Source organism: Rhipicephalus sanguineus, chromosome 5 (genome assembly GCF_013339695.2).
Source record: "Rhipicephalus sanguineus isolate Rsan-2018 chromosome 5, BIME_Rsan_1.4, whole genome shotgun sequence".
Lineage (NCBI taxonomy): Eukaryota > Metazoa > Arthropoda > Arachnida > Ixodida > Ixodidae > Rhipicephalus > Rhipicephalus sanguineus.
In genome coordinates, this window is record NC_051180.1 from 88,238,349 (window position 1) to 88,382,527 (window position 144,179).

At 47.2% G+C, this 144,179-nt stretch overlaps 2 protein-coding genes, 1 long non-coding RNA gene and 1 pseudogene across 3 annotated transcripts; all 4 read right to left on the reverse strand.

Annotated features, from left to right (window-relative positions):
- Window positions 1-16,060: 16,060 nt before the first annotated feature.
- LOC125758622 (uncharacterized) lies at window positions 16,061-17,233 on the reverse strand (annotated as a pseudogene).
- An 8,674-nt stretch (window positions 17,234-25,907) lies between these two features.
- LOC119392904 (uncharacterized) lies at window positions 25,908-31,241 on the reverse strand. Its single transcript, XR_005183751.2, has 3 exons — window positions 31,107-31,241; window positions 26,449-26,574; window positions 25,908-26,353 (listed from the first exon to the last, which is right to left on the reverse strand). It is a non-coding gene; the product is annotated as an uncharacterized LOC119392904 (long non-coding RNA).
- Window positions 31,242-33,504: 2,263 nt separating this feature from the next.
- On the reverse strand, window positions 33,505-84,552 carry LOC119394808 (metalloproteinase-like). The gene is made up of 11 exons (XM_037662112.2): window positions 84,466-84,552; window positions 83,114-83,286; window positions 82,231-82,320; window positions 79,636-79,777; window positions 74,891-74,980; window positions 53,610-53,722; window positions 49,216-49,293; window positions 46,785-46,921; window positions 43,642-43,697; window positions 34,489-34,597; window positions 33,505-33,667 (listed from the first exon to the last, which is right to left on the reverse strand). Exons 1-11 carry the CDS (start codon window positions 84,542-84,544, stop codon window positions 33,505-33,507), a joined length of 1,230 nt encoding a protein of 409 aa, XP_037518040.1. The 5' UTR covers window positions 84,545-84,552.
- A 17,495-nt stretch (window positions 84,553-102,047) lies between these two features.
- Window positions 102,048-110,021, reverse strand: LOC119393960 (uncharacterized). The gene is made up of 2 exons (XM_037661166.2): window positions 109,887-110,021; window positions 102,048-103,179 (listed from the first exon to the last, which is right to left on the reverse strand). Exons 1-2 carry the CDS (start codon window positions 109,953-109,955, stop codon window positions 102,718-102,720), a joined length of 531 nt encoding a protein of 176 aa, XP_037517094.1. The 5' UTR covers window positions 109,956-110,021; the 3' UTR covers window positions 102,048-102,717.
- Between the last annotated feature and the right edge of the window lie 34,158 nt (window positions 110,022-144,179).

A 144,179-nucleotide genomic window follows, 5' to 3' on the forward strand; every position in this document is an offset into this window, starting at 1 on the left:
CCTCAATCATCATTCACTTCGTGGATATGGCGTGATTTTTTTAATATTTCCCGCTGTGCACTTCATCATAAAGCAGCAACTATACCGGTCCCACATACAGCCTTCAATAAGGGTCTCTGATTATCCAATTTTAATGCGGTTTGCGGCAAAAGACTCAGGAAAGATGGAAATTTAGTGGCCTATCCCCGTTTTTTGATGTGCAACGTAGAAAAAGAGAATAAGAAGAAATACCGGAAACCGCGCCATTCCACGAAACTACGTATACATGAGGGACGCCGGGCGCGCGCAAATGCGCATGCGTCAAGGCGACGCTTTGGTGCGCGCGTGGAAGTATAGAGTACTCAGTCTTCGCGCCAACGTAACGCGACGAACCAGGCATCACTAACTTCTATGCTGCTGGTTGACATGAAAGCTGAGGGGTATTGCATATACCGTCCCTACATCACAACGGCAATACGGTTTTACATGCTGTATGTCACGAGCGGCCCTATTCCTTCGCACCGAAACACGAGCGCATAGCCGGTTCTTTAACGTGCACCTAAATCGAAGTACACGGGCCTCTATATCACTTCGTCTCCATCATAATACGGCCGCCGCGGCCTGGATTCGATCCCGCGACCTTCGGGTCAGTCATGCAGCACCATAACCACTAGACCACCGTGGCAGGTATGCCTGCTGCGAAATGTGCTGATCTAGTAAAATGATGCTGTCTATAATTAGTAATTCGCGATTAGTATTTTGTCGTTGAGTACAATCTTCTTCATCGATTGGCAATGCCACAGGTCGTGCCCGTCGTTATGAAAGGTGTAATTGCTTCGCGCAACAAATTAAGTGCACGATGTTGTTCTTATATCATTTTAGCAGAGCCCATTCGGTGCCTCGTCTGCGCAAGCACTTGTATAAGTTCGTAGATTTCGTGTTACCACTTTTTTTTTCTGACTTGGCAAGCCTCATTGCTCACGGCAAAGCATGAGACAGGCAAGAAGATGCCTTACTGTAGTTTTCGATAATACGACCGCTTTCAATATCTCAGCTCACGTCCGCCAAGAAAAAAAATACTGAGACCAACTACTGACAAACTCAAAAAGTGAACTGCAAACTCGTATGCGTTATGTAAAAAGCAGACGAAGAGAGTGAGGCAGGCTACTTACTTCCATACGCTCCAGTTTCTCTGCGCTGTCAACATATTGTGTATCAGTGCAGGAAGCCTTTGTTTCGTTGTCTTGTCCAGCAAATTCTAAAACATTTTTCAAGTGCACCTGTACAACCCGGTGAATAAAGCGTTGCAAAAGCCTATCGAGAAAAAAAGTGCTAAGCCAGGAGGCGGAAACTCCCTATACCTCCCATGGGACGCGCTATCCCATGCTGATACGCTGCAGCAGCGCCGCTCCCACCACTGGCGGCTGCCGGGTATCTACTAGAAATAGTTCACAGTCAAAACATTTCTTTCATGACGTCACTGGTGAGGTCAGCAAATAGAGAGAAAGGGCGCGAAACCGAGAGGAGGAAGGTGGCTGCGGAAGCCCTCCTTTCCCATTTAGCATGCAAGCGGAATGTGTTCGTGCCATCTATCAGGTCCGCTGGTCGCTCGGGCGACCCGGCCATTCGTTAAATTTAGTTTAACATTTTAGATGCGAAGCATCTCTTGCTCGGGGGTATGTCCCACGGCCAGGTAGTCCGCATTCACACTACGCATGCGCAACTCCCCTCCTTCCCTCTCTCCAACAGCTGCGCGTTACTATCTCCACTTTTCTACCAGCACCTGCTTGCGCTTCTCCTGCGTTCTCGCTTCTGCTCTCACGGCGCATGCGCTACTCTCCTCCTCTAGTCTCCTCTCCTTCAAGTGGTAGAGCGCTGCGCTCGTTCAGTCCAGCGCTTGCTTCAGTTGACTCCTCTGAAATGCGGGCTCGACATGCCGAAATTCTCTCCTGCGCAGCACCGCGATGAGCGCCAGCGCATGCGCGTCCCCTCCCCCTCTCTCTTCTCTCCAACGCTGCCTCCCTCTCGCGCGCCTGTCAACCGCGTTCCCCGCTCAACCTGTGAGAATTAACGGCCAGGCTAGAGGGAAGACATGACGCGCGTAGTGTTCCTCTTCGCGTTCCACGACGCGAGGTTGGTAGCATGCCCGAGGTCGGTAGCATGCCCAACGAACGCCAACGGAAGGCGATCGTGCAAGTGCCCCGGCTTCTCATCGCCTCATGGTCCCTTTTATCGGGAGATGGTGTATTTTTTTTTAATTTTGTTCGTGTGTCTTTAAGTGCACAAACCAAATCTGACCGATTTCTCAATGAGACAAAACTCAATCAACGATAGTAAAACAAATCTTTTTTTTAATCACATGTTTCGTACTGAAAAACGGAGACACACGCGCAGTGTGAAAGTGTCAATCTGTAGAAACAGCTTTAATTCAAAACTGAAATATGCACATATTGAGCAAACATTGAATCCAGAATATCCGAACCAATGCGAAAATTATTGTCACGAGCAGGCCACGTCGTACTTGACTCAACCACGTCTTACGACGGTGAACATGTGTTTCTTACAGAAGTTGAGTACCAAAGAAGACATAAGTTCACGGGAAGATAGAGGCTGGAAGCGATGAGAAATCGTTGGAAAAGGAATGCCACTGAAGACAATGTTTCGACATGTTGACTTGTCTGCGCCAGGCCAGCAGCATTGCCTTGACGAAGAAAATACCGCTTGTCGAAACGTTGGCTCAAGCGATATTCCCTGTTAAACGATTTCTCAAAGCATCAGTGAGTGCATTACATGTATTTAAGTGACAGTATTAGAAGTAAAAGACCACAACGTTTCAAACTGGCTACATGCATTTCCATGAACAGGAAGGAGATTACAATTGCTTCACATCATTTGAACTACATGGCAAAAGTAAACGATGAACAAGCTGTGTCGCCGAACCAACACGCATTCAAGCCTTCCATCAAACGCATTTTGCCGGCAACAGGTAGTCTGTCGTTAAGACGAGTTAAGCGACACTGCGCTTATGTCCGACCAGTCAGGCTTGCAGAGAAGTGGATTTACTCATGTACTCATGCAAAATGAATACCTGCTCAAACAATGGACCGAAATACTTGTACTCACCCGTTGTCACTAGAAAACCTGAAAAACCTTCGCGGAACTGGAAATCCATGGGTTAACACACCACAGAACCGCGCAAAACAAGTGATGCCCCAATTTAGCCATCATCTAATATTCAGATGGCCTTCTCGACGTGTCTCCCTGCGGCTTCCGTTCGCTGCACGCCTACTCAAACGTCTTATCTTTGCAGTATTCATACTTGCAACCGAGCGAGATAACCGAGTGCGATCCAACTCGTGATATCGCTGAGCGAATGGCAAGGGTGAGCGGAGGCAAGCGCTGCGTTCCCGCGCTTCGCCCGATTTAAAATTCAGAAAATAAGAAATAAAAGAGACAAAAGAACAAAAAAGAGTTCTTTGCACTCCAGTCCAAATTCTTTATTTGTAAAAACTCGTGAAAGACAATAAATGCGAATATCCACAGAAACCGCACTTCGTTCAACCAGAACTTAGGATGCCCGGCAACCGTTACGAGCGAGCATGTTCTTTGAAACCGAAACTGGCTGTCAGTTTCCGGGGCCTGGCTAAGCAATGAACATGCCGTCTCGCAAAAGCCTTTGAAAGTCCGTTTTTCTCTGATGGTACGTTCTTCCGTGCACGTTGTCTCACATTCCAATCACGTCACTAAAGATAGTTCTCACGTGGCATCGATTAAATGCAGGCAAGCAGCAGCAATCCGCATTGACAGAATCGAAACAGATGCAGGCGATGTCTCATGTGCGACCACCGACAAAGCTGCACCGTTCGATATAGCTTCAGCAACACAAAGAGTGACGTTAGGCAAAAACGTAATTTTCAGGAGGCCAAGCTGCAAGTTCGCGTGACTTTACTGTTAAGTTCAGGTATGTACAGCCGCCCATTTTTTAAACCCGAACGCGCGAGCGTCGACCGCCGTGTAGATAAGCGCCGTACAACGGAGTGTGGCTTCGAAATGAACGAAAATACGCGCATGCGCGCTATGACCAGTTCTGGGCAGCTGTCGTCTGCGAAGCTTTTCCGGCAACCGGACACCACCACCGCTTCTTTTGAACACCGCTATCGTCATCCTTCCTTTCTTGCCTGGACCCTGCCATCTACTTAAAAAGAAAAGGTTAAAATGGTCGCGTTTGAGATGGATGGGATGTGAGTACATACGCTGATTGTACTACGTGCGTGGGAGCATTTTTACAGAGGACCTGTTAAGCTATTGTAATGCCTTCCGGAGTCGACAAGAAACTCTCATCATCATCGGCAGGCCCACGTTCTGCTTCGCTTCGTCCTCTTCTTCATGGTCATAGTCAGTCTTCACGCTTAGTCAAGCCAATAAATTCAAGCTATGCTTAGACCCACTGCAGCGAAGATGTAAACAGTAAAAAATTCGGCAGTTCCCACGTACCGTGGTAATCGATGTTATGAGAAGCATGCGCACGAAGGTGGCTGTGTCGCAATTTTTCAAATTGAGCGACACGTTGCAGAATGACGCTCGAGAAATGTGCAAATGGTATACGCAAACACATATTTTGAAGAGTCTAACATGTGTTATACACCAGTTCTTTACAGCTGCTTAACGATGCCAACAGCAACATAGATATTACCAACACCTGACGCAGTAAGCTGATATGTAGTGCTTGTATTCTTCAATACTCGATAGCGCAAATTCGAATAGGACAATGAAGGAACACAGATGCGCAGGAAGGCGCTACTCACAGCTAAGCTTTATTCAGAAAGGTTTCCCTAGATATATAAACGGGCGAGTGGCACGAGCAGGCACACTGCACGTACGTTACAGTCACAGTTGCAGTTGTTACAGTTGCGTAACAGTTGTTGTATGCTTATACTTATCCGTTATGACGGAGAACGCACGCACGTTTCACTAACTTGTATGCATGTGTGGAAGGGGTACTTGGCAGTTCTTGAATAAGACCATCGTCACCGTGGTCAAGGAGCACCAGCAGCTGGACAGGACTTGTTATCGGATCCGTTCGTGATGGCGGCTGCGAATGGTCTAAGTGTTGTGAAATGCGAGGTATAGTAGAGCTGGTTGAAACCGCAGATGGCTCTTGCGAAGAAATGATCTGCGATGCCTCCTGTCCTGGACGTGGCATCGAGGTCATGTGATGCCCTGTGCACATGCAAGCCGTCTTTTATGCCGTCTAAGAACCAGGTGTTGTTGGGCTTCATAAATCCGGTGACTTCATAAATGAAGTCACCGATAATATAGAGGGACATGGTCCACTCGGCAGGGTTATTGTGGGAAGCATTGACCCCGGTTTTTGCGTAATCCACGTGGTCGACGTTGCGGACCACGTGGAGGAGTGGATGGTAGCCCAGCGTCTTCCAGGGGTGCTCTGTCTACAGTTCTTTTCTTGCGTCCACCGCTGTGGTCTTTCCTGATTACCGTGACGCATTTATAATTGGCACCCTCTTTCGCGATAACGCTTTGCTTGCACCCTTTCTAAATGTGCAAGACCGACATTGTTATATCTGCGGATTTTTCTAAAGCATGGTCAGTATTGCGTCATCTTTCACAAAGCTTAGAAGCAATCATGAATTCAGTAGACACTGTTCATTTCGACGCAGCTGCTTCAACACTTGTTTGGTTGAAGACTCGTACATTTACCGACATTCTACAAGACTCCTTTTCAAAGAGCAGACCTTGCGTGTGTCAATGGCTTGCTCCTGGGGGATGTCTGTAGTATCGATGAGCTTTTCAATGGCCACTGTAATCACACTGTCGTGGGGCACGCATTGACTCGAAACTACCGCTGCACAGATAGCCTTCGTATAGGAAGAACACGAAGACTTTGAGCAGTGACTCACTTGACGTCATCAGCGTTATAAGGCCTGCGAGGAGGTGAAAATCTCGCATCCCCCTCGAGCTGCATCCACTGCATTTGCGCGGGCTCTATAGGAACCGAGACGACGTGCTTCAGAAACTTACGCCAGCTTCTACTACAGGAAAGTCGGCAAACCATGAGTGACGGGAACAGTATTCAGAAGGGACAAACACCCAAGTTCTCGCGTATTAAAACTTGGAGGACGCCTAAGCTTCGCCGTCAAGAGTGGAACGCGATAGCGTTATCGGGCCCTGTTCGCATCGCTTTCTCATGTTTCGCTTCTTGGTAGACACCTTAACCGTGCCTTGAGAGAAGGAACGCCCGTGTGCGCGACATTTGAAGAAATGGTTCAACTGTGGCGTTTAGAGGTCCAGTACTGCACAGTTGGCTATACATATATGAATTCAAGGGGCTCTGGTTCTAGATCAGACCGTGGTGCACTAAACAATTAGAAGGCATAAATAAAGCAAGTAAAAGAATTTCTGTTTTCTGTGATGGTTTGGCGAGAACTTAAACGCACTTTTCCAATAAATGCATTCATTCATTTATTCATTCATTCAATGCCGGAGTGATTGATCGATTCCAGTGAATGAAGGAAAGACGATGACTTTTAAGGGCTCGTTTCATAGTTAGACGCAATATTATTGAGAGCTAACAGACAATAATGCCAATAAGTCAAATTTCTTCGGCTTTATTGTCTATTAGCTCTCAATGATAGATTCCAGTGGCATTGGAAACATTGGTTATCTTTGCGTGAGCCTTTACAAAACGATATCCTTGTGACACAGCATAATGAAGCATGTTCGTTCAAATCAAATACGACCTCCCGTACAGCGTTGACACATTGACAAATGTTAATAAAATTTTAAAATGCGTTACTGGACACCTTTGTACTGGCTTTTCCAGAACGCTTTATCGCGTATGTTTCAATAGAACGTTGGCACTAGTAGAAAGTTCCTTACATTTGCCAGGCCACTCGTAAACATACGCAGTTCAATGACAGCCGGCTTTTTTTTATTGCACCGCTGCTGTTGAAGTGAACAAAAGGCCCTTGAGCGTGTCCGCCATCAATAAAATCCACTATTTTTAAGGAGCAATTATGAGACAACTTTCCTGCGATGGTGACACTTCAGAATACAGACTCGGTACTAACATTTTGCTGTTTCTTTTTGTGAGCCCATTCAATACGCCCCGTCTGTGGCTCAAACTAAGTGAAGAACTCGCCACTAGTTGTTCCTATAGCTTCATTTGTTTGTGTGTTGGTTCCTGGGAACCAAAAGATGCCTGACTATGCGGAATCTTGGGGTACGCTGATTAGCGGAGTAAGAGATTAATTTGAAAGTAACGTCATTTTAACGTGTAGTCTCTCCAACGGGAAAAATCTGAAAGCAAGGCAGAATATTCCTAGATGAAGTGAAGAAAAAAAATGCGTTACTTTTTGTCGTTCCCTCACCGAAGATAATATTCACGAGGAGGCACGCATCCTCAACAACACCACTGGGAAACTCTTGTTCAATAACCTTTCTTATATATGTCGAAGCCAACGACACTCAGACGTCCGAGAAAGCTGTCTTGCACTTAAAAAGTGAGGGCGATCTGGTGCATAAGAAAACATAGTGCAGTGATAGCAGAGCGTTGACATCTATGAGCCCGAAATAATTTGCTTTCATTTTTATTTTCGTTTTTGCACTCACCCAGATGTTCATCGCCAACAGAAGAAACCAGGTATATTTGCTTTCGTACGCAGGCACGTCGCGATTTCATTTTAAGCGGGTAGCTTAAACAGTCATTTTAATCCTTTTCTTTGATCCCAAAGAACTTCTAATACAGGGCAAACAGTTGTTCCGCACTTCAGGGCATTCCCACACATTGTAGGAATCGATTGCAGGCAAAGCAGTCAGCAAGTAGCTTGCGCCACATTCTCTTCCTTTAAGGTTGCGTAACGAGGTGGATAGACGTCTCTGTGTATTTTGAGTAGTTGTGCCCATATTGTGGGCTTAGTAGACAAGTACATAAACTTGCACCTAAAGGGTGCTACGATGGGCATATCATGCACTGACGTAACGTCCACACTCCCATTGGACCACAAACGTCACTTTTATTGAAACGAAATGCACCCTACACAGTGCGATGATGGGCACATCATAAGTAGCAGCCATTGGCGTATTTCCCCAGAGCAACGCCTGACTATAGACTGTTGAGTCAGATGAGTACATGTGTAATGTATATTACATTGTTATAGAGGCGTATGGCCAACATGGCAACGACAATTTACGTTGCACGGTGCGACACCTGTATAAGCTTTTTTCTTCTTTTTTTTCAAGGTAGTTTCAATAACTGGCGTGGCTCTGCTGTACAATGCTTCACTCACACGCAGATTGTCTGGGTTTGATTAATGCTGAAACCGTGATTTTCACCCTCTGTGTCCGTCGGGATTTTTCACTCACTGAGAACGCCGTCGTCGCCGGCACTAGATTTTCTTCGACACTAGTTCCTTAACACTATCGCGTTAGAATTGCCAAAGCCTAGACTCGCTGGCCCTAGGTTGACATAGACTGTGAACCACATGTGGTGCATACCCGCATTCCTTGGGCGTTGGTGTTCGAGTATGCGCCATATGTGACTGAGGGAAAGAGCTTTAGGACCTACGCGACGGACACATCGTGTTATTAATGCCATAAGCCGTTAATAGTGTCTTGAAATACGAAGCATTTCTTAGCGAACCTCAGGCACTTTGGCTGTTTCTATCTATCTATCTATCTATCTATCTATCTATCTATCTATCTATCTATCTATCTATCTATCTATCTATCTATCTATCTATCTATCTATCTATCTATCTATCCATCTATCTATCTATCTATCTATCTATCTTTTTGCTTGCCTCAAGCTTAAAGGGGCCCTGACACGGTCCCCAACGATTTGCAGTTTGCACCACCAAATAGAAGTAGAGGGTTCATTGTGCCTATACATATCTGAAAAATGAACTGTACAAAATTATTAGATGCGAAGTATCTTATGGCGGAGTTCAATCCGGTGGTGGTGGTGGTGGTGGTGGTGTGCGGCGTGACCACCCTTACTGCTCATGGGCATACCCTCTCCATTCACCCTCTCCACATCCCCTCGCCCCCCCCCCCTCTCCACTTTCCTTTTCCACTCTTGCTCTGAAAAGCGGGCTAGACATGCCGAAATTCTCTCCTGCGCAACGCCGCGATGAGCACCAGCGCAAGCGCGTCCCCTCCCCCTCTCTCTCCTCTCGCACGCCTGCCGACCGCGATCCCCGCTCACCCTGTGAGAATTAACGGCCAGGCTAGAGGGAAGACAAGAGGCGCGTAGCGTTCCTCTTCGCGTTCCACGACGCGAGGTCGGTAGCATGCCCAAAGAACGCCAACGGAACGCGATCGTCCAAGTGCGCCGGCTTCGCATCGCCTCATGTTCCCTTTAGCGGGAAGTGGTGTAATTTTTTTCCATTTCTTCAGTGCAAAATAAGCCCCTGAAATCGCCGGCTATGAACCCCGCCCACCGCCGGTGACGGCCATTTTGCCTTGGCGTATGTGACGTCATGGGCTGCATGGAGCGGGGCCGTCGTCTTCTACCAATATCGTTCAATTTCAATGCCAAGCTGCAAAAAAAGCTGAAATAGCTCGATTTCACGCGCAGCTGACCACGGAACAAAATCGTTCGTCGGAATGCGGACGCTCGTACAGCAACCAGCTTGTAACGTCACGACTCGCGAGTGCGACTGTGTTGCCCAACTCTCAGGCCGCTTGCGTGTTTATAAAATATTCTATTATAATTTAAGCGCTCGACCAAATGCGCTAAAATTTCTTCAGCTTGTTTGCGAACGTGCAAGCATTAACACACATAACACAGATTATGTTCGAAAATTGGGTGTCATGGCCCATTTAATATAAATCACGAAAACGGCAGCGATAATGTTCCTGGTAAAACAGTGAGAAACTATACATTTTTATCTGCACAATCGCCAACGGTACCCTCACCCTGTTGTGAACACTTTCAAGTGGGTGATCAGGTCTGTTGTCGTGTCGCGCTGCTAACCCTAAGCATGGGCTCGACTCCCAGCCACGACAGCCGTATTCAGACGGAGGCGAAAAGAAAGAACATGCATACGCTTAGATACAAGAGCACGTTAAAGAATCCCAGGCGGTAAATATTATTCTACAGCATGCCTCATAGCATGTCGTGGCTTTGACACGTAACACACCATATTTGCATTATTAGGATACGTTTGCATTATTAGGATGCGCTCGCCCGAGCCCGACAATGGCTGTTGTATAAGCTTTTCTTTGCTCACTCATCATGTTGTTTAGTTTTAAGTTTTTCTCTCAATAGTTTCGGCGCTCAATTCAACTACGAAACAAGCTGATGTGAATTGCGAAACTCTTATTGCTGTCAGATTGTGTCTTCACGCAGTATCGTAGCAACGGTTCTGGCCCGCTCGGAAGTGTAGTTTAAATAGCCCACTCATAAATTAATTTTCTTCGCAGTTGATTACGCCTTAGCAGCATCAACACGTATGTGGACCTGACGTACGACACAAATCGTTGCCTCATTGAGGCAAAGGACGTTTCATTATAACGTGGGCCACGTCGCTGAGTGCGCCATCGATACAGTTTATTTCCAATTTCTGGCATTTGTTTTGCGAACTATCACAGCAGCAGAGCTCCCACGTGAAGCGAACATTATTGTTTGTGACGCGGCGGTAGATCGGACCAGTAGTTCGCGTAAATCAAGGTATAATTATAATTGCCGGTGTTTGCATCCCAAAACCACGATATAAAATCAGGGACGCCGTAGTGGAGGGCTTCGGAAATTTTGACCATGTCGTCTTCTTTAACGTGCACTGACATAGCACAGGACACGGGGCTCCACCATTTCGTCTCCATCGAAATGCGACCGCCATGGTCGGGATCGAACTCGCGACCTTCGGGTCAGCAACCGAGCACCGTAACCGCTACACCACCGCGGCGGACCAAATCAGGGTATGCGACTACATAATCCCTTGCGACTGTACATATGCACATATAGACATATGTGCAAATCTATTTGCACATATCATCCGAGTATACCGACACCTCGGCATTTCCGAAACCGCTGTGTGTGGCAGTATTATTTTGTTTAGTTTTCCGAATATGATAAGTGATTATGTATGACAGCCAGATGCACCTAAAGTCTCCTGTAGCAGAAAGCGGATTTCTGTCAAACCAGCTATATTATTTGCAGAGGCAGACATAACTTGCACGGTAAACCGCAACGTTGTTGATAAACTGAAAACGTCCTAATTTCATTTAAAATACTTCGGCACACATGTTTTAACCGCGCAGTCTATGCCTAAGTTATAACGAAGCTTAGCATAAGTATTTTCTTAGCACCGATTTTTTGGAGTACGCGGTGATAACAGCGAACGCTTTGCTTTCCTGTATCACCATTTTCACAGTGGGTCTTCTGTTCGGACGGAAGTTTGCCCATCCTAAGCTATAATATCCAAACTTTCTACAGCTTAGTTAACTTTCGTTAGTAATAAATACTTCCACACTCGTCTGGTTCCCAGCTCACATGGGAAAGATCGAGGGAGCCCCGCCCAATCTCAACGAGTCGGCCCACATAGCGGTGCGAGGACTAGTAGACCGCGTAGGTACCGGAGGGCGCGGCGCTGAGGTTTTGGAGAATCGGGACCCTCCCACCTCGTGTAACGAAATCACCAAGCATTTTTACCTGAGGCGGAGACAGTACCCTCCAAAACACAGAATATTAAGCAGACCACACGCTCTGGACACTCAGGCTACGTCAGGTCGGGGCGTACCCTAACCCCGTGTTATTGCACAAAATTTAACCTGAAATACAGCCAACTAATGCATGTTCATTATGCGCAGATATCGCGAATCTCGAACATATGCTCTCGCGGTGCCCCGCGTTAAACGGCGGCGAAGTCATCACGCCGTCAAAATGGGAAGATGCTATTATCAGCTCCGGACTCGAAGAACAACTGTGGGCAGTCCGACGGGCCGGCGGTGCAGCAGAGAGACTTGGTCTTTCTGTTCCGACGTGGGAGTGTCCCGCAACGTGCTAGGGCGCGTTCCGAGGGACCCAAATAAAGTTTATTCATCCATCCATCCATCCACCTTGTACCTTGCGAGATCTGCGCCGTGAAACTGAGGAGTAATCGCTACCGTATCGCGACAGAGCGGGTACACCAACGTTACTACATTAGTTGTTGGTGGTACGCGGCGTTTGGCTACACGGCGGGCGCAGAAAGAAGCGACTGTCGGGGGCGGAGCAGGCGAGTCCTTGCCGTGACGTCACTTCACCGCGACTGCAGCAACGCCAGTGTTCGTTCTCGGGGCTACATTAGCCTAATAGCCGGGGCTTTGCCAATACCTGCCACTGAGCAAGAAGAGCAATAAAAAAGCGGAAGGCCAAATGTTCAAAAGAAGCATTTATTGGTGATTGCTGTCATATAAAGATTTCTATCTGCGCGCGGGGGCGCGTGTGTGAGTACGTGTACGTGTAGTTAGGATTCTCGCCTACGTTCTCCACATGCGATCACTGAGCTTGCTTGTGGCGCGACTGTATCGTGAGAACAGCTGCGGCATTTGTCAGCCTTTATTGTTATTTTTGATAGTTTCTAACTTAGTGAATACGAATGTGCTGCTTCGACATTGTGATGTGACTATGATGCCCATGTCCTTACGTGCCTTAAAGGAGCCCTGCCATACTTTTTCAGCATGGTCAGTAAACACTGCTGATCGGTAGTCGTGGCTCCTGAGAAGATGCGAGCCAAACATTATAGCGCAGCACGCGGCCTGGAATGACCTCCAAGGTGGTGCCGGTGGGAGATTTTTCCTGTGCGTTGTTGAACAATAAAAAATTCGCAGCGTGCGCGTTAACTAAAAGCCGAATTCTTCTGTCTCTCATTCCCCATTACCAGCCATTGGCATGTTCCAGTAGGAAACGTTAGAAGTAGAAGTGTAAGTGTTAGCTAAAAGCCGACTTCTTCTGTCTCTCATTCCCATTAGCAGCCATTGTTTACCTCCAAGGTAGTGCCTGGTGAGATTTCTCCTGTGCGTGATTAAACAATAAAAATTTTGTTCAAAACGCCGTTGATTGATGAAATAAACCAACGAAAGACGCCAGATGTTTCTAAAGCAAAACGAAAAGACGCCAGCTGCTTAACGAAAGACGCCAGATGTTTTCTAAAGCAATGGTTTTCTAAACAATGAAAATTCACAGCGTACATGTAAAATTAAAGTGCGCTGCAAGTCGTCATAACTCATCGAACCTTTAGTATAAACGCGCCCGATCTCACGTCGGTGATGATGTACTGGGCAGAATTCACGGAAGATTCACGGTTTACCGATGAACCTCCGCAGCTTCGCCCACTCATCATCATTCACTCCGTGGATATGCTGTGATTTTTTTGCAGGTTACCCTGCTTGGCTGTTCTGACCTTCAGGTCCTATGGGCGCACTGCGCTTGCCTAGGTGGCTCCACCAGCGCCAATGCGGTCGTTTCCGCGTCCCTGGTGTGATAGCGTTCCCTCTCAGACCACACGCGCGGCTGCTTATGCAAGCACGGTGTCGTCTGCGTGCGTTCCTCTGCAACTGCTGGATGGTTTTCAGACCGTCGAATGTTCGGATATATTTTCTGGGGAGTAATCATTGATAAAGGCAAGCTTTGTAGGATGGCATGTCATGTACATAATGTTAAAGGGACCGACAACTGTCCAGCATATGAAATGGGTTGACTCCACTGATGTAAAGGTTGTCCGTTGCACTGACTCAAACCAACCCTGTTTTTTTCGTGAGAGATGGATTTATATTTTTATTTCTCAATTGAAAGTCGCGAAAAATGACCTGTGGCGCCTCTGGCGGCAAGAACATGAATGATCCGATGAAGACGGCCACGTGACCGGTGATTGCTGTACGCGGTCGACGATTTTTTTGTTAGTATTGAAATATTGTTCGTTTCTTTATATTAGAAGGTATTACTCCATAATAATGTACATCTAGGTCTGCGTTAGTACTATGCATTAAAGTGGCGCTGCCATCGCGTGACGTAATGATCCCATGCTCATCAGCGCGTCTTGAGCAACATTTCAGCGTGCTCATGCAACCGTGCACGCAGTTTCCAGGTCGCTAAGATTTTGGAGCGACATAGTTTTGCTACCTACACTTCGTCTCAGAAATACGTTTTCGATTACTTGGCTTGGCTCGTGTATCGAGAGAGTAACGACGCCGGGACAAGCCATCCATGACACAGGCGCAGGCAACCTTGGGCGCAGGCGCACACAACGCTGTACAAATACCGGGAAGGTATATAAAGCCACACATCTCATTGTAACAGCTTGCTATTTTCAAAATGGTTGGAAAGTTCAAAATAAAGGTAGTAGAGCATAGTTACAGTAACTCCTGCGAAAGGAGAACAACGACAGCTTTCACAAGCGCAAGCGGCATCGCTATCAATTCTCAGCGTTGCTGGAGCAAGCCTCCATGCGTGTTTGGAGCCTTTCAGATCGAAAAATACTGCTTATAAAATGACTACGTGCTTTTCGGATAAACCACTGCAGCTACAAACACTACGAAGGGTGAGCTTCCTGTCGCGCCGTAAAAAACTGGGTCGAGAAAAATCAGTTGTCGGTCCCTTTAAAGAACTTATCGCTTCGGACGGAAGCGTGGTGACATGTCAGTGTGTGTCCCGACCGCCCATCAACGCTCCCTCGCAGACCATGAAGTTGACAGTAAATAAGCATTTTTAGATGTGAAGCATCTTATAGCCGAGTGCAATCCGGTGGTGGTGGTGGTGGTGGTGGTGTGCGGCGTGACCACCCTTACTGCGCATGCGCTAGCCCTCTCCACACACCTCCTCTCCCACTTCACTTCCCTCCCCTCTCCACTTCCCATTTCCCTCCCCTTTTCCCTCTCTCCCCTCCCCCTCTCCACATCCCCTCTACCCTTTACTCTCTCCCCTCCCATTCTCCACTTCCCCTCTCCCCTTTGCCTCTCTCCCCTCCCCTCTCCACTCCCCCTCCGAAACGCGGGCTCTACATGCCCAAACGCTGCTTCGCATCTCCTCATGATCCCCTTTAGCGGGAGATGGTGTGATTTTATTGAATAGTCTCGTTTTATTTGATTCTGTTTTATTGTCTTGAAGTTCTCTCGAAACAGATGCGTCATTGACGCGGCCTGCGACTGCACAGAAGGCACAGCCGGCTAGTGGAAGCACGCTGCGGCAGTGGCCGTGTACCTGCAGAGATATGGAAAACTGATTTTACCACGAATATTTTGTTATTTAATGCTGACCAAAATATCATACGAGCATGACAAGCGCTAAAAAGATACACCAGCCCTAAAGATATAAACTGTGCAGCGAGTAAGAATAGAACGAATGGAATACTCGTCGCTGTCAAGCCTACACAACATGCAAAACACGCATAAATGTTAACCAGCCTTTTGTAACGCTCCCATGAGCGAGCTGTTCCAGCGTTCTTGTAAGGGGCTGGAAAAATCGTTGGTAGGCTGGCTGGGTGCTCTTGTTCACTGGCCTTAGCATTTCCCACGAAATCCCTACTGCAAATTTTGCTATTTTGTGTGGGCTCCCAGTCTGTTCCGTCAACGCTGCGCATGCAATAAAAACTAGAATTAAACAATGTCTTCGCCATACCCGATTCAGCGGGAACAAAAATACATCGCCATTTGGAGACCATGATTAATGGGTGTATCACAATTAAGGCAGGTCTGAAACAATGTTTCATTCCAAGGGCGCTTCTCCCATGGAATAAACGTAACACCCTACACCGAATAAAATAACAAAAAGTCTTACTTGACACAACGAACAAGTTCTATCCAACGTTGGCGTCTCACCTTCCAGTGAGCCTTCGGGAAGCAGTAAAACTTTGCTCCAGGTGAATTGCTGTAGGTATTGCGGCAGCCCATAACACAAGAAACCTTGTCTAGATCTTGTTCTATGACCAGGCGATACAGTTGCTTTTGTCGCCGTTTGGCAGAAAGACCACGTACATTAAGCGTCGCAAATCGAAAAGTCGCCATCTTGATTAGAGAAAGTTGAGCGAACGGCGCTTACCTTAACAAGTTTCATTATGTCCAACACATTACTATCAGTCGACGCTCAAGGCGTCGACCCATCGTCACGGCGAGAAAGCGACGACGAACGCAAGCGGCCGGCTCCGCGGGGCTTTTTGGCTCCAGCCACCCGCCACTGCCCTTCGATTTCCTGGGACGGACGCTGCTGCGACGCCGCGTCCCCCTCGTGCAGCCGTCGCTTTGCTGGCGTAGTCTCCGTTGTCTCCATGTCCACAATGGCGTCGGTGATCATCTCTTTTGCTTGCAACCTTTCTGGGGTCTCCGCTTGAGTAGGAAACTGTTGCGCCGGAATGCCCGTCACAGCAGTTTCCTCAGCAGCTTCCTTAGTCTTTTCCTCCTTGCTTTCGCTGTCCACCGCTGCATCAGACGCTTACGCAGATACCTCAGACGCCGCTGCCCTCTCTGCCTCCTCTTCATCCCTGAGCATTTCGCTTTGGTCGGCAGTTGTTCCTCGGCCCGCTGCACTGGCGTACGAACGAGCACAATCCGTCTGCTCATGTCTAAATGCACGGCATCCCGCGCACCTGGGCACCCTGCAGTCTCGACGAATGTGGCCGGTGTTCCGGCAACGCAGGTACAACGGCGGTCGTCCCGGCACGACCACCAACGCCGTGCCGCTACCGAGCCGCATCTGGTGTGGTATACGGTCAGTGGTAACACCTTCCCTCAGTAACAGCAGGACGAATCGGGTGGTAGACTCGACCCCTTCGAAATCCTGATCCCTCCACTTGTCGCTGATGACTTCTCTAACTTCACCGTTTTCCCGGAGGGCGCGCCGTATGGTCTCTGCGTTGACGTCAAAGGCTAGCCAGTGTAGCTTGAGGCGAACCTCTTGCCTCACTGGATCCACGACGAGGCAAGGCCGGTATATCACAGAGAGTAGGCCAGCGTCCAGAAGCGTCTTCTTGGTCTCATCTGTCTTCATATTGAGAGGCCAGACATGCGACATCTGGTACGCTCATATACCGCTCACCTGTTGAATGATGCCGAGGTCCTTGAGCGGCTTTCGGAAGTCATTAATTCCGTACGGACGCCCTGCAATGTCGCAGTGCAGGACTAGTGTGCGTCTGAGTCCTTCACCTGACGGCAACGGTGGCAGAATTAAACGGTAGTCCTTGGGCAGCGATGTGCACGAGAAACCGCAGCCAGCGTCGGCCGCTTTCGCAGCTCTCGACGAGCCAGCCATCCTGCGTCCGCACGCGTCCGTGTCCAGCTGCAGAACCAGAATGAGCTATCGCCAAACACACAACGGAGGTTACATGAACGCGTCTTTTATCTTTCACACTTTCCTCTCACTGTGGGGGAGGGCGCTACGAGCGTCGTGGATATCAGTCACGGCTGCATCAGCTCCCACAAAAACGCCGGATTGCCCCGGAACTTCTCTTTCTGCCTCCAAGATTCCTGCGCACAAGGTCAGTAAACCTGCTAGGACTCTTTTGAGACCAAAATCTCTGGGACTTAAAGCACAGAAGCGCCGAAATCCCCACAGCGAGGACGCGCCTGGTGTACGTTCAAGGCTACGCCTAACAAAGCACCCGCGCCGGCCCAACACTGGCGCGCGCGCGACGCCGGCTACTGGTGACCCCAATGCCCCAGTGCCCATGATGCCGACCGCGTTCGACATGGACACCGCACCACCCTTGTGTGTAACGGACGCAATCCAGCCGCTGTCGTCGCAGATACCAGTGCTATCACAAACGCCCGCCGCTACGCCCTTCGAGTCTGAAGCACAGACAAGCACTCAACAGGTCAGCCAGCGTTCCAGTCTGCCGAAGTGCGGGAACGCTCGCCCGCCACCACAACGACTAGCAAAGTGCACCACAATTGTCGTAAAGTTTCAAGGCTACGTCGACATAACTCGCCTTAATTTCAGTGCGGTTTGCCAAGGCATACTTTATGCGGTACAAGCAACTGCAACTGAAAAAGAAGACACCTATATAAAACGACGGGATGTGCAAAACCTAATTGTTGTCCAGACCTTCCGTGCAACCATCGCTCACAGATTTCTGCAATGTACCAACATCATTGTCAGTGGCACCACGTATCCGATACGGTGCTACAATGCATTTGACAACACATACTCAAGAGGAGTCATTCATGGCATATACCCGGACATCACGGAAGACGCTCTCAGAAGTGAGCTCACAATACAAGGCAGAACCATCGCCAATGTCCGCAGGCTGGGCACCACAAACACGGTACTGGTAATAGTTGAAGGTGAGGAACTCCCCAGACACGCCCGGCTCTTCTCCGGCGTATACAACATATATCCTGAGAGGCGAAAAGCCGCTCAATGCTCCAGCTGCCAAGAACTCGGACACCGGGCCGACGTCTGCCGCAACCGCAGAACTTTCGTTCGCTGTCCTCACTGCAGCAAGACACTCCCACCTGAACAAGAGGCATCCGAGCAATCTCACGAATGCGAACAATATTGTTTCTTGTGTGACCAGCACGATCACTCTCCGACCTCCCCAAACTGTTCGACGAAAGCTGTTAACATGCCACGCCGCAACCCAGCTGCCGAAGATTCAGCCAATACACCGCAATACTCTCAGCCCAGCGCAGCCGCAGAAGCCTGGCCGTCGCTACCAAGCCCAGCTCTGCACACGTCGAATCGTTTCGCGCCACTGCAGGACACTAGTCCGCCCCGCTCCCTCAACGGTGACCACAGCAATAGTCGCAGCAGAAGTCCCAGCACAAGCCGAAGCAGAAGTAGGAATCGAGGACCACCACGACAGAAGAAGCCAAGCTCCCACCAGCCGAAGACTCCTACTACCACCAGCATGTAGCCTAAAGCTTCTTCAGGCCACCACGGAAAACCACAGCATGCCACAGGCACAGCGTGGGGACCCTCAGGAGGACATCAAGGATCCACGCAACCGTCTCCGGGGGCAGGCTCCTCACCACCACATAATGTCCTCCGGTGGGACGAACACAACAGCGAATCTTCAACTCACCAGGTGAGCGGCCCAGGCCTCCATACAACACGCCATCCACACACAGCAAATACAAATTCACACACAGACATCCGACAGCTAGTACACGAAATACTTCTGCAAATTCTTCCTTCTATTATACAACAAGCCGTACAGCAGGTACTGCAGCAAGCATCGGCACCCCTTAATGCACGTTTCACGCAATTAGAAAACGCAATCGCCTCCACCCAAACGCCCCCCCCACAACGGCTAACAACAGCGCCCCAAATGTAATACATGGTTCGCCTTTGGCCATAAACCACCCCGCAGTGCCTGGTGGTAGCACTCAGAACATGATAGCAGTCGGGCATTGGAACTGTCGCGGGCTGCGTAGGAAGAAGACTGCTTTTAATAATTACGTGGCCGAGCATTCTCCTGCAATTATTGCGCTGCAGGAGACCAACGGTGAGCACAAACTAACCGGATATAATTATTTTACACAGCTTAGTATTGTTGGAAAACGACGCGGCCACCTGTCACCGCATCCCCCATGTACGCAAGTCATAATTTATGTACGCCGTGATCTCGCAGCTACCCAAATAGATGCTGCCTCAATTAACGATGCGCGGAAAGAACACGTATGCGTTCGAATACGACTGCAAAACACCACTCTTCTTTTACTGGCAGCCTACTGGTTACCTAAACAAGATGCAGAACCCTTGCCGGATTATGCCACTTTTCTACGCGCGAATACAGGCGACCCCAATATTCTTATCGTGGGGGACTTTAACGCACCCCATTATCAATGGGGCTATGATCGACACACTTCCATAGGTCGCATGTTATGCAGCTTTATGCAAGGGCACTGTTTCTCATTGCTCAACAACACGCTAGAATACACAAGGAGGGGAAACCGCACAGAACAAGACACTAATCCAGACCTCGCATGGTATAAGGGGCACATTTCCGCAGAATGGCATAACACAGGCCAGGATGGAGGAAGTGACCACTACATCTGCTTTGTCACTTTCGCGGCACGCGCTGGTGCTCGAAGGCAATCGGGACGTCGCACAGCGATTGTAGACTGGGACAAAGTTCGAAATAAACTCGATGCCCAACCCTCTCCTCTAACTATACAAGAATGGGCAGAGAACCTCCGCTCTACCACGCACGAATTCAGAAAGGAAGTCACCTGCACTGAAAAGTATCCTTTTATAGACAGGCATCTGCTAAATTTGTGGGATAGCCGCAGAAAGATTGTTCGGAGGCTTCGAAAAAATAAGGCCAACGTACACATACAGGATGAATTGGCAAGGTGCAACGAAAACATAGAGGCATACGCTGATGATCTGGCTAGGCGGAATTGGCAGGAGACGTGCGAAAGCATCAACGGACATCTACACCTCTCGAGAGTTTGGCAGATCCTCAAAAACTTGCTTGGTCGCTCGACGGAGCGCCATGCTTTAGCCAATATTCAGCTCACTTTACAAATTGGCGACGATGAACTTCACAAAGCAACACTTGACACTTTCTATCCGCCAACGCAACCAGAGGAGCTCCCCAGTTACACAGGGCTTAGCAGTTCGGGAATGGACTCAGACTTCACTGCGGCAGAGCTATCCACCGCACTGGCATCCATGTCCAGGAACACAGCACCTGGCGCTGACCAAATCACATATGCCATGTTACGCAACATCTCAAATGACCAACAATCCATTCTTTTGAGGTTTTTCAACGACATCTGGCGCAGCGGTGTTTTACCTATTGAATGGAAAATTGCCACCATATGCGTCATTCCCAAGCCGGGCAAAAGGCCGGATTCCCTTACTAATCTGAGGCCTATATCACTGACCTCGTGCGTTGGCAAGGTCATGAAAAAAATGATTCTTACCAGGTATGAGTGGCACCTTGACAACCACAAGCTACTCCCAGCAACACTTATTGGATTTCGCCGCCATGTTTCAGCTCAGGACGCGGCGCTGTTTATAAAACAGGATGTTTACTCCCAGAGTAGCAGAGTTCAAACACGTACCCTTGTTGGCCTTGATATACATAAAGCATTTGACAACATCAAACACGCTGCTCTGTTGGAGAAAGTGTATGACACTCAACCAGGCCGGTGCTTCGCAGACTACATCCGCAGCTTTCTCAGCGACTGAAAAGTTCAAATAGCTATGACTAATTCCACTACAACGAATCATGCGCTAAGACGAGGAACGCCCCAAGGAGCAATACTTTCTCCAACACTCTTTAATGTTGCTCTAAAAGATCTTCCAACCGAACTAAATTCAATTCCAGGGCTTAGGCATATCATCTATGCGGATGATATCACGCTTTGGTGCACGACTGGTAACGCTGGCGAGCAGGAAAACACACTACAGCAAGGAATAAACACCGTTGCGCAGTACCTCGCTAGTCTTGGACTTCAGTGCTTCCCTGGAAAATGTGAATACATAGTCGTCCTGAATGACCATACCAAAGCAGCACAAGAAAGACGACACCTCATCGAGCTTAACGTGCATGGACAACCGATACCAAGAAAACAACATATACGTATGTTGGGATTTTATTGGCAGCAGGATGGCAGATCAGATATATGGATGCAGCGCACTCAACAACAGATCAGTCAGATAACGCATATGCTCAAACAAATAGCTAACAAGAATAATGGTGTCAGAGAAGCTGAGCTCCGGCGCATCACAGAAGCCTTAGTACATACCAGGATTATGTACGGCTTTCCATACATGTATCTCACCGTGACCCAACTCCGCAAACTCAACAACCTCCTTCGAGGCATCACGCGCATAACCCTTGGGGTACCAAGCTATGCACCAAGTGCCTTCGTGGATGCGACAGCAATCTGCAACAACTTGAGTGAAAGACTAATTATGCATGAAGAAGGTCAAACGCACCGCCTAACAACTTCCAACCAGGGCCGTCGCCTACTAGAACTTGTGGGACACAATACCACCAATCTGCCCCCTATACCACCGCCAGCTCCTCCATGGGACGCACTTCCTTATATTGACGTTCGACCAATCCCAAAACACATGCACACTGAAAGAGATGTTGAAGACGCCAATCACGCTGCCGCCGACAGCTTCAAAGTGATCCGACCTCATACCACGCCGATGCCAGCTTTAGAGCCGGCAAAGCAGTCACAGCAACAATGAACCCACGTGGTCAAACAATCGTAAAACACCATCACGACGTTCCTTCTGCGGCAATAGCAGAAATAACGCAAGCCATCACACAGCATGAGCACGCCTCTCAAGAAATTACGGTCAGGACAGACTCACAGGCAGCCCTACGGGCCTTCCTCGAGAACGAACTCCCTCCAAACGTACTGGCTGAGCTCACTACTTATGGACATCATAATCCCGGTATGTTAGTCCACCTGGAATGGACGCCAGGTCACTCTTCTTCCTTGGGCAACTCCCGGACCCACGCTGAGGCCTCAACACCCTGGTGTTCCCATACCTCCCAGGGTTGGCCTGACATCTATCTGCCGACAGTGGACCGCGCAGAACGCCATAAGGAACGAAGGGCCCGCCTGAAATCCCTCCGAATAGCCCGAAGAGAGCTCCCTAGACCGCCCGAGGCTTTTTCGAGAAAAGAAACCGCGCTCTTTAGGCAAGCACAAACATACTCTCTACCGAATGACTTCACCCTGCATAAAATACAAAAAGCCCCGAATACACCTCATTGCCAAGTGTGCGGTTCCATACCGACTCTACCCCACACATACTGGCACTGCCCCAGAGCCAGTACGCCACAACGCCATTCACCCTGCTCTAACATACTCACATGGGAGGCCTGGGTTGCAAATCTGGGCGAAAGCACCTCCTCATGGGCAACTCTCCTTAACCACATAATAACCATCTTAGGGGAGGTCAGTACAGCCTCACCCTAGAGCTCAGACCCGGACTTTGGTTTCGAAAATAAAAGTTTTTTCTCTCTCTCTCTCTCTCTCTCTCTGTCTCTCTCTCTCTCAGTGCTCTTGCATGGATGGATGGATGAATGGATGCTATTAGCGTCCCCTATATAACGGGGAGGGGACATGTGTGCCACTAGGTTCGAAAAACAAAACAAAAAAACATGGCTGATCCCTCCGTCATAGGAATCGGTATAACACGAAAGTGAAACGTGTCTTCACTGAACTAGTGCTTATTGTGTAGTGATATATGAGAGCTTGTACAATGTCTATTCGTGTTTGGCAGCTATAGCACCGTTTGAAGTGGATGCACCCATGTTGACAGCATGTCTCTATCGCGATGACTAACGCCCATGATTATGATTAAACCGTTGTGGTAGCTGACGGTGTGAACATATATTTGGACACAGCGAATCGTGAATCCCGCGTAAGGATGATATCAACAAGCTCATAATCAACACTGGTACCCGGTATGCACTTCTTCAAAGCGTCGTCAATTAAGGAGAGAAACTGCACGGTGTGCGCTTTCTAGTAATGGGTAGCCGACGCCTGTGCTCATGCATACATAACACACACTGCGCTTCGGCAACACGGGAGGCAGAGGTTCGTAGCCTGAGCCGCAAACGCGTGCGTCCCGCTGGCCTCTGTCTCGCAGGCGGTGCTCTCGCTCCACCGAGGCACAACATTTGCCGTCGAAATCGCGTCCTTTCTGCAACGCATATTGCAGCAGTTTTGTTAGTCGGTGCTATCGCAATTGAAGCAGTCGGCCGCGCAGAAATCCCGTTGGTGCACGTGGAAGCTGCACTACTCAGATGAGCCGGCGCACGCTAACACGAAGCCAAAGGCAAAGAACGTAACTGCGTCAAGGGTGCCTCGGCGACGCCAGCGCGGCCAGTCTGCCTCTCTGGTATCGCGACGCTTTAACCATGACCTCCGATATCGCGTGCAATCACGGAGTAAGCGCTAGTAAGTGCCGATCGTGAAGCATTACTTCTTTTCACATCTCACAGACGGCGGCACCGCCCCGCTCCGCCTAAAGTCCCTGACTTTAGCTCCGCCCGCCGCGAAAGAGAATGTGTGAGAGATACAAGGTGCGTTCGCGCCGAGTCTAGCATCTCCCGAGTTAGCTTAGTCGGTAGGGCGTCGGGCGCTTGCCGTCACGACCGCAACGTCGTGGGTTCGAGTCCCAGCGGGGTATCATTTTCTTGGTTTTTTTCATGGTGTAAGAAAAATAATTTAGGTGTGGACACTCTCCGCCCGCCGCGAAGGAGAGCGCGTCCAGATAATGTTCGCCTTTAATACATGCGCCGGCCGCAGTTTCGTGGGGGGCGCTGCGACATGGGGGCTTAAGAAACCTATTGCGACGAGGCGAACGCGCGTTTTTCTTCATTTTTTTTTCACCTCATTGCATTTTTTTAACCGTGCACGGCTAGCAACTAGAGCAACGAACGCATACCGCGTTTCTCGCGACCGTGCTCGCGACCGAAAAATGCGACGTGCGGCGGACGCCGTTACGGCGCGTGAGCAGTCTTTCTGCTCGCTGTTCTCACGTGCGCAACGCCGTTACGGACGCTACGCACGCAGCTCGTCTTCTATAGTACATGCGCCGGCCGCGGTTGCGTGGGAGGCGCTGCGACATGGGGGCCGAGAGGAGGAAAGAGGCGAACATTATGTGGACGCGCCGTCGGGCGGAGTGTCCACACCTAAATTATTAAATGCGAAGTATCTTAAGGCGGAGCTCAATCCGGTGGTGGTGGTGGTGGTGTGCGGCGTGACCACCCTTACTGCGCATGCGCATACCCTCTCCACTCCCCTCTCCACTTTCATTCACCAGTTTCCCTCTCCTCTTCCCCTCTCCACTCTCCCTCACCACTTTCCCTCTCCCCCACCCCCTCTCAACTTTCCCTCTCCCCTCCCCCTCTCCCTCCCCCTTTCCACTCTTCCTCTGAAACGCGGGCTAGACATGCCGAAATTCTTTCCTGCGCAACGCCGCGATGAGCTTGAGCGCATGCGCATCCCCTCCGCCTCTCTCTCCTCTCCCACGCTGCCCCCCTCTCGCCCGCCTGTCGACCGCGTTCCCCGCTCGCCCTGTGAGAATTAACGGCCAGGCTAGATGGAAGATACGACGCGCGTAGCGTCCCTCTTCGCGTTCCACGACGCGAGGTCGGTAGCATGCCCGACGAACGCCAACGGAACGCGATCGTGCAAGTGCTCCGGCTTCGCATCGCCTCATGGTCCCCTTTAGCGGGAGATGGTGTAATTTTTTTCTTACACCGTGGTTTTTTTTTTCTTTCTCACCCGTTGGCGTCCATTTTATCAACGTCATATCCGTGACGGATGTACTTGGTGGGCCCCGGCATAAAACACTGTCGTGTTAAAAAAAACACGCCGTTGCTGCGACCGTCCCATTCGGCGCGTTTCCAATAGAAGTGTATAATTCCGTTTAACACACCGCGAGGTGGTGGCTTTCGCACAAGCCCCGTTCATAGCATCCATCCATATCGAAAAATAGCTCTCCGACGCTCGCCTGGCTGTCGCACCGCGTTCACCGTCCGCCCTGTGAGAATTACCTGCCAGGCTAAAGGGAAGACACAACGCGCATAGCGTTTCTCTTCGCGTTTCACGACGCTTTGGAGGCGTGCATATCAAGTATCAGTGTTTAATATGTGCTTGTTGATGCCATATTTGCGCGGGATTCACCATATGCGGTGTCCACGTATGTGTTAAGAACTTCAGCTACCGCAAGGGTTAAATCATGATCACGGGCGTTAGTCGTCGGTACGGAGATGTGCCACTAGGCGTCAACGTGAGTGCGTCCACATCAGGCGGTGCTACATCTTCCAAACAAGAGCAGACATTATACAAGCTCTGTCATACCAATGCACTAAAGCAATCAGCTACTTCTGTGACGACACGTTTCACTTTCGTGTTATACCGATTTCTGAGACAGAGGTATCAACCATCTTTTTTAAATAAACGCTCAAAGCAAGCTGTACAAGACCAACATTTATTGGTGACGCTGTCATATGCAGTTTATACGGTTATGGTTACTGCCCACATTCCATACATAAGTTTACAATACTTGCTTGAAGTGTGTCGACAGGATGGCTTTGCTCCAACATCTGTCAAATATTCTTGTTTTTGATGTCATCTTTTTCGATGTGCCATTTTTACTTCTTCATTAACGCTGAAGTGCTGCCACTACAATTTCTTATCGAAATATGACTTGATTCGCCTCAGTACTGACAAGTGGGTGAGTTGGTACTAATTCATGACTGGCTGCGCAGCACACACATATGGACAAAGAGAGAAATGTACTCCATGGGCATGTTCTTGACTGACATGTTCTTACGTTTCACAGGACAGCAAGTTAGGGTCCTTGACATCATTCTTCTGCAACTTCAATATCACCTTTGAGTGTCTGGACATGATTATATTTAACACGTGTGCATTTATTATTAATGCAGATCTGCAAACGCAAAATGAGAGAAATTCAATGGCAGAAAGCTTGTGTCTTAGACTGCCACAACAAGACTTTAATTAGGGCTACGCTGGCATACTTACCGCGCGTGGTTTGGTTTCATTGCAGCTCGTGCCGTCAGGCGCATCGTTGATAATTACAGAGCCTGGTCTTGCAGGCTGTATGCATGTAATCAAGCAATTCTCGAGGCTTAGTTTGGGGCTATGATGCTGGAATTGTCAGAAAGAGAAATGTTAGCGCAATTAAGCCGTATCATATCAACACATATTTGCATCGGTGATAACGGCGCAATAAAGCTTCACTGTTACGAGTGACAACGAAACTGTTAAGTATCCATCATGCATCAATTCTGAATAACAACAACACTCTACTTTCCCAAACTGTTAAGACGCTTAGGATTTCCTTTTACTCATATATGGCATGGAATTGTCACACCGAAAACATGAAATACACTTTGTACAGCGTTTGGCATACGACGGTGTACGAAAAGTAACCGTAACAGCACTGCGCTGAGCGTAGCTGCCGTTGTACGATTTTCTCCTACTAGGTGAGCGTCGTGCAACTTCTATCGAGTTCATTGCACCTGGTGGCTCCTCCCATGAAGCTTCTCTGGTTACAGTGCCATTACGTGAAATCAGTTTCGCACGCTCCTCGCTTTTCGTGATGACGGATTTAGTGAACAGAGTGTGGCTGAGAAAGTTCGTCTCGGTGTCGTAAGAATAGCACTATATCTCCTAACGAGTAGCAACTCTGGAAAGAAAGTCTGGGTCTCGTTGTAACTGTTATTTCAAATCACGGCATGCTTCCACTTGACGATCTTTTAACACGAAAGTACGAAAGTAGGAGAATTCCCCGAGGGGGTCATTTCTTCTGCATTATACACAAATAATGAATTAAGCCAAAGAAAGCATAGGCGACATTATTTCCGGTTTGTTAACTGCCACATAATGCTTCTCTCTTAAATTGAAAGGAATCAATGTGGACGAAAAATTACCCTTTCCGTCGGTGGGATGCGAACCCACAACCTTCGAATTCGTACGTCAATCTACACCTGTATAGTAAATTTATTCCTGTGCTTACTAAACTTTTCTATCGAATTTTGATAGGAGGACATATTTGTACAGCGCTACGAGAACGAGGACATATGAAAAGGACACAACGCAGGAGCTGCGTTGTGTCCTTTCATATGTCCTCGTTCTCGTAGCGCTGTGCAAATATGTCGATTACAAATCACCAACTAGCCCATGCTGCCGTTCTGATAGGAGGCCCTCCCACAGTTCTTCTTTTTGGGCCTCCTACTGAAACTGTTGCACTTTAATATGCATTGTATTTTCCAATTCTTTAAATAAACTGGAAACTTGAAACGCGTCCGATGCTCTACGATTTGAGCTACAACGGAGGGTGCTCCCTCGTCCACTTTTTGTTGTAGGGTATTTATGTGCGCCTATTACATGGGAGTGTTATCCAGCGCCACTCGAAGCCCGGGCGGCGGGCGTGTAACACTCTATTTTGCCAGAGGGTGTCGCGGGGCACGTGATCTTCGTACGAGGTGGCGGCTGACCAATACGAAAGCGTTGTGATAACAGAGAGCTGAGCTAGTTAGTAAGTATTCATTCTAAAAAGACGGCGTGCAAACACGGACACAAGGAGGAAGTCAGGACACCACAAATGCCGACTAACAACCGAAGAGGCGCACAACGGCGGAAAAGAAAGAAGGCACGAAAACTTATGTGCGCATGCCCATGCTTTTAGTATGGATATCAAAGCTTTTAGTGAGGATATTGAAGAGCTGTATTACTCTTTGCCGCATGAGGACTTGTTAAAATGTGTTGATGAATGTATTAACGAACAAGGGCACGAGACGGTTTTCACCGATAAATGTGGTGTTTCTACCGTGGCATTTCTAGAAATTCTTTTCATGTATTTAAAGTCGACGCTGGTAGGTTGGAAGGAAGGCGTTTATGTGCAGAAATTAGGGATATGTATTGGTTCTAAGGTTGCTCCGGTTCTTAGTGATTTATACATTATCAAGATTGACAGACTTTTGGAAGGAGCCTTAGGGAATTCGGTTATTAAGGTTTTTCCCTATGTGCACGATTACTTAATTTTTTGGAGTGGTGAGGACTTTGAAACAGTGGTAACTTCAGTTAGCGAAAAATTTGAATTAAATGGAGGAGGGCTGAGCTTTACTAAAGAGGTGCCTCAAAATAATGGAATACAATTTCTAGACATTTCCTTGACGTTCCAGAAGAACCACGTGTGCTGGCAGTATTCTCCTAGATCATCGAAACTGCTGTCAAATTTTTCGTCGAAGCACTCGAAGGTTGTAAAAAACGGCATCGCCATGTCTTGCCTTAGTCAGCCCTCGCCAAGTCGTGTGAGCACAAAATGAGCGATAGCTTTAACGCACAGGTTACGCGTCTTTTAGATCTGGGTATCCTCGTGATGCAGTGGCCTCTGTCGCTGAACGTTTAAAGAAGTCTATTGTGTTAAGTCCGAGCATGGTTGCAGAAAGCGATAGGAAGAAACCTGTCGTAGGTATACCGTACATTCATTGCGTATCTCACAGGCTAAGCAAAGTAGGGAGTAGATACGGCGTTAATGTTGTTTTCACGGCTTCCATTAAGCTAGGTAAGATTCGTGCCGCTGTGCAGAGGAAGAATGAGCGAGTAAAAGACAAGAAGCGGACCGGTATTTGTTTCGTAAAACACACCAACAAATTCACTGATTGCTGTACGAGTGCGGTGTATAAGGTCCCTTTCAGCTGCGGCCGCTTCTACGTAGGACAGACGGGCCGATGCATTAACCAGAGATTGTTGGAACATAAGAGATCGCTAACAGGAGGCTCACCTTCTAATCTATCTTTACATTGTCAAGATTGTAAGTGCACGCCAAAATTCGATGAATGCCCAGTGTTGTACCGGCATATAAATGAAGAAACGCGCCTGATGATTGAAGCATGGCATATCGAGAATAGTGGTAGCGCATGCGTGAGCCAACCGTCGATTAACTTGCGTAAAGATGAAATCAAATCTTCCACGTAGACCACCACGCGTGCCGGATTGATGGGTTCGCCTGTAGCATGGGCATGCGCAGATAAGTTTTCGTGCCTTCTTTCTTTTCCGCCGTTGTGCGTCTCTTCAATTGTTAGTCGGCGTTTGTGATGTCCTCGCTTCTTTCTTGTGTCCGTGTTTGCACGCCCTGTCTTTTTAGAACGAAAGCGTTGTATGCCGAGGCGCACCAAGGCTTCACTGAGATCATTTCCGTCAAGGATGTGACGTCGGTAAGGTGTACACGAACAGCTGACACAGAAAAACAAGCTCACAGGGTCCCTTATGCATTCACCCAAGAAGACTCGAAGGCGAAAGCCATCTTCTTCTTTTTCTTCTCCGCGGCAGCTGCATTTTCGATGGAGGCGAAAATTTTTGAGGCCCGTGTACTTAGATTTAGGTGCACGTTAAAGAAACCCAGGTGGTCGAAATTTCCGGAGCCCTCCACTACAGCGTCTCTCATAATCATATCGTGGTTTTGGGACGTTAAACCTCATATATTATTATTAACGTTCAAAAGTCTGTGGGTTGAAGCGAATGTTGTTGAATTTGTAGAGCGGACTCTGGAGAAGAACGCCTATTAAATTTAGAATCTGCACCCCTGAAACGGTTGATAGCACTTGGTCGTGAAGTGATTTTGCGTGTGTGCATTTTGTGTGAGCGTGCTCATTGGTGTATTTGCTTCCCATTGCGAGTTATTTTTGGGAGCAAACAAATTTTGGACGGACGGAAATGACTTCATTGAAAGGGCCTGCAGGTTAGATGTATAATTGCACATACACCTATTTTTGTAGTTTTATATATTAGCAAATATGCTTACATACAATGCACTCAAATATGCGCACATGTACTGTGCTTCCCATTGTGTAATCTCTGCTGATTCTATGCACATTTGTGCATGTGAGCTTGCGTCCGTACGAACAGGTTTGTAGTTGGGCGTTCATAAGGTCATTGTGCGTGTGTGCGTGCGTGTGTTTGTGGTGGGCGGGATGGAAGGGGGGGGGGTGCGCGCGATTGCGAGTGCGGGCGTGTGCGTCTGCGAGTGTGTGCGTCTGCGAGTGCGTATGCGAGTGTGTGCGGGAAATTTTGAACATTGCTCCTTCAGCAAAATGGCGTACGTTGCGCCAGTACACCGGGAAATGCTGAAGGGGCAATGTCCAAAATTTTCGCGTATGTGCAAACTTCCAACACGTGCACTTGTCGAAAATTCGACTTGTCGTCTGCTCAAACTCTTTGTATTGTCATCTTCATTGAAAGTGTTCTCATTTTACATTTGTTTGTACCGCCGGCGTATCGCATTCATACGGTTCTGATAGATTAATTCTGCAGCATGGCTGCAGCATGGTTGCGATCTGGGGCGCCACGCTCAGACACTCTCTGAGCCTGGCGCCCTAGATCGAAACCTAGCACCACCAGAAACAAAAAATCATGTTTGATACATTTAGTCCTTACAGCGATTCGTCTTACGTGACAAGCGGATGGGACACGAATTTCTCGTTCAGTCGGCATAGAAATGCTTACGCATTTAAAAGCAAAAACAAGTCTGCGTGTCAAAGCAGAAATTTAGCACCAAAGACAGAGCTATGTACTCATACCACTTTCCATCTTCCTTGGCAAAAAGGTTAATAACTTTTCTTTCCTTCAGATTTAACCTCGTATAGTAAAGCGCACAGACATGCCAACAAACTTACCTTTTTGTAACCTGTGCCCTGGTATTCTGTGTAGTGGCGTCTACAAAAGTCGTCCAAGGAAGGCCTGGTCTTGTTAACATCAGGAAAAGTTAACTTTGTAGTCGTCATTGAAGTAATGTTAGTTTTCAAGCAGCTTCCTCTATCGCTCCTAATAAAAAAAACAGTACTATTTAAAAGAGCTCCGTAAATTGGGGCGAGAGATATGTATCAATTTCATACGGTGCTGTTAGCGGTTCACGGCATATTGAATGCTTCAATAAGAGGCAAAGAAAGCACAAAGTATTGACAAGAACCAACATGTAAGGGCGCCTTCGTGATAATTACAAAATTTGATTTTACTGCCCTTGAAGGTTAGGAGGTCTTCAGAAGCTACAAAAGATATTCAGAATTCTGTGTGAAGCAACGGACCTTTTTCCAAACGCACATAACCCCGTAGCGACGGCCGGCCGAAGAGCCTGGATTAAAGCGGGCCGGCTTTGCCGTCGTCTGCTACCGCCGTGTACTTGAATGGCTGTGTCAACAACGGATTCCAACATCATGAAACGTTTTCTTGCTGTTTTAGGTCGCCAATTAGTGCGCCAGATTTCCGATTCCTTCTGATGCGTGTGAACGTTCACTCTCCGTGTTTAGATGCTCGAATCACCAAGTAAGTCAGCAATTTGTTACTGAAAGCACATCGCATAGGACGGGCATTTTTCTGCTCGATATTGATTTTGCACTTACGGCTGCTCCTTTCGCGCTGAAGTATTGCAGAAAGCTCCCATATTATAGTAATTACATAATAACCGTAAAATGCTTCAAGGACAGTGACACGGGAAGAACACAACACCAGCGCTATCTGCGCTCTTCTTGTGTTCTTGCTGTGTCCCCGTCCTTCAAGCGCTTTACTGTTATTATATCACAGCAACCAGGCTGAACATCAGCATTGGTACAGTCATGACCTTTTAATGTGGCACTTGGCATAGTTACTTGGTGGTTCCTCTATAAAAAACAGGATTGTTCTTCGATGGTACCTCGCAAACACCTCCAACCGGTTTCTGCATGGCAATCTTGAACGCGATACTTTGGCTCAACGCAAGTGCACAGACGTCCAAAAAAATTACAGTATTCGCATTAAATGTCCACCTAATGGCTCTAATCGTTCAATATAACACCTAATATAGTTATCTGTTTCATTTGTAAAGAAAAACGCCAGCTCAATTACCTCTGTGTGCCATCGTCGCGCACAATATGCATGACAGTTTGCATGGCAGTAATGCATAGCCTTCGAGATACAGCAGATTCGCCGGCCACCCTTTTTTTTCGGCTTCTGCCACCTACTGAATGCTGCGAGTTTCTCACGAAATCCTTGCCGAAGGTCGAATATTATACGCACTAGCGTCTCCCAATCTATCACCACAGAAATAGGCAGAATGCTGGGCAAAAAAGACGCACAATCCCTTAAGATTGCTCGTGACGTTTGCTGGTCGGCGTGCCCTCTCGTTAAACTTCGCCGCCAGGTGAAGGCGTGGCGCTGCATGTTTGCAAAATGATCCATTTAATTTCAAGTCTATTACCCTGTATCCCCTTTGAATAAATGGGAATAACATATCTCTCCCGCAACTGTATGTGTAGTTCCTTGTTGCTACAGAAACCTTTCTGTGTTCAGGTTTTGAAATGTTTCATGCTCTTTACTTTGCTTGTTCAGTATTCATTTCACGATTACTGGTTCCTGATAGTATTTTATTTTCAAGTCATGCTTCAGTTAGTTTAAGCGTTAATGGTGCAGGCACATTTTTGCACAACTACAGTGCATTTTTAACAATTTCTTAGGTGCTTTTACATGTACCTTCGATTCTTTAACCATGTGTCAAACTTTTTCAGCCTAGTTCTGCGCTCTGTCATCTCCATCGCCCCCCTTTTATGCTAGTTTTATACATTACTGATAGGTTGCACAATGCAAGCGTTATTTTCGAGGTTTGCTGCCTTTGACAACTACAGTTTGTCACAAACGTCATGTCTAACTTCCGATAAGATGCGCTAACTTAAATTTTGCCATTTTGAAACCCTGCTTAAGATATAGCGATTGTCAACTGCACTTTGTTCTCGCTCTCATAATTCGCAACACAAGAATCCATGCCGTAATTGCGACGTCATCTTTAGCCGTACTTCCCAATTTGTTTCTAAATAAACATAAGCGCTACACGTCTTGAATTGTCGCAGTATTCTTCTCAGCCATTTAGAGTACGTCAGGATATATTTTACCAATCCGCCAAGCTAGGCAATCGCTTAATAAGTTTTTTTTAAATAGTAACTGGCGAAAAATCTTGGTTCTATATGTTGCTTCGTACCATGGTTCTGGAGCTCCTCTACAGTTCCTTTTTTAATTGTCATTAGCATTCGCTTGCCTAAGCAATACTTACATGATGAACTCTGCTACTTGGTATGTGCTGCAGTAGGAGAACGCCTGCACCGAGTACGTGCCCGATACCGGCGTCATGATTTTTTTCTCGCTCGCCGGACAACCCGTCCCGTCATACCTAAGCTTATCATTCGTGGAGCCATCGTGTGCTGAACCTACCCTGGAAAGGACAAGGAATGAACGAGTAATCAGCTATTTTAGGATGACATTATAGAAGATAGAAGACTGCATCCGGATATGACAACTTCAAGAGAAAATTAAAAATATGAATAGATGCGTTTGTAAGTACTGTATTCTAATGGGTGGCAGCTTTCGGTGACGTTCGGCCATATTGAAAAGCCACATTTACGAACTGTCTTATGAGAGTGTAGATTATTTCCTTGCACGGAGGTTGAATGGAAATCCTGTAGAATCACTTTTGCTCAAGCCCAAACGCTGGCCGGAGGAAACGACACGTGCGATTCGAGAGCACCGGCATTCGCCCTGATTAACTTAACACGAAGCCGCCCAGCAAAATCTTTGTACGACTTCAAGCCAATCACGTCGTGAACAGCGGGTATCCCACAACATTCTTGAAATACAATCGAAAAATGCATAAGAGCGCTTGCCGAATAAACTGCAACGCATATGCATTACGTATTAACGAAATTGCCTCGAAGATTGGTAGTATCCCTGTTGGAGCTTCATAGAGCGGAAGCTACTTGTAGAGTGTTACTGCAAGTAATCCATAGGATGGCGAGAATCCCCATGCCACCTATAATTGTCAGTCGAGCGACTGCGTAGCTATGTGAATAAATATACATGTTATTTTTATACAATGCAGATTCTTATATAAAAATGCGATGCCAGTCAGGTACCTCCCGTATTTACAGACGAACTCTACGTCGATATGGAAATACTTTGCCGCGGCTTAACTTACACTGTAGCAACTAGTTTTCAAAAGCCAAAGCAATGGCGAACACTTAGCTGAATTCAACTCACAGATGTCCAATCTCGTGGGCCATAGTGGGAGCGCTGCTGAACGTCCGCGGCATGTCCTCCACAATCGCAGCCTTTCCTTCACCGCAAGCAGCTGCGAGTCTCGCTAGCCCTGTTAAATGTGAAATACCGAAACTGTTCACGTATCGGGGTACATGACCAACTAATAACCTGTTTTCGTAAAGCCTAATGGGACAGGAAGCTAAAAAGCATGTGGAATGTAATGTCCATCCGTCGCTAATCTTTTCATACAAGAAATAGAAGTGTCTGTCAATACAAGCAAATGGAAGTGTCGAGTAGGAACATGTTTCTATTTACACAAGTAAATAGAAACGTCCGCCGGAAAGAACGGGCAAAAAAGAGCAGAATAAGGACTAGGCATTCTCTCTATCACTCGAAGCCGCTGCCATGTCAGCAGGAGCCAGCCACTACGTGTTTCCGTAAACTGATCAGTCGCTTAAGGTCAGGGGAGACCATAGGTCGCCAAACTCACTCATGAGTCGACTCACTCAGACTACCTCAGACTCAGATCAAGCCGTGAGTCTGAGTCTGAGTGAGTCCGGGTGGTTAATATTTTGGTGAGTTTGAGTCCGAGTGAGTTCGGTTGAGACAAACTTTTGTGAGCCTGAGTCCGAGTGAGTCCGGCTGAGAAAAATATCGGTGGGTCCTAGTCCGAGTGAGCCCCGAGCACAAAATGTATTTCTTTGGTGAGTCTGAGTGAACTCCAAATTTTTTTGCCGAGCTATGGTGGTAACTATTCAACTTCAGTATTACTATGGTTTGCTGGAATGGGGTAGTGTGCCGTCTGGCGCCTGAAACGTGGCTCTTTTTGCGATGACAGCTGCGGTGCCAGAGCACACCGTACTACTGTGTCGCCACCTGACGCCGCTCCCCGAAGTAATTTATGGTAAGCTAAGATACAAAGCCTCCGAGATCAGTAGTTACAGTTGCCGCACTGGTCCTGCGTTCACGTGGGAAACTTTATTGTTCCCTTCTCTTTCTCATGACGCGTTAGCGAATTTTTTCATGTGCACGGCAGACTCAGTGTTTGAGGAAGCCTGATGCATTCAAGTTTTTGCAGACCGATTGGAATTACGGACTTATTCACATAGGATAAATCCAACATCCCGGTTGCATCGCGGTGCATTTAGCTGCATTCCTGCGCTTTGGCGCCCCTTTGAGGAGTAAAATCTCTAAAGAAATCAAGCAGCATTCGTCATTAAGCATTGTATTTTTTCTGTGCAAAACCTTCCGACTGCTCTTCTGGCTGGTGCAGGTGACGGGTGGTCGTGCAACTCGCCTGATGCTGTTAATGTTGGCCTTCCGGACCTCCTCGTGTGTTTCGACGCAAAACTTCAAATTACTCTGATAGCTAGACAGGCGTACATATGCATGGAATGAACAGCGATGTGCTTTTTATGCCATTTACAATCAAAACAGTAAGCATGCAGACGATCCGGGACGCTGCTCTGCTATAGGAATTGTGCAAGCTCAGACGACGCAGAAGCATCTTTAGTTATTGCAATAATGCAACCAAATCTGTTTAAGTGTTTAAATCTTGCAAAAATTTGAAGTTTCAATCGTGTTACGTGACCATTTGACTCAAGAACGGCAGAAATTTTCGCAATTCTGATTGAAATTTCGCGCGCCGGGCATGCCGTTCGATCGTGGCGCCCCACTGGTGGCGTCATCGCAAAAGCGACCACCGTTCTCCCTTTGGTTTGCTGCGAAGACGGCACACTACCCCATTCTATTACACCATAGTATTACTATCAGCCTTATGAAGGCTCACATTGATGCTCACTTCTACTCACAGATACTTCAACGCACTAACCTTCATACCCCAGCTCATATTTAATGATCAAAGGGGTGTCTTGACCTCTCCCCCCCTCGCAAAACTTTTCAAGGAAATTTCTTGATAAAATTATGTCGTGTGAGTCATATCTTTAAATAACAATGTCCTTACTGTATTGTAATCACTGATAACTCGTATATTGAGGTAGCAGATCAAAATGCGTATCGTAGAGCACCGATTATGCGAGATATTAGCGCTTACTTGCACTGGCATCCTCGTCGAGAAAGCTAATTATCCGTCAATGGACTCATGAGTCAACTCACTCAGACTCATTCGAACTCAGATCTTGCTGTGAGTCGGTGTCTTAGTGAGTCAGAGTGGGTAATATTTTGGTGTTTTAGTTGGAGCGAGTCTGGTTGAGAAAAAGTTTAGCGAGTCTGAGTCCGAGTGAGTCCGGTTGAGGAAAATTGTGGTGAGTCTGAGTCCGAGTGAGCCCTAAGGGCAAAATATATTCCATGAGTGAGGCTGAGTGAGCTCCACATTTTTGCCGACCTGTGGGGGAGACTGAATTGTTTATGACAGCCATTGAGCAGTAGGAATGGTAAAAAAATTGCCGCAGCTTGCACTACATCGCAAGGCTGGGTCACAGCACAGCTGGTGGGCAAGCTGGTCCTGATCCAGCCACACTAAGAATTCAACTAGGCTTAATTCGGGCTAATGAAGCTTTCACTTAATTATCTTAATTAAACTTAGCTAGTTAGATGATGCTCAACTAGGCTTATTTAGGCAAGGCTATAATTACCTTGGCTTAACTAGAATCATCTAAGCTATGGCTTGAAGTGGCAAAGGCAAGCTAGGAATGATGATGACCGTTTCTTTCTGACTGTTGCGGGATGCGTTATCAGGTAACGTACTTCTATCGAGAGGTTCTGCCTGGCACATTCTACCACTTTGTTGATTTACTTCATGGGAACACATGCGTCCGCTAATGGAAAACTACAAGAAAGACGACCTGCAGACGACAGCTGCCGAAGCAATGCAACAGCGCACCCGAATCAAGAGAACTCCTAAGTATTACGAGTTGTCGTGGTATATTTACGTTTCACTTTTAGATGAAGCAGCGATTGACACAGGCACGTAACTAAGATAGGCGCCAAAGGGTCCGGCCGCAGTTTCGCCCGAAATTCAGTTTTAAAGACGATAGCCTTTCTTGGGATACTTAAACGGAGAAATTTTGGTCTGTCTGTCTTTCTGTTTGTCGGCACGTCAATCGATTCAGCGACTCGGCCAAAGTTGAACCACTTGCCCAAGGGCCAGCCATCTTGAACGGCTGACTACGTTCATACTTGTGTACATTGTCGATCAAAAAGCAAACATTACGCATATCTGAGGCGCAACATCACTAGGTAAGTATTAGGTGGTGTGTTCCTTTAATAGAAAATGCATACATACATAATTCTAAAGACCCTCGTTTCTTAAGCTGCGCTTGGAAATCCGACTGCGCTGAAACTTGCTTTCCTCCGTGCCCTCTGCACGAGCTCATTGTTGTGTTTCGGTTTCGGTTCTGTATTGCACTGTACGAATGCCATGGGGCGCCGCTCTGGCATTCCTGTTTTACCCAGGCGACATGTAAATAAAAGAGTGTGTGGAGAGTACTCGTTGAGTGCGGACGTTTCTTCTGCTTCAGCGCTTCGCGCCAGACCAAGCGCTCGGGCTGGCTGGCGTCCCGCCGGTCGCGTTGGTCACCGCCGGTCTTCGCCTGCTGCTGCGCCGGGACTACCAGCCCGCAACAGAGCACTCATGTTTCCCGACGTATTACCAGATGGCGCCCATATCACACGCAGCGCCTCTTCTATCGTCTTTAGACGACATTGCAGCGAAGCACGCAGATACGCGGCCAATTTTTCCTCTCCATCCGCCTGCCGGTGTTCCTGATAAGCATGTTTCTCCCAACAGCTCCCCTCGCCCCCGCGCTTAGCATGAAAAATCCCCTTGCGACTTACCCCCCACCCCCTCTTCCCCTCCCCACAGAAAAACCCCTGACTACACGCCGGGATGTACCTTCTTAAGTCATTAATTGGAAACAAATTGTCAATATACGTGAGGTTGTTCAAGCTTTGCAAGTGCAAATGCAGGCAATAAATGTGTGAAATGATTCGACCAGTAGTTTGTTACATTTATCGCAATTTCATTAAAAAGAAGGAAGGGTTTATTTATAAACGCAGAAACTTCCTTGAGAGAGGTTTACGCGACAACCTACCTACCAGAGACCTACTCCCACTTGCTAACTTGTGATATTTCACAAGTCGCGTATTTTCTGGTGTTTGAGTCACAGAGCGACACACAACAGTTTCTCTGCATCGGACCGTAAGAAATACTGGCTGTCACACAGGCGCCCACTAAAGAACGCTAGACATTTGGAGAAACATCAAGAAAACTCACTCACACATGATCACACGAAACAGCACACGAAAACGCATACGAACCATCATAGATCCTGAGGCAACCACATTATGGCACGAACCGGCGTTCGCCTTGTGTCCCCGAACGGTGGCGTCCTCACCAGAAACAGCGGCGTTATCTATCAACTCCGCCAAACACGCTCGCCTATTGACGGCGACGCGACGCAGCAGGCCTCACCCTTTTTTTTTATGTAGTGGCCATGCCATTGCCCATTGCGTCTGCACATGTTCACATATCATCTGCTGCTCTTGCGTGAACATGAATATCTGCAGATGCCATGGATGTCCATCCCCGAACGTTACTACACACGCGGAGGTACCCACCTAATGGGCTAACCAGAAGGCTAGCGGATCGCAGAGGAGAGCGAATTCATCGACAACACACAGAAATCGCGCAAATCTTTACAGCAAATCAGTTCTGCAGAAACCCGCAAGGTAGAGGAAGGTTCGTGTAGGCCGAAGAAATTAAGCTGCTCGATAACAATTTTACCTTTTATGAAGTTTCCTTCACTTGCGAGCTCCCGCAGACTGATGGGTCGTATTTTGTGGCCTTACGTGCATAGTCAGCCCAATGCAACAGAAACAGCAGATACACAGAGCCAAAACAATCGAGAGAGCGCAAAAGGAAGCTAGTGCAGTGGGTAATATTAACAGTGAAGCTATTTAAGCTGTCGGTAACTTGTGATCCGTCGTAAAAAAGTTATTACCATCATGAACGGGCACACGATCGCTTCAGGAACCAGCACGCGCTCGCTTCATTTCTTTAAAGTGTAGCTGTTTGAGCTATCGGTAACTTGTGCTCCGTCGTGCAAAACTCCTCAAGTGGGTATGCGCCACAGCAATTGGACAAGCCCCACTACTGTGTACAGAAGGTGCGAGTGTCAAACCAAAACAAGCACGTGAAAATGAAAGAGACAAAGAAAGAGATAGAAAATAGAGCGAAAGAAGGATAAAAAGATAGAAAGAAGCGATAGAAAGAAACAGGAAGAGAAAAAGAGAGCGGAATAGAGGGAATAAATACATAAAAATATAAAAAGACAGGAAACATACACAGAGAGAGAAACAGAGAGAAACAATGAGAGAGGAAGAAACAGAGATAGAGAAAGATATAGAAAGAAAGAGGAAGCGATAAATAGAGAGCGAGAGAGAGAGAAGAGAAAGAGCGACAAAAAGAAATAATTAAATTGAGTGATAAAAAATAAGAAGAAAGAGACAGATACAAAAAAGAGACACAATGAACAGAGAGAAAGAAAAAAAAACGAAGAAGAAATAAAACTAAAGAGAAACAAGGAAGGCCGCCCTGCTCCGCTCTTCCTTCAGGCGTGGCACCACTAGTGCGAAGCTGCCATAATCTTCCTTAATCTTCAAGACTTCCTGTGAGAATAAACGTTCTGTCTTAGATAATATGCGTTAATGGAGGAAATACGCTACAGGCATGAGCTAAAGAGCTCTGTGTTAAGATTAGAACATTTGCTAAAATATATTTTCTTTGCTAGGAAACCACAAAGCCAAACCTTCACAGGGGACCGACTATTCATATGTGTGCGCCGTATGAGTGACTGGATGGGATACCCCTGATGCGTCAATCCTCCTTGGCAAGATAACCAGAAGTTTCCGTTGAATTTAGACAGTCCGCACGTCTAAGCGCAAAGCCCGCAACGACAGTGATCAATAGCTCAGACGAGAAGCCAGGGAACGATTAATCGTTAATCTATTACAAAATGTAATTGAGTCCCTGGGAAGCTCCAGGGAGGCTTTCCACACAATGGTATCTGCGGTACGTCATGCTGCCTCCTACGATGTCATATGCACGCTGTGACACGGGAACGCTTAGTGACCCTCGCTGCAAAGCGCACTTGCCGGCGAGTGCGCTCACCAAACTCGCTTCACTACGTCGGAGTGTGTAGCATTGGCGATAGTGGCTCGTAAATAAATACGCTAATGCACAAAGTGACGTTCGTAGTATTTTTAACAACCGTTTTCGTTATTAGGAATATTGCCATGTAATAAAACATGCTATACGACGAAAAACTACTTTGCTATTCTCGCTCTTTGGCAGTTTACAGCCACGGCCGTCGGGGGCATGCCGAGCACAGGCAATGCACTCTAAGAAAAAAGAGAGTCAAAGAGGGTCATGGAACCGTGACTCTCTTCGGGTGTCCATCTGACCCCTTTTGGAAGGTACACGCAGAGAAAAAGAGTTCGCATTTGGGAAGGAGTCACTGGACCCTCCTGAAGCGCGTTTCGATTGGCTTCGGTATACGGAAGAGCCGCCGTATACGCCATACATATCGCACGCTTGCCCTTTGGCGCCGTTGTGGCGCCTTGCTCGGTGACGCAGACGGGGTTGGCACCGGGGTGGCGCGCCGCTCTCCTCTCTCAGTCGTCTCAGTGTCTCAGTCGTCTCAGTCTCCTGGTCTATTGGAATGCGTTGCGTGGTTGCGTTGGTTGCGCGTCTTCGGTGGTGTTGACGCCGGCTCCGTGCACAAAGTGACGCTTGGAGGGCGGAATATTCATGGAGCTGCGGACACCGACAATGGGCGCCAGTTAACGGTGAGTGTACTGCTTTCGTAGGTACTAATTATACAGCTTTAGCTGGGCGTCTGCAGCAGCTCTGCGGAATCTGCCAGCCATTTTCCAACAGTAGCCTGTATCCGCGGGCTGTTGCTGATGCCCAACTAAAGCTGTCAGTTAACGAGTTGCCACCGTTATGCGCGTTGCTGTACAAGCTCCCATAAAGTGAGTGATGCAAACAATAATCGAGGGTCATTTCTTGCTGATCGCACGGCGTGTCTGCACTACTGAAGGTGCAAGATGTCGTTTTGAGATGCACTTTAGTCTACCTCATAATAACATTTCCATCGACCTTGAGTGTGCAGCGTGCTTCCACGCGTGGGAACGTGAAAAAAAAAAAAGCCTGTGTACAGAACGCTCAGACGCACTATATGTATGGTTTTTGTTGGCTTTAAGACGGTAGTTTGAGGTGCAGATATAGTACGGTGGCTTCCAGAATGTACGCGGTAGTCACTCAAGTTGGACACGCCTCGCCGGTAAAGTGAAAAAGCTCTAGACTTTCGACGGCGCGCGTTGTTGCGGCCGCCGGCGTGCACTTTTTTCCCTCGTTTCTGTTTGCTGTTTTCGTGGTTTGCATACACTGCAATGACGTTGGGCGCTATAACAGAATAGAGTGAGTGTACGTGATTGTGGGAGTTATGTGCGCTAATTCTAGCATATGACATGTCTGATCTCGACGTAGACGGCGTACGCACGCGCTGGGTGTTGTTCGGGCCCTAGTACTCGCATCTGTTTATCTGAGTATTTCAGGATGGGTTACGTTTGTAAAACATGCGGTCAATAACCGCTCACGGCATGCCCCTGGCTACTGGAGGATGTGCTTTGTTGTTTTGTTGTTAGCCTTTATTATGTCTGTGTGAACCACTTATTGTGTAGGGTTTGCAAACCTTTACTACAATTTCATTTTCTCATCATAATATCACGTTCTGCTTTTCAGATACCGTTTTTCATGGTGCTCACGCTGGACAGGAGCGACAACCTAGCAAGCCACAAGTCTGATGCCTCAAGCCGTCACCACTTTTATTTATTCTTAATCACAAGGAATAAATATGGAAACATGATGGCGATTTCTGCTGTTCATTTAGCACCATATGACACTGTGCACATCACAGTCACACATTTTAGTTGGCTATACTCATAGAAGCATGTAAATGAGGAATACCCAAACTTCTTAATTGGAAATCACAGACCATCTTTTCGCGCTTTATATTAACTTTGCTGGAAAATATGTGTTGTTTTGACGAGTTTTATTAAAATAATGCTAAAACTGAACTATTCCTTTTTTACAGTCGCTGGGCAGAACGGCAAGCATTATTGGACTCGCTTAAAATGAATACTCCACTATTTTCAACAGTAGTCGCGCAAAAGTAGAGCAAGGATCAAATGAGTAGCTTAAAATACTTGTGGAGTCGCTTGATGCTTCGGTGTGGGTCCCTTGACCCTCCTAGGAGCGTTACCGGCAAGAGTCGTCTGACTCCCTATAAGTGGTAACGTGATCCTCCCGAGGAGGGTCTTTGCACTCTTCCTAGAGGGTCAGGGGACTCTCCTGGAGCGAGCCGACCCTAACCCACCAAGAGAGTCACCGTGACTATTTAAAGAGAGTCCTATACGTGGCAAGTCAGAACTCTCCGAAAAGAGTCACGCATACTCTTTTTTTTTCTTAGAGTGTGGCCGCATCCACCACGTTTGTGCCTAAAGGCTGTATTAAGGGCTGATATAGCTATAACACATTGTTACTTAAGGAAAATTGCCTGAAATAACAAATATCTGTTGCGCTACTTAACTACCCATCAACATTACTATCATTTCTGAAGTACACTTCCCTTACTCGTGTAGCAGCGCACCGCCAAAGTGACATTCTGGGGGCGTAAGTGCACTCGCTCAAAATGACACTAAGTCTGCCAGTGTGACCGGCGTACTAGATGTGTGCCGTATGTTGTGTATGAAGCGAAGAAGTGCCTTGTGGAATCTGCAACCATGTATCTAGTGGCCATAGCTGGCCGTGTCATTGTAGCAAAGGCCTGCTTGGTATGCATCTGCTTGCAATAAGATGGTATGCATACACTTGTTGAGTGGCTGAGTGCAAAGTGCAAGAATGGAAAGCCTATATAATCGCGTTTTCAAGCTCTGCATAGACGTGTTTTTGAACGTTCTTCATGTAAAGATGCGTTCCATTGAGAAAACACACACACTAAAGCTCTCTATTGTGGCGACCCCAGATATATTGACCTTCCACCATGTGCTTCTACATCAAGTCAGCACACTCCTGGTATATTTGATAAACATGGAGGCGTGATATTTGTGCCAAGATTTCGGTCAACTCACCTACTATACTTCGGCGGGGAGCAACTCCAGCGCCGTAATTCGTGGCCAAGTCAAGCCTGAAGGAATAATTCAAAATATGCTCTACAGGTACGCAGCGACTGACTGCTGAATTCATGATTTCCATCACTTTAACTGTAGATGTGGTTAAGCTCATAACGACGGGTTTTTTTCGCGGTCACACCATCAGAAATATGTGCACGGGCTCTAATTCTGGCAACGTTGTCTAGTGACTCTCGTAGTTATAGCGTGAGGGACCTTGAAAATAGCTGTTAACCCAGCTAAATCCATTGAACATCGCACACACAATGCTCAAGACATTGGTTCAGCATCCCCTGGTACCAAGTTGTATTTTCAGTCAAATGAAAATCTTTCCGTCCGAATTTCTCTTTACACTTATATGTGTCCCTTTGCCTTGACTAGTATATTTCATCTACACTCTTAATCATGCCCTGGTTAAGTGCTGGCTATATCCAGAAAACCAGATGAAAAATGTCTGGCTTCCTGGGTATATCTAGCACTTTAAGCGGGACCTCATTAAGATTGTAGATTCACATATATTTTCCTTATGACGCACTACTTCCCAGCCTGTAGGTGCGACGTGGTTATATTTCTATTCGTGGTGCAGTCATTGGTGTTTTTAACAGCGAAGTTGTTTAGAAAATCGTTCGTTTTTAGTCGATCGCAGAAAACTATCATCACCTTAAAGGGGCCCTGCAACACTTTTTGAGCAGGGTCAAAAAGCGCTGCCAATCGGTAGTCGAGGCTCCCGCGAACACGTGAGCCAAATATTATAGTGAAGCGAGCGCCCTGGAATTTACAATAAATTTTCAAAGTCAGCTGAAAATCGCTCCCTCTTCTCTCGACAAATGATGTATTAGTCCGCAATATATGACGCGATTGTCGGCAGTTCCACCATTGGCTAATGTTATAATCACGACAACACCCTCATTATTACCTTCATTGTTAATTTTGAGTTCAATAAGTAGATAATATGTATGTTTATATTGTGTTATGCCGTTAAAACACCGAACAAGCATTAATATTAGCACTTCCGGTCTCACCGACAGCTCGTCTGCTCGTAGTTGCGTGGTTGCGTTTTCTTCACCATGTGCAGTGCCGAAATCGTGAATATTTCTGTGCTTTTGACCATCGCCGGTTGCCGTTGAGAGTGGCAGCCGTTCGAGTGTTGCCTCGTCAGCTGGAAACTGCATCGTCGGCACGTTCTCACGACCGACCGAGGCAGCGGTGCAGCATTTCTCCGATAACAATGCTGGCGCCAGCTAGCTTAGGATACCTGTGTTCGCTGTATGGCGAGAGTCCCGTTCGCTGTCTGTTCAGTATGTCATCGAGCCGTACCTCGGCGTATCCTCCCCGTAGTCTCAGGTTCCCGAGAAACCGCGACACAGCAACCAAGCAGACTCGCATTTTCATGGTAGCTGCAGACAGCCGGGGGATGGGTCCGCGCCGGCCCGATGCCCCACGATCCTTTCTTCTAGTCTTTAGTTCTTTGTTGTCAGCCCGCACTCGCTGTGCGCCCGCATTCGAAGAGCAAACAGCATCGAAGTACTGCCACTGGGAGAAGGGTGCACGCAGCTTTGCCGTGTTGAATACGATTCAAGCGCGAGCAGTGCGACGAGGCGGTGTATCGGAGTGTGGGTCGAAACCCATCTCAGCTGTCATTCGTTCCAAACGCGCACGCAAGTTTGCGTCCATGGTTCGCAGAGCAATGAAAACACTACGGCAGTTCGAGGTGCACACCTAACATTACCAAACCGACTCGCTGTTTTCAAGCACGCGCGATACACGGTGCGATGGGCTCCGCTCGACGACGACGACCGCGCAAGCCGACCGGAAGTGGCGCCACAGACCACGTGGTTGCGCCGAGACGCCAGAGAGAAAAAAATGAAGAAAAAAAAATGCCGCCGGCGCTGACGTAACCCTTCGGCGCCTCCTCGCACCTCCGCCCTCCCTCCCTTCACGCCCCGCGCAGCTTTCCGCGCGCTCGCGGCGTTGAGTTGAGGGAGAAAGCTGCGGAACGTGATCTCTATAATTTGGTAACACCACTTAGACTTGACGGATTCGAAAACTTTTTGCGGCATATGACTCGTGAAGAGTCATACGTCAATAATGAGACTATTCCAATATAACTAAGAAAGGTGTTGCAGGGCGCCTTTAATGGGCATGTGCCACTGTGCAGCTACCTGAGAACGAGTACAAAAAGAGAAAGAAAAAAAGAAAGGAAGAAAGAGAGAAACAAATAGAGAGACGGAAACAAAGAGAAAGGAAAAAATTATTGCCGAAAAAAAATTCTTCACGAAGCGGGATTCGAACACACGTACCCTCGATCCGAAGGCCAGCGTCCTAACCACTCGGCTATCCAGGCACGCTAGCCTTGTACAGTATAGTGTATCAAGGGGGAGAAGGGAAGTGAGCGTGAGGAGGAGCGATGTGATGCTCAGGAGAAGGGAAAGGAGGAGGGGAGAGAGAGTAAAGCGTAGCACTGAAAGAGTGAGAAAGAGAGAAATAGAGAGAAAGAAATGCAGAAAGGCAGATCAATGAAAGAGAGAGAAATAGAGAGAGAGAAAATAAGATTGAAAGAAAGAGGAAGCAAGCATCGTGTCGTCTAGCGACCAGATACCGCTTCCACTTGGCCAAGCCGCGCATGCGCAGTAACTAAGCCACGCCCACCGACAGCGACATCACGCGCAACCTCCACTCTATAGTGCATAGCCTGGCTACGTACTCGCGAGGAGGAAGCCGCGCATCTCGAAGCTAGACGTGTCGGTCGACGGGGAGTACGAGCGACGACGACTCCATGCTTCGCTGTGCCAAGCTTTGCGCGACTTAGTGCAAACTGCCCGCAATTCTTGCTTTCAATACAATATAACTGGTCGTTGCTTAGCTATCTTTCGAAGTATCGCTGACAACACCCCACAACTTCGCCAACTTGATTATCGGCAAACCGGAACGCCGGCTGTCGCTTGAACTTCGTGTATAATCGCGAAATTGTTTCCACAGAATTTCCTTTCTTATCGAGACGTATGAATCACGCCCCCCCCCCCCCCCGCCCCAACCTGGTAGTCTTCTTACGAATTATAAGTAATCCCAGTAATAATTATTGAAACAAGTTGTCAATCTCTTACCCTGTGAGAAGAATGACGGCGTCGTCGTTACGAAAGATTTGGTCTTTTTCTACGTATGTATTCAGATCTGCCAGCGTGTTGCTAAGCATGACCGACTGATCACCATTAGCTTTCTTTATGAATGGCTCTTTCTTTGACTGCAATGAAGATTATCGAAACGTCTTTTTTTACTTGTCATTAATGTAGTTCGTTAAAAATGCCTACGAAAACATAAATTGTGTAATATACATAAAATGGTGACGGCTGCTACACTAGCTATAGTGCCAACTTTTGAGAAATTTTATCTCGAAGGGCGCCAATTTCAGCAGACTACCACACATTATATTAACGCAACAGGCAATGCACGTTCACAAAGAATAACCAAGAACGCAGTTAAATACAGGGTTTAATGGATGGGTTTTCATGCTTGTCAGCTCAGGGAGATTCTTGCGCGGCATGTTGCAATGACGCAATTATGTCACCAATATTTTACCAAGATTTTCTTCGCTGTCAACCTATGTCGCCTCTTCGCTCATGTGTAGCAAATTTTTACTTGGTAGCGACCAATCGTAGTGAAATTATGGCAGAGCTCGAACAAGTCTGCAACTTTCCTTCTTGTCATTGAGTGTTTTGCACAGCACTTTTCCTAAGTGTTGTTTATATGTCACAACGAAGTTACACAGCGGCACGATGAGACTAATTGTGCATGAATGTTTTCACTATTTTAGTAATTCAATATGCCGCGTGTCACGCGTGGGAAAAAGTAAAAATTCGGCGCCAGAAAGGAAGCAAGAAATGAAATTTTTGTGTAAATTAAATTTATTAGAGTGAGAAGACAACTGATTATTCTTTCGTGCACGACATTCATCGTTGTGTGGCTTCCACAGCCTTACCATTCAGCAGTCCTAATTTAGCGCAAGCTTGACAAAGGCCGCCGGACCGAGACTTCGGTTTTCGTCTTTGTCCCTTCAGGAGCCAATCGGCAGCAGCGCAACTTGTGCTCCCCTCGTCTTTGGAATGGCCTCAAAAGGAATGAGTAACCATTCTGGCAACTCACTGGGATGACACGATGATGGTATCGTTGAAGGAATTGAGTCGGCTGACATGCATGTTCTCGTAACTGCGACGCCGCACATTGTCAGGTGGCGTCAGTGTCTCAACCACGTAGTTTGCGAGAGTACAGTCAACAGTGTGGTAGGGTCCACGGAATTGAGCCACAAGCTTAGTTGAGAGACCGGGCACATGTGGTGGAATAAAAAATCGAGCAAGGGTCCTCTCATTTGCTCTCTTCGTCATTACAATATAATCAAATTCAGATAATCACTACACAATCTTCTTCGTTGCCTTTTCGGCGACCTCCAATGCCCTCTTTGTCTATACAACGCATACTAGTACACTGTTTGGTTAATCATGCAATGAAAAAATCGAAGATGTGCAGTTTTATGGTGTGTAGGCGAAGTTCTAAATAATGCGGACAAGTCTGGGGACCGATCTTCGTTTAGGTCATCTCTTGCCGTCCTACTGTATGTTTCAAACATCATTAGTGTGTAAAATTCTAAAATTTACAACGAAGCCACGACGAAGCCAGTCATGCCAAGTGGGACTAACAAGATAATTGGGCCCTCTGGAGTGCTTTAGCGTACACCTAACTCAAAGAAATAACACAAAATCACACTCCCTTATGCGTTCGCCTAATACGGCTCGAAGGCGAAAGACTGCTCCTGCTTCTCGCTTGATTGTATTGATCCCTCCCCCGCCTCCGCGAAAGCTTCCTGCACCTAGCTTTGAACTGCTACCGGGAACGGAGGCATTCAAAGCTTTCTACACCCCACATAGCATTGAACTGCCTCCGGGATCCGCCGACCTTTGACCGACCAACGATGTCGTGTGATGATGTCATCATGTGACGCCATGCCACCGTGACTTCAGGATGACGTCAAAAATTGCTGGGATCTGTGACGTCATGACGGACGCCAAGTAATGACGTCATGATGTGGCGTCGTCGCTCGAAAACGGTCACGTGGGTTTTGGGACGGAGCCTTGAAAGACCTTGCGGGACCGTCGCGAAGCATTGTGGCCTCGTAAAGTCTCGCGCAAGTCTCGCGGACGAGAGCGCAAACATGGCCCCTTAAGGCTTTCGCCTTAATATATGGATGTTCTCGCTTCTCAAACACATAAAAATTTGGCCGTTCTGACCAGGAATCAGCACACACCGCGGGGCTTAGTGACACAACATCGCACTATAGGAGGTCCTATAGTGCTGGATCTGCAGTAACCAGTTATAGAAAATTTAAATTCCTTGACATAAATGCATCCTGACACTTCGGTAATATTTTTTTTATAAATACATGTAACGAGACCAAGATTTCCTTGTAGCTGCATATGCATTGCAAAAAGGCGTTGTGAAAGTTCTTTTTCTATAGAGCCTAGCATATTCTACCGTTTCACTTACCGTAAAAATCACAATTCCCGTTATAAGAAGCTGGAATTGTAATATATAGTCGTGAAATGTGCGGAACTTCAAATTCGTCTGAAAATAAACGAACAAAGAAACAATTTTTTAGAACGACGCGTACTTTCGCTCTAAATGCTCGAACCGTGGCCATAGCGCCCTCGAGGATGGTGAAATCGCGTTAACGTGTGATGTTATCAAAATAAAAAGAAGGGAGGAAAACCCGATAGCGCGCAAAAGATCATGTTCACTCAACCGTGTACGCCCACGGATTAAATGCGCCAATGCCTTTCCGAATTGCATATTCTGGACGTCCCCAGTAGCTCTGCGGAGTCCGGATGCAGGCTTCTAGCCATTTCCCAGGCAAGATGCGTCCCCAGTGCGACTGCGGACGTCCTTTTAAAACACTCCATAGTGTCCCCATCGAAACTACCTCTACATATCCAGTAGTTACTTGCACAAGCAGTTCTCTGCCCAAACACCCAGTAAAACCAACCACAATACCTGATTACCCAAGTGAAAGAAATGCAGCTCGCATCCCCCAGACTCCGTTCATCAAAAGCACGATTCATTCAGTAAGGAAATCCTCGCTATGGTTATTACAGCAGAGCTGTAATGGTCGAGGTTTGCCGTGTGTCATAGATAGAAAATTGTCATTATCATGAACCGGTACGTGCTCAATCGCGTCCCCACGTTCCGAAGGCGAGCGTCGTAACCACTAGGCTATCCAGGCATGCTAGCAGAGCATAGCATAGCATAGCATATCAAGGGGGCGGGAAAGGCATGTGAGAGTGAGGAGAACAGATAGGAAGGTGAGGAGGAGGGGAGAACGAGTACATAGAGAGAAAGAGATAGAAAGAGAGGAAAAGATAGAAAGAGAAGGAAATAGAGAGAATAGGAGACAGAAAGAAACAGACATACGAAAAAAAGACAGAAATAAAAGACAGCAAGCATAGCCATGTATAGCATAGAATAGCAAGGGGTGGGGAAAAGAGAGATGTGAAAGGGCAAAAAGCCAACCAAGCCAGGACCAGCTAGGTGCCCAGCAGCTCTGCTGTGACCCAGCCTTGCGCGACTTAATGCAAGCTGTGCAAATTCTTTTTCGGGATTTCTGCTCTGGAGCCCATGCGTGCTATCTCGCCAGTAAAGTGCAATTCACTATTGCACTATTCTAAGGATGAGCCCATTGTTGCCGGCGCGTCGATTCTGCAGGCAGTGTCCCAGCAAAAGAAACCAATCCTGGAGAGAGTATCATATATTTTACATAACATGCTGTTACATGACATGGACAGCCATAAGAGATTGGTTCTGACTAAATGTTTCAATTTATTTCCTATAGCAAGTATTTTGCACATTATTGTCATCGTCCGCTTTACTAGTGCATCTGTTTTGTCGCCTGCTCCTCCTTTCTTCATGTGGCAATCACAATCATTTTCTTGGCATTAGGCAAAAACCTTCTTTCAAACTTAAATCAAGCTATGCCCACCGCAAATGTCATGGGTAAGTATGAGAAAGATATCTATCTGTTCTCTATCTAGCGGAAACGACGCCACAAAGGAAGCTATCTTAATTTTAATTCTTATCGTCGTGTCTCCCAAAAGTCTTCCGTCGTCGTGTACTTAGGGTCTCCTTAAACAACAGATCAAGAAAAATTGCTTCCGCTAGAAAAAGGGGGAAGAATATTTCCACGACAAGATAGCGCAGCTTTCCACGAAACGCAATGCTTCTCAAAAACTATGATATATATAGCCCGTAGACATACTGGTATGTTATGAAACACTTAATACACACTAATGGTGAGGTATCTTTAACAACGTTAGAGTGTCCATTTTAATGCCATCCTTAAATAATTGTTTTTCGCCATGAATTTTTATTACATCGTGCACATAAGTGTCCAATATTTGTAGAAACATTCTGGAAAGCTTTACTTTCATTAAACAATATGCATTGCTTTCACTTTCAACACAGACAGAAGCAGGTGCTATTAAATGTGTTTATGAAATTTAAGTTGAACATAAGAAATAGACGTAGAAAATTTCACTAAGATGGCGGTGCAGCAGATGGTGGCGGATCCCTTCATCACATTAATCCGTATAACGTGAAAGTGAAACGTCTGTTCACAGAAGTAGTTTATTGTGCATTGATATATGAGAGCTTGTACAGTGTCTGTGGGTGTTTGGCAGCTACATCACCATTTGACGTGGATGCACCCACGTGTACGCTTAGGGACACATCTCCATGCCAACGACTAGAGCCTATGATCATGATTTAACCCTTGTGGTAGCTGAAGTTGTTAAAATATACCAGGACACAGAATATGGTGAATCCCGCGTATAAATGGCATCAAGCACATAATAAACACAGGCACTCGATATGCACTCCTTCAAAGAGTCGCCGATTAAGGAGAGAAACGGAAACGTGTGCGTTCCCCAGTAATAAGGGGACCTACGCATGTGCTCATGCATACGCTTTCACACTGCGCTTCAGGAACGCGGGAGGTAGAGGGTCGTAGCTTGAGCCGCGAACGCGCGAAGGCGTTTCGCTTCCCGCTGGCGTGTGTCTCGCTCTACCGAGGTGCAACATTCAGCTGTCGAAGCCGTTGGCTTTCTGCGGTGCTTATTGCGGCAGTTTTATTAGTTGGTGCCATCGCACTCGAAGCAGTAGGCGGTGGAGAGCACCGTTGGCGCATGTAGGAGCTGCACTACTCTGGCGATGAGCCGTCACACGCTCACACGACGCGAAAGGCAAAGCACCCAACTGCGTCTAGGGCGCCTCCTCGATGCCAGCGCGGCCAACGTTCCTTCGCTGGCATCAAGGCGCCCTATAACTGCGTCGTCCCCGAACCGCTCCCCATCGGCGCTCGTTAGTGTCATCACGCAGTACTTCACTCCACCGCTCCCAGAGGGCGACACCGCCCCGCCAACCAAGAGCACTGTGCGAGAGAGTGTGTGAGAGATATAAGGTGGGTTTGTGGAGCCTCGTAAATGTGCATCGGTAGCGCTGTGGGTAAAGCGCCTGGCACCTATCATCGCGGGCCGAGAGGTGGTGGATTTGATTCGCAGGTGATTCGCGTCAATAGAACTTTTTCTTCTAATTTTTATTTGTCATCAGTTAGCGTGCACTTTACCAACGTCATATGCATGACGGAAATACGTAAATAAAGTCTTGGTGGACTGAGGCATAAAACACTCACATGTCATTGTAATAGACAAAGAAAGCCTACGTGTCTTGTGAAAGGTCTGTTTAGACATTAAATGGACCTCTCATTACGATCGCTTCGTGTCTTGAAACGGCTTGCCAACTGGTATGTCTTCCAGCACGTACACAACCGAAATAATGTTTTTTTTTTTCGTAATCTTCCTATAACTACACCACGGTGTTAACTACACTTAACGTAGCCACACAAAGTACCACTAGGACACCTGCTTCAACGAGCTAAAGGTACTACGTCCGTCGTATTCCATCATATAAACGACGACTTTGCTGTAGGCATAGAGAGAAAGTTAGAGAAACGAAGCGGCAAGGCAGGGAGTTTTAACCAAGTTTTGGCGGCTCGATTGGCTTCCCTATACGTGGGGTGGGGGAAAGGGGCAGTAATAGATAAGATACAGAAGAAAGAACACGAGTAAGAAGAAGAAGAAATGGACAGTAATACGCTGTCACCTAGAGAGAAGTCTAGTGCCACCGTTCATTTAAGTTTTCTCACCAGTATCGTATCATCAATAAAATGACTGTATATGCGTTTGCAAGACTTATGTTGACTGAAGCTAAGCGAATCATGACCTAGAAATCGTGGATATGACCGTATAAACAGGGTTTTCCAAATGACGTATTTTATACACCCGTTTTACACCTTACAATAAAGTTTACTAATCTTAATGCATACTCAAGCGGCGAAAAGAGTAGACACACAACTATCTGTAGCAGAACAAGTACAAACTTCTCATGTGTCCAACAAGTAATAAGCCAGCCCTTCCTGTTTAGGTGTCATTTAATTGTACGTCCAAGGCAAAACCTTAATAAATCAATGAAACGCTATTTTGTGAAAGACTAAGAAATTTTTCACTTTGCGTGCTGTTTTAGGACAAAGTGAAATGTATTGAAAAACGGAACGCCGCTAGCCAGGCGCGCTTTCAAAGGGTTCTAGCTCTCTGAGAACAATATCAATACGAAGTTACCATGTATCCCTGCGTTCTCGTGCGCACAAGAGCATCCGGCTTCAGATTATTTTATAGGTAATTATGAAGAACTATACAGCTGTAGCCGGGCTGGTCTTTTAGTAAACAGTGTTGCGCTTCATTTTACTACCTTAGGGTATTTTTAGCATAACTGTTTATCTAGTGCACATTTTTGCGACTCAGTCTATCACTATAATAAAGTAACTATTGACTCACAAATGCTACCAGGACGGCCAAGTACTTCACAAGCTTCCGCTTGTCGCGCCCAAATGATTGAAAATATTTGGAGTCCACAGCTATACGGGTCTCGCAGGTGGCTTTCAGGGGGTCTGCAAATAAAAATTTTATTTTCAAAATTACATTATGTTGACCCTGTAAATAGTTTCTTCCAGCAAATAATAATTTACAGACTACGGTGTTGCACGAGGCGCAATTCTGGAAATCACAATAGGCTTCCTGAAGAAAGGACACATATATCAGTGGACCGCCAATGGGCTGCGTGGACACAAATTACCATTTCAACACAATAGCGCTAACGAGCCCATGTCGTAGAAAATGCGGTGTCAGCGTCGGGGGCTTCAATCGTCAGCCAAAAATTGGTGTTGTCCGCGCGCAAAAAATCCCGGTGTTTACAAATTATAAAAATCAGGGTTCAAGCCAGAATTGAACCCGGGCCCTCTGCGCGGCAGTTACATGTTCTACCACAGAGCTGCGCCAATGCTTGAAACTGCTTTAACAAAATTCTCTAGGCAGGCGTCATGTCTAGCGCGGAGACAGGTTAACAGGCGTAAAATTTCGCGGTAGAAGCGTACAATCGCACCAGGCGTCACATCACGTGAATTGCGTAAAGAGTGGGGGTTTTAAAGCCGTTGACCCATTACAAATGGCTTAGCCATAATTAATAATCATCACCAGCCACATCATCAACAAAATGTACAGCTGATTACGTACGCCTATTGCCTTACAGACGCGTAGTTGGCATTAAACTGGTGAATTATGGCGTAGTGGCTAATCCGCAACTATACTTGCAGCAGGCATCCTAACACAGTTTATAACGGCTGATGTCACGCGCACAGGCGTCCCTTTCCTGATGGCATGGTTTAGGCGTTCACCAAGAAGGGAAGCACGTGATCCGAAATGAGCCCGAAGCGATCTGGTGTTCCACTCTTAAAGGCCAACTCCGGCGATTTTTCGAGGTCGATGGATCTCAATGAAATTCGCTGGGTACGTTCATTTGCACGTTTCCGTCGTTTATGCCAAATTACAGGCTTGAGACATGCGCGCAGATTGTTTGCAAATGAATTTTAAAGATTGTCTGCAAACGCCCTCCTGGCTTCCCACAATTATTGGCAACATTGCGTCTGTGACGTCAGTATTGGGAAGGCGGCGGAAGTGACGCAGCCGAGGGCACCGCTAACTTCGGCGCTTCGGCCGCTACAGCGAGCGTCTGCTGTGCACAAGGCGACAGACAGCGTTGGTTTGGCCGGCGCTTCCCTGGTCGTCCCGGCTGCCACAGTTTTCATACTCGGTGCCAGCGTGACTGGCATGCCTTGTACGACTTCCGGTTTGTTCGTAACAACGTCTACGTCAAACGTAGACAGTACACTCGGTTGGGTTTCGGTTTCGGTGTTGCGCTTTTTTGCTTATTTAAAATTATTCTCCAATTTGCCGAGTATTTCTGCTATCGGGCCCGTAACAGGAGCGTCTCAGGAACATAAAAGCACCATTACTTTGACATGGCCAAAAAATCGCCGGAGTTGGCCTTTAAGGGGACCCTGAAACGGTTTTTTCAGGTTTTGTCAGCGTTCAGGCAAGAGCATCCCCAAATCATTCACACCAGAAATTAAGCGACGCACCGTGTACTCAGGCCGCTACGGACAAATTTTATCTATACCCTCCTCCTCACCACTGCTTTGCACCCTCAACTCACTGACACGCTGGCATCGCCGGCGATCGCAGCGCTCTCATGTGCGCACTCGACGGTTTGACCTTCGCCCAGTCATGGCCTCCGATATTACGCGCCGACAGGTTGCGTGAAATCTCGGAGGCCCAGTGTACCCGGCAGCACGCCATCTGGCAACAAAGACGAAGCTCGCGGAGTGGTTGATATCTGCTCCGACAGGTGCCGTCACACTACCAGCCCATCTTATTACATTCTCCTGTACGACGACAACCAGCAAAAGCATGTGGACAAACAAAAGCAATTCGATAACAATCACCGATAAGCGTAAACTCGGACAATGTGGTTGTGTCTTCAGGGGTGAAGTTAGAGCCGCAGACACGTGGATCGTGGCATTGAACGGATAACGAGAGCGCGACGCTTATTGCAGCGACGAGCTGAAGGGATTCCGCTCGCCAGATGCCTCACAAACATTGCGCGATGTCGCAGCTTTACAAGTCACCAATTGCTAGATATGTGGTACACAACACGGCTAGGGCAATTCATTGTGTTCAAGAAAAGAAACCTCGAAATAAACACTGTCACTCAGCTCACGTGAACACGGAGCACGCTGTAACAGAGGCAGAGGACGCTCGCTGCCCACAGGAGGTTCAGTGACGAGGACTGGACATATCCAATCAGATCAGCCACCTGCGTGACGTCGCGCTTCCAAGACGACCCGCACTGGAAGTGGGCGGTTTGAAAACGCGTTTGGCTGAGCCGCTGTGATCGGTGACGATTCGCAGCTTTAAAGCCTTGTAAGAAATTACAAAGTTTACGTACAGAGCTCAAATCGGTCTGTAAATGGTCCTTAGGACTTGCTCTACCCGCCCAATGTGTTCGTACAAAATCGTCAAAATCGTTTCAGGGTCCCTTTAAATGCTAAGCTTAAGCGTCCTCCAATTTTTTTTTTTTTGGAAGGCTGGCAGTAAATTTGACATATAACTTGAGATAATTAATCAATCTCATTTTTATGATAACTTTTATATGTTACCAATATGAAGTACATTCTCCCATCCCATGGAGGCACGCTGTCGTGCTTTCTCGAAAATCCGTGTTTAAAAACTACTAACAGCAAGTTTAACGCTTTTTTCGTTCAATCTAAAGCGCTGTTGACTTTCTTGCGGGCCACAAGCCTGAACGAAACTTTGTAAACTTGTGTGGATGTATGTGTAATGCGTTTATCAATGTATATATCATGATATCCTTAACCCCCGTTTGTTCCCTGACCCACTCTGCTCTCTTCCTGTCTCTTAAGGTTACACCTATCATTTTCCTTTCCATCGCTCGCTGCGTCGTCCTCAATTTAAGTTGAACCCTCTTTGTAAGTCTCCAGGTTTCGGTACTTACCTACGGAGCAGAAACCTGGAGACTTACAAAGAGGGTTCAACTTAAATTGAGGACGACGCAGCGAGCGATGGAAAGGAAAATGATAGGTGTAACCTTAAGAGACAGGAAGAGAGCAGAGTGGGTCAGGGAACAAACGGGGGTTAAGGATATCATAGTTGAAATTAAGAAGAAGAAATGGATATGGGCCGGCCACGTAGCACGTCGGCAGGATAACCGGTGGTCATTAAGGGTAACTGACTGGATTCCAAGAGAGGGCAAACGCGTGAGGGTGTCAAAGATTTACTCTCCGATTGGAGGGGGTGGGCGGACAACGGACCCACCCCACGTGAAGTGCGTGGTTCGAAAGTGACCGGCGATAGGTCCACGCCTGATCGGACGTGGGGCCAGGGGCAAGAGTCGGGAGACCGCGCATACACTACACAGTACACTTTAATACGATACCATCAGAGTACGCTAGGTAACAAAATAATACACACTGAGCTCGAAAGAACAAAACAAAGAGAAATACGCGCGACAATAGATAAATGAACACTACGCTAATATGTACACACTAACAACAACCCTCGATGGATAACCACACTGAACTCAAAAGAACAAAACAAAGAGAAATACGCGCGACAATAGATAAATGAAAACTACGCTAACATGTACACACTAAAAACAACACTCGATGGATAAACACACTCGGGATGGCACCCGATTACGAAAAGTCCCGGCGAGAGAGAGGAGAGCCGCCGAACATGGCGCTTATCTGAGTGGTGTAGGGGTCAGGTCGAAGGTCCGAGCTGGTGGCTTCCGGGCTGCTGCTCCGCTGTCTACCGCTGGCCGAAGTTGGGCAAGAACACCAGTTCTACGCCACCGCCGAAGATTCCGCGAGTACCTGTCGCGGACTCGACAGCGAAGTTCAGGCTGCCGGCTACCGTTTGGCCTGACCTCCGACCCCTCTTCCACCTGCTGCAACCGTTCGGCGAACTCTGCTTCCCCACCGCGGTGACCGCGGGACCGCGGCAGATGCGCCGCGCTTCTCCTTCCTCCTTTCCCACCTGACGTCAGTCGCCGCTCCGTTCTTCCGGTGCGCCCCTCCTCCCGTGGGCCAGTCTCTTCGAAGAGTGCCGCGCACCGTGCGCGCATTTTGTGACACCACCCCGGCGACAAGAATGTTATCACTCAACATTCAACGCACCACAAAGTCACAGGCGCGCACCTAAAGCGGTCCGAGCACCCGACGATCATGCGCAACGTCACGTCGATGTGTTCCAGGGCAGCGCAAGCGCTCGCGCACACAACACTGCACCGAAGCTGTCGCGGGCACTCCCGACAATAGACGCACACAGAGCATAAGATGAACAAAAGGGAGAGATGAACAGGACAAAAGTGAGTACAGTTAACTGAGAAAAAAAAAACAGTGTCTCTTCATACCTCTGCGGCCGCCTACACCCGGCTGAGGTAGTCCGCGCCAACATTCTCGGTGCCCTTGATACTTATTACGCGAAAGTCGTACTCCTGCAGGAGTAGGGCCCATCGGAGCACCCGGGAGTTCGTGAATCGGGCCTCTTTGAGGTATCTCAGGGGTTGATGATCCGTTTGGACCGTGAATCGCTTACCGTAAAGGTAGAAGTTAAATCGCTTAACTGCCCATACAATGGCGAGACATTCCTTTTCAATGGCAGCGTAGGCCTGCTCTCTCGGTAGGAGCTTCCGGCTCGCGTATGCAACCGGGTGAAGCACTCCCCCCTTATCCTGCAATAGGACGGCGCCGAGCCCCTGATCGGAGGCGTCTGTGCGTAGCACGAATGGTTGAGAGAAATCTGGGATCTGCAGAATCGGTGCTTCAGTGAGCAGTCTCCGCAGTTTATCAAATGCATCCTGCTCGAGGGCTCCCCACTCAACTTGATTCGGCGCCCGCTTCCTTGTCAGGTCCGTCAGAGGTGCGGCGATCGTCGCATAATTTGGGATGAACTCGCGGTAGTAGCCGGCCAGTCCCAGGAAAGCCCGAACTTGGCGCTTGGTGCTTGGCGGTGTAGCCTCGCGTATCTTGTCCAAGGTGGCCTCCAAGGGGTCCAGCCTTCCTCTCCCAATTTTGTGGCCCAGGAAAGACAACTGGTCGAAGCCCAGTTCGCATTTCTTGGGGTGAACGGTCATTCCCGCCTCCCGCAACCTCGCCAGCACCCGCTCCAAGGCGTACAGGTGGTCCTCCCAGCTATCCGTCGCAATGAGCACGTCATCGTAGTAGTGGTAGACGTGGGCAATATCACCGAGGAGTCTCCGCATGAGCTTTGCGAACACAGCCGGAGCAGTCTTTATGCCGAACGGCATGTTCTTGAACTGGTAGAGTCCGTTCGACGTTGAAAACGCCGTCTTTTCCTTGGACTGTTCGTCTAGGGGCACTTGCCAGTACCCCTTTGCGAGGTCCATCTTCGAGAATATCTTCCGGCTTCCCACCTCCGCGATCAGGCAGTCCGCTCGCGGGATCGGTTCTGCGTCTGCGATCAGCACCTCGTTTAGCCGTCGGAAGTCCACACAAAACCTGTTCGTGCCGTCGGGTTTCTTGATCAACACGGTCGGGGCGTTGTATGGGGAGTGAGACCTCTCAATCACCCCCATCTGAAGCATCGTAGCGACCTCTGCCTCCACTTCCTGTCTTACCGCAAAGGGAAGGGGGTACTGTCGTACATGTACCGGCTCTTCCGTTGTCGTCGATAACTTACAGACAGCCCAGTCGGTGACACCTGGTCGCTCCGAAAATACATCTTTGTGTCGGGAGATTAATGCTTTTAACTCAGTGGCCCGCTGAGCACTGAGTTTGTCGGAAGCGGCGACGTCGCGGTAGTCTCCTCGCTCTTCCCATGGCCACATTGGCACTCCTTGCCCACTGGCTGTTGCCGCGACCGTTGGGACTGGCGTCCCGGGCTCCGGTTCCCTGGTGTGGTACTTCTTCAACATGTTCGCATGGAATGTCTTCGCACCATCACCTATCTCCACCACGTAGTCGACCTCGCCTTTCCTTTCTCTGATTGTGTACGGTCCCTTCCATTTCATGGCGAGCTTGTTGTGCTCAGTAGGCAGCAGTAGGAGCGCTTGGTCACCCGGATGCAAAATCTTCGCCTTCGCTCCACGATCATAGTAGCGCTTGTAGCGCTCTCCTGCTTGGTCAAGGGCCTCATGGGCCATCTGACACGTCGTTTCAAGCCTCTCCCTTAGGTCGACAACGTACTGGTAGGCCGTCTTCACCTCCTCCTCCAGGCGCGACCCAGTCCATAGCTCTCTGAGTATGTGAAGGGGGCCCCGCACATTCCGCCCGTATAGCAACTCGAACGGGGAGAACCCAGTGCTGGCCTGTGGGACCTCTCTGTAGGCGAACAGCAGGGGCTCGATGAAGCGGTCCCAATCCTTGGGCTGTTCCGTACACATGCGCCGCAGCATCTTCTTCAACGTCCCATTAAACTTCTCCACCAGGCCGTTCGCCATTGGGTGGTATGGAGTCGTCGTCTGAAGCCGCAACGAAAGCAAGCGTCCCACCTCCGACATGAGTTCAGAGGTGAAGTTTGATCCACGGTCGCTCAGCATCTCCTCCGGTACGCCTACCCGGGAGAAAATTTTCAGAAGTGCCTCGGCCACTCGCTCACTTTCTATACTGGGCAGGGCAATCGCTTCCGGAAAGCGGGTGGCGTAGTCGACCAGTGTCAGGATGTACTTGTTACCCCTTCGGGTTGTTGGTTTCAAAGGGCCCAGGATATCAATGGCGACCTTGCGAAATGGCGTGTCGACAAGTGGCATCCTTTCGAGGGGTACCTTCCTCGCCGATCCGCGGTTGGTCGTCTTCTGGCAAATGTCGCAAGAGGCAACAAAGTTTTCCACATCCTTATGCATACCCGGCCAGAAAAAGTCGGCTAGTATGCGGTCCGTGGTCTTTCTTTTCCCCAGGTGACCTGCCATCAGCCCGCAGTGAGCGAGGTGAAGGACCTGGTCGCGATGCGGTCTCGGGACAATCAGCTGCACTGTCTTCGGCCCCGACTCCGACGTGTATTCCCTATACAGCAGCCCGTCCATGAGCCGGATAGCGAACGACCCGCCCTTGCATTTCCCGCTCCGTCCCTCTCTCTGCATCCGAAAGAGCTGTTGCAGGGTGTCATCCCGCCGCTGGTCTTCCCGCTTGCGGCCTGAATGTCCAACGAGACGGAATGTCCAACGAGACTGAATGTCCAATAGTGGACATTCAGTCTCGTTGGACATTACGTCTCGTTGGACATTCCGTCTCGATTGGACATTCAGTCTCGTTGGACATACAGTCTCGTTGGACATTCCGTCTCGGTTGGACATTCAGTCTCGCTGGACATACAGTCTCGTTGGACATTGAGTCTCGGTTGGACATTCCGTCTCGTTGGACGTTCCGTCCCGGTCGCAAATTCCGTTTTTCCGTTTTCGTTCCACACATCCCAATATTTGCTCAGAAATAAGCTCAGAAAAAAAATGAGCATCTGGTCTTCCTTCATCTGATCGGGAGTGACTGCGGCCAGAGTGGGTGGCACCTGCAAACTCTGGACCGCCTGGAAGGTCTGCTGCTGAGCTTGGCGGCGTGTTGTCACCGCGGCTATCGGCTGGGACTGGGTTTGTATCCCTGGTGGCTCCAGCCGCTTGTGTGGCCTCGGTGTCACGTCGATGTCTTCCCGCGCATCGGCCTCACTCCATGCACCGTCTGGGTCGGCGGGGGCCCGGGCGCCCTCGATATTCCCCAGTATGAGGTCAAACAAGGGGCTCTCCATACATGCGGCCAAGACCTCCCCTGTGTAGTAGGGCGTATCGATGTATATTCGGGCCTCCGGTAATGTCCTCACTGAACGGTCTACGAGGTAAACCGCCCTGCACCTGCCTGTCATGTCTGATGCATTAACGAAGTCTCGGTTAACAATGACGATGTTACAGCCACTGTCCCTCAATACTTTTACGTTCTTCCCCGCGACCCGGCCTTTGACGACAGGGAGGTCACCCGTGACGTGCGCCATGCCCAAGTTCACGACGGGCACGCGCTGCCCGTCCTCCAGTTCGAGATATCCATCTCCAACGCAGGCCGAGACGTTCTTCACGGTGCGCGGCTGGCCGCTCGCATTTCTGTGACCGTTCGTGCATTGTGATGCCAAATGTCCCGGTCGTGAGCACAAATAACACCGGAGCGCCGTTCCGCTGTTGGGTTGTCGCCTGCCTCGACTCCCCTCGGTGATGTCTCACCCTTGGCTCCCTTGTTTTCCATCCCGTCTGCCAAAATTGATCGTCTCTCGGGCGCTGACATATTCTTCGGCCCTCTGGAGGAGATCCTCGACGTCGCGGCTCTTCTTTTCCTTGAGGAACAATGCCAACGCCGGTTTGCAGTTTTCGAGAAATTGCTCCGCCAAGATAAGGTTCTTGACTCCCTCGTATGACCGGCTTGCCTCTGAGAGTTGCACCCACCGCTCCCAGTAGTTTCTAACCGCGCGAAAAACTGCGCTGGCGACTCCTCGTCCTGGGGGGCCTCCGTCCTGAACCTCTTTCGGAAGCCTTCCTCCGTGAGGCGAAAACGAAGTAGGAGGGCCCGTTTAACCTTTTCATACACCAGCGCCTCCGATGCTGGCATGCGGCTGAACACAGTGAGTGCTTCCCCCGTCAGACACGTACTGAGAGCCGTGGCCCAATGTTCCGGCGCCCACGCGTGCGCTTCGGCCACCCGCTCAAAGCGCGTCAGATACGCGTCCAGATCGTCGGTTTTTTCGCTGAACGGTGCTAGCAGCCTCTGTGCGCCTACCCCCGTGAAGTGAGTCGGTACCGCGGCTGCGTTTGACATGCCCTCCGAGCTGCCATTATTGCTCGTGCACTCGCTCCGCAGGCGCAGTAACTCCATCTCCTTCTCCATTTCGACGATGCGCCGATCCGAGCGCGCCCTGTCGCGCTCCTCGTCTTCGCGTTTCCGCTCTTTCTCCCGTTCTTCCTCCTCCCGCTTTCGCTCTCTCTCGCGTTCTTCCTCCTCCCGCTTTCGCTGCTCGACTTCTCGAAGGCGCTCGCGATGTGCGGCCCGTTCCTCGCGCAGAAATTCCTGAAGGGCCGTTCCCTCGTAGCCTAGCTGTTTCCCGACAGCGACAAGGCGCTCTGCCTCTTCGGCCATATCTCGGCTCTGCTAATCTGTTCGCGGACCGTGTTCGTTCTGCCGCCTCTGCCCCGTGGCCACGTTCGACCGTGGTCAACAAGTCCTGTCCGCGGACGCCAGTTGTCAAAGATTTACTCTCCGATTGGAGGGGGTGGGCGGACAACGGACCCACCCCACGTGAAGTGCGTGGTTCGAAAGTGACCGGCGATAGGTCCACGCCTGATCGGACGTGGGGCCAGGGGCAAGAGTCGGGAGACCGCGCATACACTACACAGTACACTTTAATACGATACCATCAGAGTACGCTAGGTAACAAAATAATACACACTGAGCTCGAAAGAACAAAACAAAGAGAAATACGCGCGACAATAGATAAATGAACACTACGCTAATATGTACACACTAACAACAACCCTCGATGGATAACCACACTGAACTCAAAAGAACAAAACAAAGAGAAATACGCGCGACAATAGATAAATGAAAACTACGCTAACATGTACACACTAAAAACAACACTCGATGGATAAACACACTCGGGATGGCACCCGATTACGAAAAGTCCCGGCGAGAGAGAGGAGAGCCGCCGAACATGGCGCTTATCTGAGTGGTGTAGGTGTCAGGTCGAAGGTCCGAGCTGGTGGCTTCCGGGCTGCTGCTCCGCTGTCTACCGCTGGCCGAAGTTGGGCAAGAACACCAGTTCTACGCCACCGCCGAAGATTCCGCGAGTACCTATCGCGGACTCGACAGCGAAGTTCAGGCTGCCGGCTACCGTTTGGCCTGACCTCCGACCCCTCTTCCACCTGCTGCAACCGTTCGGCGAACTCTGCTTCCCCACCGCGGTGACCGCGGGACCGCGGCAGATGCGCCGCGCTTCTCCTTCCTCCTTTCCCACCTGACGTCAGTCGCCGCTCCGTTCTTCCGGTGCGCCCCTCCTCCCGTGGGCCAGTCTCTTCGAAGAGTGCCGCGCACCGTGCGCGCATTTTGTGACAGAGGGGAAGACAGAAAATTAAGTGGGTAGATGAGATTAAGAAGTTTGCAGGTATAACGTGGCAACAGAAAGCACAGGACCGGGTTGATTGGCGGAACATGGGAGAGGCCTTTGCCCTGCAGTAGGCGTAGACAGGCTGATGATGATGATGATGATATCATAATCGTCACCCAGCACCTGGAGTAGCATGTCAGGCGAATAGCCAGGCAAGCATCTCCTGCTTCATTGAAATGCTTATCTCTCCTTGATTTCTTGCTGAAGGTAGCAAAAAGCGATAGGAGGCTGAAGGATTGCCGCAGACTTGAACAGGATCCAGCTGCCAAGGCACCAAGTTAGATTTTAAAAAAACATGACTGATACATCCGTCATAGAAATCGGTATAACACGAAAGTGAAACGTGTCTTGACAGAAGTAGTGCTTATTGTGCAGTGATGTATTAAAGCTTGTGCAATGTCTATTCGTCTTTGGCAGCTATAGCACCGTTTCACGTGAATGTACCCATGTTGACGCCTAGTGGCATGTCTCCATCGCGACGACTAACGCCCATGATCATGATTAAACCATTATGATAACTGAAGGTGTTAACATATATTTGGAAACAACGAATCGTGAATCGCGAGCAAAGATGACACCAACAAGCTCATATTCAACACTGGTATTCGATATGCACTTCTTCAAAATGTCGTCAATTAAGGAGAGAAACGGAACGGTGTGCGCTTTCTAGTAATGGGTAACCGACGCCTGTGCTCATGCATACACTACTACACTGCGCTTCCGCAACACGGGAGGCAGAGGTTCATAGCTTGAGCCGCAAACGCGTGCGACCCGCTGGCCTCTGTCTCGCTCCACCAAGGCACGACATTCGCCCGTCCAAATCGTGTCCTTTCTGCAACGCGTATTACGGCCGTTTTGTTAGTTGGTGCTCTCGCAATCGAAGCAGTCAGCGGCGGAGAAATCCCGTTGATGCATTTGGAAGCTGCTATAAGTATACTCCGATGAGCTGGCACACGCAGACACGAAGCGAAAGGCAAAGAACGTAACTGCGTCTAGGGTGCCTCCGCGACGCCAGCGCGGCCAGTGTCCCTCGCTGGTATCGAGAGGCTTTAACTATGACCTCTGAGATCGCGCGCAATCTCGGAGTAAGCTGTAGTAAGCGTCGATCCTTACGCATTACTTCTTTTCACCTCTCACAGACGGCGGCACCACCCCCCTCCGACCCGCCTACCTACACCGCTAACAGAGAGCACCGTGCGAGAGAGAATGTGTGAAAGATGTAAAGCGCGTTCGTAAGGAGTTCAGCATTTGACGTCGTTGCTTAGTCGGTTGAGCGTCGGACGCTTACCGACATGGCCGCAAGGTCGTGGGTTCGATTCCCAGCGGCGGATATTTTTCTTAGTTTTTTTTTTCTTTCTCAAATGTCATATCTGTAACGGAAGTACGTCACTGAAATATTGGTGGACCCCGGCATGTTAAAATTTGATGTTAGAGCAAATTTGATGCCGATCTCGGTGCCGAAGTTGTCCGCCTCCGCCGCCGGTGTCTGTAACCGCTATCGCGCGAAATGGAAAAAGAAAAAGCATGGGTGCTCCCTTCGTCATAGAAATCGATATAACACGAAAGTGAAGCGTGCCTTCACAGACGTGGTTGATTCTTCATTGTATTGTACAGTGTCTATTGGTGTTTGGCAGTTACAACATCGTTTGACGTGGATGCACGCACGTTGACGCCTGGTGGCGATTTAGCCCTTGTGGTAGCTGAAGTTCTTAACGCTTGTGACTACCGATCCGCTAGTTTCTTAATATTTCTGCCTGCACCGCTGGATCTCCGCCTCGTTTCTGGCGCCGGTGCGAGTATAGACGACGTCCCCGCACCCCTGCCGGGAATGGCGGCGTCAGCGGCGGCGGTCTCCAGGAAGCGCACTGGGCTCCATAGTGCTGCGGACAGCGATGAAACCAGTGTCCACTCGCTCAGCAGTGAGGACTGGTCCGATGACGACTTTCAGCTCGTACGAAGCCGCAAGGCGAAGCGAAGAAACACCGGATCCCCCTTTTCTTCAGGCAAGTCAACTCTGAAATCTACTCGGAAGACCTCAGTCAGTACGATTATTTTCGTACCAGAACTCGCTACCGACAACCTGAGACAACTCAACAGACAGTCGGTCTCGGTGCTTCTCGAAGCGGCGGTGCCAAATCAAGTAATGGACGTGAGAGTCAACTCACGAAAAAATGTTCTGGCTGTCGACGTTGCACATGAGACTGCACTGAGCCCATTGAGTAAAATAACGGAACTTGATGGCATAAAAGTTCGCTCCTACATCCCACTGGGCAGTGGTACCACTACTGGTGTCATCTACGATGTGGACGTCTCTCTTTCCAGCACAGACTTGCCAAGTCTGGTGAAACCAGCAGTAGATGGCATCCCTATACTACATATGTCGCGCATGGGCTCATCTCGCTGTTTAAAACTGACATTCAAGGGTGAATCTCTGCCCTCGCATGTCAAGGTAGGCCACTTTCGGCATCCAGTACGACCGTTCATTCCAAGGCCACTGCAATGCCACAAATGTATGAGGTTTGGACACGTAAGCGCCGTGTGTCAGAGCACGATAATTTGCTCGCGCTGCGCCGAACCACACGCTGCAGACTCCTGCAATGCCACGGTCCTCAAGTGCCGCAATTGCCTCGGGTCCCATGACGCTTCGTCAAATGAGTGCCCCAAGAAACAGAAGGAAAACGAGATCCTAAAGCAGATGGTGCGAGACCGTTCGTCTCGTCGGGAAGCTGTTGCTGTCGTCAGAAAGCGACGCTCCCGACGCCGTAGAGGTTCAAGGAACTCTGTGAATCGCAGTTCACAGGTGACACCTCCTCCTCTGCTTCCTAGACCAGACACGTCCGAGTCGATTTCTCAGGACAAGACCGCACAAGAACACATGGACTCTGAAGCATGGCCGGCATTACCAAAGCTGCAGCCAGAGCCACAGCCAGAACCACAGCAACAGCCAAAGCCACAGCACAATCCACAGCGACTCCAATGGTCGCAGCAGACATTGACCGAGTCAACGACAGCGCTGGTTCGCGACGACATGCCCGAGAAAGACCAGGACATTGTTGCGATGCTTCGCTCTCTTCTGGACACCATACTCATGCTTTTGAACAAGCTAAACACTCCGACAGCCCGAACTGCCCTGCAACTGCTGGAGATTGTCGATCCAGTGTTTTCAGCGCTTCAGTAATCACCACAGCTCGCCCATGGCCCTTTCAAATGCTGCGATTCCCCAATGGAATGTCAGAGCGCTGATGTCACGTAGGTCAGAGAAGCTCCAGCCTCAGTGACTGATTGTACTCCTTTGCACGTGCAGTGCTCTCCTTCTCTCTCTCTCTTCCTCTTTCTAGTCCCCATTCCCTTATCCCCAGCGCAGGGTAGCAAACCGGACTTTCGTCTGGTTAACCTCCTTGCCTTTCCTCTTCTCGCTTTCTCTCTCTCTCTCTTAACATATACCTGGACACAGCATATCGTGAATCCCGAGCAAAGATGGCATCAGCAAGCCCAAAATAAACATTGGTACTCGATATGCACTTCTTCAAAACTTCGTCCATTGAGAAGGGAGAGAAACGGTAAGATGTGCGCTCCAAAGTAATAGGAAAGCTTACGCCTGTGCTCACGCATACACTACCACACTGCGCTTCAGGAACGCGGGAAGCAGAGGTTCGTAGCTTTAGCCGTGAACGCACGAAGGCGTTCCGCTTACCGCTGGCGTCTCTCTCGTACCAAGGCACTGACCAAGGTGCGACATTCGCTGGTCTACATCGTTGCCTTCTACGGCGCTTATTTCAGCAGTTTTATTAGTCGGCGCTTTCGCACTCGAAGCAGTTGGTGGCGGAAAAACACCGTTGGTTCCTGTAGAAGCTTCAATACTCGACAATGAGCCGTCCCACGCTAACACAAAGCAAAAGGCCACAGCCGGACAGGAGAGGCGTGCAGGTGTTTCTTGCCTGCGCGCCTCTCCAGTCCGGCCCTGGAAAGGCAAAGAACGTAACTGCAGCTAGAACACCTCCTCAGTGCTAGTGCGGCCAGCGTTCCTCGCTGGCATCGAGGCGCCCTAACTCTGTCGTCACAGAATCGCTTCCTATCGGCGCTCGTAAGGGTCATCACGCAGTACTTCACCACTCCCGGATGGTCGCACCGCCCCGCCCCCATAAAGTAACATAGCAAGTTTACTATGTTGCTCTTTGCCGCCCCACCAACCAATGGCACCATGCGAGAGAGAATGTGTGAGATATATGGCGCGTTTGTCGAGACTCGTTCATGTGCGTCGGTAGCGCAGTAGGTAGGGAGTCGGGCACCTATCGGCGCGGACCGAGAGGGCGTGAGTTCGATTCCCGGTGACGGAACTGTTTTTGTTCTAGCATTCTTTGTCATTCGTTGTTTTACATTTTACCAACGTCACATATCCATGACAGAAATACGTCAGTGAAGTCTTGGTGGACCCCGTCATAAAACACTTTCCTGTTTAAAAAAATATCCAGCATCGAGCGGGTTTGGAATCCGGGCCCAGTCTGCGTGGAAGGCAAGTATTATGCCGCTGCGTGTAACCCCTTCGCAAAAAAAAAAAAACGCCAGGTCTTTGCGGAAACCGCAGCACAGTCAGAGAAAAAGCTCGGTTGAAAACGCTTGTTCAAATCAATGTACGCCGCCGGACCTCGAACGTATTATAACCTCAACTCTTCAAGACACGATGACATACATAAGTATATTGGTACCTCGAACCTCCGTCGACATTGAATATGAAAGACTGCTTGCGGTACGTCGCCGCGCAGAGAGGAAGTACAGAAGAATGAAATCTGTTTCAGACCTTAGGATATGTCTCCAAGCCCAATGACATGTACGTCGACATCTTCACAAATTGAACACTAAACGCTGGCGAAGAATTTGTGCTTCCCTGGATACTCGAAAGCCACTTTGCAAAATATGGCAAATAATGCGCAGCCTGCGATTTCTTCCTGAAGAAAAATACCCATTCCGAGCTCTGTCGGTCGGGCAACATACGAGTGAAGTAGACGTTTTTGAGGACTACTGCAAAATCATTCTGGCTGGAGCTACTGGTACTCCCTCAACAAACGACCGACAAGCCCCGTCATCCTTCGATGACCGCCTTGATGTCATGTTCACCATGCAAGAACTAGATACCGCACTTGCTTCTACTCTACGCTTGTCGGCACCGGGACCAGAAGGCATCCCGTATGCTGCTCTCTGTTCTCTGGGGGAAGCGGCACGCACTGTTCTTCTATCCATGTTCAGTGCGTCGTGGAGCACAGTCATTGTGCCAGACAAATGGAAAATCAGTCGTCTCGTGGCGTTTCTGAAGCCTGGCAAGACACCTCCTGCCCTCTCTTTCTACAGACCAATTGCCCTGGTAAGTAGCGTAGGCAAGGTCATGGAGAAAATGGTTTCTTGAGAAGAACACCCTCTACCCAGACATGATGACAGGTTTTCACAAAAGGAAGTTTTCTATCGACAATGTGATCGATTTAGTATCAACTGTCGAACAGGAAAAGAAGCGTCGACGCTTGACAGGTGCACCCTTTTGATGTCAGATGTGCATATGATAACGTGTTACATGACGCCATCCTTGACGCACTTGAGGAGCTAGGGATTGGAGGAAGGATGTTTCTGTGGATAATGAATTACCTTACAGGCCGGACCATATTTATGACGACAACGGATGGAGAGACGAGCCGTCATGAAGTCCTTCGTAGTGTTCCTCAAGGCGGCATTCTAAACCCGACGCTCTTCAACATAACTCTAATTGGACTCGCCGACGTAGTACCAGAGACCGCCAGGATGAGCCTGTACGCAGACCATATCTGCATATGGGTTTCCGGCGTTTCACGGCCACAGCTTCGTGCAAGACTACAACGTGCAGTGTCAATCACCTCTAAATATTTGCGTTCGCCAGGTCTACAGTTGGCGACTGCGAAGTGTGCGGCGCTTGAAGTTACGCGCAAAGCGATGCACCGTTACCAGATAACAATTGATGGCGCTTCCGTACCATATATAACGCATCAACGATTCCTAGGAGTGATGATTGACCGAAACTTGTCCTGGCCGAAGCATGTGTCGATGCTTAGATCCAAACTAAGCAGATTTATACACATGCTTAGATATATAGCAGGCATGAAATGGGGCCCATCAGAGAGGTCATTGCTCCAACTGTATGAGGCACTTTTCATAGGCTACCTGCGATGCAGCTTACCTATTATGACCAGCCTTCGCCTGTCCTGCTTGCAAGCTCATGCATTGAGAACATGTCTTGGGCTGCCGCGCTGTACTTCAACGATGGGAGTTATTGCAGAAGCACGCATAACTCCCATAGATAGTTATCTTTAATGCGAACCTTTAAGGGTATATATCCGACTGTTGACCCGTCATGATCGTCATTTTCTACCAACGATCCACACCCACCGACAGGACAGCACTTTTGCAGAATCCATCTCACGCCATGAGAGCATCATTCCCTCAGGCTTCGCTCCGGAAAAAGTTGTAGAAATACCAGCATGGACTTTATCAAGACCTGAGGTGCGCTTATTCATTCCCGGAGTGGGTAAAAAATCGCGTATACCCTCACGTAGCCTAAAACAATTAACGTTATGGTACCTATCTACAGAATATGCCGCTTCTATACATGCGTTTACAGACGGGTCTCTGTCACCCACTGCTTCAACAGCGGCGTTTGTCATACCAAGTTTGAAGACCAGCGAACGCTTCCATCTAGACCACCGAACAACATCGACGGCGGCAGAGATTGTGGTCCGCGAGGTAATTCGTTATATATCGAAGCAACCTCCTCACAACTGGACTATATTTTGTGACTGCAAAACAGCGCTTCAAGTAATAAATTCGGCGCTTAAACGAGGGCCATATTATCTTCTTTCTCAAGAAGTACCCGAATCACACGATGTAGCCCTAAAAACTGGCCATCGTATAAAGGTATCAGTGGATTCCAGGGCAGTGTGGCCTACATGGAAACGAGCAAGCCGATGCGGAGGCAAATATGGCTTATGATAACGCCACATTATTGGCCATTCCATTTTCCCGAACGGATACAAACACCGTTGTATATACACTCTTCCGCGAAAATACTGAAGCATATTGGTCTTCACCAGGTTATCGTCACCGCCGTCTTCACGAACTCTATCCATACATGCACGTTGGAATATCTCCAACCATGAAAAGGTGCAGCACAAGCCTACCGCACAGATAGTGACTAGGGGTGGCGTTCACTCGTCGTTACCTACACCTTATCGGCTGTGCGGGCAGTCCCAAGAGCGAGGTATGTGGCACTCCTGAGACAACAGAACACCTCTTGTGCGTCTGCCCGGAATATATCACGCAAACGAATGCGATGGCCACCGTCTTGTTATAATCTGCGAAGCAGCAAGTTTCAGAAAAAGGTCTGCTGGGACCACCACCTCGTCATCAGAGCGATATTCTGAAAGCGCTGAGCGAGTTTTCGCTCGAGACAGAAATCGACAAGAGACTGTAAATAGTTTCTGAACAGTCAAGGTTTTGCTTCATCGCCACCTTCCACCTCATCATCATTAACACCATCTCTCTTTCCCACCCCCTCCCCTTTCCTAACGCTGAGTAGCAGGCCAGAAGATTGATTCAGGCCAACCTCTCAGCTTTTCTGCCACAATAAACCTTTCTTTCTCTCTCGAAGAGCGGCATTTCTAGACCGCGTTATAAATTCTTTTGGGACTACTAATACAAGTACATTTGCAAGGTACCCACTACGCCATAAATCATCATTTGTGTGAAGTTGGGAAGCACCGACTACGCCTCTTCGTCATTTTACGGAGAAGCGAGGTGCCAGCTACACATCTGTAAGGCATTGTGCGCACTTGGCTGATGCGGCGGCTGATGACGATGAAAATGTATGACTGAGCCCTTTGTAATGGGTTGGAAGCTTTAAACGATCCACCAGTTACGTAATTCGCGTTCTGTGACTCCCGGTCGTTATTTCATTCTCCTAACACGCTTTATAGCATATGTTAACGTGAGAAAGAGAAAGAGGGAAAGAACTTCACTGAGGCCCTGAGGAAATAGATCTCGGGGGCCTTGTGGGCTTCCTTGGCAACTAATACAAATACACTTGCGATGCACGCACTACGCTACAAATCATCATAGTTTTTGTGAAGCAGGGAAGCAGCCACTATGCCATTTTTCGTCATTCTACAGAGAATTGTGGTACCCGCCACAAATCAGTAAGGAATTATGTGCACTTTGTTGATGCTCTTCCTGATGACCATGAATAATTATGGCTGAGTCCTTTGTAATAGGTTGGAAGCATTCAACGACCCACTCGTTGCGCACTTCGCATTGCGTGACGCCTAGTTACACAATTCCCGTTGTGGGACGCCTGGTTGTTATTTTACTCTTCTACCACGCTATATTACATATGTATATGTGGTTTTTCCCGACATAAAGCCAGTATGGGGTCTTTTTCCAAAGCAGTTTCAAGCACCGGCATCGCTCTGAGGTAGAATTCTGGGCTCCCACGAAGGTTCGAAGCCCGTTCCATCACAGATATTTTTTTGTTATCTCGCGCGACAGCGGTTACGGACACCGGCGGCGGCGGCGGACAACTGCGACGCCAAAAACGGCCGTTGTTGTCATCTCATAACAGCTTTCGCTGAAAAAAACGCCAGGCCTGCGTGGAACACGCAGCATACTCACTATGCCATTATTCGTTATTCTGCGGGGAAGCGATGTACCCGCTACACGCCTGTAAAGCATTAGGTGCACTTTTTAAATGCGAAGCATTTCTTAGCGAACCTCAGGCACTTTGGCCGTTTCTATCTACGTATCTATCTATCTATCTATCTATCTATCTATCTATCTATCTAGCCGCCTACGTCTGGGCGTTCTCCTGGTCGTCTCCATAGCTTGTAATGTACCAAAATTGGCATAGCAGGGGATCAGTGTACGACGAACACGATTCACTGGTCATGACATGAATAACGCAAAATACCTGTCACATACGTCATGAGACCCTTTCTCTCAGTCACGTGTGGCACATAACCATAAATCACAGTTAATGTTATGCGGGTATGTGCCACAGGTGATACAGAGTCTCAACCGACACAGTAAACGCGAACACACACACATCGACACGAAAAGAAAGAGATAATATTAGTAATTGTTGGTGTGTTATGTCCCAAAACCACGATATGATTATGAGAGACGTCGTAGCGAAGGGCTCCGGAAATTTTGACCATCGGGGATTCTTTAACGTGTACCGAGATCGCACAGAACACGGGCATCTAGCATTTTGCTTCCATCGAAATGCGACCGCCGCGGCGGGGATCGAACCCGCGACCTTCGAGTCAGCATCCGAACACCTTAACCGCTACACCACCGGGGCGGACGCAAGGAAAGTGAGGAAGCTGAAGACCGAACAGCCCTGGAGGACGCTCAACTACCATCTACTCGTCCACATGGTCCGCAACGTGGACCACGTGGATTACGCAAAAACCGGGATCAATGCATCCTGCAATAAATCTGCGAAGAGGACCAGGCCTCTCATCATTACCGCTGACTCCAACATTGATTTATCAAGACCCAACAACGCTTGGTCCTTATACTGCGTGAAAGACTGCTTGGATGTGGAGAGGGCATTAAAAGACCTCGCTGCCACGTGCACGACAGGAGGCATCATAGATCATTTCATAGTAAGAGGTATCCAGGATTTCCACCAGTTGCACCACACCTCGCACTTCACTACATTTAGACTCCTCATAGCCGCGATCACGAATGGATCCGATTAACAAGTCCGGTCCAGCTGCTGGTGCTCACAGATCACGGTGATGCTGACCTTGTTCAAGAACTGTCAAGACCCCCTCCTACACATACACACGGGCTCGTGAAACGTGCGTGCGTACTCCGTCATAACGGACAAGTATAAGCATAACAACTGTAACTGTGACTGTAACGTACGTGCAGTGCGCCTGCGCGTGCCACTCGGCTGTGTATATATCTAAGGAAACTTTCCTGAATGAAGTTTGGTTGTAAGTACCGCCTGTCCTGTGCATCTGTGTTCCTTCTTTGTCCTGTTCGGATTCGTGCTATCCAGTATTGAAGAATATAAGCACTACATATCAGCTTACCGCGTCTGGTGTTGGTAACACCCACGTTGCTGTTGGCGTCGTTACGCAACTGCAAACAACTGGTTATATAATACATATGCGACTCTTCAACATATGAGTGTGCGTATACCACTCCCATATTTATCTAGCGTCATTCCGTAACGTTTCGCTCAATGTGAAAAATTACGCCACAGTCACCATCTCGTGCATGCTTCGCATAACATCGATTCCCACGGTACGTGGGATCTGCCGAATTTTTTTATGCTGTGATTGATGATAAAGAAGAATTTTGGCTGAGCCTTTTGCTATGGGTTGGAAGCATTAAATGACCCACCCATTGCGCAATTCCCATTGTGTGACGCCCGGTGGTCTTCTACCACGCTATATGACATATGTTAACGTGATTTCTTGCCCGACATGACGCCTATATAGGTTATAAGGGTACTTGCTTGGGCCAGTTGGTATATATTCACTTTGTCACTTGGGTCTTTTTGCGAAGAAGCTTCAAGCACCCGCTTGGATCTGTGGTAGAACACTCGCCTGCCACGCAGAGGACCCAGGTTCAAATCACATCCGATCGTGGATATGTTTTTCTCATTTAGTACTTTTGGTCATTTCGCGCGATAGCTGTTACGGACACCAGCGGCGGCGGACAACTACGCCACAAAAATAGGCTGTTCTTGTGGTATCATAACAGCTTTCTCTGTAAAAGACCCTGTACAGGCTTTATGTCGGGCAAGGAATCATGTTAACGGATGTAATATAACGTGGTAGAAGAGTAAAATAACAACCAGGCGTCACACAATGCGAATTTCGTACCGGGTGGGTGGTTTAAACCTTCCGGCCCATTGCAAAGGGCTCAACCATAATTATTCATCGCCATCGGCTATAGCGTCATCAGCTATGCCAAGAACGCTGCTATTAGAGCAGTGTTCTTGGCAAGTATGCTCCACTTACAATATGACGATCCAGATCTTGCCTCGGGTACTTGGGTTTCAGTCTTGTTAGGAGGCACAGAGGACAAGGACTTCGCATATTGATTGCTATCTGTGACATGAAAATATAATTCCAATTATTACGCTAGACACTGCTCATGCCGTTACATGTGCGTTACCAAAGCACTTTAGCGCATTTCAAGATAAACATATTGAATGTGTACAGAAAAATAGAGATGTGTTTGAGGGCAGCTGATACAGTACGCTGCTTCTGGCTTCACATCGTTCCTAATAACCCCAAATGTGGTTAGTAATACTGTCTAACTTCGTTACAACGAAGTAGCATCGGGACCATAAGTTAGTTCGTTATATTCGGTATTCGTTGTAACAGAAATGATAAAAGTGGGGTCTAAGGAATCGGCAAGCTGGCTCGCTCAAAAATGATAAATACAAACACGCATTATTCTAGGATTCAAACCCATTATATAAAAAGGTAATTCTTACCTGTCTCTTTGTGGAATTTCAATCTAGCTAAACCGGAACATGAAAAGGTGATATTGCAACAGAAAAAAGTTCGTTTGACAAAACGGCATTCGTTCACATTTATTCGAAAAATGGTGCGATCTTTACCTGGTTGCTTTGCACAGCGCTGTGCAGAATGTAGTTTTCCACAGTATCCACGAACGAGAGGGCGTTTTCTACTTCTTTTTGTGCTATCTTTCGAGTTTTGATCTTCTAGCGAACGAAATATTTCTTCGTTATGACCGACATCGCGGCGGCTGTCGCGTTTTCGGTTTCGTTGTAAAAAAGTGAATTTCGCTGAAATGAAGTGTCCCCAACCAAAGTTCGTATATAGTTCGCTTTAAAGGGACGGTGCCATCAAATTTTGGGGCTATAACAAGCTTGTTGTGGGTTTCCTCTGCATGCAAGGACACTCCACACGAAGGGTCGGACACAGCAAACGTTTAGAATATATTTTAGTTCACTTCCAAAGTGTACCTAAATCCCTATTCTTCTAATCAAGACCGCGAACACAGACGTAGCTCTATAGGAGAGGCAACGAAAGTTGTAGTGACGTGAGTGACCTCCGGACCTCCGCCACCTCCGCAACGTACGTACCGGTAGGGTGGCTAGTGTGGCCAATTCTAGCCACCCTAGTACCGGCAAAGAATCGGTTGCTACATCACTCGCCGAGTTTCGATCGCTTCCTGGCTAAGTGCGTCACCTGACCAAGACCCCTGCATTGCTACGTCATGGCCCAACCTCGGCGCCCAGAAAGCGCAACCGAAAGTTGTCCACATAAAAAGGCGATATTAAATTATTTTGCAAGAATACATGAATCTTGGTGCGTGCTTCGTGCTTCCTGGAGCTATAGGAAACGCTTACAGCAAACAACGCGCAAGCCACAAATTTGGTGGCACCACCCCTTTAACGAATAATTCGCTACATCAGTGTTCGTTATCATGATGTTAAACTGCAGTCAGTTCTCATTTTTGATAACTTTTTAGTCAGGAGAGATCGCATTTTCATTTTTAAATCTAACTCGAAATCTAATTGGAAAATGATGGCATCGTATCAAACCCAAATGCAGAGGGCTGTTCTATATCGCTATATTTGAAAGCTAAGGGGAATATTTTGTTAGAGCGTACGTCCTATAGATATTAGGAAAATACTCGTAAAGGCGTGTAAGTTGAATGATAGAAATATATTGGGTACAGTTTAATATTTATTTTCACTTACTATCCATAGTGGTTTAATACGCAGTAAATATTGAGGTGACCAATATACCTCGGGTATCAACTCGATATACAGGGTGTTTCAAGAAATGTGTCCAAAATCCTCAAAAATCAGAGAAATGCGATATTTTTTTCATGCGTTCAAGATTACTTTTGTGGCCATATGAAGATGGCTAAAGACATCATTAAAAGCAGTAATTAAAAAAGTTAAAATAATTAACTTTTTAGTTAGTGGAGTTAGGCGGTTATGTCAAGTGGCAGAATCGAAGTCCTTCATGCGAAGAACCCGTTGCAGCTTTAAGATTTCAAAAGAGCGGCCTGTAGTAATAATTTAGAAGTAATGAATTCACCTGAATTCCCCTGAAACCGAAACCGAAATGCGGAAGAGCACTACTGCCATATTCTTTCGAGACGTCCAGGATTAGTGCAGGGATGTTCCGTCCTACGCCGAAGAATCCCCATTTCGAGACATGAAAATTCCCTATTTCGTGCATTTTTCCTGCATACTTCGAAAAAAATCCCTGCACATTTCCCTGCACTATGGTAGTAATGCGCGCGAAGTGCGAACACACACACGGGCGCATATAATGGGTGTGTGTGACATGTTTACGAATATTCAAATCATGACTAGTACCCGCATTCCTGCGCAGCACAAAAGCATAGCCTTTGTAACCTCATGACCTGTACATACGTGGGTTTTGAGTCGTACACTCGGAGTGAACAAGAAATCGCTCCATATAATTACCGGAAACAAATTTTAAGGGTTCTGCCTTTGCGTGCTGCATGCGCCAGAACCGACTGCTGAAATTGATGAAGCAGCGCACGAAAAGACACAAGCTCTTCATTGAAGCCATAGCGCTGATAGGACAGGGACCACAGAAAGAGGACGGGACGTGCGCTCGGTTCCTTTTTCTGTGGTCCCTGTCTTATCAGCGCTATGGCTTCAATGAACGTCACAAACCAGCTAGCCCAAAAATCAGTTCTCTTAGACACAAGCTCGCCCGCATAATATGACGCGCGCACACACGGCGCTTGTGTTCGCCTCATCTTTATGTGTGCGTAATTGTGTCTTTTTTGCGCTGCTTCATCAATATCACGGCTGACCAACGAGCCCATTATTACATATTAAGCCATTGCAAAAGCCGAATACCCAATGCGACTGCTATGTTTTTGTCATATTAGGTGAAATCACCATTGCTGAAATTCCCTGCAATATCGCAAAGATTCCCTTTTTCCCTTTCTATTAAAATGACGGCTGAAAATTGCCCGAAAAAGGGAAAATTCCCTGCACTGAACATCACTGGATTAGTGTACGTCCTACACCTGTGTAATCGCTGTCTAGAAGAGTGACGTCATTCTGATCGTCAGCTTGCTGCGCTCAACGGTGCTTCAGTTTTGGTTTCGCCTTTGAAATTGGTTGAATTTCATTACGCCACAATAATTACTAGAGGACGCTTTTTCTACATCTCAAAGCTGCGACGGGTTCTTTGCAGGAATAACTTCAATTCTCCCATTTGACATAACCTCCTAACTCCGCTAATTAAAAAAGTTAATTAATTTAACTTATTTATTTACTGTCCCAAATGATGTCTCTAAAGGGGAACTCCGGTGCATTTTCGACCACATTGAGATAATGCCGTTTTCAAATAGTATTACCAGTCCTTTAAAGCTAGGGGGGGAGGGTTCATTTTCCTGAGACTCGCGAATAATATTAAATAAGGAGTAAAAGGTGAGTCGAAACGGAAACCGAAACAGGAAGTTGCTCCGTGCTGGGTATGCGACGACGTCACGAAATACGCTACACGCTGCCACGGCTGGCCAGGGTGTAAACATAGCACACGTGCTTCTGCTATCGCGCGAAAAGCAAGCCGGTGATGTCTGAACTTACCAGTGACGAGTTCAGTGATGATTGCCGCTACTGTCTGGGCGCGGAAGCATCGCCCCTTGATTTCGACCCGCCGACGCGTGAAGTAGCTGACGTGCCCCGCATCAATCTCCTCGTTGCTCAATATTGCGCGTGCTTACTGTAAGACCCGATGTCAACGACGGCTAACACGCTATGCAGCTAACAAAACCGAACAACTTCACTCACGTCGTCGTCGCCTCGCAGAAGAAAACGCGCGCTGCAACCGTCTGCTGGGTGAGGCGGGGGTGGAAAAAGGAAGACACAGGACAGTTGGAAGACACGTTACTATACGTTACGTCAAATACACAGGGTGGCCCGCGTTAGCAGGCGTGATTCCAGAATTGGCTACCAATATTTAAAATGCATTTTCTAAAAAACTAAATGACTTACGGGTGTATAATTTGGCACATATCATCAGGGTACCGAAGAGAACATGTGTTGAAAGTTTAATTGAATCGGTGAGTATCGAAAAATCGCCGGAGTTCCCCCATTTTAAGGTGCGTGCCGCTACATAAAAAGCATTTGTGAAGGCGTCGAGCAAATATTGCGTTTTTTTTTAATGCGAAGCATTTCTTAGCGAACTTCTGCGACTTTGAGCATATCTATCTATCTATCTATCTATCTATCTATCTATCTATCTATCTATCTATCTATCTATCTATCTATCTATCTATCTATCTATCTATCTATCTATCTATCTATCTATCTATCTATCTATCTATCTATCTATCTATCTTTGAGGATTTTGGACACATTTCTTGAAACGCCCGTGTGTGTGGGGGGGGGGGGCGGGGGGGGGGACTACTAGGGTATAGTCCAGTAAGCAGGCAGCACACACACATTATTGCAAAAGCTTCCCCATCAATCATCGGTTAAGAACTGAGTGAAAGAACGTCTGTACCTTTGAAGAACAAACGGCTTCTAAGCGCCTTTCGCTGCATGGTGCTGGCCGCCGCAAACGCGCGCGTTCACAGTTCTTTTTCGTATGGCTGCGAATTAGCCGTGGTCTTGTTAAGGTCCCTGATTTTTCCGTTTGTTTTCTCGTTCTACCTTTCTGCTGCCACAAAATTTAGTAATAAAAAAGCACCAGTAAATGTGCAGATGGGCTTGTACAGGAAAACTTACCTTTTAGAAGGACGTCCGATGAAATGTCCACGTCAGACGTCCTCTGTTCTAGTCGCTGAATGTCATGTTGAATGCTACCTGTTGCGTTATACTTTGCGGCAGGCGATGGCTGTATTCGCTCGGTAGGACTCAAGATCCCGACCTTCCCGGAATAAAAACGAGAATGTTGTGCGTTTCACCATGAATAGTACTGCACATGAGAGACTTAAAACGTAACAAGTAATATTGCTAATTGCCTTACTATTGTCTACAGGCCTTCCCAGCATAGCACTTCTTTCACTGACGTTCTTACTGCCACAACTAACTGTATAAGAAAACAACGACGACCGACGTGAGCCGTCCTTGTCCTTCTGTATACAGTTGTTTCAACTTGTCAAAACTTCTTAAGTTTGCCTAACTCCTGGCAAAAGTTCAGAAGTAGTAAACTTGACTTGCATTTGTTGTAAAGCACTGCTTTAGTTGGTCTAAAAAGGGCTAGGTTTGAACGCGATGGCGTTAAAGAGCTTGTGTCGCAGAAATTTCGGTGTTGGCGTCGGCGTCATTGGTTGTGAGCAAAAAATGAGCGTTGTCCGTGAGCGAAAGTTTGAGATAGCTGCAAATAAAGAAATAATAACAAAATCTTGGGTTCGAATGGGAATCGAACCCAGGACTCCTACGCGGCAAACAGGTGTTCTACCACAGAGCCAGGCGAATGCACAAAATCACCTTGGAAAAAAGAAGACTATACGAATGTTATGTAGTGCGAGGAGAGTCTGCCACATGTATAATACTGCATGGCAGAAGCGTATAATCACACCAGTCGTCGAAACATGTGGATTGCGCAACGAGTTGTTCGCTTAAAAGACCACCAATTGCAAAGCGCGCAGGTATAATTGGTTATCAATATCAACAACAGCATCAACAACGTGTGCAGCTGCGCAGGTCCGCGTGTCGCCTAACGTTACCTCGCAAACCCGCAAAAAGAAGAATTATGTCGTAGTGGGCACTTCGCAGTTGTACTACCAGTCAGCATTCTAGGGTAGTTTGAAAGGGCCAGTTTACAGAAGCACAGACGTTCCTTCTGTTGCGGCACGGTTTAGGTGTCCACGGAGAACCGAAGCCAGGCTAGCGATTGAGGGGGTGATGCGAGCAGGGTCCGACTACGATATCGCGTTCTACTCTTGTAGGCAAAGCTCAAGCGTAGACCAAGTTTTTTATTTCTTCTTCATTCAGAGGAAAGTCTTAAGTGCCTCGTTGAGCGGCCCCTTGAGCGGCCCCTGATTCTTAATATGAATAGGCTGGATATGTCCAGGTCACACAACCAGGGATGAAGAATTGCTCGGTGAGCGCCGATTGCCCCACCTTTCCTGCTCGTCTGATGAAAAGATTTATATAGAGACGGTCGTGAGGCGTACGTATCGTACTGCCACCATGATAATCCGAAAAAGAGTGAGCAATAGCACCCTCTGCCGATGTACAGCGTGAAATTCAACCACGCAACATCACTACGCCCCAACATGTATTTTCTTTTATATTTAACTTTTTTTTCTCCTACAAATAAATCTCTGGGGATTGCAAAGTTAGGTCGTCTCTTTTCTGTTCTGACACTTTTAACAGCGGATTTGTTAAACCCGGGCGTAAAGTGTAATCTGTAGGCAAGGAAAACCACTTGGCGGGTATGTACCACAGGAATTGGGCAAGTCCTACTGCAGAGTACAAGCCTTTATGGGAATAATGTCAATGCGTTGCTGGTGGGAAATGGAAGTGAGTGTGGAGAGGAGGGAAAGAGGGTGAAGTATAGCATAGCTATGTATAGTATAGTATAGCTAGGGAGTGGGAAAGGGAAGTGAGGGTGAGGAGGAAGGAAAGGAGGTGAGAGGGTGAAGCATAGTATATCCCTGTATAGTATTTATACAGTACAGCAAAGGAGTCGCAAAGGGAAGTGACGGTGACGATCGGTTATGTGAGGGCGAGGAGGACAGAAATGGTGGTGGGAGAGGGTGCAGCATACCATAGCCTTATGTAGTATAGCACTGGGGTGGCACCGGGAATTGAGGGTGAGGAGAACTAATACGGGGTTAGAACGGGGGAAAAAGAAAGGGATCGAACGCCACCAGCTACGCTGCTTCCTCAGCCTTCGCACCACAAGTGCGCTGCTGCCCCAAATTTTATTTAAGGCGAAAGCCTTAGATGCCTCATCAAACGCGAAAAATTGACCATCGGCGGTGTCAATGTCAACAAGAGTGATGAAAAAATTGATCACGTGAAGACGTCACCATATCACGTCATCATGACGTCACAGAACACCGAAATGTGTGACGCCATCAGGAAGTCACTATGACGCCATCATATGACATCGTCGCTAGGTCAAAAGGGAGCCGATCACGGAGGCAGTGCAAAACCACGTTAGGTGCAGAAAGCTTTCGGAGGGCGTGGGGTAGGATCAGTATATTGACTGAGAAGACAACAAAAAAAAACATGCTAGCTTTCGCCTTCGAGTCGTCTTAGGCGAATGCTAAGGGCGCGAATGCATAAGAGACTCCGTGAATTTTTCCGTAGCCACCATGAAGCTGACTACCCCCATATAATATAAACAGAGGCGAGTAGTATACGCACAAGTCGAAGTCCCCGGCCACGCGTAAGCATGACAGCTGCACCTGTTTGCGGGTCATGGTAGAGGTTCCGTTCCATTCCTGAACCGTTCATCTGCAGAAAAGCAGGCGATATCACTACCACTAACATATCATAACACAAATTGGATGTTGCAGCAAGCGTCTACGCGACTTGAGTGCGCATCTCTTCGGCGTGTGCTCTGCTTTTTTATATGAGTCTTATCGTACTTGCCAAGTGTTAAATAAAGTTTGTTTTATACATTCAATAATAAATAAATTATGTGAATGCTGAGTGCGAAGTGACATCTTGGCAGACTTTGGAAATAAACGAAATAAGGATTTTCAACGAACAAGCAATAGTAGCATATACTTTCCTGCAAAAGGATGGAGCAGTGGGGGGAGAGAAATTAGATAATAATTTGGATTACAAGATATATTGCTTCAGGAACACTGTGTCGGCGCATTGCAATAGCAGTGGCCTAAAGAAAGGTAACGGCATTTTTCTTTATATTGCAATAGCCATTCTCTTCAGTTCGGCCCCTGTCCTGTTATTTGTGAGCAATAAGTGTAGTAGAATACAGCTGCATCATTTTATTCGTGCGAGAATATTAAGTTGACGCCCCCTTCAAACCAGAACAAATTTTAGGTGCACACTGACAGTGTTCCTTTGACGACAATGCTTGATATCGTGAAATGTTCATTATCAATGCTCAACTCCTTAGTCGGCTGAAGAATGTTTTGATACCTATTACGCACTACTCGAGACTTGCGCGTCACCCACGGCATCGTTCTTGTCATCATTCGAACGTATATATGTACTTGAATGACGTTTAGTTGTGCTCAAACTTCCCGCACATTCTCGTGCACTACTGAAAGAATATTTTTACATAGTGAAATGTTGTCCTATCTTCTTCCAACGTTGCGACTTCCAGTCTTTCACGGAACACGGACGCTTTCCTCAGAGCCAAAGTATGGCCAGAACGAATGGCCACAAGCAGTTCTCCACTGTCGCTTCTTTCGTTTAGGATTCGAGGGAACACTACTGTCGTCACTGGAGACCCTGCGCAAAGGACATTGGAAATCAGGATGAGTTCACTTTTTTCACATTTGCTGTATCTGCTATGTCATTAAATATAAAGTGACCTTAATGAATGTCATTACTAAGCCTTCGTAAGGTACGAGGCCGACTTGAAATGTTTTTTCAAAGAAGTAGATTTTTTTTCGCTTAACTAGATGTGCAATTGATCAGAAAACATCTTGAAGAAAAGCTGTGTTCTTACGTTGTATGTCTGAAAATTTATAACAATGGATACAGCGTGACTGCAACAGGCGTATGGGAAAGCGGCACCGATAGTATACAGCTTTCGTGCACAGCACAACAAAAAAAAAATTTTAGTACGAATTAAGTTACAGTGCCAAAGACATGGAACACTAAGCGTCAGATATGAAGAACTAATAGATATCAGCTCGCAGAAACATACAAGAGATAGGGGTTGAAGAAATTCACTCATTTATGCATACCCTGGCTCTCCACTAAGAAAAATATTTTCGAAAAAAACCAAAAATTCATTGTTTCTAGACAACTTGAAGGTACCTCGGCCCATCGTGAATTGGTGACGAAATCTCACCTCCAGAATTGACAATATCTCATCTCCGTCACGGTATCAAATTCAATTTGAAATTGGATTTTGTGTGGGCAAGCACCTCATAAAACATCGCGACAGTTTTAACGTGTCAGTTGTGTTCTTAGAAGTGCAGCGAGGTCCAATAGAACCGCTTTATGTTGCAGTTTTCCGATAAGTATGCCTACAATATCGCTTGCCTCCTGTTTCAGTACGCTGTGCCCTCAATGATATTCTCATGATCACATAGTGCGCGGTGAATTCCGGGGAGCGCCTCTTTCAAAGATGTGTGAAAAGAAATTTGACGTAACAGAAATCATTAGGCGGGTCTGCTTTTCATACGTTTATTGCCACGTAAAGAAGATATGTAAAGTTTTACAGAAGCCTTGCACTAGACCCTGAATCTTTTTAAACAGGTGTCTGCAATTACTGGATGTCAAATCTTCAGATCATTCTTTTTTCTTTAACACCTTCTTAACACTAGGTTGTAAATTATTCTACGACAACTCATTACACACAACCTTTGTTTCTTCTAAAATCCTCGCTTACAGACACACGTTAGTTATTCTGAAGAGTTCATTATGCACAATTTATTTAGTGACACTGACACCACTTACCCATAGATGTGTATGGTGAATATAGAAGTTGTAAATAGACAATCAAATTCACGAGGTCGTTCACACGTCGTTTCTGCATGTTTAGAAGATGAATTCAAACGTCCAGCAAAGGTAACTATTGTGGTACTCCTTATAAAGACTACTTGGAACTACACTTAAGAGGCGTAAACGTGGGCAACTGCGATGTCAAAGTGTCCCTGGCCTTGAGTCACATTTTCCTTTCCGTCTGTGACTCGTCGCTGCACTTTTAGATCTCGCGATTTCCCTCGGGTGAATGGCTCAGCGTAAAGTGCCTGTCTTTTTCGTTTTCGTTTTACGTCGTCTCTTATAGGAGTCGGTCAGCGACAATTCAGGGCTCCAGGTTCGAAACATGGATCATTGAGTAAACACACAGGGAACACTTCCTGAAAATCCTAAGAAAATGATGTGGGAGTGAAGAGGCATATTGCTACCACTTATCGAATAGGAGTCTTAGCGACGTCGTCTTTAGAAGTGCGATGGAAATGTCGTCAGGTGTTGTTGCTTCTTTTGCTACATATGCTGCTACATCACTCTTTGCGACCACAGATTGCCCTGTGAGACCACAGATTGCAATGTAGATGTCACTAACATACTCTGATTACATTCAGTTGTGAATTTGTTCAAGCCTATTTAAAGAGTCGTGACTAGTTGTATTTGAATATAAACCAATGCGTGACATTACCTGCTTTCCTTCAATATAACTGTATATGCACTATATATAGCGAAAAAAAGATCACTTGCAGATACGTGGCAATGGCAGGTTAATGCGCCTCGACACCTGCGCCAATGGCATCTCTATGTGATAGCACGATCTCAATTAGATTGTAGAGCCTACTATAATAATTTCCCTGTTTTAGCAACGAGGAAGGAAGATTTACTATACAGTAAATGAGCTTGACGACCGAACGTTAGCTTGCTCTAGACGGCAGGTATTAAAACTGCCTGAAAAGAGATAAATGTAAAGCGGAAAGGCAGGGAGGTTAACTATGTGCAAGGGGGAGTTTAAAGCTCTTTTACAGCGCAAGCTGTTATGAGATCAATTCAACGGTCGTTTTTGGCGCCGTAGTTGTCCGCCGCCGCCGCCGCCGCCGCCACCGGTGTCCGTAATCACTATCTCTCGAAAAAAAAACGAAATAAGAAAAAATTTCCAGGATGGAACGGGGTTCGAACCTAGGTCCTCTGCGTGGGAGCCCAATGTTCTACCTCAGAGCCGTGCCGGTGCTCGAAACTGCCTTGCATATAAAGACGCTACATACGCTTCATGTCCGGAAGGAACCACATTAACATAAGTAATTTGGGTTCCGGAAAAAACGTCCCCGGAATAAACGTCTCCGGATGACACGTCCCCAGAATAAACGACCCCGGAACAAATGTCCCTGGAAGAAATGTCCCTATTTGCGTTGTCGGAAAAAACGTCCCCATACGAGGGCCCTCAGACGTTGCGCCTTCAAGTCACCAATTTTTTATTTCCCACTGCAAAAAAAAAAAAAGATCTGAGCGAAGATTGTAGTTTACTGAAATTCAAGTTTACTCCTATGTGGAACGCCTACTCGGCCACTGTTCTTGGAGGACACAGGACGAACAATCATGCGGAGGCCTGAAACAGAAGAGGCTGGGAAGCAACGCGGGCCACAGCCGCCCAACATTGGGGAGGGCCTCTGATGCCTTGCGCTCTGAAGAAGCCACCATGACATTGGAGATGGCCCAGTCTCGAGTCGGTGCACCCCGAAAGAAGAGGCGCAAATCAGCGGTCATGGCCATGCAGCAGAGTGTTCACAACCTGTGTGAGGACTATACTGCCGGGACGACGAAACCTGAACATTTCCTGATCGAGGGTTATTGAACATACGATTCGGCTTTACCTTCATTCTTTTTTAACCCAATGTGGCCGAAAATTTGCGAAGTGTCGAATACAGAATGCAGTGTTTTGTCAAGTGAGTTCGCATTGGATTCGTTTTTCGGTAAATTTTCACTTCGGGACTTTTTTTCCTAGACAGCCATGCCAACGGGGACGTTTCTCCCGGGGACGTTTATTCAGGGGACGTATCTTCCGGAGCCGTATATTCCGGGGACGTATATTCCGGGGACGTTTTTTCCTACACCCATCTTAAGCAGTATGCGAGACTTCCTACCTATTTACCGGTCTCAATGTTTGTGACATGAAGTTATCCGCCATTTCAGTTTTATATTTGTTTCCTATGCGAAGGTGTCCTGTACAGGGGTGGTTTTTAGTGGGTGCTCGACTCACATTAGTGTGATTCTAGTTGCTGTTCAATAACTCATCGATATTACTGGCCTCCCCCTAAGCTGAGCCATTGACGCATGCGATGATGCTGAAAACATTCCTTTATTAAAGTTCAAAGAAAACGGGGAGGGTCCCTATTCCGGGACTCCTATGGCAACCTCTGCGATAGCCCTGGCCTGCCGGACGAGTGCCCGACAGACCTCGTGGGCGCCTTCGCGAAGGATGCCTTCCCACTGCTCTGGGGTACGGGTGGACCGAAGGATTGGTGGGAGGGGAGGGAAGTTGGCAGCGGTGCACTCTACGGTGACGTGAAAGGTTGTGGGGATGGCGCCACATCCTCGACAGGCGTTGGTATGCGAGTTGGATATAATTTGTGCAGGAAGTGCAGATTTGCATGCAAGCTGCACTTTTGTGAAAGACGTCTTGCGATGTTCGGGTAGCGCATAAGAACGCTAGTGAATCGAAAGTACAAGAACATTTGCGTCAAAAGGAATGGCGTCTACTTCATCTAAGTATCATGAAAATGCGACGGATTATTGGCCGCGCCGTGTGTTTCAGAAATAATCCACATGTCGCTTCCTCAACCGTGCACCTTCAGAAAATTGTAATACGCATTGAGAAATAGGGCTATCCCAAACAAAACACCCGCATTAATAATGCGCTAATGTAATCAAGGTTGATGTACGAACATAAGTTGACCACCCATATGCACATCTCTCGACACCTGTTTACTGATCAAAATGCAAGGAATGCGCGGAGATCTTCTGACTGGCTAACACCACATTAAGCACATAAGTCTTGAGCGCTGCGAACTGCAGTGACCCTGCAAGCGCACTTTGGCATACCCAACAACGTAAATTTTCTCTAATGTTTACGCCTTGTCTCACGTTTCCTTCTATACAGTACTTTTACTACAGAACACCGATTTGTAACCTCACTGCAGTGCGCAGAGAGGTGTGAAATCTATGTTAGATTCATTTTTGTGAGTATGGATCACTTTATTGTTACATTATCGTACCGAAAAGAATGTGCAAGTTTCCGTTTTGTTTGCGTGATATCAAGTGATGTTCTGACCCAGCTGATTGGAGTAGTAATATGCCCCAGCAAGGCAAACGAAGTACTTCGAGATGGTGAATGAGAACGAACGGTTGCGATGAGGTGCTGAGGCGGTTAAAACACCTCCAGAGCCTCTGGTCGCAATTGAACCATAATACGCTATGTCCTATACGATAACAGAAACGTATACGAAAGTTGATTGTTCAGAATTTTGAACTGCCGGAACGTTGTAGCTTCCAACCGGAAAGCGACGAAGGCGCTGCTGAAGTTTCTGCGTTCAACCGAACTCGCTAAACGACTATGACGCTCCCGTGCTTGAGTGTGTGTGTGTGTGTGTGTGCGTTTTTTGTTGTTTTTTTTAGTTTTGTTTCCTTCCTTACCTTTCTATTCCCCCTTACCCCTTTCGCAGTGCAGAGTAGCAAACCGAAAAACTTCTGGTTAACCTCCCTGCCTTTCACTTCACCTTTCTCTCTCTCTCTCTCTCTCTCTGTCTCTCTCTCTCTCTCTCTCTATACGAAAGTTTGCTTTAGGCAGATGAGTCAAGCCAAATCTTATTCATGGTCTCATTCGTTTACGCGCATGTGTGAATCTGCCTGTTTATTAAGGCGAAAGCCTTAGATACCTCAACAAACGCGAAAATTGACTGTCGGCGTCGGCGTCCCGCGTCAGAGGAGTCAACACTAGTGATGCCAAACATCATCATCACGGGATGGAATTGTGATATGACGTCACAAATTGGCAAAATTTGTGACGTCAACATGACGTCACTATCACTATACACATGAAGTCGTCGCTCGTTCAAATGTGGGCCGATCACGGAGGCATTGTAAAACCAGGTAAGGCAGAAAACACGCATTATCTCCAATCCTGGAGGCTGTGCAAAACCACGTTAGGTGCAGAAAGCTTTATGGGGAACGGGAGATGGGGGGGGGGGGGGGGGGAGGGTTCAATAAACCGACTGAGAAGAAAAAGAAGATGGATTTTGCCTTCGAGTCGTCTTAGGTGAATGCATAAGGTACCCTGTGATCTTCAAGGGTTCTGTACTTTTAATAAATAACCTAGATTTTCTCCTGTGCAATCGTATATACGCCTTTCTTCCTTTCTTTTATTGCGATGGCAATTATATGGACACTCACGGCGGATTTTTGCCGTCGCCGTGATGTCCCAGATATGTATATGTATGCATATATATAAAAAAGGCACAAGGAAAAATAAAGCAGAAGAAAAAATCTCGAAGCACCCGACCGGGGACTCGAACCAGTGACCCCGCGCTCCCCAACGCGCTGCGTTAGACAACTCAACCACGTGCCATGCATGCGCTGGCGAAATAACGGCGAGCTATTTATATACATCATTTGCCGCTGGTGGGACGCAGACCTCGGAGGAGCTTGAGCGCGTTTCTTATCACGCAACGCTCCTACATTTTCTCTCAATTTGAAAACTGCCCTTGAGACGCGCACGACAAAGTGGCCGCTTTCTGTACCCACTCGTGACGTGGAACGAAAAAAAAAAAAAAACACGAGGCACACCTAATACTTTAGGCACGCCTTGCGTCAGACGCCCCCGTGTGGCAGGAGGTGCAGCGGGGTGCACTCCACGCGCCGCAGTTTAAAAGAAAAAGAAATATCTACGGGCGTCTGATTCTCCATTGTCGACATTTGCAGCGCGTTGCTCAAGCACAAAGACGTAACTGCTGTGACAGTTGTTAGTTCACGTTTGCCCTGTGTATACGTGTGCGTTCTTTTTGGGCGTCCTTCTTTTTGCTTCAGCGGCGCGCTGCAAGCATCCAGCTGCTTGTCGTTCTTCGTGTGACGCTCCAATTTCTTGCTGTCGCATTCATTGCTTTGCCCTTGCGGCGAAACTGTGACCTTTCTTTCTTTCTTTCTTTCTTTCTTTCTTTCTTTCTTTCTTTCTTTCTTTCTTTCTTTCTTTCTTTCTTTCTTTCTTTCTTTCTTTCTTTCTTTCTTTCTTTCTAATGTAGATGTAATGTAGAGGTAGTTTAAGAGATGACAAAATGACTATAATGCCACAGTGGCACGGCCCGCGTTAGTTCCCAGCCCTGCCATGCTTCGATACAAACCACGTTTATGTTACCGGAATGGTATTTCTTTCGAGGCCGTTCTTTTGTATCACCTAGCTATTTAGCTTTAGCTAGATGTAGAGATAATGTTGAAGTAAATGATGAGATTACGGGTCGACTGTAATGTGACGTGTCCGCCGCCCTAAGGTGTTTGTATTGAAACCACCATTTCTATTACCGGCCTGGCATGTCGCTATCTTTCACTACAGTGTGAGCTCTTTTCTTAGCTTCTCCGTCACTGATTATTTTGCGGTCGCTATTACTTTCGGAGACTTGGTGCAAAGCTATGAGTCATTAGTGTTTTTTCATTCTTTGTTTTTATTTCTTTTTGCAATCGGTGAGTAAATGGTGCAGCTTAAATGCTTCGAACGCCCGGGAAATAGGCGATGGCCGGCATAGGTCAACATCAATTGTTCGAACGGAAACTTTTGAACTTTTATTGATCGATTTTATTTATTACGAGCAGGATGCCTAAATATTGCCAGTGAAATACAACGCCCGTCTACCACTGCAGGAAAATGTCTGCAAGAGGCTAGAATTTTCTGCGTGAATAATGCCAATGTCCTGATGAATCCTCACCAAAAATCGTCAACTAACGGTTCGTTTATTCAACCTGGGATCAACCTTGCTGTTGCGAATGCAAATAGAAATAAATTTAACTTACTTATGCAGTTTTACGCGTCAAATCCGCAATCCGATTGTCGTACAGCCCGTAATGTTGAAGTTGGGCACCGACGTGACATCGCTAAGTACAAAATTATTCAAAAGGGCATTTCGCCAGTTATGGCAATGTGCTTGTTCACCGTCACGAACACCGCACAATCACTCGCATTGGTGGTCTTTATTAGACACATTATTAATTATTTAATGCTCGAAAGCGCGCTAAAACGAACTGCGACACGGTCATGGTGCAGAGGGAAAGCCCGGTGTTATCGATATACTTGATTAGGTTGACGCTTACAAGAAGTTCTATAAAAAGCCGGTCGCAGGCTACATACTGACAGAGAGATAAAGAGCACCTTTGTGACAATACGCACCGGTTCCAAAAGTAGAAAAGAATAAAAGGTAGGACGGATGAAGAAGATACAGCATTTTATATGTACGGAGAGATGTCTCCGGTAAAGAAAAACAACAAAAATTTGGCGAAGCTTGCACTAAGCTACGCAAGGCTTGAAACAGCGAAAATGGACAATTCTGAATTCTAATCTGGTTGCTTCTAGGTTGTTTCTATAGGCTTTAGCTAGGTTAGTCAGGACACGGATGTCCAAACTCCAGAACCGAGCGTTCGCACCTCTCATAGGTCTACGGGCGCGTCGTCGTTGGCGTAGCTTGCATCGCTTCGGGCTCTTCTCGCAGCCGCCGTTGCCTTTCCCGTTCCCAAGTACACTCGAAGAAAAAAATAGAGTATGTGTGACTCTTTTTGGAGCGTTCTGACTTACCACGTATACGACTCTTTTAGAAGAGGTACGGGAACTCTCTTGGTGGTTCAGAGCGGGTGCGCTCTAGGAGAGTACCTTGACTCTCTTAGGAAGCGTGAAAGGACTCTTGTAGGAAGGATCATATTACGACTGCTGAGGGAGTCGGACGCCTCTTGCCGGTACACTCCTGAGTGGGTCAAATGACGCCCATCGAAGCGTCAAGCTACTCTAGAACTATTTTAAGTTACTCAACTGACTGATGCTCTACTTTTCACAACCACTGTTAGAAATAGCGAAGTATTCATTTTAGCACGTCCATAATACTTGCCCTTGTGGCCATTGACGGCAAAAAAAAGCATAGTTCAATTTTAGCATTATTTTAATAAAACTAATCAAATTGACCCAGCTTTTCCAGTAGAGTAATGTAGGAAGCGCGAAAAGATGGTCTGTGATTTCCTCTGACCTCGTTTAACTAAAATGTGTCACTGTGATGTGCACAGTGTCATATACTGCAAAATAAACTGCAGAAATTGGCATCATGTTTCCATATTTATTCCTTACGATTATGAATAAATCAAAAAGTGGTGATGGCTGAGGCATCATACTGAACTCTCTTGTGCTCTCACCGTGAACCGTGTGAACGTCTTGTGCTGTCACCGCAAGTTTGCGTTGAGAGCACGAAGCTCCCTTCGCTCACTGTAGCGGCCGCTTTTGCGAAAGGAGCGCGCTGCTCACGCAAAAATAAGTTACAACTGTGACAGTTAGTTCGCGCTCATCCTGTGTATCTTCGTTCCGTGCGTCCTTTCTGCTTGAGCAGCGCGTTGCAAGTTTCGAGCGGCTTTCCGTTCTTCGCGTGACATTACAAATTGCTGCTATAGACCAGAACACAGCGAACTCCATGCGCATCGCCATATTTGCATCGCGCGTCGCGCCATCTATCGCACACGCGACGAAAACACACGCGCGGGCTGCCACGCCAGCAGACGCTACACAGAGCAAACGTGAAACTTCCGAAACTCAGCCCGTCGGAGAGCGTGTTTCGCGTCTTTTCTAGCCTGGACATTTTCTTTGATTTTATTGAAACATCAAGAACATCTTCTTCATGCAAGTCCACAATGTATACAGTACGTGCTGAGTGCGCTGCGGGAGCAACCTCGTCAGATACGTACTCTGTTACATTTGTAAAAAAACCGTTCTCGCTGTAGTACGCGTAAATCGTAATTGCAGTGCAGCTCGCGAAAGAGTGAAACGATGTTTTGTTGCCCCATATTACAAGTTGTGCACAAAGTTTTCTGAAAGCTGATCATTTCAGCATGCATCGCGTAATAATTAAGAGTACGCTTTACGGGTAGTTTCGCTGAACGTACTTTTTGTTTCACGGGCGCTCTTAAGATAATGCGTCTTGCTCACAAGAGCGTGCTATCAGAGAGTATAACCTGAAGTATTGTTCAGCGATCCCTTTTGGAAGCTACCTGCGCTATTTTATTCTTGTAACGATGGTGCTTTACAAGCGAAACTGTACTACTCTTAGTTAAGCCGGTTAGCTACGCCTGCGACGTAAAGGACACTGGCGCAAGTACTGTTTACTTACGTGCCAATATATGTATTATGTACAGCTGGATGCCTCGTGTCCAAATAAATTTGGGGACATCAAACACTGAAATGAAAGCACGAAATTCTGGCCAGCTGTTGAGGAGCAGCGTGCCATTTATTAACTTTTGAAGACGAATTCTCGAAGGCGTGGATGCCATCAAAAGCACTAAAGCTTAATACTACGTTGAAAGTGGAAAAGCATGCTGATTGATTGTGCTTGAAAGTACTACCTTGCACTAGATTTTCTTTAAAGGAAACGCTCAAAGGTATGACGTGCACCCCCACACAAAGCTCACGCCTGCCTTAACCCAGCTGCGTGTCACGCAAATTAGGTTCGCAAAATGAAAGAGGTGGGCATCACACTGCAGAATACACGCTGTTAGTGTACTTACTCGCGCATTTTCACTCGGCTCCTAGTTTTTTTGCTTGAATCACAGTTATCCACTCGCGGCGAAGCTGAAAACACCGCACCGGCACTATTTCCGTGGCGCGTCGTAATCGTCGCAGACAACGCTAATATCCTCTTGTTGCGCAGCTTGTTTTGGCATCCAAAGACGACGCAGTAGTGCCCAGACGAGCTCTTATACGCTGAAGCGGCGTGAACGGGTACTTTTTCGCACTTTAAAGCCTCAGAACTGCAGCTTGCCCTGTTTACTTGGTGCAGCCCGCGCGCGCCTTGGCAGCCCCGGTCAGCCCGGCGTCTGGGTGCGAGAGTATCCTCTCGGCTCGCCAGCAGCCTGGGTGCAAGACAGGCGTGCTCTGGTGTATAGCATTCATTCCTTCGCCCTTGAGGCGAAAGAATGCCCAACCAACGCTCAACTGCGTCTGTGAAGACACGTTTCACTTTCGTGCCAGACTGATTCCTATGACAGAGGGATCAGCCATGTTTTTATATGTTTATCTCACGCTCTCTCTCTCTCTCATAGACAACCCTCTAAGTGGCATGGTGTTCTTTAAAAAAAAGGAAAAAAATTCCGCAGATCCCACGTACCGTGGGAATCGATGTTATGCGAAGCATGCGCGGGAAAGTGAGTGGGGCGTAATTTTTCACACTGAGCAAAACGTGACGGAATGACACTAGATAAATGTGCAAATTGTATGCACACACATATGTTGAATAATCGCACATGTTTTATATAACCAGTTGTTTACAGTAGCGCAACGATGCCAACAGCAACATGGGTGCTACCATCACCAGACACGGGAAGCTGACATGTAGTGGTTACCTATATTCTTCAATATTGGATAGCACGGATTCGAACAGGACAAAGACGAAACACAGATGCACAGAACAGGCGCCACGCGCAACTAAGCTTTCTTCAGAAAACTTTCGCTAAATATATACGCAGCCGAGTGGCACGGGCAGGCGCCCTGCACGTAGTACGTTACACTCAGTTACAGTTTGACGAACAACGCACGCACGTTTCACGAACTCATGTACATCTGTGGAAGGGGTGTTTGACAGTTCTTGAACAAGGTCATCATCACCGTGATCAGTGAGCACCAGCAGCTGGACAGGACTTGTTATCGAATCCGTTCGTGATCGCGGCTACGAGGGTCTAAGTGTAGTGAAGTGCAAGGTATAGTACAGCTGGTAGAAATCGTGGATACCTCTTACGAAGAAATGATCTATGATGACTCCTGTCCGGGACCTGGCAACGAGGTCTTGTGATGCCCTGTTCACATCCAAGCAGTCTTTCATGCAGTGTAAGCAGCAGCCGTTGTAGGGTTTTGATAAATCATGTTCAAGTCACCGGTAATGATGAGGGGCATGGTCCCCTGGGCAGAGTTATTGTAGGAAACACTAACCCTGATTTTTGCGCAGTCCACGTGGTCTACGTTGCGGACCACGTGAACGAGTGGATGGTAGTTGAGCGTCTTCCAGGGCTGTTTTTTAGATGCGAAGTATCTTATGGCGGAGTTCAATCCGGTGGTGGTGGTGTGCGGCGTGACAACCCTTACTGCGCATGCGCATGCCCTCTCCACTCCCTCTCCCCGTCCCCCTCTCCACTTTCCCTCTCCCCTCCCCCTTTCCACTCTTCCTCTGAAACGCGGGCTAGACATGCCGAAATTCTCTCCAGCGCAACGCCGCGATGAGCACCAGCGCATGCGCGTCACCTCCCCATCTCTCTCCTCTCTTATGCTGCCCCCCTCTCGCACGCCTGCAGACAGCGTTGCCCGCTCGCCCTGTGAGAATTAACAGCCAGGCTAGAGGGAAGACGCGCGTAGCGTTCCTCTTCGCGTTCCACGACGCGAGGTCGGTAGCATGCCCAAAGAACGCCAACGGAGCGCGATCGTGCAAGTCCTCCGGCTTCGCATCGCCTCATGGTCGCCTTTAGCGGGAAATAGTGTAAATTTCTCTTCAACTCCTTCAATTCCATTGCGCCCGCCGCGGTGGTGTATGCTCGGTTGATAAGCCGAAGGTCGCGTGTTCTATCCCGGCCGCGGTGGTTTCATTTCGATGGAGGCGAAATGATAAAAGCCCATGTGCTGTGCGATGTCAGTACATGTTAAACAACGCTGATTAAACACTGGTTAAAGTTGGTTATCACTTTCTTCGCTTGTCAATCTGTATGTTCGCGGTTACTGTGTTGATTGAGACTCTATTACCTGTGGCACATACCCGCATAACATGAACTCTGATATTCGGGTATGCGCCACACGTGAGTGAGAGAAAGGGTTTTATGACCCACGTGACAGGTATATTGCGTTAGTCATGTCATGACCTGTAAATCGTGTTGTTCATACTTTGTACTGTTCATGTTGCTATGCCAATTTTGGTATATTACAATCTACGGAGACGACCAGGAGAGCGCTCAGACGTAGGCGGATAGATAGATAGATAGATAGATAGATAGATAGATAGATAGATAGATAGATAGATAGATAGATAGATAGATAGATAGATAGATAGATAGATAGATAGATAGATAGATAGATAGATAGATAGATAGATAGATAGATAGATAGATAGATAGATAGATAGATAGATAGATAGATAGATAGATAGATAGATAGATAGATAGATAGATAGATGAAGAGCACAATTCGACAAAACAGCTTTTCGCAATGTCACCTTGCCACGCAGCACAGTCACAGCGAAAGCTGGAGGAGTGGCCTTTCTAGAGCCTGTTGTAAACTCTTTTGAAGCGACTACGGCAAGAACAGCAAGGTGCCCACTACGCGACAAACCGTCATAGTTTTTGCGTAGTTGGGAAGCACCCACTGTGCCATTATTCGTCATCCTGTGGAGATGCGACGTACCCGCTACACATCTGTGAGGCATTATGTGCACTTTGGTGATGATGTGGCTGATGAGGATGAAGAATTATGGCTGATCCCTTTGTAATGGGTGGGAAGCTTTAAACCACGCACTCGTTACGCCATTCGCTTTGTGCGACGCCTGGTTCTTATTTTACCCTCCTACCACGCTGTACTACATATCTTAACGTGATTGCTTGCCTCACATGACGCCTTTATAAGGAATTTTTGCGAAATAGTTTCTATCACAGGCGTGTATTTGTGGTAGACAACTCGATTACCACGCAGGGCGCCTGGGTTCAAATCCCACTCGATCCTGGCTATTTTTTTCTCATTGCGCGCGGTAGCAGTAGCGGACACCGATGGCGGCGGCGGCGGCGGCGGCAGATAACCACGCCACCAAAATTGGCTGCCGTTGTGTTCTCATAACAGCTTTCGCTGCAAGACTCGAGGTCCTTCAGCTATTTCATTATCAACTGACCAACTACAACAAAACCATTGCCCTTCCGACTGCGATAGCAGGCGTCGTATTGCTCGATCGTGTCACTGTAGGCTAGGCGGAAGACTGTTACGAACTATGTGGTGAACAGAACGAAAGGCACGCCGCCACATTCTTAAGCGCAACCCGTTCGGTGTGCAATTGTTGTTTCGTTACTTTCACATATAGTAACAAGAAACCAACACCACTAGTGCTGTATATTCCTTACATAAACAACCTATAGGTAATAAAATAGTTGATAAAAATATTATTCGGAAGAAAAACAAAGAAAAGAAACTTTTCCCAGTAATAGTCTCATTTGTTTCAGATTTTCGGGTCTATTATTAGTTTTGTAGGATACTTTCCTTGTTCAATCTGCAGTTTGTGTTCACACAACATTCGGGTATGTATATTCAAGATGTAATTACTGCATCTACACGAGGATGGCTTGGTGGGCTAGTTGGTACTGCATCATGAAAGGCTACAGCGCACACAGACGGGGACGAAGGAACAAGACACAAGACGTGTCTTGTGTGTTCTTCCTTGGTCCCCGCCTATGTGCACTGTAACCTTTCACGATGCATCTACTCAACCTTTCGTGTGAGAAACCAGATGTCTTGAACTACCTTTCGCCTGGGTCTAAAACAAAGAAAGATAGGCGTTTTGCATTGAGCCGTTGATCTATGAGAAAACGTGTCTCTGAAAGTACAGCAACAAGACGTCGAAGGACAAGAAAATGTCACTCAAGGCCAGGGACACTTAGGCGTCGCCTTAGCCATTATAGTCATCCTGCTGTATATATTTTAGAACTTTAACTAAGTATTTAAAAGTACTACGAAAATATATACATTTGATCCGTTTTATTTGCGTCCTCTAAATTTTTAGAAAAACTAAATATTTTGGATAGACAGCCACTATCACTAGCAACACTTCTGGGCTCATGGTCAACAGAAACTTTTCGGAACATTACTGCACGCGCACTAGTAGCGTTTATAGAAGAATCAGGAATGTCAGAAAGATACTGATTCACATAAACAAATATTGTTCGCATTGTTAATTATTGCCAGATATTTCTGGTCACATGTTTCGCGTGTTTTCGTGTTTCATGACACCTGTGTTTAAAGTGCGGTCCAGTGCCGACGGACTGTTTGTTAACCACCTTCTGCAAAGAACTGTAAGATGAACTTTTCTTTTAGAGCGAACGTTTCTTGGGTATGAACGTTGTTGTTGTTCACGTGTCAACGTTGTTTATAACGTGTGAACATTGCTTTTGTGAATGGACATATTCGTGCGTGAATTTTGCATTGCTTTATTGTTATTGTTAACTTCATGGTACAAATTGCAGTGCTCTAGTACATAATATAGCGTAGAATAGTAGAAGCTTGGGTGAGTTGGTTTTAGTTCATGACGGCATATAGTACAGTGCGCGACCATATGGGTCGCGCACTGTACTCTCCTTAAACACTCTCCTTAAACCTCTCCTTAAACACATTTAATTTAAAAAACGCGAAAGCGACACATAAACGACCTCACGAGCTTGAACAAGTCTTTATAGCTTCTCTGTTCAACCGACCCATCGCTGGGCAAGTGTGGCGGCGGCACTGTAGAGTTTGTACATAATAGAGCACTGCACGGGCCGGATTTTAAGGCCCGGGCCCGGCTCGGGCCCGCTTTATGAAGCCCGAGCCCAGCTCGGGCCCGTGGTTCCAAGCGCGGGCCCGGCCCGGGCCCGGGCGACATGACCGAACCCAGCCCGAGCCCGGCCCGGGCCCAGGCGTGCTTGACCGTACCCAGCCCGAGCCCGGCCTGGGCCCGTCATTCCAAGCCCGGCCCTGCCCGGGCCCGGGCGTTCATTACTAAACTAATCCAGGGTGCGCTTGTTCATGACCAGGCCCGACCCGGGCCCGCTAGAGGATAGTAGTTGTTGATCATGATTATTAATGCCGTGCGCTTTGTAGCGGGCGATCGGACGGAAAATCCGGTGTGTACATGCATCGAAATGTTGCTTTGCCCACGGTGGTAGGTCAGCGGTTAAGCTGTTTCGCTGTTAAGTCCTAGGACGCGGGTGCGATTCCCGCGGCCACGGCGGCCGCAATTTGGTGGGGGTGAAATGCATGAACACCCGTGTATATACTTATCTTTAGGTGCACGTTAGAGAACTCGAGGTGGTTGAAATTGATCCGGTGCCACTACGGCGTGCCTCGTAAACATATCGTGGTTTTGGCACGTAATACCAAGGAATATAAATGAAATATATCGTATGTGTCAACCTAGAATAAAAGACCGAAATATTTATGCCTCCCATGGGAACAACCGTGATCTGGCCCATTGTTAGTGCTGCTAATATATATATATATATATATATATATATATATATATATATATATATATATATATATATATATATATATATATATATATATATATATATATATATATATATATTAGCAGCACTAACAAGCGTGGTGTTTTTGGTATCGTGGAAGACTACTTTACTAATGCGAAAAAAATCGTTTTGCTCTTTAGTGTCCCTTTAAAAGGCGTAAGTCGGGCCTTCGTGTGCTATACGTGTCACTTCAGCTTGCCACAGTATACCTTAGACCATGGAATGCATAACATTCGCGTGTGCTCGAAGGCCCGACTTACGCCTTTTAAAGGGACACTAAAGAGCAAAACGATTTTTTTCGCATTAGTAAAGTAGTCTTCCACGATACCAAAAACACCACGCTTGCTGCGAGAAGACGCTTAATAAGCAAGAAAACGCGCAAAAAGAAAATACATGTGGCGACACCACCTTGGAATTCCCGCGCCATTTGCCGTGACGTCACATATTTTTGACGGCGCCTGCTTGGGCCTACGTTGTTCCTAGCCGGTTAAATCGAAGTACATTGTCCTCTGAGGGGGCCAGAGAGTTGACATAACGAGTTTGTGGAAATTTCGTCGGGCCAGTGGCGCCAAAATACGTTAAATGCTCTTTGAAATGTTTTACGTCACGAATTACAAAGTTCGGCGCGAAATTTAAAAATGAAACTTTGAACTTGGTTTTCTCCTCTAATAATCGGCCTATGGTGGTGAAATAAAGTACACAAGAGTTCTCCGAGCACACTTTATCAATCTAAACTAATTCATTGTTTCTCTTTGGTGTCCCTTTAATGAGCGGGTCCGAGTCCGGCCCGGCCCGCAGCCTCAAGCCCGGCCCAGGCCCGCGGCTTCAAGCCCGGGCCCTGCCCGGGCCCGCCGGGAAACGCTTTGGACGGCCCGGCCCGGCCCGGCCCGCGGGCCGGGCCGGACCCGGGCTTTCGGGCCGGCCCGGGCCCGTGCAGTGCTCTAGTACATAATATAGTGTAGAATAGTAGAAGCTTGGGTGAGTTGGTTTTAGTTCATGACGGCATATAGTACAGTGCGCGACCATATGGGAAAAAAAAGAACAGAGTGGAAAAAGAGCGCTGCATACACATTTCTGCGCATATATTTTGCTGTTCTGCAAAATAAAGATCAGATGGAAAAAACAGCGCCCTTTTTCTTCTGTGTTTTTTTTTTCTACATTCGCGTGCTGTGCTATACGCCCAGTGAGCATAATAAAGTTTAGTGTCAGTAACAAGAAAGTGTCAGTAGGTCGTTAACGAAAGCAATCTACTTCAATAGGTTAGTAATGGTGACGTCAACGCTGACTAGCTTCAGGAGAACTTGCGTTTGGCCTAGTTGGTGCTTGCTGTTTGACATCTTGACTGCACAAAAAAAAAAAAAGGACAGAAGGAACTGACTATAGCTTTGCTATAGTTGCATTATAAGTTTTCACAGACCTTGAGCGGAGGAAAGATTCAATATCGCATCAAGAACGTGTGTGCCCTAATCTCGTCGAGGGAAGCCCTAATTTACGATATGCACGTCGAAGTGCTAAGAGCGGTCATTTCCGTGTACCTGGGGTCCATTAACTGTATACTAACCATCCATGAAAGCACTGTCGCGTTGTTTCATGCAATCCGTCCTTATGAATCTTATTTCATAATGAGACATACATGTCACATTAACGCGATGAATTGGTCGAGGAGTCCGTTGCTGTTAGACACAACGATATGAAGCCAACAGAACGTGAAGCGCCGATTTCCTTGTTTGTTTGTTTTTTCAGTCTCTCTTAATTCAGCGTTCCTTTGAAACTGTCTGGTTCTTTGAAACTGTGCAAATGAAGTGTCTTCGGATATAAAAAAATGCCTCAAAAATTGAATACACAAGCAGGGCGCAAAGCTTAGAAACAAACTGGGACAGAAACCATGTCAGTTGTCGTAGCGTCAATCACGCCGCTCCAGCGCAACGACACCGGCTGTAGCAGAGATGAAAAAAAATGAAAGGGCCGCCTCACTGACGGAACCGGACCACGCCTAAGAATGAAGTCAACTGAAATGTCGACTGCTTAGAGCTGTCAGGAAATGATGAGGTCTACTCTGACAGTGATTTAGTAACAAAGATTCGCTTTTCGTGGCTCGCAACAGTCAGTCGGTCCTACTTTGAAGTGTGGACACCGTGCGGGCGACTGCCGCCACATTTATGTAGGAAACATCTGTGTAGTTCTGGCTAATAGGCGACCTCGCCACAGGCTAAAGTTTGAACAAAATGTGAGCTGACGTTGCCATTGAAAAGTAGGTCTTTCCCATATCTCATATATAGGTCATTTATTCTGAAGGGGATTTGACGTCAGGTTTGGCGAGACATGTGGATACTGATCTCCGCAAGAACTGAAGTCTGGACGCCGACTCTGAAATACAGAGTTTTTGCTCCACGGTTATCATTTAGCACATGGTGCCGGCGTGGGGTGACTAGAGAAAAAAAATGCTTGATACCCTCCTATGAACTGTAAAGAAATCACTGTGTCACGTGACTGCTGTACATACGCATCACCTCATCCTGTCCCCACCATACGCCATCGGATGTAGCGCAACGAGACAGACAGGACAACAGAAGGGGAAAGACGAACGCGGCGCAATGTTCAACACCATATTACTTCATCACTTCCTCCCCCTCCCCCCCCCCCCCACACACACACACCTTTTTCCCCTCTGCGCAGAGTATCAGGCTAGGGCGTACTAGCTCAGGCCGACCTCTCCACCTTTATCTAATAAATTATCGCTCTCTCTTTCTCTCTCTCCCCCTCTGGCTACATTCTTACAGATAAGGCTACGGCATGTACTGCACCTTGAATACCGATGTTACCTAACCACGAAATTGCAAAAAGGAAGAAACGACTTGCTTGTTTTAAAGTGTTTTTATTGTGGTCGGCGTTTCTTCCTTTTTACAATGCCTCCTCCCGACTAGAAGGGATTCCGTCAAACCTTGGATTTCATCAATTTAACCACGAAATGCAGGCCACTTCTTTTACTCAAGAAGGTACTGCGCTCGAACCAAAAGAACAGAAAGTCAGACTAAACAACTACATTTCAAATTGTCATGTATTTATTGCGAAACACATAAAAAGAACATCAAGAGAAGGTTTGACGTCTCGAACTCCAAAATATCGCTAGGCTTACTAAATAATGTTGGGAATGTCAGAAGTAACAATGCGTGCTCAACCACCCCGACATTATTTGCATGCGTATTTATTTTTATTTATTGTTTTTTTTTTTCGTACTGCCTCTCTTTCACTTTCATATTTCGCCCTTCCAAGAAGGCGTTCACAGATAAAGAAAATCAATGAGATACGTGGCAGTCGAGTAATCCTTCATCCGAGCCGTCATACTTGGTATTCGAGGTTTTTAAAAAGCGCTTTTTTTATAGAGAAAGTCTCAGCCTTGTCGACACTTGAACGAATATATATGCATCAGGTTCTTTTGTTTTTATTTTTGTGTAGCACTGTACACTGAATGCTTCAAATTCTAAAGCTTATGCAAGTGAATACTTTTTTTCTGTTTTCGATTAAATATACGACATCTGGAAAACAAGCACGCACGAAGAAATAAAGATTGCAGCATAAAACCGGCATCAACATTTTTCGCAACCAGCGCGATTAAGGAGTTCAGTCATTCACGTCTCATGTAAGACTATAGGGGCTGGAAGGGTTTCTTATTATAGTGGCTAGAAACCTTTCTAGCCACTATAATAAGACCGTTCACGCAGCCTTCTGGGCAGGCTTTCGTTTGATGTCGATGGCGTTGTCTTGTTCCGGGGCTTGCGTGAACGGCGGCCGAAGCGGGGAGCTAAACAGCGGATTTCCCGGCCGCTTGCGACGGTTGAACAGGTTTTCCCTGTTTCCGAATAGGCTCAGCAGCAATCCCGGCCGCCTTCGGTGAGCGGCGTCCAGCTGGAAGTTGAGAATGGCCGGGACGTTGAGGCCCAACCCTGTGCCCCCGGGTCCAGTGAGTAACCGCATGTTGAAGAAGTACGGAATATTGATGCCCAGGTTGAACGGCCGCAAAGGACGACGACCCGCGGTCTTCGGCCTCTTCGATGTGACTGTCGTTTTCTCTGTTTCTTTGTCGCACGGCGGAGACGTTACGAGTGCCTCGGCCTTTGTGTCGCCGCTGTCCTGGTCAGCTACGACTGCCTTTGTGGTGACCTCATCACCTAGTACCTGCAAAATATGCCAGGGGAATGTTCGTTACAATTAGACACGTGTGACCGATAGGGTAGGTGGACAATATACTTAAAGGGACACCAAAGTGAAACAATAAATTAGTCCAGACTGATAAATTGTGCTCTGAAAAACTCCAGTGTCGTCAATTCCACCACCATAAGTTTACAAATAGATTAAAAAATCAATGTCAGAAGTCTCCATTTTAAATTTCCCGCCAAAATCTCCGATGGTAACGTCATGGATTTCAAAGAGGGCTTTTTTTTTCGTATTTTGGTCCAATTGGCACAACGAGACTTCCTGAAACTTGGTATGTCAAGTCTCTGACTCCCTCAGAAGACGACGTACTTCATTTTTACCGATTAGGAACTACATAGGCCTTAGTAGGCGCCTTCAAAGTCTATGACGCCACGGCGACTGGTGCTGGAACTCCACGGTGGCCTCGCCACCCGCATTTTCTTTTTGCTAGTTTTCTCGCTTACCAAGCGTCTTCTCACAGCAAGCGCGGTGTTCTTGGTATCATTAAAGAGTAATTTACTAATACGAGAAAAATCGTTTTTAAATGCGAAGCATTTCTTAGCGAACCTTTGCCACTTTGAGCGTTTCTATCTATCTATCTATCTATCTATCTATTTAACTATCCGCCTACGTCTGGGTGCTGTCGCGATCGCCTCCTTAACTTGGTGTAGACCAAAATTGGCACAGGAGGGTAAGAGGGTTCGGCGAATATGACTGTCGGGTCATGGCATGAATAACTTGAAAATTCTGTTGCGTACATCTTCGAACACTTTTCTCTAGATACGTGTGGCACATACCCGTTTACCACGGGCCACAGTGTACGGGTATGCGCCACAGGTGATTAACAGTGTATATCTACCCAAGCACGGCGCGAACAGACATGGGTAACTTAAATGCGAGAGCTTTAAGAAAAACCGACATCGGCAGCGTTGACCCGAAGAATGAAAATGGGAAAGAATGAAAATTAGGATCCCAGCAGGAATCGAACCCAAGCATTCTGCGTGGCAATCAGGTATTCTACCACAGAGCCACGCCAGGTCGATAAAATGGTTTAGGAAAACAGCCTATGCAAGCGTAACGTCGGTGCAAGAATAATTGTGGTTGTGGTGCTGGCTATCTAATTTTACAAGAAGGCAATAAACACAACATATGCACTTCTACGATACAGGCGTCAGATAAGATTGACGTCTATGGTTCCAGTGCTGGCTCCGCTTTTATAACACTCTAATAAACATTACATCTCTATTCCTATGATTCAGCAAGCTATATTGAAGCATTGCTCTACCCGGGAGGAATACATTAACGAAAGTTACGTATGTACCCTAACGTGAGGGCTAACGTTTCTTCGCACCGTAGGTTACCACTTAAGTGCCAGTGTTGTCGATGTCCCTGCTAAGCCAACGATGTGCACACAGCTACTCGATCCAGAATCGATCCACCTCGTAACGCTTGGCTCAAAGCCATAAAATACAGCATAAAGTACTCGCTGACTGCTTCGCAATAAACCGATTCCCACAACGCGTGGGATCTGCCTAATCTTTTTCTCTTTAGTGTCTCTTTAAAGCAAACTGACCGGTGGTTTCAGCCCCAGTGAGACAGCATATAGAAAAAAAAGTCTTCCGATAGCAATCACGCTACAAAAGGCCTCCATTGATTATGCTATGGTAGCATTGCGCCACAAGTGAATGAACAAATCTTTAAAAGGAAATGATATACATGCCCCTAATGTCAGCAAAACGGAAAAGAAGGTTCTGCAGTGGGGACGAGTGAACACCGTATAATCGCAAACGATATGGCCCGCAATGCACCTAAGCTTTTAATCTCGCCAATAGGCTGAAGACACTAGTATGTGAGCACTACTCGAATTGCTTTTCGCGCTATTATCAAACGCGGACATGGATTTACGATCCTTGCTCCTAAGCATATTCCGGCTTAAAACGTCTGTTGCACCAGAATCGAGATACTATGCCTATACGATCAAGTTCAAAGGTTTGTCGATGCAGTTTAACACTGGAAAATAACTGCGCGATTCATCAGCGCTGCACCACGCTTCCACTTGTCACGTATCTCTCGTGCATTCTCAGCAGCTGATAAGGAACAAACGAGTTTCTTTATCGTCATCAACAACTTCTTGCTCTCGGACGATAACGTGGAATAAAGGCTCATGCACTTGTTTTTCCTTTACTGCCTGCTTGATCATGTCAAACTAATATATAGAGAGCTTAGCGCACAAATAAGGCGCCAGCTGCTCCTTAGCTCTTGAATGTAACAAGCATGCGGCATATAGAAATACACTTTAACTGATCATTTCTGGTGGAAACTGCATCTTTTATCTTAACATTGCACGATTATAGTTGTAGTCCCGGGAGGCTCCGCTCTTCAATAACTGTACGGTCTAAACCAAGTTGACGACTGATCTTCGTCGTAGTTATCAAGCCCAGAAGAAAATTTTATTGACCTATCTGACACCTTCAACACCTTCGGGTTCAACATATTTAGTGCGTCTCGCAGCGCTATCCGTACTCTCCCCATGTTTTAACATCCAAAACCTAAAATGTAGAGCGATTGGTGTATTGGCGAGGACTTTAAAAAGTAAGCTCGAAAATTAGTTCAGTAAACACATGCTGCATTTATTGAAGCGTACGCCACAGTAAAAAAGCAGCCAGTTTTCCAAGTTAATGCTAGACCACTTTAAGAATGGCAACAGCGGTCGCTGACCAAGCCCGTTTTGACAGGACATTAACCTATGATTCGTAAAAAAAAATAAAAATAAAGGATGGATGTCAATAGAATGAAGAGACCGAAACCTTAATTTTGGGGTGTAAATGACCTCCGAGTGCACACGTACTGTCAATGGCGCGTTCCGCCATCACTGAGGCCACGGTTTATGCTACTTTCTTTCCTTATGCTTCGCCACGGCAGTGCTGCGATGTAGTTTCAGTGTAGCGGTGGCGTGACCCAGCGTGTCCGTGACAACTCTTAAAAGACACCTGCGGACGCTTCCTGACGCCAACAACCATTTGCACCGAGAAAAAAAAAACTTTGTCATGTATTTTCGATCCTCATGGTACTGCGCGAAGTAGCAACGCATCCAAGTGATTAATGCATGTGTTCTTCACACGACTGTGTGAATGGACACAACTGCGAAGCACATTGATGTGCACCTGGTATCACTTTAGCAGCACTATATTTGACTTGGTCCTTTTATTCACCACTAGCAGTTCTGTTGTTACCGCCAGGCGACCTCAGTAACTATCATACTGCTGCTTGGAAGGCATTCTTTACAGAGTAGCATGTAGGCACCTTTAAATACGAGGAAGGAATTCTCTTTACTTCAATTAAGAACTTTCTCTTTCTCTCTCTCATTAAAATGGTCACAGAGTGCACCCTACACCGTCATTGTTCTTGTGAAAAACTTCGCCGTGCTTGTTTTTTTTTAAGTATATCTTTTTACTAAATGTGCCTATACATGGCTCCGGCTACTCCTCTTCCCTTACTTATTAATTTGCCTCAGGAACTTTTAAGTAACAGTAGAGTATTGTAAAACTCACTACGGCAATGTCCTTTTAAAAGGAAAGTTCTCACGTCATGCATAATGCCCACGTGTCGACAACAACAATGTTCGTGCACCAATTACCATCTTCGTCTCGAGGAAAATTTATTAACGCGATAGCGTTAGAGAGCTCGTGTCGCAGAAATTCCGATGTCGGTGTCGGCACCCTTGGTTGTGAGCGAAAAATCGACCGTGAGCGAAAAATCGAGAAAGAAGCAAATAAAATAAAGATTAAAAACTTCAGCCCCGTTGAGGATCGAACCCGGGCCGTTCGCGTGGCAAGCAGGCGTCCTACCACAAAGCCACGACGTTACTTGCAGCTGCTTCGGAAAAAAAACACTACATAAATGCCATGTAGTGGAAGGAGTCTCCTTAACGCATTTTGTTCGACAAGTGTCACGACGAAAACGAGCCCATTCGGCGATTTGTAGGCGCATTTGGGAGGCCATCAAACTATGTCGAAAAAGGCCGGGATAGTGCAGCCATCGCCACTAAAAACACACACGAACTTTCAAACAGCTCTAAAAATGGACAACTATGGCCATCTAGCGGAAAACATATCAACAAGCAAACAGCAAACGCTAGGTAATGTTCTGCCATCTGTGAGGCATTGTGAGACTCTTCATGGCCTCCGAGATGGCGAGCGCGCGGCGTATATCTTGGAGGCCATGCGACTCTTGCTTTAGATCAAAAACCTGCACGATTCGCGCACGCGCGCGTGTGTGTGCAACAATACACATTAATAAGTATGCAGTTAGTGGTTGAAGTGCACACTAGGGGCCGAATTTCGCTATTGCGTTCAACTCTTAAAGGCGAAGCTTAAGGGTCCCCCAATTTTTTAATCGCTTTAGTCCGCCTGGAATGTCACATTTAAAGATAACTTTTTATACAACATATTATAACGGTCTTGATTTTTTTTCAGAGGTTATTCACAACTGCGCACGCAGGGCTCACGTAAAATACTACACGGGATCTAGGAAAGAAGATGGATTTTAAGGGCTCGTTTTTCTTTGTTAGACACAATATTAATGAGAACTAACAGACAATAATGCCAAGGAAAGTATAGGAGGTGTTATTTGTGATAATTGGGATATAAATGTGACGAAAGTAAAGTGGACGAAAATATAACTTGCCGCCGGCAGGGACCGAACCTGCGACCTTCGAATAACGCGTCCGATGCTCTACCACTGAGCTACGGTGGCGGTCATCCCCCCCCCCCCCCCCGTCCACTTTATGGAGTATATATGTGCATTTAAACCTAGGAGTGTTAGTAATCACCGATCGCAGCCATGGCGGCGAGTGTCGAAGACTTTTTCTGCCTTTTGGCGTCACATGGCACGTGATCTTTTTGCGAGCTGGCAGCTGACCAATAATCCCTCGCATACTACCTGAAGGCAACATGGGATCTAGTTTTACACTTTGCAAGCATATTATTTCTCTTATCACTATAGGATAATAGTAAAAATACTTACTTTCAAATGGTTTTCGTGATTTGAGTAGGACTATACAGTAGCAATCAAATAACGTAAATGACTATACAATGCCTAGTCAACCAGTTACACTGTCATATATCGGAATAAACGCAGCAATTCATTCCTCCCAAAGTGCAGAACCCATTCTTCCGAAAGATCTCACGAATTACCTATTTCAGTCGGAGAATAAAATGAGGAGGAGAAGAAACAATTTTAATAAAAGAAGGCCACTTGAAAAAAAAAAAAGATCGCACGTTGACTTTTCATTTCTCACTTTTGTAATCACGAAATGCAGAAACGTCGTATCCGATTTGCGGTGGTCGTGCATCAGCTTTTCTGTACCTCAAGTTTGACGATTGCAATACTTAAGTATATCAAGTTGAAGCTGCTCACAGCTTCTACCACTATGATGGCGAAAGCGTATTACTGTAGCTGTAAGCAAGAAGCTGTGGCGATGAAAAGCTCGGGAAAAGATGCAACAGACACTTGCTTCATTCATTCAAGTATACGCTAAGGAAAGAACGAGCAGCGTTTCTCAATTTAATGCTAGCGGCTCTTTTGAAACGATAACACGCGGGTAAATGACACAGCCCTCTCTGGCAGGCGATTCAGCGCAATTTGTGTTGTCACTGTCAAGCTTAAAGATCTGCTAAAAACTGAGCGCTGGGTAATAGTGCGCAACAGACGGGCTTTTTTTGGCAGCTGTTCCCTTGTCTTGTTGTAGATACTGCGAAAGAAATACTCCACACGCAGCCTTGAGCGCGCTCGGTCTGGTATCTACAATGCTCCCACATAAAATGTGTACGAATAGTGCTGGCAAGTCTAATGCCCGTTCGTGTTTTTCGAACTTGACAATGACGAGTCATCTAGTACCCATCGCGACATCTTATACGAGCCAGCGTCGGGTCCAGAAAAATACGTCGATTTGCCGTCGCGAAAAACATTCGGACAATCTAAACTCACTCTTGTAATCTTTCTTGCTGTACAAATAACAATGCTCTCGCACGGGATGTCTCGTGTTCCTGCGTTTAAACAGCTAACGGTGCAATCTAACGGAAACTTTCGCAGAACTTAAGAGATACCAGATGGAAAAGACAAAACTGGGTTCGTTCCGGAAACGGTATATTTCCGCAGTTGCAAGTCAATGACCTGTCACTTAATTTACCACAGCCGCATCGTTGGCAGCCACAAGTGGAGTCGACTGAAGATAACTATTGTGATATATTTGTAATCCGGCACTATAGAGTGAAGTAATTCTCCCGCATTACCGATACTGACAAATAACCGAAAATAACTACCCGTAGATAATGGCTCACGATCATTATGACTGTCCCAAAGCAATGCATCCATGCGCTTGATTTTTCATTAGAACAACAACAAAAAGAAACACCTACCTGTGCATAAATAGCGTTAATAAATGAAGAAATGCGGGAACTCTTGCGTGTGAATTGATTGTGACCGACAGCGATATTTTCTGGAGCTCCTCCGCCAGAGCTCGTTCAAGTACACGAAGAATGCGGAAGCTACCGTTACGTCTTCTTTGCGGAAAATTCTATACAGCGCTGAGTACGTTTTAAAGCGAAGTTTCAAGAATCGCGCAGGAACGCCTTCAGTGGTACGGCGCATGCCTGACCGAACAAAAGAGATGCGCGGGGGGGGCTGACCTGAACCAGGAGAATGGCCGCTGCGACGAGAAGAAGCCGCGAAGCTGAGCGTGCTGAAACCGGCTGCATATCTTGCGAGTGTCGCCGCGGCGAATGTTCAAGCCGGCAAGAGACCGGGAGACTGCGCAGCGGGTGTGGTGGGGACTGTGGGCGTATCGAAGCAAGGATGGTTTCGCGGGTGGTAGCAGCGCTTCCGAAAAACCTACAAACCGGCTCTGCTCGCCTACCCTTCGCAGCTCCTCCTCGCACAACCCCCCCCCCCCCCCGTATTACCATCCGCCGGATCTTGTCACAGATAGATCAGTCGCACTAACTGCACCGGTGGCGTGTACGTCAACTGATGCCCCGACAAACCCCCTCCTTCTCTCACCTCCTCCCCCCCCCCCCCCCCCCCCAGACACACCTTGACCTCAGCCCCGACCGCCGAGACCGGTGTAGCCGGGCGCTTTTGGTCCATCGTTCGGCCAGTCAACGCGAAAATAAACAGTGCGCTGTTTGTCGCTTCACCCGGGCGACAGTTGGAAGAACGTTATTTAATATTCAAGAAGAGAAAGGAGTAAACAAAAAAAGGAGATTAGTACGAAGGGAGTGTGCAGGTAAACAAGACGGTTGGTTAGGAGGTTAGAAAACTTTAAGCCACGCACGCCTATCACTGTGCGTGTTTACGAACCTTGCTGCAAGCTTCTCCCTCACCGGGCCACGGTTTTCAGACCGACAACAGCTCGCGCAACCTTGGGAATAAATTTGAATGAAGCGCGACGTCTTCGTGGTGCGCATGAGCGGTGTGACTCAAGAAATGTAGCGCGCACGTTCGTCGTTAATCTTCGAACCTGTGAATGTGAGAGCGTGTGCCCTATGTCCTTCAGCCACTGGTAGGTAGGATAAGGACACAAATCAAGCACCAATTATATTCGTCAACATGAGCATAGTGCGAATCGTAACTGCTTAACTTCGCCAGCGGTTTTTCGCAGATGTGAAAGTATATATATATATATATATATATATATATATATATATATATATATATATATATATATATATATATATATATATATATATATATATATATATATATATATATATATATATATAGTCGACGTTTGCTGTCACAATGTCGATGAACTTTCGTTCACTAGCGCGGGGAATTTTGCTGCGAACAGCGGACGTCACGAGGCTACGACGCCACAAAGGTTGAAACACAAGTGTTGAAGAAAAAATCTTCATTAAACGTAAGGGAAAGAAAATGTTAAATTAAAATATTTGTTGGACTTTCGTGCGCCAAATTTCCGATCAGCTTGTCAGGTCTTGAATAACACATCTCGAGCTAGTTGGTCGTTCATCATAAGGCAAATACAAAGGACAGTTTACGAAGACAGACAGAAGAAGCAAAGTCGGTGCCTCGTGTTCCTTCTGTCTGTCTTCGTAAAGTGTGCGGTGTGTTTGCGTTATGACTGTAAGGTGCACCGTATTGGTGGACATCAAATGAAATTAGACAGCCTTGGATGATGGAGCCTGGCTATATTTCCAATACTTAACAGAAAAAAATATGTGCTGTATACGATATTAACTGATGTGTTGTGTACGGCATGTAACGGATGTAATGTGTATGACGATAGGATAGAAATGCCACGGACTGTAACCTATGGTCACTGAGAGTGACTGAATGGATACCAGAGGAGGAAAAACGCAGCCGAGGGCGCCAGAAAGTTAGGTAGTGCGAAAAAAGTGAGAAGTTCGCAGGCGTGAAATGGAATCACCTAGCGCAACACAGGGTAAACTGGAAATCGTTGGTGAAGGTCTTTGCTTTGCTGTGAACGTAGGATATGCTGTTGATGCCGGTGATGCCAGTGACGATGACAAATTAACAATTACAAGTAGCTGCCACCTACAGTCAGTGACAACCTAAGACTGCAGTCAGATAGGTACCGCTGGCCAACTGAAAAAGAATTGCGTAGATCTAAGTACGTTCGTTCATTTCGGTGACAGCAATAAAGAGCTTAATAACTATTTCGAGTCGGCTTTCTACATCTCCGGTTAGAGCTACACCAAGGGTCATATTGAAGAAAAGGCCTAGAAAATGTCATCAGGGGGTTCCGCTCTGAAGGCAACGTTTCTGGAGGATAACGTGCAGCGGAAGTCATCCTCTCAAAGGTTCACACATCCGCCTTTGCAATAGAACAAAATATCCCGAGTGTGTATCATTGAGCGCACTGTCTCGAGATGTCAAAACTCGCCTTATAGTTCGTGCATTCAAGTTATTCCGGATGCTCCCAACTGCGACGGAAGCGGAAGCAAACTATACTGTTCAATGTGCCGACATTCAGCCTTAACATTTCCTTTTGTTGTCATTTAGTTCCTTACATCGGGGGGCATGGTCTTACGACTCTAGCATTAAAATCACCATCTCTAAATGCGCGATGGTGCTCACTTCCAATCACGGGCACGTATCCGGCTGTACATCTCTGGGAACGGCCGACCCAACGCGAAGTTTGCCCTGCGGTGACGTCACTGGTGGAGCACTTCCAAGGTGCATCGTTGCAGTTCTCAGGGGCCTTTTGTCAACCCCTATATGCGCATCGTTGCTATTTTAAGAGGCTCTTTGTTGGTCGAGGTGTGTTGTCACGTCGTCGTGACGTTGAAGAAGGAAGCAGTCGGCTTGTTCAAGACGAGGCTCTTTACTCGGGCGAACTTGTGCCCAGGAAATGAAAAGTACAAGCAATACACGCTTACCGTCGGCCGTCGGTAATCTTATCTGAGGTAAAACGTATCGGCATTCATACATGTGACATCAAACATTCGAGCCTTATCGCTGATGGCCGCGTTAGTTTCTAGAATAAACACCACTGTTCGTGTTTGCGCGCTCAAGCCTGTAAGAAGATTCTAAAATAATCAAGAAAGTGATTATACATGTAACAGACTGGTTACATAAAAATAGCTTAAGAAGCGCGCTTGGCAATATAGTAAAACGAGATTTGCGTCGCTTGCGTTGGCGACGTTTGGTATTGGTTACCTGTATCAAACAACGTACTATCGCGCTCAGTATGAGCTACATCACGCGAGCGCGTGGCCGAGCGCTCTGCAAGGTTGTACAGTGGCGCTGATCACGGCATATTTTCGAGATATCGGGAGAGAGTTTGGCTGCTCGTGCGAGTGCACATCGCCCCCACTTGCTTGCTTGCATCTTAGAAGTTATCATTTTCGAACCTGATATCAGCACAGGGCTAAACGAGGGCGAGGGTGAAAGCAAGTGGAGGCGATGCGCGCTCGCAGGGACAGCCAGACTCTCTCCCAATAACTCGAAAATATGCCATGATCGGCGCCACTGTACAACCTTGCAGAGCGCTCGGCCACGCGCTCGCGTGATGTAGCTCATACTGAGCGCGATAGTACATTCGTCAGCTAGCTACCGTATCAAAATTATTACGATGTGCAAAGAAAACTGTTATCGCAAGCGATGTGAATGCAAGATTTCTACCGATCAAGTTCGCAAGGTCTCATCTGCTAAAGTTGTGCGTTTAAAGTATTCTTAAAACATTATATGAATTAAAGCTAAAAGCATTTCGAAAATGCGACAGTTCTTGGCTCTTGCAACACTTCTCGAAGCTCCGTCAATAAAACACGACACAGATACAGTGCTCTATGTGCAGTCACCGCACCATGACGATTTTTTTTATGCTTTATTAGCAAAGAAAATAAAGTGATGCCATTTTAACATGTGTCTTAAGTGCGGAGCACTTTAGGGGCTCGGGCTGTCACATGTTGTCGTATGCTGTCATCGCTTGGCGTAACGCAGGCAAAACCATGTATAAAAATCGAAAGAAAGAGGAGGCAAGCGAGAAATAGAAAGAGAGAGAAAGAAAGGGATCAAATAGGAAGAGAAATCGAAACAAATAGAAATAAAGAGAAAAAAGAGACAGAAAGAACTGGAGAAAAGAAAAAGCAAGAAAGAGAAAATCGATGCGAACCAAAGAAGGCTACCCAGCTCCGCACTTCCTTCAGGCTTGGCACCACTACGGCGAAGCTCCCTTAATTTTTTTTTTTCACTTCAGTACCACTTTTTTGGCAAAATGTGTTTTTCAGTTTAGGATTAGTTCGGTGCAATAAATATGGCCATGCAGAATACTTTTTTCTCGTGAGATCACTAATCAGGGTAGTTCAATAAGCTTAGAAAAAAGTACGCCGTTTCGACGTGAACATGACCATAAACCCTATGTCATAAAAGTATAAAAGTATATATATATATATATATATATATATATATATATATATATATATATATATATATATATATATATATATATGGTTTCGAAAGAATATTCCTGGCTATATATATATATATATATATATATATATATATATATATATATATATATATATATTTCACACGCGTTTATAAGACACAGCTTCATTCTTCATACATGCTCATCATCATGTACGTTCGTTTTCATCATCGGTTGTGAGAACTCGTCTAGACTGTGATCAGTGCCTCTGGTGTGGTCGCACCACTGTGGTGTCTTCGGGGCTTAATGAAGGTCGCGTTAATTGCTGCGTCCCGAAGCGCTAACACACCCGCGGTACAGATCGCAGTCCAGTATGTCTAAAAAGAAAAAAGAAAACCTTACGGCAGCAACTGTACAAATATTCGAGCTTTCAATTACTCTAAATATATGTAATTATAGACAAACGGTTGCGCAAAGCATAAAATATGGCAATAAGCTCAGCGCAATGCTCTTTTAGCCGGTGTACGAGAAAGAGGCATAGCGATAGATCACCAACACATAAAAAATAGGTCAGGACAGTGGTACCCAATCATACAGCCTGTAAATGCTATCGCAACACAACGACGGGAACTTCAAACCGACGAAGACGGAAACCCCTGCCTCAGTAAACAAACAAATGCATGAGCCTTTCTTGTTTCTTTCTGAAATGTACTGGATTAACGTCAAATAGACATGCCATTTTATGAAGGTCGAGTACATGTGACATTATACGTATTAGTTTGCGCTGCACCACGTGGCATGGAAATGGCAACGCTATTGCGACTTTCGTTGCGGCGAAATGGTGAGCGCCTTTAGATGTTGTAACCGTATACCTATAATCCATGCGCGATACCGCATCCATATCGCAACATTTCGGATTTATTGAACGCGAAACAAATGAGCAAAACAGGAATCGTAGCCGATTCACTGATTTCTACAATGAGCCAGCAAAGTCGACTACTTTGACCTTTTAATAAAGCGTTGAAAGTATTTTACAAAAAATATATTTTTATTACTATAACTAAACAAGTGCAATCACTTTACGCTGGACATCATGAATCAGGTATGCAAAAAAATTGCCGTACACAGTATAAAGGATCTTGCATGTCTGCGCTGTTCCGAACATAGTCACGGTGTCTCCTCCTAAAACCGGGAACGGTTATTTTCAGCGTACATGTGGTCGCCCTTCTTTCAGGGAAAATCACCGGAAATGCCACACGCGAAGCTTCCAGCCTTGTTGCACATTACCTTGCCGTGCCAGCACCCGCACTGCACGAAACGCCAGAATATAAACAGCAGCTGCCTGTTGCTGTCTGGTGCCAGCTGTAAGGTGAGCCCGATTATGCTTGAAATTCACGGCCGAACGCCTGGCGAACTGCACAAAGCGATACGAGGCGCCGAAGGAAATCTACGCGACGACTATGGAGTTCGCTTGCTACCGTCTCGCTACCAAACAAACACGTCAAGTTTGGCTCCAACGACGAGCGAAGCTCGTCCCCAGAGCCTAGGACAACATCGAATAACCGCGTGGCTAGTGCGTACGAAATATCGGTACCCAGGGTGCCGCACGCGATGGCCGGCGAAGTGTCGCCGCTGTAGAACGGCTCCTGAAAAATGATGGGATGCAGCTGGACGTGGTCGCCCGCAAAATAGAAAAAGCGCACGGTCCCTCTCACTACCACAGCCACCACGGAGTCATTGGTTCTCCTGACGCTGCGATAACCACGCACAGCCAGCGGCATGTTGTTCATTATGTTTTCGTCCATCTGGGGAAAGTTCGCGTACTCCGGGTCGATTGCCCCTGCGCCGGCTTTTGTCATGGCAGAGAGGCGCTCGACGAGTCCGGCTACGGAAAACGTGCTCGCTGGCTTAGCAGCTCGCCAAGCACTTATCGCTTTGACTCGGTCTCGCAAGGCAATCTCTATATTTTGTCCCACGTCCTCGACATCCGCAAGGACTTGGTCACTGATTGCATACCTCGCGTAGCTGACGTAGTACAACGCCCGGCCCATGCACGTGATGGTCAATTTAGCGCAGAAAGCAGTTTAGCCATCCTTGGCTTCGTCGTTGGTGGAGTAGAGCCGGCGAATGAGACTAGGTTTCGAGAAGAACGCCAGCGCCTGCACGACGCCTGAGCCGGCGTAACATGCCAACTCGCCTTCGCCTCCGCCATTGACGAGATCGAAAACATTCGCGAAAAATGGCACGTTCTCGACATCCACTCGATAGCTGTCATCAACGGAGACATTAAACGAGGCGCTGATCTCTCGCAACCCCCTCTTCGTGCGGCTTCGCTCGCCCTGCCGGATAGACGATTTCGTTCAGCGTAGCATTCTCGAAATTGACCCAATCGAGCGCGTCAAACTCAATCTCGAGCGCCTGTAACACGTTCTCGATCTTCATGTGCTAATCGTAAGACAAAGCTGTCTCGGCTCCAGGTCGCGCGAACGCTTGAACCGTGGCTTGGAAGAAATTCCTGTTGAGTTGTTCATCATCAGCCTGATGTTCGATTTCTTTGTGTCGATCGATGAAGAACTGAAAGAAAGGAGCGGGTGAAACGCTGAGCCTTCGTGGAGACGAGATTTCCAGCAGCAGGATGCTTCCCCAGTTCCACGCAGCTGACACTGTGGAGAATATTCGCAGTACGTGGGAATCGTTTCTCCATTCTGGCCACGATACGCCTAATTTCCGTAGCAGCACCCGGGCTTATTGCACGTTATCCTTACGTCAGTGTAAATTTTCGCGCAAGAACGATAAAATGTGCCTGCGTTCTCTATTGCAGTGCTTCCGGATTGTGGGATTGCCATGTCCTCCGTTATCGACGTCTTAGCCACCATGTATCTCAAGAAAATGTGAAACAAAATGCAGCAATGTATAACTCAATATGTTCTAATTGTAAACTCCCTGCCGCGTGCAGTGCTACAATATTTGGCTCGCATGTTCACACAAGCCTTGACTACCGATCGGCAGCGTTTTCTGACCATGTTCAAAAAGCGTTGCAGGACTCCTTTAAGCAAAAAAAAAACCATCGCTAAGACAAGGTATCTTGTGGAGACGGCTCCCTCCTGTATAATTCTTTTGTAACTGTCAAAAAATAACGTGTATTCGATGATGCCTGATGGTATCTAATGAGCGAACTCACTCGTTGTACACACTCTCGCCGATCGTGTAAGAATGACGCGATCAATGGCCTGGAATGGCCCTGGCAAGTTCCTAGGGGCCCTGGCAACACGTGTTCCCAGTAGCCCTGGCGCAGACTCGTTCAGCGTGTTCCGCAACAGCGTAGAGTAGTAGTAGCAGCCAGGAGTATAGTGCACGCCCTGGCGATCGGGTACAGCCAGAATAACAGTACGGCGCCAATTAAAGTCAGCATCGTCCCCGACACGACTGCCAGCACAAATTCTTGCGCCTGCCGCACAAGAACGTTGCCCGTAGCGGCTCCGTGACTCATGAGTGGTAACCATGGCGCCGGCGACAGTACACATGACTAGTCGGTCGGAGGAGTGATTTTGGAACGACGTGTTATCGCTGCCTTTTCGCAATCGTCGCTCTTCCTGGTTTCCTTAGAAGCAAAAATACGTCATACATGAACAAGACATGAAGAAACAATGTCGAATTGACTCCATTCCTACACATTCATGTTGGACTGCTAGAGACACACCTGACCACTGCAGCAATGAGGAAGTGAACCAATATTTAAAATGATAGGAAGTATGTACTATTCGCAATCTTGTCGACGTGTTAGTTTACTAACGTGACGTATAGTTCAATGCCAGTATGCTAATCTCTGAGCCGTTGATCTAAATATACAGGATTCGAACCAACGAAATGAATAAAAACACAGAGGAGAGAAGTGGCACACGCAACGACTTTGTTGTGTGACAACAAAATGTGTCCAGTCGTTGTGTGCACCACGTCTCTCCTCTGTGTTTTGTGTTTTGGCTGATTCAAAGCCTCTAGAGTATGTTCCAACTGACCCAGACAACAGCTATGCTAAATACAGGCTTTAGAAGTTTGTAGAAGGGAGCGGCTGTCTGTGTTGAAGGCCAACTCCGGCGATTTTTCGAGGTCGATGGATCTCAATGAAATTCGCTGGGTACGTTCCTTTGCACGTTTCCGTCATTTATGCCAAATTACAGGCTTGAGACATGCGCAGATTGTTTGCAAATGAATTTTAAAGATTGTCTGCAAACGCCCTCCTGGCTTCCCACACTTATTGGCAACATTGCGTCTGTGACGTCGGTATTGGAAAGGCGGCGAAAGTGACGCAGCCGAGGGCACCGCTAACTTCGGCCGCTACAGCGAGCGTCTGCTGTGCTGGCCGAGACACTGTCATTATCAGACGCGGCACGGTCAGTCGCAGACATTACAGCTGATGCGCGACGTGCTCACCTCTCCACTGTGCGCCTGCTCGTCCCGGCTGTCACAGTTTTCATACTCCGCGCCGGCGTGACCGGCATGCCTTGCACGACTTCCTGTTCGTTCGTAACAACGTCTACGTCATACGCAGACAGTACACTCGGTTGGGTTTCGGTTTCGGTGTTGCGCTTTTTTGCTTATTTAAAATTATTCTCCAATTCGCCGAGTATTTCTGCCACCGGGCCCGTAACAGGAGCGTCTCAGGAACATAAAAGCACCATTACTTTGACATGGCCAAAAAATTGCCGGAGTTGGCCTTTAAGGTGTAAGGCGGCAAGTCCCGTAGCCTATGTAGACGTGAGGGATCTGGCCTACAAAGTGTTGTGCACTGACGGCCACTGTCAACCTCCGTCACGTAAGTGCTCACTGTACCTGTTGAAGAATGGTATATTTGTTGCACTCAGGGACTGCGCAACGGCAACCACTTCCTGTGCTAATAGCAGCCAAACTTCAAAGGCATTTCAAGTCTCAAACGAACTAAACGTGACGATCGTACGTTAAAGCTGTATAAAATAACACACAATTTTAGTGACGCAAGCACATAAAAGCGACCTTAAGTTCGAAAAACAACACCAAGGTAAATAGGCCTGTAAACTGATGTTCCTACAAGTTGAAAGCTTGACATTTACAAGCTGCACTTCTTTTGAGAAAAAAGTACGTGCCACTCATAGATTTTTTTTAACTTAGACAGGCATGCTTCTCATTATCCGCCATGGTTATCGAAAATGTCTGTTCGGCAGATCACTTAGTTATTAATCTGGCTTCAGCTCAGAGCTGCCACTTCCGCTTATAACAAGCGGATTTAGGCTTCTTTATCGTCGAGGCGCTTGTAGAATTTTGCAGCTGCTGGTCGCGGTTTTTGGGCTTATTTGCATTTTTCCAGCAAATATAGTTATTTTAGTAAGCATCGCGTTCACCACTAGCGCGTTTGTCGATGACTTTGTGTAGTTGAGTATTGAAGTCAAACATACGTTGGGGGAATCAACAATTGACGTTAATCATGCGCTGTCAAACGTGTATTCGACCGAATGGACACTGCCCTGGAAACAATTTTAAAATAAACATGTGCTTTGGTTCATATAGTTGCGCAAATTTTCGCTGTACAAAATAACTGAACAGATTTTTTGAACTCCCCTTCGTACTTGAGTGACATTTTTTGTTATAATTAGAAAAGTTTTCAAGAGTGGGAAAATTCATTAAATTTCCGCTTCATTTGGGCTTCTGCGCAAAAGTCGCGCCGCTTTTTGGGGCTTGTTTTGTGATGATCATTTCCTTGTTAGCTCGGTAGCATCTGGCAACTCTGCTCCAGCTCTATGTAAGTGCCGTTTTTACCAAAACAAAATTTTAAACTACATTGCATTTGATTGTTGCAGGGTCACGTAACGACGCATTGCCGAAGCTGCGGATGTACGCCAGAGTTTGAAAAATGTGCAGAGTCAACGCCACAGTTTGAAAAACTCATGCCGACCAGAAAACACGAGAAATAGTCGAAGCCGCAGAAATGGCCAACGACGAACACCATCGTATCCTTCCATTGCCCTGTCAAAGAAAGAATTGTGCTTTCTATGTGCAACACTTGATATTGCCAGGTGAATCATGTATAAGTTTTTGGTTTTGCACGTTACCGATGTCTTTTAGATAGTAAGCTTACTCTTATCACTTTAGGGTGTAGAGGGTTGGGGAGGTCAAGTGGCGCAGGCGCGCGGTTATCATTATAAATATGTGTTTCAAACAATAAAAATTCAGTTGGAAGTTAGCGCTTGTGTGTGTGGTGTTCTTTCGACCCTCATCTCTGATGTTTGCGCTATAGTAGCAGCAATGGATTACCAACTAGCCCAAACATGCACATCGCTAAGTTACATTGCAGAATTGACCTTTATTTGGTGTAAAATCTAATTGAGGCGGAATTGTTTAGAAGGAACACTTCTGGGGCCTTCTATTTTCCAGAACAGGAAAGCTACTGATGTTCCGTGTAGACATAGTAGCAAACAAAATGTGTCTCAAGCGCCACCTCCTTGTAAAGGAAACCCAAGCTTATACGAGTGAGTCATCCTTTTCAACTCTCTTATCGATGCACCATGTAGCTTTCCATAAATTTTCCTTCTCCTCCTCTTGCATTATTCATTACCTTTTCTTTCATCCATGCAACGAACAGCTAGTACAAAAACGAGAGGCAGAGAGACCACGTAGCCGGTTGCACAGAGGTCATTGCACTGCGCTGGCTAAACTTGCTTTCTTGAGTGCAAAGTCCTTCAGTGACAGCGGTTTTTCGCTTTCGCAGTAGGAAGCCATCGACTATCGGTGGATTATGCGACCTCGAAGAATTACACCGTAGAAAGCGATGGGTAGTACATTTTCAAAGCTAACAAACAATCGATAAACTGACAAAAGGAACGACATGGTCTAGGTCTGTGTATACACTTTAGCTTTTCGAAAATGGGACTTAAGAGTCATGTGTGGAATTTATTGCTTCTCTACACGAATATCTGGCAATAGCGCCTAAACAGGTTTTTTTTTTCCTCTTTTTTTTTTAAGGGAACGCTTGAACAACTATGGTAATAATGGGAACGGTATACATTTACCTGAAGATCTAAAAATAAACATTCTTTTGATATTGACTTCCTCGAAGCTATTTTTGCCTAAGAACTGTTTTATTTCAGTAATCAATATCCCTTACCGTCTTTACTAATTTCAACAATTTAACTATTTGAAGTACATAGCCGCTTGTAGGCTCTCAAGGTTTTTAAATCGCTAGCATGAACATAGCGTCATATTTTAAGTTGCACTTCTTCTTCAACGTTTCATTTTACTTTCTTTTTTTTAGATTTAGGCGTTAGTTACAGAGGTTCGCAGGAAAAACACTCATCTATTTTCTAGTAATCGGATGTAATCGGTCGTCGTCGCCTGGCCCGGACGACATATCTTACCGGCTATTATGCCACCTTGGTGAACGTGCACGAGATGCGCTCCTTCATATATTCAACAAGTCCTGGCAGGATGGCATGGTTCCCCAAGATTGGAAGATCAGCCGCTTGGTACCCCTTCTTAAGCCTGGAAAGTCTCCCCTAGAGATTACCTCTTACCGACCCATTGCGCTGGCAAGTTGTGTTGGAAAGGTCATGGAGCGAATGATCCTCGCCAGACTAGAATGGTACCTAGAATACTACGAGATATACCCGAACGCCATGGCTGGTTTTCGACGTCACCGATGTTCCATCGACAATGTTATCGATCTTGTCACGTATGTCCAACATCAAAAGACATGTAAAAGATTATCTGTTGCCATGTTCCTTGATGTAAAAGGAGCGTACGACAACGTTCTTCATGACGCCATCCTAGAAGCCATGGGATCAGTGGGCCTAGGTGGTCAACTGTATCGTTGGACACGCAATTACCTACAAGGAAGGACTCTATTTGTGAACACTGAAGATGGTCCAACCTCCCAACACCACACGCACCGTGGAGTTCCGCAAGGTGGCGTATTGAGTCCAGCTCTCTTCAACCTCATCCTCATTGGTCTTGTGGAACGACTACCGAGTGTGGTCGAGCTATCAATGTATGCTGACGACATCTGCGTCTGGGCATCTGGCGTGACCCGGCCTCAGGTACGCGCAAGGCTTCAGAAAGCTGCGACGTTGATATCGATGTACCTCAATGAACAAGGTCTCAAGATCTCGCCAGCGAAATGTGCATTGATTGCTTTTAGCCGCAAGCCAATGAAACCATACGCTATATCTATCGACGGCCAAGTCATACCTTATGTCAGGACGCACAGATTTTTAGGTGTGATCATTGATAGGGACCTCTGCTGGGGTACTCACGTGGCCTACCTAAAGAGGCGCCTGACGGACATTGCCCATCTGTTCAAGTATCTTGGAGGGAAAACCTGGGGGACCTCAGTACATGCAATGATGCAACTGTACAAGACGCTTTTTCTCGGCTATTTGCGATACAGCCTGCCTGTGCTGACCAATACCTGCAGAACCAATATTCGCACACTCGAAAGCGTTCAGGCTATGGCTCTTAGAGTTTGTCTGGGGCTACCGCGATGTTCGTCAACAGCTGAGACCATTGCGATTGCAAACGACTACCCGGCCAAGACGCATATTATAATGGAAGCGCTCAGAGCACACGTGAGGCATCTTGCTCGCGCCCCTACCCATCATTTAGCCTCTCTGCCTGAAGACCGACCTCGTGCCTCATTTTGTCAGACAGTCCTGTCCTACCGTACACGCCTACCAACAGGATATACAGCTCCAGCAAGAGTTCCAACTCCCCCATGGTGTATGACTCATCCACAAGTTCGCCTCACGGTTCCAGGTATAAGGTCAAAAGCACAGCTTTCGTCACCAGCGCTCAAGCAGCTTTCTCTTCTTTTGTTGTACGAGACGTACAGCGAGCATAGTCATCTCTATACTGACGCCTCAACTACCGTGGATGGGTCTGCAGGGTCGGTGATTTTTCCTGCAAGAACAACCACCGTGAAGATTAGGCTATCCCACCAGACTACATCGACAGCTGCGGAACTTGCTGCTCTGCGTAGCGCACTTAGAGTAATTTATGACCAACCACCCAAGAAATGGAGCGTGTTCACGGACTCCAAGGCAGCTTTACAGTGCCTGATATACGCCTTACGCCGTGGACCTCACGAGCAACTCGTGTTGGAAATTAGAGAGCTGCTCCATCACCTCTTCGTTCAAGGGCATGACATCACCTTTCAGTGGCTTCCAAGTCACTGCGGCATATTGGGCAACGAACATGCCGACGCTGCTGCTCGAACTGCACACGAAGACGGCGTACAAGAATCCATCCCGTTATCAAGAACGGATGCTGCGATGAAAATTCGAGAGATTGCCAATGAAGACATAAAATCCTTGTGGAACACACCAAGTTTACAGCACACACGACTGCATAGACTGGACCCGTGTCGTCGACTTCGGCCTCCGTCCGGACTCTCTCGACTCGAGGCAACGGTGCTTTGTCGACTGTGGCTTGGTGTTGCTTTCACCAAATCTTTTGCCTTCCGAATCGGCATGGCAGAGAGTGCTACTTGCAGCCAGTGTGACAGCGAAGAAACGATAGAACACGTTCTTTGTCGCTGCCCTCGCTACAGCTCGCACAGACTGTCGCTAGCTGCTGTGTTGGCCCGCCTTGACGACAGACCCCTGTCGGAACAGTCAGTGCTGGAATGCCGACCTGAACTGTCTGCACAGCGAAAATCGTTTAAGGCCTTACTGAACTTTTTGCGTGCCAGTGGCCTATTGAATAGGCTTTAGTACTGCCGATCTACAGCTTCCTTTTGTTTATATCTTTTTTTTATCGCGCGCCTGCTCTTCTCTCCGCTGTCCTTTCCATCTTTCTTTCCCTTTCCCCCTCCCCTTAGTGTAGGGTAGCAAACCGGATGCTACAATTCTGGTTAACCTCCCTGCCTTCTCTCGTTTTATTATCTCTCTCTCTCTCTCTCTATTTTCTAGTATGCACATAGGATTTTATATTGTTGCACACAAATAACTGATATGGCAGGCATGTTTTTCTCATATCGTGTTGACTTTTCCAAAGTGCAGACTATAAAAAAACTTTGTAATTGTTCGACATTTGTTTTTCTTGTTGTTTTTGTACATGTTCTTAAAGCTTGTTGTCTCTTCTGCCGTCTGTACTGAATCATTCAATCCTCATGACGAAAATAAACCTTTTGTGTGATCCCAAACAAGAGGGATTGCATATAGTGTAATATTATCGGTAGTTATAATGAGCACCACTTAGCAATAATTATCTAGATATAAGGGTACACATGAACAAAAAGGCTATAATTACTTGTGCTCTGGAGCTAACGTACCAAAATAAGAGATTGTAAACGCAATATTATCTAACGAAAAAAAAAAAACCCGCACCTCCCCGAAGGGGATCGTGAGGAAATGCGAATGCATTTGGGTGCACCCGATGAGTGCGCGATTAATTAATGAAGAGAGACGAGAGTGTGCACGTAGAGGCGTAATGCTCGATTTGCATTGTGTTACACTTCGTCCTAGTGGTATCGTTGCCGCGAGAGATTCGACTTCACCGACTTCCATCGCTATCAAGACACCAAAGCGCGCGCTCCCTGCATGATATGTAGGTCCGAGCGCGAAGAGGAGGAGCGCCCGAGCTCTCTCTCCGCCGAGCGAGCTCCGCGATGCGAGCGGCCTCACCGGGTACACTCCTCCTCTTCTTTACCATCCGCTGCTCCGCGATGCGAGCACCATCACACGCCCGCGCGCTCCTCCTCTCCCTTACCGCCGCTCACCACCTGCTCCGGTCGCCAGGCGCGTCGCAGCTGTTGCTAGGGGCGAGGAGGAGAGCGCGCGGAGAGATAACACTTGTGCGCACGCCGGCCAGGGACGCAGGACAACCCCCGACTAAGAAATGCATTCGCATTTAAATGTCGTTGAGTTGAGCACAACAGTAAGCAACCCTGACGTGCCGTTACACAGATTGCCTGTGCACAGAGGACAACAACAACAACAATAATGTAGCGCACCTATCAAAACGCGCTCAACTAATTCGGTTCACTTCAGTGAATCCGGCCACCACAGGGGAGGGCCCGGGAGACTTACACGGGACATGGTGTGTGCCAGTTTATTCCCTCTGATCCCCGAGTGATCAGGTATCCAGTGTATTCGAACGCGTAACCAAGGGTGGGCATCAAAGTGTTTTGCTTGCATGTATAATGCGTGTCTGCAATGCCACCTGTAGCTAGGGTTCTACAGGCTGATTTCTATCTGTGTGTATCAGTAAACAACGGGCATGGGCATAGGGTTGAGCATGGTAACTGCCTCTACTATGGCTGTCATTTCTTTCATGCATTGCTCGCTGATAATATCGTGAAACTCCCAAACGAGCTTTAGCCCGTCGGAAGCTATTCCCGTTCGGATGCCCTCAGAGGTCTGAGACGGAGATGCGTCTGTGTAAAAGATCCCCTCTCCTGTGTATATTTTTGGGGATGTTGGACTCGAGCTTGGCGTCGTCCTGTTTGGGTATCTCGATCCACGTGGCGCGGTGCAGGTTCGACAGTGCTGTGGTCGAGCGTCGCCCATGGGGGCCGGGTTGCTTCAAATGCCACTGGTGAAAGTATGCCGTAGCCAAACTCACAAAGCAGAGCGTATCTTTGTGCGAAGAGTTTGAGGCGCGTGAATTATAAGAGACGCCGTAGTGGAGGGCCCTCGAAATTTCGACCACCTAGGGTTCTTTAACGTGCGCCTAAATCTAAGTACACAGGTCTCAAGCATTTTCGACTCCATCGAAAATGCAGCAGCCGCGGCCGGGATGCGATCCCGCGACCTTCGGGCCAGCAGTCGAGCGCCATAACCACTAGACCACCGTGGCGGGGCCTTTATCGCAAAATTGGAGTCATATTTTGATCGCGCATAAGCGCATACTCCATAGTATAACGCATTGTGGCATACTTAACAAAAGAGCTCGTGTAAATGTATGGTGCTTTTTGACATATGATGTCATTATTGCAATGTTCTGTAGAGTGATATTAATTGAATCTATCATTTCATAACCCCATTCATGTCATATGACTAACGTTGCAATCGTTGTGAGCATTTTTTTCTTTTACTTGAACCTAAGAAAGTTTCTCATGTTGGCGCCAGAGGGGTTCTTTACCAGTTTTCCTATTGTTCTTGCGTTTTTATCCCTCTTTTTTTCTTTTTTATTACTCCCATGTTTATGTTTATTTTACCATCCACTTCCTGTACGGGTCTGTGCAAAGGCTCACAGTATTATTAAATAAGAATGTTCTCTGAGCAGGTCATTTAAGCAACGGCCAGACTGCCTAATATAGTACTGGGGTTTAAAAAAACTCAATTTTCTGCGCATGATGAGCTGAGGCATGTCTTTTAATTACCTGTGCCTACAGCACATTTGTCTTCTCGCCGCTAAAAGAAAAAAAATTTGCCTTGTTGTAGTTGTTGATTTTGCTTACTGCGCATTAATCACGTGGCCGCCGTGTGCAACACAGGCTTCTTTGTTGGCTAGGAGACGGAAATAAACTTATCGTTGTAAGTAGCGGCAGCATGTGTGTACAGTCTTTCTTTCGTGCCTTTCTTCTTTCGCGTTCACCCCCTAATCGCACTTGTGTTCGAAAAAAAATTTGCCGCAATCGGTTCGTCATGCAATGATTACTTGGAACAGTGTAGTATTAATTAATTACCGGGGTATGACCTCCCAAAACCACGATATGACTATGAGGGACACCGTAGTGGAGGGATCCGGAATAGACCACCTGGGGTTCTTTAACGTGCACATACATCTAAGTACACGGGCCTCAAGCATTTTCGCCTCCATCGAAAATGCAGTCGCCTCGTCCGGAAAAGTCTAACAGGGGCCCTTTTAGAGCGCGTGCCACGTCATTCAGCGGAGGAGAAGAAGAAGACGACGACGAGAGCAAGTGCACTGAATAGCGTGTACTGCAAAGCCTTCTTTCATCGCAATTTTACTGTGAACTCTTAAAATTCAGGAACAGTCCCACAGCCAATGTAAAAGCCTATCAAAGAAGACGCCTGCACCTCCAAGTGGCCCTAGCAGTATGGTGATGCCAGGGATAAGCCAGGTCAGGCACGTAGCCAGGATTTTTTTTCGGGGAGGGCCCAAGGCCTAATTGTTCGAAAGAAAGTCTTTCCATGGCAAAAACAAAAAAAAGTTGCCTGGGAATATAGAAGGCTTGAAAAATTTCGGGGGGGGGCCCGGGCCCCCCGGGCCCCCCCCCTTGCCTACGTGCCTGAGCCAGGTAGGATGCAAGACAACGCGTGACCTCTGCGAAGAAGCGCATTTTTCTGACTCGCCAGTGATTATTTGAATTTCTCCCTCTATTCCCTTGCTCTCAAGTGTCAAGGATGTTTAAAGGGACACTAAAGTGAAACACTGAATCAGTTTGGATTGATATATTGTACTCGGAGTAAAATAATGTTGCTATTTTCCACATCATATGTTCATTAATGGAGGAGAAAGTCAAGGTCAAAGTTTCATTTTTAAATTTTGGGCCGAAATCGCTGCGCGTGACGTCACAAATTTCGAAGCGTATTGTTAGTCCTTTGGCGACATTGGCTCAATGAAATTTCAAAGCAGGGCGGCCTCCCGTCGGCATAGTCTAGCTGGCATGCTAAAGCCGAGCAAATTAACAGTTCAGGTGGTATTGTTGGTCCTTTGGCGACATTGGCTCAATGAAATTTCCTCAAACTTCGTGTGTTAAGTCTATCTCCCCATCAGAGGACAGTGTACTTCATTTTTAGTGATTAGGAACTCCGTATACATGCCCCAGTAGACGCCGTCAAAACCTATGATGTCACGATGTTTAGTGCAGGATTTTCAAACTGGCTTCGCCACCCGCATTTTCTTTTTCCGCGTTTTTTCGTTTACCAAACATCTTCTCGCGGCAACCGTGGTGATTTTGGAGTTGTGAGAGAGTAATCTACTAATATGACAAATATCGTTTTTCTCTTTAGTGCCCCTTTAAGACATAAATACCGTGAACAAACACGTGCGTGTGTTCATGAATCCAGGAGTGATGTCCGAAAGTCCTCATCCTCCCCGTTAATATTTTTAGGCGCAGAGCTAACGTACGGTACGTGACAAATTTAGGGAATCCTCCCTCCGCGCTGTTACTTTTCTTTCGTTTCAGAAAAATATAAAAGGTTTATTGGTACTTTATTATTGGCGCGCACCCAGTAATCTTTCATACCTTACAGCTTTAAAATTACTTTTGCTCCTTCTATTCCAGCTAAAATTCACATATCACACCATTATTGCCCTCTACGTACGCCTAAGTATATCAGTTATGCCTGGCTCCAAACCGTAGTAAAGTGACATGGTTGTGTGTCAATGATAATTTCATAAAGACACGTGCATTTAGAACGCTCATTAGGCGCAAGTAAGTTTGTTATTAACAGTAACTGCAAGAGCGCTTCCTCCTATATTGCTCCTGGAGCGAATGCAGGTTTGTGTAATAAGTAATAAAGCGTGCATCAGTCATCATCAATCATCAAAAATCACAGTATATCCACGGAGTGAATGATGATGAGTGGGCGAAGCTGCGGAGGTTCATCGGTAAACCGTGAATCTTCCGTGAATTCTGCCCAGTACATCATCACCGACGTGAGATAGGGCGCGTTTATACTAAAGGTTCGATGAGTTATGACGACTTGCAGCTCACTTTAATTTTACATGTACGCTGTGAATTTTCATTGTTTAGAAAACCATTGCTTTAGAAAACATCTGGCGTCTTTCGTTAAGCAGCTGGCGTCTTTTCCTCTTGCTTTAGAAACATCTGGCGTTCTTCCGTTTTGCTTTTACAAAACATCTGGCGTCTTTCGTTGGTTTATTTCATCAATCAACAGCGTTTTGAACAAAATAGTTATTGATTAATCACGCACAGGAGAAATCTCACCAGGCACTACCTTGGAGGTAAAGAATGGCTGCTAATGGGAATGAGAGACAGAAGAAGTCGGCTTGTAGCTACCGCTGCGAATTTTTTATTGTTCAACAACGCACAGGAAAAATCTCCCACCGGCACCACCTTGGAGGTCAAAGCGTAAGACTGGTTACGGACTACGACAGCTACGACTACGACTACGAGGGACGAACGGGTGCCGCCTTAAGGAGCTTCGCCCCTAAAAAGGCAGACCCGCACCTTCGAAAAAGCCTTGACCCATGTCTGCTGGTAAAGCGACAAATTCAGCACTGATTTGTTGCCTCGAAGCCATCTTGATGGCAGTGACACCGTGGCGAGTGGTAAGGCGGGAAAAACATTGCGTCTACTCAGACTTCCATGAAGTATTACGCAGTCGCTGGTCAAATGAGGTTTCTCGTACCATTGGATAAAAGATTTGTGTTCTACGCCATGTTAGCCTCTGTGCTATCGCCGGAAGGACGAACCTTTGATCGAAAGCACTATTTCTGACACGTCAACATGAAACCTTACTGGAGAAGAAAAAAAGAACCTGATAAATATAACCTACTTAAAACGACGCAAGTGTCGATAACGACGATTTAAACATATGGTAGATCGTATTACTCCTGTTACGAGATTTTCGTCGTCACTGTTTTGTTCAAGTCGTCGCTTTAAATGTAATTTTGGTGCTTCAAATGAGCGAACACGGTTGGCAACATCATCTCTCCGCTTCGGAGAACAAGAAGCTTCGCTGTTCTTCACCGATGCATTGAGGTGAAAAGGACTTACAAAGCGCACCGCCTCTGCAAGGTCGACATGTAGCGCCATCATGTGACGCAGGCTCCTACTGCAGTCTCACAGATGCAGCGCCAAATTCAGACCACGTCGTGAAAATGAACAGAACGGTTTGACGTCTGTTTGGTGCTGTCGGTTCCACAAATAGGTCGCGCAATTTGAGCAGTCACTTAGACAGTCTTGTTGCGTTAACTCTTGCACTGCAGTCTGAGCGTTGAAACAGGCCTCGGAAGAATAGTTTATTCATGCGCAATAAAAAAGTCAGGTGTTTAACATAGTACACTATTCATAAGCATTATTATTATCATTAGAGACAATAACTTTAAATAAACGTAAGTGCATGCGCCGCAATTGCTCATTCGTTATGTTGTTACATGAATAAAAATGAGGTCGCAGCATCAATTCCCCGCCGCGGCTATTACCTATGGCGCTTTACGTATCTCTAGATATTTTTTCGGGAAGTTACACCTCAAGAATCACTCAACGTTGAACTGTAAGCTATTCTGCTGCACTCCTTCAAGTTGAGCAATCTTCCTTTCATCGTCGAACTACGCGGTATAGATACATTCTCAACCAGCTGTTTGGTTCACAGAAATAATACAGTTAATCTAATTTTTTGGACAAAGGACATTGCATCTAACCTAACCAAGGGAAGCCTGTAAGGAACGCATGCTTCACTCAACCTGACATAAAACCAGAAAGGCATTCACGTATACATACGTAAAACAACCGTAGTCGGCCTGAAAGCATGAGCTTTAACGCTCAGGTCTTCTTGATCAAGTCGAACACTATTGTTAACATTGGCTGTCTTTCTCCTGACTTTGCCAGAATCCGGGTGTCTCGACAGCGGACAACTCTGGTTCTCCGTCACTCCTCGCCCAGCGATCATCCAGTTACATGCGTCGAAGCCGCCACAGGGAAGGACAAGTTCAGAGGAAGCCGTCGGTAAGCGTAGGTTACGAGCTAAAATGTGCACAATGTCCAAGAACCATTGCCTTTGGTACACTGCCAGTGCTTTCGTACGTCGTTTTGGCAATGGTGGTTTCGGAGTTTATACAGCTGTTACCTTTCTGGGAGAAAATAGGCGAGCACCTGACTAAATTGGCTGACTGGGGCTTCAGAGGTAACGAAAGTATTTAGCAGGATACAAGTATCGCGTATGGTTTGCGTATAGACTTATAGAATGAGCGACTATATATGTGGCGGTAACGACATTCTTTGCTGGTTTCGGAGTCCTGACGTTTTTTGCTCGCGGTGCTGCCGAATTCTGACTCTTGACGTGTACACACCTTACTCGAGCGTGTTATTCGCATGCACCGTTTCCTCCCGATCGGTACGTGCGCGGTTGTCGCCGACATATGTGCTGATCTGCAGCTAAGACATCAGAAATCTAAACTCTTCAGAATCTAAACTTCGTAATCTAAACTCTTCAGCAAGATTCATCATCGTATGTGTGACTACTGACTAGTGGACAGAAATATTAGAAAAGTTCGGACCAATTCGTTCTTTGGTGAGAGTCAATGCACGGTTCAATTTCTTTATTAACTTTACTTTAGGAGAGGCTTCAACTGTTTAAAAGAAAAGCATAGTTGTACGGTATGCTACTATAAAGGACATATTTTCCTGGTCATTTCGTCTTCGCTGAAAACTACCGAGGAAAATAATAGCTTAAAACGAAGGAAGCATGCATGAAAAATTAAGCTAAACATAACGTTCGACAAATGGTACCTGTGGTTACCGTGTACTATCGGCAGACGGCACATTCTGAGCGACCAACGTTAACGGCAGTTTCTTCGATAGTATCGGCTTCACCCCCGCGTTTTGTTGCTTCAACGTGTTTCAGATGCTCACGGACTATGTTGCCAGCTTGACCCCGTCGCTAACTCCCGTCAGGCTGAACGTGACAGCCACTGAAGTGCAGAAACGAAAATATCCTGGCTCTGGAGTGGTAATGATGTTTGCACATTTATTACTGTTCATCAGGACGATCGTAGAGCTGAGGCCTTTGAAATAACTCACCATTTGACGACCGACCTTCCAACTGACCGTCCGAATGAATGAATGAATGAATGAATGAATGAATGAATGAATGAATGAATGAATGAATGAATGAATGAATGAATGAATGAATGAATGAATGACGAGTTTTACGACTTCCTTTACTTGGTTTCAACTGCGCAATAGGAGGGCCAGGGCGGGCCGAGCTGGTCGGCATAACGGCCACAAATTCATGTACTCAGTAAGACAGCCAGCCTGCGAGCCAGTCGGCAACTAAGTCTGGCTGTTTAGCCAAATAGAAGGTGTGACTTGTATGCAAACTAAGCATAAACATTGTCTTAGGTTGCGCGGTGCAAAGAATGACAAGAAACAATTTTACGCGCCGCAGCTTGTTCTATAGAATTCATCTTAAAAACAGCGCAGCAACACAAGCACAGATGAAGAAAACACAACGGGACGGACACTGCCCGTTGTGTCTTCCAACGCGACGGGAGTCTTTCTTCGTCCATGTGTTGCTGCGCTGTTTTTAGGATGAATCCTAAACAACTCGCCCAATATGTATGTTCTACCAAATAGTTGTATGGTACTTAAAGCGCACCACTAGACTGATGTCTCACTCCATACAGATTAAAAAGCATGTGTTAGGAGTTTGCAGGGGTTTTGCTACATCTTCGGTGCATGATCGCAAACGCTTTAGATACGTCCCTTATACGTCCCAGGTTGTCAAAGTCCTTAAATTTGATCGGCTATTCAATTTTGGTTTGTATCTAATGAGGTATAATAGTGCAGATAGGGTTACGAAACCGAAATATATACAAGGAAGAATACAGATCACGATTGGAGGAGCGCATCACAGTTGGCTCGGAAAACGCATTAACCGTCGTTATTGTTATATGGTAACCTACCTACTCCCAACTCCATCCGTCTAACCTCTTGTTAGGTTGTCATACTATTCGGTTGTTTCCGCGAAACAGCCGAAAAGCCAACAAGGGTCCCTTGTGCATTCTACTAACACGTCTGGAAGGCAAAAGCCATCTTCCTTTTTCGATGCACTGATCCTCCCCCGCCCTTCTCCGAAAGCTTTCTGCTCCTAACGTGCTTTTGCACTGCCTCAGGATCAGAGGCATTCTAAATTTTCTGCACCTCACATGGTTTTGTACTTCTTCCGTGATCGGGCCCACCTTCGAACAAGCGTGACCTCATGTGGTAACGTCAGAGCGACGTCATAATGATGTCACAAATCGTACGAACGTCGTGATGACATCACAAAATTTGATGACTTGTGACGCCATCACGTGATTATCATTTTTTCGTCACTCCTGTTGACCCCAATGCCGACGGTCAATTTTGGCGTTTTATGAGACACCTAAGGCTTCCGCCTCGATAAGACGGCTGGTGAGAAAAATGGCTTCTGATTGATGGCATGGTGGGTCTCAACGGTTTAGTTATCCACCAAGTATAGCCCGCATTTGTCGTGTAGTACGCGTCTTTGTTTAGGAGTTATTTCTGAATTCCGCTGTAACTGTTCTCTTAAGCGACGCTTCTCAGTTCGTTTTTTTATCGCGTACTGATTTCTCTCGCCGGCAGCCTCCGGGTTCCCGGCTGCACCTCGACGACAAGGGCCTCCAGGACCTTCTGAACAACCTGCATACGTCGGCCACCACCACGCCATCCCGCCACGGCAAGGGTGCCGCCAGCAGCAGTAGCACGCCGGTGCAAGACCTGCGCAGGAAGCGCTGTCTCGCAATTGTGGCCGGCGTCGTCTGCGCCATGGTGCTTCTCTTCGTTCTAGTGGCCTGGCTGGGCAGCGCCTACACCGACCGAACCAGCACGTACTGCGACACGCTCGAGTGTCGTTACTACACCCACTTCCTCGACGTCATCGCGAACGAGTCGGTCGACCCGTGCCACGACTTCTACACCCACGCCTGCTCTCGCTGGTTGGCTCGGGACGGGCGACCGGTTAAGCGAGCAGCGTACGAAGAGTGAGTGAAAGCACGCGCCGACGCGTTGGTAGCCCCTGCAGTCGTGTAACTTAAGAGTTTGTAGACATTTTCGCTAAGGTAAACACAACTGGAAAGTTGGTGTCAGTTTAATGACCATAATAACATCACGGTGACGACAAATTTTCAGATAATAACTATTGTTTGTGAGCTCGACTTTGTCTACAAGACTCTGTACTTCAGTATGTCCGAGCGATGTTCGTGTCTGTGTACTTACTCGCCTCCATATATTTGCAAGTTCATAGCGCCAGCAAGGCCAACATAAGTGTTCATGGTTGGCAAGGCGTCCGGGCTACACTATTCAAAAGAAAAAAAATGCGTTAAAGGTACCGACAACTGGCCAGATCGTGTGATTAGATCCTTGTAGAAATCAAAAGACATTGAAACATAGTGACAGACTCTAGCATCCTTTTTGTGTTGTAAGTAGGATGTATGTTTTTAGATCGTGTTTAAGTGTAAGAAAATCACAGCATATCCACGGAGTGAATGATGATGAGTGGGCGAAGCTGCGGAGGTTCATCGGTAAACCGTGAATCTTCCGTGAATTCTGCCCAGTACATCATCACCGACGTGAGATAGGGCGCGTTTATACTAAAGGTTCGATGAGTTATGACGACTTGCAGCTCACTTTAATTTTACATGTACGCTGCGAATTTTCATTGTTTAGAAAACCATTGCTTTAGAAAACATCTGGCGTCTTTCGTTAAGCAGCTGGCGTCTTTTCCTTTTGCTTTAGAAACATCTGGCGTTCTTCCGTTTTGCTTTTACAAAACATCTGGCGTCTTTCGTTGGTTTATTTCATCAATAAACGGCGTTTTGAACAAAATTTTTATTGTTTAATCACGCACAGGAGAAATCTCACTAGGCACTACCTTGGAGGTAAAGAATGGCTGCTAATGGGAATGAGAGACAGAAGAAGTCGGCTTTTAGCTACCGCTGCGAATTTTTTATTGTTCAACAACGCACAGGAAAAACCTCCCACCGGCACCACCTTGGAGGTCAAAGCGTAAGACTGGTTACGGACTACGACTACGACTACGAGGGACGAACGGGTGCCGCCTTAAGGAGCTTCGCCCCTAAAAATAAATGCAGTTGCAGTCAATGTGAAAGCGGCAGGAAGTGTGAAGCAGCGATCGGCCTGTCCTCTTGCGACGCTGCCATTCACGGACAAGCAAGTGCTGGCGTTCCAAACGTGCAGCCTGTTCCGCGTCTATAGCAGGACCGGATAGCGGATTTGCGCCCCCCCCCCTATTCACCTAAAAGGGGGGCGCAAAGTCAACCCCACACATTGACATAATAGGAATGGGGGCGCTGCAACTCGGGGGAGGTGGGGGGGGGGGGGTGGCGGCGCAATGTCAGCGCCATACATTGACATACTTGGGAGAGGGGGCGCTGCGACGAACCTTCGTTAAAGTGAGCTAGAAGCTAGCTCACTTTAACTTTAATTCGACCTTAACTTTAATTCACTTTAATTCTAGCTCACTTTACCTTCGTCCCCCCTGAAGGGGAACCCTGCGCACGCCTATAATTGCACGTCAGTGTTGCACACTTATCTATATTGCGGGCTGGTCACTAAGGCAGTGTAAAAGCTTTAGTACACCAGCCTGTGTATTCTAAAAAGTGTACAATGACAAGATCAAAACGTGCATACGATACGTTATTATTACAACGAACGTATGCTGACGTTACGTACTGCCTGCTTCTTCGTTTAGTCCGCATACATATAAAAACATTGCCTTAGACGATGCCGGCAGGTATGTCTTCCACGGAGCAGCTTGCGGTGTAAGAGCGACATGAGAGAATTCGCGGGGTCGTGAGACCCGCGGAACCACGTAACGGTGGTTGCGTGAATCTGTTACAAGTGCTCTGGGAAGTGCAGTGACCTAGGCCACACTGTCCTGTATCGATGTGCTACAAGGCGATGATCGGTGTTTGCGGCAGTGAATGAGACCCTCGATTAAAAGCTGAAATATTTTTCTTGTATTCCAGGTTTATTAGTCGAGCGTCTTCGCACGTTCTCAAGATCCGTGTACCCAGCAGGAAACAGAGCGCATCGCAGAAGGCGGCTCTGTTCTTCCAGTCCTGCGTCGCGGCCATCTCCGGACAGTTCGGCGAAATGGACGCGATCAAATCGATGCTTTCTTCGGTGGGCGTTCGCTGGCCGGAGCTTACGAACACCTCCAACTTGCTCGAAACAATGTTCGCATTGACGGCCATCTTAAACTGGGGCTCCATCGTTCAGTTTGCCATGGACAAACCTGGCTTCCTCGCTGTGCGTCCCATGAACTTCTACGGCGAAACGCTTCGCAGGAGGCGCATCATGCTCGAAGAACGAACAGGAGCGAAAACAACCTACGTGGACTACTTCGACAGAATGGTGAGGACTTTCGGCGCAGGCAAGAAGCCGCTCGCATACGACTCGCTTCTTGAGCTCGAAGGCGTCGCCGTCACGAGACTGAATCGTTCCCTCGTGCTCCCCGTGCCGACTACAGTTCGCAACCAGAGCATGCAGACCGTTATCGACGCAGCCAAGAATGTCGCTGACCGTTGCGTTTGGGACAATGTCTTCGGAGACAATTGAACACGACGCCGGAGACGGTGCGAGTCGTGTCGTTTGAGAACGTCGAGTTATTCGTCACCTTCTTCGAGCTTGTGAAAGAGCTGGGCGAGGCGAAGATGGCCTACTACCACGGCTGGACATTGGTCCAGGCAGTGTCCGTGATCGCAGACGCCAGCCTGGCCAATCAATTTTTCATTCGCGACGTGGACTACAGGCGAGCCAACACGCTTTACTGCGCACGGACGACGCATCGTTACATGGTCCTGGCCTTCTACGCCGGCTACATAAGGGACGGGATCACGCAAGGCATGGCCGACGACTTAACCTCCATTGTCGCGAACGTCCAAGAAGCGTTGAAGGCTAGGCTCGCGCTCTCCAAGTGGCTCGCCGCTATGGACGTCGTGAACAGGGCGAATCCGGTGAACAGTACCATGCCCGCGATTTCTGAGGAAAGCGATCCCACTAAACTCGATAATACGTACCGGATTTTTCCCGATATGACGGAGTCAATAACAACAAACCTCGTCCAGGCCACGTATGGACGCCGCCACACCACAGTCGACACGCGATTGATATTTCTGTCGTACTGCGAAAGTGAGCGTTTCCTCTACGTCGACCGAGCCGGCCACCTGGTGCTCCTTCCTCTGATGTTTGAGCTGCCCTTCTTCGCCTATGGTTCGTCCTTCCAGGGCGTAAAGTACGGAGTGCTCGGGAGCGAAATCGCGGACGCCCTTACGTCGCTCGTATTCGAGCGAATCGTCGAGCTGGACGCGAAGTTTCCGTGGCGCGCGTCCGAGATTCCGTGCGTAGCGGAGAAGCTTAGGCCTGGCCGGGCCACCAGATAGATGCCGGCGACCTGCTGCTCCTGAGAAGAGCGACGTCACTCCGCGTTCTATACGAGGCCTTCAAGCGCCTCGACCTTCCGAAAACGTCGCCTCTGCACTTCAGCAGCCACGGCAAGTTGACCGAGGTTCAGATATTTTTCTTCTTCTGGTGTCTCATTCAGTGCGGTACGAAAGACGCGGTTACGATGTGCAACGAGATTCTCGGGGGATTCGACGGCTTCGCGGCGGCCTACAGCTGCAAAAAAGGAAGCGCCATGGCGTCGAATCAGCATTGCGATTTGTTTGACATGAGTGCAACGGCGCTTTTGGCGAAGCAAATGGAGGCGAGTGCCACCAAAACCGCTGCCACATTATAGTTCATGTTAGTCAATTTTCGCTACCGAGGACGAACTAATAATTGTGTCTCGTTAGCTTGTACAGAACACAAACACAATCGCTTGCCACTTCACTCGTAGCTTGCTATGGTTACCAGCGACCATGAATAATGTTGTTTTCTTGGCGCCAGCTTGCGAAAGATTAGCTTAGAATTCACGTATATACATGTTTTGCGCTTAACGTGTATGAATATATAGCAGTTGACCACAAAGTGCTTGCCTGCACACCGAACTTTATTACTATTCTCACCTGTTCTGCTGCGGCCAACGGGGCCGCAAACCAACTTATGGAGTCTTAGAGGTGGTACCCCTCGGAACAGCTTTATTGCCGCGCGCAAAAGCTGCATCAAGGTTCCCGTTTTGCAAATGAATGTTCACATGTTTGTGCCTGAAAATAACTTGGCGCTTTCTTCAAACCATGCCGCCAAAAATAGCGTGCTTAGCGAACTGTGTTGTGTTTTTGCATGTGTGCTAGTGCGTAATACTTAGTCGCAGAAAAAGCACCTCATACCTGAAATTGCGCACCCTGTTTGCTATGTTTGCGCGGTATAGTATGCCCGGTGCAAAGGAAGAAAACACTTTACAAAAGTATTTCGGCGGGTCCTGGATGGGTGTAGAGTCGAGTCCTCAGTCCAGGAACCCATCTTGGATTACTTGTGCTAGGTACTCGTTAAAAACCAGTCCACCAGAAAACATTACAGGATGTAATGGACGTTAAACTGCCTTGTCGTTGCCTGTAGTTAATCTGATGGAAAACGCTAGTCGGACACGTACTTTCATCGGCGTCATTTCCGGTTGCCGCAAGCAATAGAGCTTTTCAGTAGTGCCGGTTTACGATACGGTAATTACGGAAACAACGCACCCTCGTGGTCGGCACGTAGTTTTCTTTCTTTCATTTTCTAGCCGCGTGAGTTGGTCATTGCGAACGGCAACTGATGTGACCAAAATGGCTAATTTTAGTCTTGCAGACTAAAAAAGCGGCGTGCCGACCCCGACGGTACGGTAATACCGTACTTACCGTACGATAAGCCGGCGCTGCTAAAACACTAATATATATATATATATATATATATATATATATATATATATATATATATATATATATATATATATATATATATATATATATATATATATATATATATGATGCGGCTACTTTACTTTTTCTCTCTCTTTCTTCTATTCTGGAATTCACAGGATTTTCTTCGAAAGTTCAAGTCACGTCAAATAATCGCGAAATCGTATATTGGATAACCACCTTCTTGGTCCTCGCTTTGACCAGCCAGTTACTTAAACAATCTTTTCAAACTATTTCTGGAGCTTCGTGGTTAGAACGAGTACATCATTGATTACGTTTTTTTGGGAATCGCCAAAAGGCACAAGCGAAAACTTAAAAAAAAAACGGCAGATCCCACGCATTCTGGGAATCGATGTAATGCGAAGCAGCCAGCAAAGAGCTGCATACATCGTCTTGTATGTCATTGAGGAAAATGCGTGTCATGGTTTTCATGTTAACTCCTATTATTTATGTTCGTCACACAGTAACGTCGCGCAATACCAACTTCGGGGTCGATCAAGCTAGAGAAACGGCCGCCAGCGCCCCATGAGCATGGCACGCAAGTCATGCTGTACACGACATACGTGTCATGACTTTCATGTTAACTCGTGTTATTTATGTTCCTCACACGTCACGTCGCAAGATACCAATTTTGGTGTATATCAAGCTGAGCGAAACGGCCGCCAGCACCCCATGAGCGTGGCATGTAAGTCATGCTGTACATGAAATGCGTGTCATGATTTTCATGTTAACTCGTGTTTTTATGTTCGTCACATAGTCACGTCGCGCAATACCAATTTCGGGGTACATCAAGCTAGCGAAACGGCCTCCAGCGCCCCATGAGCGTGGCACGTAAGTTATGCTGTACGCGACATGCGTGTCATGATTTTCATGTTAACTCGTGTTTTTATGTTCGCCACACAGTCACGTCACGCAATACCAATTTCGGGGTAGAGCAAGCTAGCGGAATGGCCACCAGCGCTCCATGAGCGTGGCACGTAAGTCATGCTGTACATGACATGCGAGTCATGATTGTCATGTTAACTCGTGTTTTTATGTTCGTCACACAGTCACGTCACAAGATACCAATTTTGGTTATATAAATCTAGCGAAACCGCCGCCAGCGCCCCATGAGTGTGGCACTTAAGTCATGCTGTGCATGTCATGCGAGTCATGATTCTCATGTTAACTCGTGTTTTTATGTTCGTCACACAGTCACGTCGCGCAATACCAATTTCGTGGTAGATCAAGCTAGCGAAACGGCCGCCAGCGCTCCATGAGTGTGGCACGTAAGTCATGCTGTGCATGACATGCGTCTCATGATTTTCATGTTAACTCGTGTTATTTGTGTTCGTTACACAGACACGTCGCAAGATACCAATTTTGGTGTATATAAATCTAGCGAAACCGCCGCCAGCGCCCCATGAGCGTGGCACGTAAGTCATGCTGTACATGACATGCGTGTCATGATTGTCATGTTAACTCGTGTTTTTATGTTCGTCACACAGTCACGTCGCGCAATACCAATGTCGTGGTAGATCAAGCTAGCGAAACTGCCGCCAGCGCTCCATTAGCGTGGCACGTAAGTCATGCTGTACATGACATGCGTGTCATGATTTTCATGTTAACTCGTGTTATTTATGTTCATTACACAGTCACGTCACGAGATACCAATTTTGGTGTATATCAAGCTAGCGAAACTGCCGCCAGCGCTCCATGAGCGTGGCACGTAAGTGATGCTGTGCATGACATGCGTGTCATGATTTTCATGTTAACTCGAGTTTTTATGTTCGTCATACAGTCACGTCGCACAATACCAATTTCGGGGTAGATCAAGCTAGCGAAACGGCCGCCAGCGCACCATGAGCGTGGCACGTAAGTCATGCTGTGTATGACATGCGTGTCATGATTTTCTTGTTAACTTGTGTTATTTATGTTCGTCACACAGTCACGTCGCAAGATACCAATTTTGGTGTATACAGAACGCTTCAATACAGAACGCGTTGTTCGGTAGCAACAAAACGATACTATCAAATCTACAAGACCTCATCTTTTCCACGTCTAATAAGGGATACCTACGTCACATGCCTCGTGTCTAAATTTTTTTCTGTCAAATCCTGTAGTAAATGATCGTCGTCTACGCTGCCGATTACAATGTCAATAAATGCTGCATATGACAAGACACATTAGTTATTGCTATATCTTCTGCGATCTTCTGCGGGAAAAAGAGGACCTTCTGCGGGAAAAAGAGGACCTCATGCCTTATTCAAACAGGCGTATTGCAAACATGATATATCTAATCAATATATAAAGGAGAACCAGCTCGTCTTTTTCATATAAAACACATCGTTTAATTAAACAACATGCGAAGTGTTCGTCATTGTCATGCTCATTCAGGTGGTCGGGAGATCGACTTCCTACAACCGGCGCATTGCACGATAAAAAAGTGCAATTAAAAAGTTAAAACCACCTGAATCACTGACAAGAATAATCACAGGTATGCTTTCAGTCCACGCATCATAGTGACCGGTAAGATTGGTGTCGTCGATCAGGCTGCGTATACTTGGTCGCTCCAAGAGTCCTATTAGCTCTTGTCGGGAAACTTGTTCTCAGCTTCGGACGGCGTGAAGAGAGACCGACCGCCTCCGGACCTGCCTCCGAAGAGGTCGAGCAAAAGACCGCCTGGTCGACCACGGTTGCGGTCAAGCTTGAGGTTGAGGATGGACGGGACGTCGATGCCGAGATCGGTGCCGCGGCTACGTCCGGTGAGCAGCTTCAAGTTGAAGATATCCGGAATGTTGATGCCCAGGTCGAACGGATCCCTGAAGCCACGCACAGGTCCCTCGGCGGGTGCGACTTCATCTTGAGGTGCCGGCGCCGACCGAACGGTGGCGAAGGCAAAGGCGACGAGCAGGACGGTCACGAGAAGTCCGCGCATTTCGAGGGATCGCATCTTTTCGAAACACGGTTTGCAAACACTTCGAGCTCCCGACACAAGGCTGTAGAGATGAGAAGCTTGGCTCGGCCGGCACAAGTGTGGTCTGCACGCACTCAGTCCTTACCTTAAATAAGTGCGCAGCGCGAAAGGCAAATGACGACATCCGACCTTGGCGGGGGGAAAACGATTACTATAGAACGAAAGACCTGGAGGGCGCGCTCGGGGGAAGCAGAAAGAAAGTGTGGAGCGCGCAATTGACGTCACCCGGAGTGGCGCCTTCGGGCTATGCTGACCAGCAATACACGGCAGAAAGAGAGTCCAAGAATGATACGACTAAATACGGGGAATCACCGCGCTCGCATTTGAAACTGCAGCCCAGCATGAGTCACCGCGTACGAAGAAGCGAGAAATGCACAAGCGTGAACCCCTAGCAACTGCGCTTCGCAAGACTCTATTGTGGCAGCTATTAAAAACCGGTGGTGGTGTTTATAGTGCAGTCAACCTCAGGCAGCTACTGGGATTTGCCGTGCCTTTCGCTTGCTATCTTTGTGTACCTTTCATTGACTTCGCGGGAACCCCGTTCCTAGTGGCGGTCCTGCACTGCCAGCATTTAGTTCGTGTGAGAAGCAAAATTTTCTAAATTCACTGGCTTTCAATTGCTCCCTAACAATCGGTGGGAGCGCGAACAAATTCATTATTAAGCGTGATAGTTTTCTTCGTTTTGTTGTATCCAGTCGCAGAGCGGGAATTAGGAATTCAGCCCTTATCGTAATTTTTTTAGCCCTGCGTGGTTCTATGCTCCCTTGGTGTTTGTGTAAGTCGCCGGAAATCCAAACATCTAAATATGAAATACAAATCAACTCTATGGACAGCTGTAATAGGAAAACTAAAGGGAAATAATGTATGTAATACGCTATGCCACCTTTTAGCAACAATAAAAAAAGCGAATGAAATTAAGGCAAGGTTTAATTAAATAATGCAATGATTACACAAAATGCATAGACCAATGTATATATATAGACCATAGACCTATATATATATATATATATATATATATATATATATATATATATATATATATATATATATATATATAACTAAGGATCTGTTTACCGACGATCGTATAATCTACTTTTGTCCTTCAAATGTGACATATTTTATTGACATTCGTTTAACAGCAGCCTCACTATAGCATGTCGGAGTTGCCCTCGGAACTAAAGCACTCTCCTAAAGAATAATGCTTCCTCAAAGTCGCCTAGGGCAGCTTCCCCTATACCGATGTGTACACTGTACTGACCTGACAGCTTCCGAGTAAGTATGCTATAGGTCAAGAAGACAAATGAACATTTGTACAGAGGGCTTTTTTTTAGTTTTTTTTTTTATTTTCCTCAATTAGCACTTACTTTTTCCTTATTTTATACTAGGTGCCTTTTCACGCAGCAGTCACATCGACGCATCACCTCCCGGCCGCTAATAAAAGCACTTCAGCCCAGCAACTCTCATAACGTCCTTGCTATCAAAAGAAGGCTTTGCTTAGGTTTGCTTTAAAACTAGCACACTTTATGCGCTGGTGTAGCACACTGTAAAACCAATAAACAATTTTCTTGCAAGCAAGCAACTTGATTTGAAAACTTGAAAACAGGCAAGCTTGATTTGCTTATGCCGACGGCATCCACAATCAACATGCGTCGACATTTCATTCTCACCTGTCAATTTGCGGCTTTCCGCTAGGATTCGGTAGAAGACCAGATTGTCCGAAAGAAATACTATTGTAAAAATCGACAACACTTCATGCGAACTGCGTCGTTGATCCACGTAGAATGTCCCGCGTGGTTCCTTCTCGAGGGCACCCACTACTTTCCGAGGTCCCGAAGATCCATCAAGGACGTGGCTGCTCTTTGAAGTGACTGTACACACCGTGCAGCACGTCGAACGGCGTCTTTTTGTCCAGTTGAAGACGAAAGTTGGACGGTCCGTCGATGCCGAGCTTGGTGCCACCAATCCCCTTGAGGATCTTCAGGTCGAACTTGTCGGCAATTCCGGTGCCCAAATCCAGAAGACGCCTCAAGCCGTGCGACGATCCATCTGTGGGTATCCCTTCTTTCTCGGGATTCGGGGCTGCCCACGTCTTAGCAAAAACGAGAGCGATCACCGTGACAACAACACTGCACTTAGCTAGCGGCCGCATCTTTCCTAGCGTAGTTTGGAACGGAGTACCCTTTCTTACTCCTTCTATTCCAGTATTTCTCGAGCCAGCAATCCCGGTACGTGGGCTGCGCCTCTCAGATCAGAGTGTAGACTGCACCCGTTTTCACAAGGAGGACCTATTTGTCTCCTCAAGTAAAACCATGCACGGAAAGTCAAAATGTGATACACCGAGCTAGGCGGGAGAGGAGCTGCAATGCAATCTTTCAAGTCATCACGTTCTCACGGGAAAGCGGTGTTTTACTGGCTGGCCTTGAGCTCGAATGTTTAAAATGCGAGCAACACCGCGCGTTTGTTCTATCTATGAACAGCTGTAGCCGCACCCGCTTGAGCTTTCCTGGTGGTTAAAGGCAAGAATGTACAAAAAGAAAAAAAAAGAAGGTGGCGGTAGTGGTTTAAAGGTGGGTTTAT

What these genes read in the sequence shown, in the direction of transcription:
- LOC119394808 (XM_037662112.2), bottom strand. Translation starts at nt 84,544, where the DNA reads ATGCAGAAACGACGTGTGAACGACCTCGTGAATTTGATTGTCTATTTA. An exon ending in ATAGGACAACATTTCACTAT is followed by an intron (nt 82,321 to 83,113) that starts GTAAAAATATTC and finishes GCTTTTCTGCAG; the next exon opens with ATGAACGGTTCAGGAATGGA. An exon ending in TGGCCGTCCTGGTAGCATTT is followed by an intron (nt 49,294 to 53,609) that starts GTGAGTCAATAG and finishes GTTTATTTTCAG; the next exon opens with ACGAATTTGAAGTTCCGCAC.
- LOC119393960 (XM_037661166.2), bottom strand. Translation starts at nt 109,955, where the DNA reads ATGCAGCCGGTTTCAGCACGCTCAGCTTCGCGGCTTCTTCTCGTCGCA. An exon ending in CGGCCATTCTCCTGGTTCAG is followed by an intron (nt 103,180 to 109,886) that starts GTCAGCCCCCCC and finishes CATATTTTGCAG; the next exon opens with GTACTAGGTGATGAGGTCAC.